We start from the raw sequence: 108,326 nt of genomic DNA, 5'->3' as shown, positions 1-108,326 counted from the left end.
TATCTCAAGCGTCAACGGCATCTATTTTACGCAACCACTTGAGGGATAATTTAATTGGTGAATTTTTTTTTGGAGCCAAACGCTATGAACTTAGAAAGTTTTGAGTTCGATTTTCATTAGGGACAATACCCTTATGCTCATTCACTGTGTTCTAACCCAACTAATCCCGTCGTCAGATAGGAAATTTCTAGCTATGTGCATGAGTTTGACAACTCGAATTTAGATTTACATTGGATATCTAAAGACAAATTTGTATGATGTCATTATCGGTTAAAAAAAACTAATTTACGCAAAAAAAAATAAAACTTTGAAAGACTGTGCTAGATTTGTTTTTATATGACCTAACTATCCAATTTTTGAGATGTACATGTCGCGATTAGGGAAGCCAACAAACGAGGCATCTATGATACCGCACATAACATTGTTTGTTGACTTCAACTTGTTTAGTCCACCTATTGGTGTGTAATTGGGCAAAAATTTCAACAAAACCCTACTCGTGATTGGACTTTAGAAATATCTATATAAAAGAATTCTTCAATCATACATTAAAATGAGTTCGTAACTTTTAAAATTCATTTTAAGGTTCAAAATTATTATTTTTTTAAAATTTAGAAAAAATATATTTATATTTTGATCAGTCTTACGAACCCAACGGTATTTTTTTTGTTCCAAACAAAAATCAAATGCAACCTGAAATGTATATGAAATGTATTTTGTTTTATATCTAACGATACAAAATTATCACGTTAAATTTAATTTTTGTTTCGAACAAAAAAATATCGCTAGGTTGGTAAGATCGATCAAAATACACATATATTTTTTCTAATTTTTTTTAAAAATATTTTACACCCTAAAAGTCATGACCTTGTTTTACGATTTAAGAGAATGACTATATTCAATTCATTGTTATTATGTGTAAATACATGTAATGTGAGTGGTCAATGAATTGCACATGAACACCAAAGACACTAATTGAAGCGATAAAGATATTATGTATCATCATTCTAATGACCCGTGTTCGAATCCCCCAATGTTTCAAAAAAGAAAAAGAAAAAGAATTGCACGAGGCCAAAAAGTTGCTTTTTCTACTTTCTACTGAATATTCCTTCCACTTCTCAACTCATTTGGTGGGGGAGCATGGACCCACTACCACTACTACAGTATGCGAAGAAGAACAAAATATCTTGGGTCTTGACGTACTATTTTCGCATCCTCTTGACCAAATCCACCAACGTCAACTTAGGATTACTCGTTAATGGCTGATCCAAATATATAGGAACTCTTTTTTAATGAGGCCCAAAGTGAGTTTGTAAAATGAGATCCAAACTTTTAGAATTCACTTTTAAAGTCCAAAACATTTTTTAAAAATCTAGAAAAAATATAGTTGTGTTTTGATCGGTTTTACGAACCTAACGATATATTTTTTTTGTTCGAAAACAAAAATCAAATGCAACCTAAAATGTGTATGAAATGTTTTTTGTTTTATATCTAACGATGCAGGATTATCATTCATGTTTGTTTCGAACAAAAATATGTCGTTGGGTTCTTAACACGGATCAAAATACAAATATATTTTTTTTTCAATTTTTTTAACAAATGTTTTGATCCCTAAAAGTTAGAACCTCATTTTAATAATTCACTTTAATACCTCATGGGATAATTATACATACATATATATATATATACATACATATATATATACATATACATACATATATATACATACATATACATACATATATATATCTATATATATATATATATGGAGTAGTGGTAGTGGGGTCCATGCTCCACCAAATGAGTTGGAGAAGTGGAAGGAAGATTGAGTAGAAAGTAGAAACGTAAACTTTTGGGGTCATGTGCAATTCATTGACCGAGCACATTAGATGTATCTACACATAATAACAATGGATTGAATATAGTCTTTACATCAAATTAATTGCTTGTACTTAGGAGTACTAAAGTTAGGGTTTGAAGAGGAAGAGAAAACTCAACCTTTTTCATCTTTGGAAAAAACAAATTTGCAAAGCTTGATACTAGTGAATGTGTTGGTGTAGGCAAAAAGATATATATATATATATATAATAACAAATTGTCGTACCTTTTGAAATGTCTTTCAAGTCAAAAGGAATGAACATGTAATTTTCAATATTAAGCCGTATAATGATTTTTTTTGTTATTTAGGGCTTGTTTTGGTTCACGAATTTAGATATAAAAACGTTAAAAAATGAAAAAAATAAAATTCAATTTTATATGATCATACTTAATCAATGAGAAATAAAATAATATAAAAATGACATGTTTAAAATACATAATTATTAAATATTGTCGAAATTATGAGTTTTTCAAAAAGATATTGTAAGTTTTAATTAAAAATAAGAGAGGATTCAAAGGAATATGATTCCTCTATTTTTGGAGTAAAGAATAATTTATGATTTAGGAGGAATCCAAGTTTCCTCGTAATTCTAGATTCCAAGGATTCCTCTCTTTTTGCTAGGAAAAGAGAATTCTCTTTTGGGAAAAATCCAAGTTTCTTTGTAATTTTATATTCCAAGGATTTCACCAGCCAAACACATGAATCGTTAGCAAAAGGAAGATTCTTATTCTTGGAAAGCTGGATTCTGCCAACCAAACGACACCATAATTAATCAAGAATCAATGAATTATGTGATTTTAAAAGCTATACATATATATATATTTTAAAATATATAAGGACTATATCATCATATCATGGAATAATTATGAGAAGAAAAATACAATTAGGCTAAAATGGCTTGTTAATTATTATCATATTTCATTAATGCAGTTGTTTTTCTTTTATCAATTTTCAGTATGTTCATAATATATCATAATTTTCCAAATGACATAATAAAAAACATTCCATTTTGACTTTAAAAGAATATCTACCTCATCCTTATATTTTAATTTATTGATTGACAAACTAAGCAATTGAAAATTTATTTTGAAGAAATAAATATCTCTAAATAGAAATTAATTAATTATTAATGCCAAGTTCACTGGCACATACAGTCCCCCCACAAATTTAGTTAATTTTGCAATGTAATAGCAAGATGTTCTGTGAGATATTTTCAATTAAAATTCCAGCTCACAAATTGTTTTTTCTTTTATTACTATTTTAGATTTTTTTTCCTTAAAAACGTCAAAATTAGTAAGTACTCCCACTCTCTCTCTCTAGCTCTCTCTCTCTCTATAATTATAATCTATATATAAGGTGGTGTGTGAGGGGAGGTTTTTGTACTAGAACCCAAAGAGTGTAAAGAAAACAACTCTCTCTGCAATACAAATGGGTATTCAAGTTCCAAGTGATCAAGATTACAACAATAATGTTAGTCTCTCTCTCTCTCTCTCTCTCTCTCTCTCTCTGCCTTTCTCAAATGTTGTTTTTCTTTTTCTCTAATGGTGGGATTCTGTGTTTATTTTGCCTACTACCATGGAAGGAATATGTGATGGGGATGATTTTGAATTTCTGTGTTTTGTCCTGCCATTAGGGTTGCAAGAAAATGAAGATTTTGTTGGAAGATGAATTTTTGGTCTTTTCTTGTCTTCTTCTCTTCTTGATCTTTCATTTGCTTTTCAGTTTTTTTTTTCTTTTTTTTTTATATTTATTTTTGATATGTTTATTTGGTGCAATTAATGTAAATTTAAAGGTCAGTAACTTCTCACCGAGGCTCCAATCCCTACAAGAAAATCACAATTAATATATATTTTTTCCAACGGGGAGAAGGATTCAAACCCTTGTCACCGAGGCCATACACAACATTCTTACCACTCCAACTAGTGGTTCAGATGTAAAATCACCATTATTAATATCTTCTTTCTTCCTCCTTTTTTATTTTTATTGGTGTAATTAATTATTAGGGTAACATACCTTTTAGACTCTTGAATTCTGATTAAATCTCACGAATAACCCCACAAGAGATGTATTTGACACGGAAAAAAGGGTATTTATGCAATAAATCAAAACTTCAGGGGCCTGTCTGCTATTATTATAAATGAAAGGTTGTATGGACAGATCCTATATTTACTGGGTTTTGGATTTATACCCGAAATTTTCCATTCCTATGAGTCCAAGGCCCTGTAATTGCTTGATGTGTGTAAGACTATCCGGGATTTACCATGTAAAACCGGGATTAATGTGACCGTCTCTTGGATGGGTTCATGCCTTCATGGTTAAAAAAAAGACAGAAATGAAAAGTATGAAAAAGTATTGTTGAGACTCATTCACCTAAAGATTTTGATTTCTGTGGCCATTCACACCCAACCAAACTTAAAGTGGAATAGAAAGGCATGTATTGTTGTTATTCACCGAACTCATAACTTTATAAGATTTTGTCTTATTCACTTTTCATTCTTCAATTTTTAACAATTTTTTTTGAGTTTATAATTCACTTTTACAGGTTATTGAAAAATTAGCAGAACAGAAGGCAATTGATGATTGGCTTCCAATTACATCTTCAAGGAATGCAAAATGGTGGTACTCAGCCTTCCACAATGTCACTGCCATGGTTGGAGCTGGTGTTCTCAGTCTCCCTTATGCCATGTCAGGGCTTGGATGGTAACAATATTCTCTCACAATTTCTCTCAAAATTTGGGTCAAAATCTATGATAGCTGGATTCGGGTATGGGTATATATCCGTGTGTCGGGTTTTTCAAATTGAAAATTGTCATAGAGGGAGGCAAGGTAAAATGAAGAGTCCGAGTATCATACCAATATCAGTGTCATGCATACCCGACACCGGTACGATAGGGTAAAGTGAAGAGTCCGGGTATCATAGGTAAAAAATTGATTTAATAATTTGTGGGATTTTGATTTACAGGGGACCTGGAGTGGTCATATTGGTGTTGTCATGGATAATAACCCTATACACACTATGGCAAATGGTGGAGATGCATGAAATGATTCCAGGGAAAAGGTTTGACAGATACCATGAACTGGGTCAGTATGCATTTGGTGAAAAACTTGGTCTCTACATTGTGGTGCCTCAGCAACTGATTTGTGAAGTTGGGGTTTGCATTGTGTACATGGTCACTGGAGGCAAATCATTGAAGAAGTTCCATGATCTTGTTTGCCCTGACTGCAAAAACATCAGGCTCACTTTCTTCATCATGATTTTTGCTTCTGTTCACTTTATCCTCTCCCATCTCCCCAACTTCAACTCCATCTCCGGAATCTCTCTCGCCGCCGCAGTCATGTCCTTAAGGTACTCTTGCTCTGCTCTCTCCCTAAATCCCATATTGAGAATCACTCTAATAAGCTGTGAAAAATAAACTAGCTTCACTGCACGGGCCATATCGAGACTGTAGAGAATGACTCTTATGCTGCTGAATATGAAACTGCATAGCCTTGATTAATTGATGGTTACATATGTTGTGGGTGCAGTTACTCTACAATTTCTTGGACAGCAGCAGCCCACAAGGGTGTTCAAGAGGATGTGCAATATGGGTACAAGGCCACAACTACAGCAGGAACAGTTTTCAACTTCTTTAGTGCATTGGGGGATGTGGCTTTTGCGTATGCTGGTCACAATGTGGTGCTGGAGATTCAAGCAACCATCCCATCCACGCCTGAGAAGCCATCAAAGGGGCCTATGTGGAGAGGTGTTGTCGTCGCGTATATCGTCGTGGCATTATGCTATTTCCCTGTTGCTCTAATTGGGTACGCCATGTATGGCAATTCTGTTGAAGACAACATCCTTATCTCACTGAATAGGCCTGTTTGGCTCATTGCACTGGCTAATATGTTCGTTGTTGTTCATGTTGTTGGAAGCTACCAGGTATCGTTCGATCGATCCAACGTTTCCCTGTGATTGTATGTTTTGAGTGTTTAGGGTCGTCTTCTTAGAATTGGGTTTTGATTTTTGTTATTGCAGATCTTTGCAATGCCAGTTTTTGACATGATAGAGACTCTGTTGGTGAGGAAACTGCATTTCAAGCCCTCTAGTATGCTTCGCTTCGTCGTGCGCAACCTTTACGTCGGTCAGTACCCTCATCTAGTCATCTGCTGAGTTCTTTCATTGAAGGAAAACTTCAATCTGGACATTTGAATTCATTTGATCATTCTTGTGTTGCAGTGGCCACGATGTTCGTCGCGATTACCTTCCCTTTCTTCGGAGGTCTTCTGGGATTTTTCGGAGGATTTGCATTCGCCCCAACAACATACTTTGTAAGTCAAATTCTCCCGCACCGGAAATGATGTTTTTTCTTTTGGCAAAATTAACTCTGTTTATTAAACTTCTGTTCAATTTCAGCTGCCTTGCATCATGTGGCTTGCAATCTACAAACCAAGGAAGTTCAGCCTATCTTGGTGGACTAACTGGGTATGCAAATTTTGTCATTGATGCCTTCGATTTGGTTATCCATTTTGCGTCGAATCTACGCTCATTTGATATGGTTTTTCATATGAATAAATACAGACTTGCATATTTCTTGGAGGTCTATTGATTGTCATATCACCAATTGGAGGATTGAGGCACATCATTATGCAAGCCAAGGATTACAAATTCTACTCTTGAAAACATCATCATATATGATTCAGTGAAGGAAGGAAGGAAGGAATAATGCAAAGACTGAACAAAGAAATTAGTCATCTCATCTGCACCCTTTTCTCTTCATGCTTATTAGTGTGTTTTTCAATTCTAGTCGCTTTGGTTTCTTTGTAGTTGTGTGTATTTATATATATAAAACGTCTCTCTTCTCTTGATGATTTGTCTTTGGCAAATCAGGAATCTCTTACATTATGATGGTTTGATATGATTAGAGCCGATTTTCTACCATGTTGGCCGCCCAAAATTTGAAATCTGTTCGAGTAATCTATTTGACACATTCTAATCTTTAGGCAACCAAATTGAAAATTGGAACGACGATTACCTTTCGGTGTGCAAATGTGATATTAAAAACCAAAAAAATTCATTGATAAGTAGTTAGTTTTCTTAAGTTTGGCTAAAATTCTATATCTTTTTGAGTGACACTTGCATTTTCTTATAACAAACACGGGAAAATCATAGACTTTCTCAAACCATAATTTTCCTTAAAACAAACAAGAGTATGAATGTATTTTAGGGGCTTGAAGGAATTAATCCCTTGTTATCCCATAAACCAAGTTGTCCTGGGTTTGAAAAACAGGCGTCCAATTCTGGTGTTGTCATGGACCATCACCTTATATACTCTTATGGCAAATGGTTGAGATGCATAAGATGGTACCTGGGAACTGGTTCGATCGATATCATGAACTTGACCAGCGCGCATTTGGAGAGAAGCATGGTCTATACATTGTGGTTCCTCAACAGCAGATTTGTGAAGTAGTCTACATGGTCACGGGAGGAAAATCTTGTTATGGCATTGTGCTACTTCCCAGACTCCCAGTAGCTCTTGTTGGGTACTACTATGTGTTTGGGAATAAAGTTGAAGAATATCATACTCCAAGCCAAGAACTACAAGTTCTACTTATAATCAATCATTTCAAAAGAAATATATGATGTAGGCAGTAGAATGAACATTTTAAATGTGAAATAAGATGGCTAGATACCAGGGGTGGCAGAGTCCAAGAAGTCATATGATCCATAACTGAAAACAAAAAAATAACTAAAAAATAATAATCTACTTTTCGCAGGCTAAACTGGGGTTTGTCACTGCTAGTAGATAAGGCTCTTAATGCCCTAAATGGGGGGGGGGGGAGGGGGGGGGGGGGTGAGGTTCATGTGGCTTCAAACTGGAAACAATTTGCACATTCCTGCTTTCTCATACTAGAGTTCTTTTTTATTTTGGGCATAGCGACTCCAACTCAACATTGAATGATGAAAACAAGTCCATCACAAACTAGCACTAAGAGAGGAAATGAAACCAGTCAAGTAATCTCATTTACTAGAGCATATTTACTATTTAGCAGCACAATCAACAATAAATGGCTACCAAAATCACTAACCCTAAGAAAATTGTAGCACTGAGATTATTGAATTCTTCCGGATGACTTGAAACAGAACGACCATAATCACGCTCACATTATAGTCTACAGCATCAACAGTTCAGAATAATAAGCTTTTTTTTCGGACACCAAGTCAAACCTACAAAATCAACTTCCACAAGTGAATCGCTACAGTCACACCAATTTAACAGAGGCTTCTTGATTCTTGAACCATAATGTTTGGTTGGAGCATCACAACACAAAGCAAACTTCCATCTTAAAAGAAACAGTACTTTCTTCATTAGCTATCATTTTCCCATCCACACTGCTACCATTTGTCATCCTCAAATTTATAATACTCACCTACACACTTTCACCCAGTATTTTTCAACATTAACAAACAACAATTACAATCGATTGATACCCCAAAATTAAATAGAAAGAAGGGATTATATTTCAATTTATTACTATGTATGTTTTTGATGTAATAGTCTGTATTGAGAAATTACGACTGCCAGATCAGTACCAGAGAACATATATGTTAACAAGGAAGTGTTCGTTCATTATTTCAGATGCAAATAGAAACAATAGCAAGTCAATGCCCCAACCAATACATGGCAGCTTAGTAATGTCTTTAGATAGTAAAGAGACTCACCTAATCATTACCTAATTTGTCACAAAAGGACCAAAAGAGAAAAATGAATACTTTCTGGCTGGGGCAGTGCACAATCAGCAACCCAATGCATAAAATCCAGGCCAGTTACACCTACTGAATAAATTATACCTTTCTGGTTGGCCAATTGCAACCAACAGCTTAATGCAAAATGTAAAAGTGCAGATAATTAATCATAAGAGTCAAAACTACATATTCAGATGACCAAATAACACCAAATTTTGACTGCAAACAGAGCAGCTAATGAGTGATGACTACTATAATGAACATATTTGGTACTAGCATACCAATAATTTCTTGGGTGAATGTTTAGCATTCAGCGAGAGCAACATATTATTCAAATATCTTCCATTCAAAGAAAATCTAATGATGGACAAATAACTAGCAGTGAGAGCCAAAATTAAGAACAGAAACTCAAATTACACATATAACATCAAAGGCTTCTTCAGATATTTTGAACCAATAATCTACTAGATGGAATGCAATATTCCTCATATTCAAGAGGTTAGTTTACAAGAACTGAGCTAAATTTGCAGACCCAAAACGGGTCTGCACCATCACGAGTGCGAGTATACGGATGGGTCTGCACCGACATGAGTGCGAGTCTACGGATACGGGGATACGAGGATTAGTGAAAGTGTATAGCGATGCTAATTGGATATAGTGAGCTAGAAAGAAGGGATTTCTATCTTGAAATTTAAAATCTTAAATTACACAATTCACGAAAAAGTTTCAACATAAACAACATTTGCAGGCCCAATTATTCGATTTTATAGCCTCAATCAATACAACAGAGAAGAAAAAGACAATTCTATTTTTCCCCGATCCAATACCATTAGTTACCTCAATTTCTCCTCCAATCTAACTCTCCTGCCTCTATACAACTCGACCCACAAATTCCAAATCCACAACAGACTACCTGAAATAGCCATCACCACCACAACCATCCATGAAATCCAAACCCATCTAGGAATCACACTATCAGCTTCGCCACTGATAAAGAAGACCCCCATTCTGTACACGAAATAAGGACCCGCAATTCCCCTAACAACCGAGTAAAACGCATAAAATGGAGGGGACAAGAGATCATACACTTTGGCTGCAAACTTCGAATCGCCTCTCCGTGCCGTCGCAAGAGTCCAGACGTTCTGGCAGGCGCTGGTGACCTCGGCGAGCACCAAGAGCACCAAAATCGAGAAGGCTCCGTGCAAGACCAGGTATCGGCAGGTGACGAACACGAAAAGAGTGGCCAAGTGGTGGCCAATAAAGAGGAGATCGCGAGGATAGAAGACAATGTAGTGAAGGAGATCAGTCAAGAAGTAGCCAATGCTATAATCGAGAACTGAATTCTGAGCTCCAGTGTTCGGCGACGAGAAACCGCGGTTCGAGTCCGCGATGATTGCACTGGCGGCAAGAAAAACCGCCGGAGTGCCATGGAAGAGCGAAATCAAGCAACTGGAGGCTTCGGGTCGGACTATGGGGCTCCAATTGCGAAATACAACGAAATAAGCGATCAAGTAAATGATCAGAAAGAATGAGAGAAAGAGAGGGAGATTTGGGAGAGATTGAGAAGAAATTAGGGTTTCCATCATACTAAAAAGTAAGAAACCCACAAGTCCGCAACACAGATTGAACGTGAAAGACGAGAGAGAATAATAGTTATAAGGATATTTAAGGAAAAAAAAAATTTAAAAAGGTTATTTTTTGTTAAGGAAAAAAAAATTGAGAAGAAGGAAAAAATATTTAAAGGCATGTTTTAGTAACTTTACAATATTGCACTCTGACTTTCTTCCCCAATTTTTTTTCCCTCTTTAAAGGATTATTATTTTTTTAAACTGCTGCCTAAATTATTGGGTGTCCTGTTGTTCTGTGTGTTTAAACTTTTTTTTTTTAATCATGACTATAGCATTTTTATGTGAGAGATTTTAAATAAGGGTGTGTAAATTGAAACATTGATTATCTTTCGATGTGTAAAATTGGTATTAACCCGTTATAACGGTGCTTATGAAACACTGACTATCTTTGGCTGACGGTGGCTTGATCTTCCGCTAGATTTTCTCACCGACGGTGGCTTGATCTTCCGTTGGATTTTCGCAACTTTAAGTGCCTTCGCGACGACGGTGATCAAGGTGGAAAGGGCTATCTCAAAGTAGATCTTTGCTATCCTTTCTTTCTTGCTCCCGACTTGACTAGTTGCACAACTGGATTACAGTCCTTATCGCCGAATAGAGTTGGTTATGGTTGTCTCGCCCTAGATTTGTGCAAGTATATATGATGTTGCTATGCGTGGATCTAAACATGAATTTGAGAAAGTGAGGATTTTGAATTGTGACTAAGCCTGAATTGGGACTATGTTTTGCTTAACTATTGTATATGTTGTTGGAAATTCATGTCTTTGACCATGAATTGAAATGAGATCCAATTATTGGATATGTTGGAACTAAACATGAATCTACCAAGTTTCATGTGGAGAATAATTATGTGTGTTCACTTGTTCAAAGCCATGAATATAGTGAATGAAATGTTATTTCAAAGTAAGCCATTTGGGCATGACTAAGTTTGAGGAAGAATAAAGGTCCCACATTGGAGGATTTAGTGAACCAACTCTTGTTTATAGGAGTGAGGGTTGAACTAATGACTTGGGCCCAAGGGCACCCAAGCTTCTGTAGGAGGAAAAGAATGCACTTTATGCAAAAATGACCGCGCGCCACCGCCGTCCGTCCGGTTCGGTTCGCGCGTGTCTGTATTACAGATTAAATTTTATCTGTGTTTTGATTATTCTCAAAAAATATTGGAATTATACCAATATTATCTGTGTAGATGAGCTTCCAATCCTTGATACCTCCCAAGCACTATAAATAGATGCCTCCATATCATTCACAAATCACACCTTCAAAGCATTTGCATTTGTTCTTAGAGAGAGTTGAGAGCTGCCTTTGTTGTTTCCGAGAGTTGCCCGGTTTGAAGCTTCCATTCCGTGCAGAGCTGTGGCCATTCTATCCTGGGAGACTGTCGTCTATATTCCTCGAAGCAAACCGACGGTGGGGAGGCGATTTAGTCTCAAGGAGACAGAGACTACTCTGGGCTTGGCTTTTTTTTCATTCAATCTTCTTTTCTGTTCTTCATTGGTAATGTATTATCCAATTGATCAGTAATATGGTAATGTTGTTTCTTCATTCTGATATTCCATAAACACCCACTTAATTCACAACATATGTATGTCAAATTGTGTCCATGTGATCCCATAGAAGAAAATAAATGAAACAACCAAGCAATTGCAATGGAGTCTTAACATTTGCAATTTGTTCAGCTAAAACAAAAGTCAAAAATTACAATTTATCTCTAGACAAAAACATTTCACATATTAGATGAAGACAAAAATATTGGTTGAGAGAGACGCCAGAACGAGAGGGAATGAGGGAGAGCAGGCTTCTTTCTTCTTTTTTGAGGGTAGGGTACTAGGGTTCTGGATTGCTAATGTGGCGATAGTCTTAACCATTTGATGATAGAAACGGCTGAGATTTAAAAGGGCAGATCGCAGCTTACCCCAATCCCTATGTTGCAATTATCTATTTGTGTTGGATTTTCTCATAAATTATAATATGTTGACTAACATTAGCCAATAAAATAATGACATGTGTCTGATTTGTTTTTTCCTCTGAAAGTAGAAATGTTACATTTTATTTAGAATTATTTTAAACTTCATTTTTTTGGGTCAAAGAACCCCACACACTTTATACTACAAAATATGGTCCAACATTTCCAACATACACATAAATGAAAACAGAGATGGACACAACAAAAACATATCAACAACATCAACTTTCAGATGGTCCTCCATCAGCTCCATTCTTCTTCTTCTTCATAGTATCACTTCCACGGTCAATTACCATTGATTCTTCTTCATCCCCCCATCCCCTTCTATAGTTTCTAACTTTCTACCTTGCAACAATCATCTCCTCCTCATCCTCTGAGGAGTTATCTTCAGAAACAATTTCCCTATCTGAGCTACTAGAAGAGTAGTGAAAAAACATAATTGTAACCATGTGAGAAAGGATACAAGGAAAACCCCAAATCGAATTCATATTGAAAACCCTAAGCTCAAACTCGCCTCCTCTTGTATTTGCTTTCGCTGAACAATCATGGTCTTTGTTGGAGTCATTTCGACAATGATCATCTCTCAAATCAAACCAAGATGTGGTAAGAGCGTCTCTCAGATGGAAAACCTAGATCGACGGCACCCTTCCTCTCACATGACTCTCTGTAAGAGTTTCTACAATTTTAGGGTTTCTGTACAAATGAAGATATGTGAGAGATTGTCAACTTAACCCTTCAATTGCTATGTCATTTTCAATTTTCTTCAAATAAAATCCATGCCATTTTTTTGCCAAATCAACGTTTTTTTTAACGAAAATCTTATACAAGGGCTAATGGAGTCCATTCTTTCTAGTAGAGGGGCTTCAATGACCCAAAAAAAAAAGAGGGCTCAAATGATTCGTTTTGCAAAGTACAAGAGCCCCTGTGGTACTTCTCCCTTATTCATAATGAAATTTGCAAATCAGAAAAAAAAGATTGTGATTATCTGACTAAAGCCAACTTATGATTCTTGCAGGTGCTAGTACCCAACCTTGTCGGAATAAAGATTTTTTCTCATCCCTTGATTCAAAATTGAAGGACTACGAGACTCACTATGACAAGAACATTGCCCCTCCAAAAATCTCCAAATTTTAAACCCTAATTTTAAGAACTTTCTTTCCTCATGATCATACTCATCTCAGAACAATGTCCCCCTACTCCACTCTTGTCTGCCTTAATAGCCACAAATCCCGACTTGACTCCATTGTCACTGATAACCCTACAGTGGCTTTGATTGTCTCGTTGTTCGACGAGATTACAAATACCGCCAATGGAGGATGGGTTCAAACTACTAAAATCTGATGGGTTTAGAGTAGATTGTTGAAAGAAACATTGCATGTAAATTATATATGTCGTAAAAATTGTGAATAAAAAGACAACATCTTTGCCGTTGAAAAAATTTTAAAAAAATTTGCCATTTTTTAAATGAAAATTATTGATTTTCCACCTTTGCAATTGTCAGGCCACATTTGCACAAAAATATTTTAAATTGATTTTTTAATGTCATCTAAACAAGTTAACTATCTGAAAGAGTCAAAATTTGCCTGATTGACCAATGTGGAACAAACTAAATTTTTATGTTACTAACTTGGAACATTTGATATTTTAGTGACCAAAATGAAATTTAGATATCTTTCAGTGATCAAAAGTTCAATTAACCCAGAAGGTATAAGAGGCTGAAGGTAAAATAATGACTAATCAACCGCCACTCAAGAACAAGATTTTTATGCTTACAAGTTACATCTATAAAAACATGGAGGGTACCAGAGGAAGACATGCAACCATCAATCAAAGATCATTCACCTGCTTTCATGAGTTCTCCTACAAAATATATATATATATATATATATATATATATATATATATATATATATATATGATGAATATTTTGAAACAGTTAAAGAGTGATCAGCACTCTCCTTCGCATGCATTCTTCTAATACAGCGACTACTCTTATTGAAACTACTGCGTCATATTTATATATATGTATGTATGTATGTATTTACACTTTCAAAGAGTCTTTATATATGGTAAAATCCTTCTCCTGCTTACAATACTTGACCTGCATATAAAAGCTTGTACAAACAACAAAATGGTTAGAAACAAGTCTAGTAATTCAAATATATAAAAAGATACGCACATATATATAGGGAGAGGAGAAAATAAATTCCAATAACAGAATATATTGTATTTATAAGAAATTAGAAGAATAGTATTAAGAATCACCATAGCATAATCAACTCCCAACTTAATTGTTAAACCTCATTGTCAAGAGATAGCATATCATTTTTGGAAGATGTGGGTTCGATTCCTAAACCAAACCCGTATATGAAATTTTAATTTTCAGTAAATAATGCTAATAATCCTAATTAATTTATATTATATTCTTCACTTACATATTCACTCAAAAAATTGTTAATTTTTTTTCCTTCTAACTGAAAATTTTAAATACAAAAAGAAGACCTTTCGTGGATTGACAATCCTCAAGTGATAATTATTGATAACCTACAATGCCTTAAATCATAATCCTAAACTACTATATATATATATATATATATATATATATATACAACTAATTAGCCTGCGGCATCAATATATATCCACAAACAGCCAAATACACTAATCATAGATCTATTATTTGCTTATTTATTTAAATATTGTCATGTTCTATAACTTTGTTCTCTCCTTTAAAATATTTATAATGTTTTTTTTATATAATAAAAAACACATCGAAGAAATTCTCCACCTTTCGGCAGGAGCGGTGTGACTCATGCTCTAGACCACTCCCAAATTTATTTATTTATCAGGTGGGATTCGAACTTCAAATCGTGGGTCTAACCATACCTTGATCAGCATTGGCGCCTAACTATTGAAGCAGCCATGCATATGGACAGACGTAAGGAGTTGTAACTTCCAATGGATGAGTTACAAAATCCTCCCAAAGAACCACCTTTTTGATTGAACAAATTCACACAAAATTAAAGGAGGTATACGTAGAAAAATGAATAAGGCAGGCTAGCTCTTTCCCTATCAACTTTGTAAGGCTCCATTTAATCATTGGGTACCAAGGTACACTCCATTCCATGATGTATCTCATACCAACATGAATATGATATACATTGGATATGTCAAATTTGGATTACGTTCATGTTTGATACGTAATGTCATTTAACATTGGTATTTTACCCTTTTTTGCTTCACATAATTATCATCTATATAACATCTATGAATAGTTGTGATCATTTAAAATGAAGAAAATAGGTTTAAGCAACAATATTGGTTGAAATTTTGGAATTTCGATAACATGGTCAAACCGAGATGTTTGTGACTTAAATAATTCTCTACACACATTATTATGTCTATTACTCGAAGTTTGGAAAATGCTAAGCATTTCAATATTTTCAACGATATATTATACATAGGATCTGGACTTGAAATGAGTGAGATATAAGTTTAGAAAGTTGATGAGAATTATTTTCAAAACTTATTTAATTTTCTAAAAATTAGGGTTTTAAAAGGTTGAAGAACACCCTAAATACAAAAAACCCACTCTCGGATGGGAGAGGTTATCATATTTACCGTCATTTTTTGAAAAAATCGGGCACACGATTGAATTTAGAATGAAAAATTGAGTATGGAGGTCATTGGAGGCCGAGAAAGTGACATATGGTCCCATGTGAGTTCTTGGTTGATCTACCAAAAAGACAAAAAAACTATTGGAAACAAGTGAGTTCTCAAGATTAACGAAAGGTTGATAGCTCAATTGAAAAATGTAAGAATCACCTTGCGGCAAAAAGGTATATATAACAGGAAGAATTGATTATGAGGAAATTTTTTCTCCTGCAAATAGATTTATTTTGAATCGTCTAATTCTGACTACAATGTCAAGTATGGACAATGAATAATTAGAAGAAGAAATTTATATGAAACTGACTTTGAATCGTCTAATTCTGATTACAATGTCAAGTATGGACAATGAATAATTAGAAGAAGAAATTTATATGAAACTGATGCAGATGAAATATTTCTGATAAATATTTTATTTTGGTATTTTAGGAAATCAATTGTTTGTAAATCAATTAGTATTATTTTTTTAGGAGTCTAGTATTTTTTTAAGTATTGGTTTCGTTAGAAGTATTTAGGGTTTGACTAGGGTTTCGTTTAGTTAACTATTTAAGATTGTAACCCTCATTGAGAAATTTCAGTTTTGAGTTGAATAAAAATTAATAGACAATAGTCTTTTTTTCAATTCTTTGGTATTCATTCAAATCAACAAAGTATTGAAGCCTTAAATCTGATATTCGTGTGTCAAATCAACAGATTTAAGTAGACTTGTTCCTGATATTCGTGTGTTGAATCAACAGGTCCAAGTTTGTGCCCTTTCCACCATGTCACGTTGCATCAGAAACCAACACTTGGTTTCAAATAGTTTTAGCCAATTGTATATACCCTCCCATAGTGTGATAATATTATAGAATTTCATCTTGATTGATGAAGAGCACCATGTATATATTAAAGGATCAGAAGATAAGTTTGTAATCTTATCATTGTATGTTGATGAGATAATTATAATTGTGAATAATAAGAAGTTTGTGAATACAATTAAAAGGTGGTTATGCTTTTAATTTCATAAGGTTGCATTTAACATGTGGACACCAAGTTAGATGAATGTGATATTGTACATGTGATATTGCACAACTATATATATAGTTGTGAGATGATATATATACACGTGTTTTTTTCCCTATAATTCCTACTATATAGTGAAACCAGCCATTAGGATCACAATGTGATGATCATTAAACTCATGACAAGCTAGCTTCTCGATCGATAGATTTATAATCATCATCAAAACTCTTCCTTGAAATTTTATTTATTTTTAAGGAATTCAATGTAGTAAGTTTTATTTTATTTATTATGTAATTTTGTCTTCTGTATTATTTATTTATAGTACTTTCTTTACCTTGGATAAGCATATAGGAGTATTATATATATATATGGCTCTGTTTGGTGGGGCGTTTGTTGGGACGGATCCGTTTTCCCAGGCTACCCCACCAAACGAGGTTAAAAGCTTCCAAAACAACAAGTGTGTAGCCTATTTTTTTAAATTTATTTTTGTATGGGTCCCATACGTTTTGCATTATTTAATATTTTTAGATAGGTCGTGGGACCCACTCAAAAATTACAGTTTCAACATTATTTAGTATTATACTTAATAACTTTTTAATAAAAATTGTTTTAAACGTAATAACTTTATAAAAAAAATATAATAATAAATTAATTATATTGATTCATTTATAATTATAATTATAATAATTAATATTAATATTGAAATAAAATATTTAAAATTAAAAAATACACATAAAATATACTTCTAAATTAATAATTATACTTATAAATTATTATGTTTATTCATTCATAATAATTATAATTATAATAAAAATAAGTTTTTTACCAAACTTAACTATTAACAACAATAAAAGTTCCACCAAACACCTCACAACTTATTATAGAGCTTTAAACTCAATTTTTTTTTCACAGCTTAACAATTAACGTTGAAAATCAATACAATCGCTCTCCCAAACACACACATATATTACTTTGTCATTGTTGTTGTTGATGGTAAAGTATGTTTTTTGTGGGTTAAATATTTAAATATGAATAGCTTTGGTCAACTGCTATCCTAGTATTTGCCCACCTGTCCTTGTTGTCGCTGTTGCTAATTGTGTTTGTTAAGTTGTTCTGTTGGCTTGTCGATTTAGGTCAATAGAACAACCAACAAAGAGGCTGAAAAGAAATATGCATTATTTATATGGATAATGTTTCAGACTTAAAAAAATAATTCAAAAGACCCTCATTGAATTGAATGTGAAGTGTTCAATGTGAAGTAAATCTTATATGTATATTTTTAATCAATCACTATTTTAATGCCACATACATTAATTTAGGTTCTCAACATATATATATATATGTATATATATGTATGTATGTATACATACCTGATGATTGTTAACGGCCCAAGCAGAGTGCAGCCTCAACGTCGAGTCTCCATGCAAAACCTCCGCCGTCCATCCTCCATACATCACACGGCACAATCTTCTCCCTTTGCCACGCGTTCTTCAACCTAATCCTGCACGTAAATGCCTTGTACTCGAGAATATCATAAGGTAGTCTGTCTTTCATCATCAACCGCACCACCACCTGATCAGGGACCTCATGATTTCTCCCCCTCATCGTCACCATCATTTTATAGGCCCCATTAACCCACCGCACGACTTGGTGACCGTCTGATATGAACCCGGGACACTTGTCCGCTTCCAGATTGACTATTCTCTCTGCGTCCGTACACCCTAACGCTTGCACATCCACGCAAGTGTCTGTCACGCTCTCCACCGTCACCCACGACTCCTCCGCTACCCTCTTTTCAGGCGAGATGATTTTGGGCGTCGGCATCTGATCTGAATCCATCACTCTACTCGTCAAACTGATCAACGGCTCAGTTTTATCTTGCATATTGATCTCTTGAAGGTGGACAAAATTATCTGCACCAAAACTTAACCAAGATCCATTCTTCCTGCTGGTGGACTGCTCTTCCAGACAATCCCTTCTCTCAGGAAACAGCTGTAGAGTGGTGACCTTATTATTATCGCTTGCACCATCGTTGTAACCTTTCTCATGATCATTTACAGTTACCTTTTTCTTTCGCAGGTTTTTCCGAACCCTAACGTACTTTCTTTTCGATCTTCTCTGGTTTAACGGCTTGTTCTTGCTCTCTATTTGATTCGCCTCGTGATTCAGATCCCCAGCGGCTGGTTTCGGTGCAATCGGCCGGAATCTGAGCATTATCCTGTTGTTTATCGTCTTATCCACTGCGTCCTGGTTATATAATCTCACGCGCCGCCCTTCTCCACCATCCATACACAACACTCTCCCCTCTCTCTCTCTCTCTCTCTCTCTCTCTCTCTCTCTCTCTCACTCTCTATCCTGTTAAATATATATGGTTATATATTTCATGCTCTGTACTGTGTAGCTCAGGCGACAATCACAGCTGTGGTGCAGTCACATTGAGCTAGTAAACCGACGCGTGTACTTCCAGAATTTTCTGGAGGTGGGACCAATTTAACTATGCGGTCGTTGTTTGGTCCTATGCTGGCCAATGAGAGAAGAGAATGTGTCGAGCACTGCCGAAAGCAACGGGACACGTGTACACTGCGTCGGGTAGTAGCAGCATCACTCTGTGAGTGGAGATGTTTACCTTTGGGGACAGTTCGAGAAATAGCACACGTGGTTCTCATTGATTAGTACAGAACCACTTAGTTCTGAATTCCCCCCACTAGCTTTCTGCGGCCGTGATTTACACCGAAAGCCAATAACATTCTTTTGTTATTTCACGCTCTTAAAAGGCGATTGGGGTATGAGGATAAAATGATTGCATGATGAGGACGCGTGGCTGGTTAATTTGGGATGAGTATCTTTGGAGAGATTTTGTTGGATTTGTCTGTAAAAGAAAAGGTCGAAATTTGCATTGGTGGAATTGGTTTCTCGTACTGCCACCTACTCTTTCCTTTTCCTTTTTGTTTTTTAAAGAAAATACCCAATACGAAGAATGCTAAAAGTCTAAAACTATGGACAGCGAGCCGTATATAAAATTAGGATAAAGCAGGGGATGACAATTCGTGACCCGCCCCGATCTGACTTGACTCTCATGAATTTTCACTTATCCGAGGCTTATGTGGGACGATGGGGCAAAGAATTTCAATCCGCATGGGGGGTGGGGATGGGTTTGCCTCCCAACCCGACCAGCAACCTGCCCCACTATACATGCGTAAAATAGTTTTATTTTTAAATCTTATTTTAATAGTAATGGTTTTTTAATAAAATATATTGAATTATCGTGTTTCTTCAATCAAAAAAATATTATGTAGCTTAGTTGGTATGAGTACTAGTCATATATGTTAGATGTCTCAAGTTCTATTCTTGATAAAAACATTCTAAAAAAATTCATAGACAGATATTTCCGTGCGAGGCGAGGACCCGTGGCGGTGAGGGGCGGGGGTGGGGCAGCCATGATTCGCCCCCGCCCTGTTGCCATGTCTAATAATGCTTGAGACTTTAAAAAAATGATTTCAAAAGACTCTCATTTAATGTGTAGTGGGTCTTACATGTGTGTTTTTAATCAATGACTATTTTAATGTCACATAAATTTGGGGACTTTTGGGGTGTTGGATGTGAAGTGGGTCTTACATATGTGTTTTTAATCAATGACTATTTTAATGTCACATAAATTTGAGGACTTTTGGGGATCATATTTTGGTGGTCTCTAACATTATCCATAGAAATATTCATGCATGATGAAACTTACTTTTTTTTTTCAATATCATTGAGAAATATGTTTTTCATTAGAGTAGAATTTTGAACACATATATATTTAACCCAACCAAATACATAAATATTCATGCATGATGAAACTTACTTTTTTTTTTCAATACCATTGAGAAATATGTTTTCCACTAGAATCGAATCTTAAACATATATATATTTAACCCAAGCAAATACATAAAATTTACTGACATTACAATTCTGTAATATAAATCTTCTCACCAATGACGTTACATGAACATGAAGAATCTAATCCTAGCTATCATATCTATATGTCTCTTACTTTGCGGAGCCTTTATCAGTATGGAATCATTTGCAGTCAGCTTCATTGAAATATATGTGTTTTTTGAGTAATTATTCAATAGAAAACGTGTTTTAAATTTTAACTACGTTTTATACTTGATATTATTTTGTTATTTAGCTTTAAGAAACAAGTCTTTTCATTGGGTCCTTATGGGAAACCATTGTGCTTGTTACATCCACAATATAGTAATCACATGATGTAATGCTACCCTTAATGCATTTACATTTTTTCTACTAAAATCCTCCACTTCCCTCCCAAGGCAATCCCACAAACCAGATCAGATCTGGGGGCTTTGCAATTTTCATAGCGTATGATTCTCATCTAATGTTTGAAAGATGTGTCACATCATACAATATTTTTGTATTTTCTTCACCAAGCTTGTTTCCAACCATTGTATGAGAATTGTAAACTCTGAAGAATTCTATAGTTCCCTCATCTCCAGAAATCATTCTACCAAGTGTAGCGTAAACAACATATATTTGAACGATAAACATATCAAATCTTACGTGGCATGAAGAACACATAACACGTCATCGCTAGTTCATCCTTAATTCCCTTGTAATTGTGTACATCCACAATCTGCAGTTATCTAGCAAATCTTGTGGTAGTCATTGCTTCTCTTCAAGGTTTCCATTTTTAGCAAGTTTTCAATATATACATATAGTAGCCTAATTTAGGAAACCAGTTTCCATACATGGCTGTATAATCAAAATATAATATTTTCTTACCTACAGACAATCACACATAGCAATATCTATAGAGCCAAACTAAGGGCAGTCTTGAGATCTAGCCTCCATGCAAATCCTCCAAAATCCATCCTCCACACATCACATGGCACCAACTTTGACCACCTCTCCTCCCGCCACGTGTTCTGCACCCTCATTTGACACGTAAACAGTCCGCCACTGACCGGTAGCTTCTCTTTTATCGCCAACCGCACCACCATCTCCGGTAACCTCCCGTCTCGGTTCTCCGCCACCGTCACCATCTTCTTATATGCTCCATTCACCCACGTTACCCTGTTCAAATTATCCGAAATCAACGAGGGACACGTGTCGGCTTCCAGATTCTTCACTCTCTCACCGTCTGTACTCCCTACCCCTCCCATATGACTACATGCGTCTGTCATGCTCTCGACCGTCAGCCACGACTCCACCACCGCCAGATCTGACGAGTCAACTGGAGCTTTATTCATCGAAGGGTTGTGATCCACCTGTGTGCTCCAAGATCCATCGCACGGAGGCTGTTTATCACCGTCTGTTCTTTCCGGAAGTAACTGTAGCGTCACAATATTCTTTCCCTCAGAATCTTCACTCACTCGTTCTTGATCTGATAATTTTCTCCTCCTTCTCTTACAACCGCCACTGGTTTTCTTAACCCTGACGTACTTTCTCTTAGTCCTCGATTTGGCAAACACCGCGTTCTTGATATCCGTCGGCGAAGAACCGTTGCTGGTGTCAACGGTTGTCGGCCTCGGTGCAATCGGCCGGAATCTAAGCATTATCGGGTTGATTATCGTCCTATCATGGACACTCCCGGGGCATCCTATCATGCGCCGCCCATCTCCGTCATCCATATACGGCTGTTGACCTGACTTTCCTCCGCTGCTGTTTTCCAATTTTTTTTCCTATAAAATGATACACTCGGTTTTACATTTGTTTGGTGGCTCCGGTGAGCGAGAAGAAGAGAGAGAGAAATCATAATAGGCCATATCGCGGTGGTCGGATGAACGAGCGCCACGTGCTAAGGGTTTGAAGAAGTAGGAGATGTGATTGGTATCAGATGGGTCCCAGTGGAAAGTGGCATGTGATCCGTTGACATGATAGCATGATAGTGATAAAAAGGACTTGAGGAGTAGATTAGTAGTGATAAATGGTTACACCTGGTCTAATGATCCCACAGATCGCTTTTTGGGTTTCCCTTTAGAATGTCGACACGACACCACGTGGATTTTGATTTCATTATTGCTCCGGATCTCAGCAACTGCGATCTCAGTTATCTCAATAAAATATTGAGATGTATACGTAGAATTTAATGTGCATGTAGAGCCCATTATTTATATATTCTTGCCCGTATGACAAAGAATGTAACTGGGAGTTTTAGTTGAAGGGCTACGTGCCCGCTGCAAGTCGAGGCCTTTATACAAAAGGATCGACAAGCTTTGTAGTTGTCGTTTTCTAATGGATTTTTCTTCTCAAAAAAAAAAAAAACGCCCATTATACATATATTGAATCTTGTGTATAAACCTTAACAATTTGGATAACTGAGATCCTGAATCCTTATCTCCGTGAAACTCGTGACTCACACTTCCAAATAGTTACTGTCTCTAGCCCCATCGACATGACTGTACATTATTGTTGGAGATTGAGAATGACAGTTTAGTTTGTTTGTATGCGTGTATATGCCACAGCTAATAATACCTCACAGTTTAATATTGTTCATACGAGTGACTTGAGATTTTCAACTTGATATAAGAGTATAATCCTAAATTCAATTGGACGGATCTCTATTGATCCACTTGTATGTTGGGTCTGAAACGAATAATCTAAAAACGAACAATATTATTGAAGCGAACAAGACGTACGTACAGATGCAACATCTTCTTAAGTAACTAATAGTCTGATTAGTATGGCTTGTCCTGCCGCGCCTCATCGTTTTGTACCGTTGCTGCCGTTAGTGGCACGGCCACCACCACTGTAGGGCCGGGTAAAAACTTGTATGAGCTAGGTATAAGGATGATGTGTCGCTCGCTCCCATCCCATATCCGCCGTAGAGAACCCTGCAAGATGAACAAGGGTGGTGAGGCACTAACATTATTATGTGCACTGCTATGTAATTGTCTGCATCTTCGTTCACAAGCATCATCAAAAAGAAATGGCAAATTTTGATAGAAAGTTCTCCTTTGATTTTCTTTTTTTTGGGAAATTGGATCAAAGGACAAAATGGAAGAGAAATATTCCAATAGTAAGGTTTCTGTTTTTCTATATTTATCTGATCTGATAGTATGTTCATTTTTCTTGAATTTTATCTATTGAATTTTTATGAAATTTATTTGTAATTATGTCCATACTCTTGAGTACCCAACATTTGAGTTGAAATATTAGTCCCCTTTTAATTGTTAGAGATAAATTAGCAACAAGATTTGAATTACTATATTATCATTTATCTTTTAGATAATTTAATGGATTTGAAATTCTGAATAACCATAATTCATCCCGATAAATTATATCCAGCCTAAGGTTCATCCCTAGATTTCTTAAACAGAACAACAATTAAAGGACAAAGATTATGAAAGCCTCCTACCCATCTGAAAGCTATTGTTCCAAACCGCCACGATTGGTATATCAAACACAAGAAAACTACAGAAACCACTGGAACAATGTTAAATTTACAAACAATCACCAACATTACTCGAAAGTTGCATCCACGGGGCTATACAGTCTGTTGCTGACAAACATGTTCTTAATTTACAAGCGATGGTTGATCGTTGCTTAAGTTGCGGCCTTGGAGGATAGGTAGTTGGCAAAGTCCGAGGGGAAATAGCAAAATTCAGAGGGAGAATGAGTGCAATGCCACTGTAGACGTGAAACACTATAGAGCTAGTAGCTTCAACCACTTTAATGGGAAATATGATCATCTCCTCTTGGAGCCAGTCAGGAACTTTACAAATTCGGTTGCCTAAAGAAATACAAGCAGCTCTTATCTATCTGCAAAATCCATATCCAAATAGAGTAACAAACATAAATTTGTCAAATAAGCCAAAACTGGAATTTCATAATTTTTCGTCTGTTTATCCAAGACAATAACTCATTTCTTTTATACTATAAAATGGTACTTTAATTTGAACTACACATCCCGGTCACGGAAAATGCATCCATGGCCTCGCACCTAAATGGTTTCCCAGCAACATTTTTATTATGTTGGAAGAATTTAATTATTGCGTGATTTGACTTCAATCCCATATAGACATCATCTCCAAAAGTTGGTCTAAAATATAATAAACGTATTAGACAGCAAAGAAATACTAATAATCCAACAAATTCTTAGCACAAATTGTTTATCAACCAAAATCACAGAACACATAAAATTAGGAGCATTGCAGCAATGATGGCAAACATATCGAGCTTATTCTTACCCCAGTTTAATGTTAACTTGATGCTATGTTTGCTAACTCACCATCACAACTTCAATTCCCAATGATCACCAAAACTATAATATTTTCTTCATAAATAATAGTCCGCGTCAAAGGAAAAAATCAGATTCAGAACAATAACACAATAAAAAGGTGTTGAACCATCTCTTTAGCTACTGCTTGGACGCGTATTAAAATTCAATTATTATGGCACTAGACAGATAAATTTATCTATTTGTTATCCAGTCGTCCTTAATAGGTTTTTGTCATTAACAATGGCTTCTTCCAGATAAAATATATCTAATGTTTACTGAGCTTAGTACCTCCTAGCAAATACACAAATAATCGTATTGAAAATCACCACAAATTTCATCCAACTGACCTGGCTTATTATATCCCACAGGAACTAGAACCAAAGTACTGCACATTTTGCAAGCTTGCCAAAAGTGGGAGGCACTTCCTACAGAAAGTTGATACTTGATAAATCCACTGAACAAAGAAAATACGATGTGTGCATCCATGTGCTCATGAGTAAGAGTGAACATGCACAAGTGTATTTTGTGCACAGAGAGAGAGAGAGAGAGAGAGAGATGCCTTTCATTTCAACAACGGGGCATAAGGAGCAGGGCATGGAGAGACAGAAATGTCAGGTAACTGGCTAATCAAATCGACAGTAGCCTGAAGACATGAATTTAGCATTTTCTTCTCCAACCTGACAAGCTGAGTAGCAACTCGCTTCTTTGGGTTCAAGTTACAATCTGCCAACTGGTAGAGAAGTTCAGTCATTGCTCATTTAGTAAGAGAGGACTTAAATTATTAATAAAACATTAGATAAATGTCAAAATTACCAAAATCTCGTCTTCAGTAAGCGTCGTCGGGTAGCGAGCCAGGCGTTTCTTGAAATAATCGACAAGTTGGTCCAACACAGCTCGTTCCATACAGGGGCTCACCTATTGTATAAGATTTGAACTAATGTAAGAAATAAGGGCAATTTGATCTCCTTTACATTAGTCTAGCATTGCACACATATGACCATCTCAAAGATATTTGAAACTACGGCACATCGAAAAAGAAATAAGTGTGCCAGATGGTTGACCCACATACGTACATACAGAAAATAAATAAACAAAAGCGGAGTGGGGTCATAGAGAGGGTGGGCAGCAAGACAATTTCTTTGATATTGGCTAATGAGTGAAAAAGTTAGCCTTTAGGTTTTAGTTTCACCATCAAACAAGAAAAGCAGTGAATTCTACCTCCCATTCTATGCTCAGAAAGAAGTTTATGCATCAAAATTTGAGATAAATTAAAAGAAATGACATCTGAAACAATCCAAATTTCTAGCCCAACCAGTCAGAACAAAACAAACAAATCATAACACAACTTGAACGTCATTAACTTACTGGACAAACTGGACCTTGAGATGAAATAACAGATTGCATTTCTGACGGATCTGACACATAACCCAGTCGCAAATAAGGAAGCATATCTGTAACTGCTTCCTTTTCCTTTCCAGCATAAACCTAGAGAAGGAACACAGAAAGAATGCTGAGGAGATGAAACCAACAGGAATGCTGAACATGATAAGAAGGCTGAGGAACATAGAACAGTCTGATGGCATACATGAAAGACTTGTACTGATAGTTTGCTATTTCGTTGAGCAACCATTCTCTTGTCCTGATACTGAGGATCCTCAGTATTCAAAGCTGCCTGGAACATATTGTAAAAAATAAAACATATCAAATAATTGACTTGAAAAAAGTAAAAATTGCAGAAACAGCATGGTAAAAATGTAGATTTTACCTCAACCATTATACGATCATAAGAATTATCTTCATCAACAAAACCATAGTTCAGAAGCAATTTTGAATTAGGTTGTGGTCCACACCTGCAAAAGATTTCCAACTTCAAATTGCATCAGAGAATTCCAATGGGGAAAGATAACGAGGCTCTACTACCAATCAAACTAAGAGAGCAATTGAGTTGTGAATAGAGCACACAGGTTACCAGACAACAATGGACTCCCCTGCTTTGTATGGACGATCAACTATTAGTTCGACGGCACCACCGACAGCAGTTAACATTGCTTTGCAGTTGCTAATGTAAGCTAGCAATGGCGGTCCCAGAGGAACCAAAGCAAACCTCCGAGCCAAACTGACATTCTAAGTGCAAAAGAGCATAACTTAAAACTTTGTCTGCTCTATATTTGAAAAATCAATTAATTGCAAAAGAAAAGGAATGTTACAAATGACTAGAAACTGATGATGTTGGTAATCAGAAATATATAAAGGCTGAACAGAACATTTATGCTGTATTATCTCTGTTAAAGTTAGTCTAGATATATAAGTCTGATGACACAAATTGCAAACTCCCATTTGAAACAGAAGGGTTACAGAATAAATCAAGCATCACGAATTTACAACTCAAGGCTAAAACTGACTTTTGAATATTGCAAGGTATAATAAGCAACAAAAAGATAGATGAAGAACTTCAACTCAGAACTAGAGATGAAACAGCAAGAAGTCCACTGCCACTGCATACAACAACAGGATAGTCACTCTATAAATCAAGCATCAATACTAATTAGCAACTAAGGCTAAAGCTGATTTCAAATACTACAAGGGTATGCTGAGTAATAAACGAGTCATGAGGGTGTTTCTACTACATACACAATAAAGAAGTAATAGGTGCATTGATCTAGAAGAAAAAAGTTACAAAGAACTGCCCGGATAACACATTTCAAGCTAATTGAAAAGTATTACTGTGATTTTCTAAGAATTTACGCACATAGTAAAATAATGAAAATAGTTTGACGTAATAGGGGACAAAATCACCGTTGCTCTGTACCATCTGATGCAGTTCTAAAGATTAAATAGTCTGGGGGCAGGATTCACAAAATATTATACCATTGAAATCTGTCAGAAACAATATAATCAACAAATTTGAGCCAATCATATCATTGCAACATAATTAATGCATTAAACAAAAAGACAATAACTCTATCAGACTGTGCCATATTAAGTCCAATTTTTGGCTGTTTAAGAAAATGAAACTATAGAAGGCATAGAAATTACCTGCAAATGCACAACACAGGACTGAACAGCAACAAAAGCTTGTTTAAAAATCTCAAATGAAAATGCCTCGGTAGGTATATCATATGGATATTGCTGCGAATGGAAAACAAAATTGATATTAGTGCAATCACCAATCACTCCGATATAGCTGAGGTGCAGAATCAAATAGGGCTTTGGAATTAATAAAATTAGCATTACTAGAAATCCAAGTTGAAATAAACAAGAGTAACCTGAAACAGAGAACCAGCCATAAACCAGACTGTGTCAAGCTCATTGTACTCTCTTTTAATTCCTTCAGCTCTTTCAAGAACTTCAGCCTACTTCATCAACACCATAATTTAGTCTTAAAACATTTGAACTGACACACCAACAAGACAAGTACATGAGGGTTGACAAAGACAAATGAGCACAAATCTATCCCTTTTTTTTTTCAGAAGCTAAAGCAAGGAGAAGTACATGTTACCTTAGTTGGGCTACCTGTCAGGTAAGCCAATTCAGCTTCTGACCATAGAAGTGGAGATACAACAGCTAATTGACCCCTCCCTCGCTGACGATCAAGCTCTCGTATGTAGGGATACCAGAATGACTTCTTTCCTTGCTTCTTCTCGTACATCAAATACAGCGCTAAACATGCCAGTTCTGACAACTTATGTGTGGCCAACAGCTCCGCTGCATGAGCATCGAGAAGAAAATGTCATTATAAAATTGTCAGAAATTGGGACTTACAGAAGTCACTGCCACTAGAGTTCCTGAATCCATATAACATGCAAGAGATCTCAAACTAAATTCCCCGCAACCATTGCCATCCAACAAACTTTATTCCGAACACAAACAGAAAAAACTGCACCTTACCAATCGTCTCGTTCCCCAGAACTCTTTCAAGGGTCACAACAAGGGAATTTGGCACCGAAAAAGCAACATCACCGGCCTGCCATAAAATGACCCCAAAGCCCCACTTAAAAATTGATACAAAGAAACACAAGAACATCTTGAAAAAGAAGGAAAAAAGAACACAAACAATCACCTGAAGATCTTCACTAGCAGCAACATAATGTATGGGCCTAAGCTGGTCATCATGCGAAGGCCTTTCTTTCAGAACGACCTTGCAGGGAGGGAGTCCATTATTGTGCATCCAAGATTTCAAGTCCCCAACCTTATCCTCCTCCTCCTTGGCCAAAACCCCATTGCCGCGCGAACTGGAAACCAAGGTATCGGAACCCGACGCCGAGCAGATATTTCTTGGACGAATCGATCGAAACGAAATTCCACGTCCGTGGTTTCTGAGAGCGGAGACGGAAATTGAAACCCCAAAGAGAGGGTGAGCAAAAGAACGAATTGGAGTCGAGACGGGCTTATTGGGAAGAGAAACGAATTCCATGGGATGTGCCATTGGAATTGAAATCAGGGGATTAGGGTTTGTAAATGTACACAGAGCAGAAGATACTGAAAAAGACTGAGCTGTGAGCAGCTGAATTGGTGATATGTTCTTTGTAGGTTCTGAGGTGGCGTTGGAGATAAGAAACACTGATTGTCAAATGGAGGTTATCTTGGCCATTTATTCAAGCGATCCCACTCCCTGGCAGTTTCCCTTGTCGGCCCAAAAATACTGGCCCAAAAGTAATAGCGAGCCCACTCCCAGGCTGTTTTACTTTCTGGGCCCAAAACCAGTAGGCCCAAAATTACGTCACTGCAACCCATTGACCACCATTGTTGATGAGCAGAAGCGTTCACCATGGACACCGCAGCTTTGAAACTCACATCTTCCCTCCTCTCTCTGAGTCTCCAAATCCAAAAATTCGACGACCGACAACTACTGTCGCTAGAGATTTCTCCGAATGTACAGTCTACGCTGCCTCAATCTCTCCTAATTTTTCGTTGTTACTTGGCGAATCCATGCAATGGATATTCTGTTCGCTCAGATCCAAGCGGACCTCCGTTCCAACGACGCTCTCCGGCAGTCGGGGGCGCTCCTGCAGGCGTTGCAGCAATCAGCGGCTGGTCGTGACATCTCGGTGATCGCGAAGTCCGCTGTGGAGGAGATTGTTGCGGTACCCGCCTCGGCTGTCTGCAAGAAGCTCGCCTTCGACATCATCCGTTCCACCCGCCTAACAGCCGATCTTTGGGACACAGTTTGCCAGGGCATCAAGTCCGATCTCCACTTCCCCGATCCCGACGTTACAGCAGCAGCCATTTCCATCCTTGCCGCCATACCATCTCACTTGCTTGCCAAATTAATCAACGACTGCAACTCCGAGATCTCTGGTTGTTTCGACTCCCTAAGCGATAACCTCCGGTTCTCCATCACCGAGACTCTCGGTTGTATTCTTGCCCGTGATGACCTCGTGACACTCTGCGAGAACAGTGTCAACCTCCTCGATAAGGTCTCCAATTGGTGGTCCCGCATAGGTGCAAACATGCTCGACAAATCGGATACTGTTTCCAAGGTAGCTTTTGAATCTGTTGGGAGGTTGTTTCAAGAGTTCAATTCAAAGCGTATGAGTCGTTTGGCGGGTGATAAATTGGTTGATAGCGAGAACTCATTTGCAATTAGGTCGAACTGGGTTTCTTCTATGGTGGATTTCGTGTGGAGAAAGAGGAATGCCCTTATGGCGAGATCGCTGATACTGCCAGTTGAGAGCTTCAAGGCTACCGTTTTCCCATTGGTGTACGCCGTGAAGGCAATTGCTTCAGGGAGTGTGGATTCGATAAGGAGGCTTTCCAAAGCTGCAAATGCGTCCAGTGGATCTGTGGCAGAGTTGAATGCCGAGAAACTGGTGGGTGTATCCGATTTGTTTATGCATTTAGCCCCATTTCTGAAGTCGTCGTTGGATCCAGCCTTGATCTTTGAGACGGGGATTAACATGCTGTACTTGTCTGATGTGCCGGGAGGAATGCCCGAGTGGGCTTCTCAGTCAATTATAGCAATTTTGACTCTCTGGGACAGACAGGAGTTTTTTCCTGCGCGTGAGAGTATTGTCCGGGCTGTTGTTACAAATCTTCACTTGCTTGATCTTCATATGCAGGTGCACCCCTTGTTTCTAATGGTCAATTTTTTTTAGCTTACAGCAGAAGGTTCATTTTTAGGTGGAGGATTAAGATTAGCAAATAGTATAAAAGCTCTTCCTCTCAGTGCACTGGTTGAACTATCAATTTGGGAACCAGATTATCCTATATCTTCTTGGCGTCTCCTATTTAGTCAATAAAATCTTATTTACCTTTCCATAAGAAATAGAGAGGAAATTCTATGTGTTAAGTGAATGCTAAAGTTAAAATGCAGTGGACCATTGAGGGTGATAGTTTAGTAAGATACACTGCAACAAGCCTTTGTAAATAAGCTGAATGATGATCTCACTGTCTCTTTAGTGCTGAAATCACAAGCGGTTATTGAGGAATGATGGGGACAGGAGATATACGTGTACTTGTATCATGTTGTTTTAAGTACTTTCCTGAAGGTGTAATTGTGTTCATTATCTGATATTGCAATGTTTGTACTTGAAGGTTTCTTTGTTTCGGAAGTTGCTTCTCATGGTGAGAAATTTGAGAGCAGAATCAGATCGCATGTATGCTTTAGCTTGTATATGTCGGACAGCTCTTTGTGTTGATCTTTTTGCGAAGGAAAGCGTCCGTAGAGGCCAGAAACCTGTAGCAGGAACTGATATTGCTTCTCTATTTGAGGATCTAATAATTAGAGATGAGCTTAATAGTGTAAGAAAAAAATTCTTATTCAGGGAGGAGTTAGTCGCATCACTGGTGGAAAGTTGCTTTCAGTTGTCTCTACCTTTGCCTGAACAAAAGAACTCGGGAATGGAGAGCAGAGTCATTGGAGCCTTGGCATATGGAACTGGTTATGGTGCTCTCAACTGGACTGAACCAGCTTTGGAAGTGGTGGAAGTTTGTAGGCCTTGTGTCAAATGGGATTGTGATGGGCGGACCTATGCAATTGACTGTTATTTGAAGTTGCTTGTAAGGCTTTGCCATATATATGATACCAGGGGTGGTGTTAAAAGAGTGAAAGATGGAGCATCACAGCATCAAATTCTAAACGAGACTCGGTTGCAGAACTTGCAACGTGAACTTGTGAAAGATCTACGCGAGGTATATGGGTTTTAATATCAAAATTTTTGACTTCAGAATAATCTAGAATTATGAAGGTCCTTGGGAATTCAAGTATGTTAATAATTTTTTTAAAAGTCTCTCTCTCTCTGTGTGTGTTTTTTTTTCAATATTATGGTCTACTTTACAACTTGATTTAGTTATGATTCCTTTCATGTACTTTCGCGGTCACCTTATTTATTGGTCATCTCTAATAGGTGAATACTCCAAGAGTGAGTGCCCGCCTTATTTGGGCAATAGCGGAGCACATAGATTTGGAAGGTTTGGATCCTCTTCTAGCTGATGACCCCGAGGATCCTCTGAATATTATTGTAGCGAATATCCACAAAGTTCTTTTCAATATTGATTCATCTGCAAATGCTACTAATCGGCTTCAAGATGTTCAGGCTATTCTTTTAAGTTCTCAGCGGTTGGCATCACGTAACCTTAGGGCTGGGCAGTTACTAGCTAAAGAACTTGAAGAGTTTAGAACCAGCAGCTTGGCTGATTCAGTAAACAAGCATCAATGCCGTTTGATTCTGCAGAGACTTAAATATGTTTCAGCTCATCAAGAAAACAGGTGAGCACATGGTAACTCTTGTATGTCCAGATATGTATGGGAAGTTAAGAAGCTGACATTATGAAATAAATTTAATCAGTCAAGTTATAAATGTAGATGTATGACAAAATGATGTTTTATAATGGTAAGTGTTATGTCTGCTAATCCCTGTTCATATGTCTCTTCTGAAACCTCGTCCTCCATGCCACCCCTGACCCTTTCCAACGTGAATTTGTTCTTGTCAGTTGGCTGTTCTATACAGGACATCTAACGAATAAAACTCAGTGAAAAAAAGAAGAAGCAGTTTTTCTAGCCTCGTTTCTCTTCTTTTGGCATGGTGGAAAGGGGTAATTGGAGAATTAAGTTCAATCAACTTTGCATTGGATTCTGTTTTGGTGTGGTATCAACATATCTTTTTCCTCGTATCTGGGATTAGATCCTTACTTATCAAGTGCCGAGAACATTTAGCCTTGGAGTTGCATGTGTTCATATTCATAGATCGTACAATTCATTTTCTGCTAGCATTTACTCCGTTGTTATATTGGTATAATAGCTCACAATGTGGTTTAATTAGTGATGCGTAAGAATGTTTTGTAAGACTGAAGCATGGGTTCACTGGCATCCTACGCCTTTGATAATGTTATCAAGCAGTGGTGAGTGTTGGTCGTAAAATGTTTATATGATCTTTTTGCTATGTTATGGGACATATATACATTCACATTCATTATTTAATTTTTCTTTCCTGTTCCAAAAAGGGGAAAAGAAGAAAATTGTAATATTTAAGCTGTTCTACTAGCAGCTAGCATCCCCCATAGTCCTTTTCTCTCTTTTCCTTCTCAAGTAAGTGTTCTGTGGAAAACCATGTGGGAGATTAAAACTGCCATTTTTTTTTTTCTCATTTTCAGGTGGCTTGGGGTTGGTGAAGCCAGAGGAGACTACCCATTTAGTCATCACAAGCTTACCGTCCAGTTTTATGAAGCAGCTGCTGCTCAGGACAGAAAACTGGAAAATTTAGTCCACAAGGCAATTTTAGAGCTTTGGAGGCCCGATCCTGGTGACTTCACTCTGCTCCTGACAAAAGGAATCGAGGCTACTTCAATTAAAGTTCCTCCAACTGCATATACTCTGACTGGTAGCAGTGATCCTTGTTACGTTGAAGCATATCATTTGGCAGACTCTGGCGATGGAAGAATCACACTGCATTTAAAGGTTAGAGCTTTCCTCAATCCGGTTGTTTAAAGGTGCCTTTCTGAGCCCATTTGTTTGAAGGATTAAAATACACCTGGTAAAATATACCGCTAATTCAAGGTTTTGAAGTGAATTTCTTCTACAACTTGCTATTCTGACCATCTTGATCGCTAGAACGAAATCAATGGCTTATATGAAATAAAGGTTGAATGAGTGTATCTCAAGTGGCTAACAAGAATTTTGATTCAGGACGGACTTGTCAATCCATAGCAATGGACAGCTAGTCGGCATTATTAGTAGTGCCCTGAGGAGAAATATTGCCTTGACTTCCCAAATTTACCCTGAGCCCCAAGATAGCCTCAAAGCCTAGCAGGCTGGCTTTTAGGAACGGAATTTGATCCAAACTAACACCACAAATTGTACTGTCGTCAGCATAAAGCACATTTGAGATAGTTACTTGTTCAGTCCCAGTACCTTCATTGAACTCTCTAAGAAACCAAAAGATACAATTCTGGCCATACAACCAAATACACCTATCCCTAAGATGAAGAGGAAGGGGAAGAGAGAGTCACGTCACTTTGCTTCCCCCCCCCCCTTGGAATGAAAGAACTTGGTCGTTCGACAAATGAACAGGATTGATAAAGAGGCAGAGTGTATTTTTATTGTTTTTAATCGGAGAAATCCTTCTACGTCTAAAGCCTTCCCTTCTCAACCTTAAATGGCAAATTCCAATATAGGTTATCAAAGGCCTTGTATTACGGTGAGTTGATTATTCTTTAACATCATCTGGGGATCATTCCTTGCCTTTGCAGACAATCTGGAAGGCTAAAGTCCCTACAAAGGTTGTCCTTTTACCAATGTGAAGCTCTGTGGAATAAAGTACTTACCATAGATAACTTGCAGAAGAGAGGTTTACACCTTACCAATAGATGTGAACTTTGTTAAGGAGAATGCTGAATCAGTTAATCATATTCTCCTTCATTGTAATTGGAGTAGAAAGATCTGGGGAACTATTTAGAATTCGATTGGGGTTAACTGGGTGATAAGCAAGGACTAGTCATCAGAAATATAGCCTGGAATAATCTTGTGAAAATGAAAGAATACATGAAGACCGTTCAAGCCATCCCAATGATCACATGCTGGCTAATCTGGTTAGAGAAGTAAGGATTTTTGCGGATAAAGAGACTGATTTTAACTCATTCTTAAACTATTTTTTGGTGTGCAGAACATCAATGGTCTCATCATTATATAGATATGAAAGAAATTCCTTCTACATTTCCATTTAACTTCTCCTTGAGATTTATTTAAAATAATCAAATCTAATCCTATATGAGCGGGTGTGTTAGTGGTTAAACAGTTGAATGCATCTTTTTGTGGCAAACATCAATCAGAAGTTTGGATGGCATTTTTTTGGAGGTAGTGTGGTTTCCATGAGTTATACGTGATGATGATGATAGTAGTAAGAAAGAAGGAATATTGTCACTCCATTGTCTTCCAGCTCGATTTTTTAATATTGTAGTGATTCCAGCTGTAATTGTAGGGACAGTTGTTTTTTTTTTTCAAGTGATGATTATTTTCCGATTGTTAACTTAATGCACTTAATTGCAGGTTCTAAACTTGACTGAACTTGAATTAAATAGGGTGGATATTCGTGTTGGGTTATCTGGCGCCTTGTATTTTATGGATGGGTCTCCTCAAGCTGTGCGACAGTTACGTAATCTTGTTTCACAGGTACACTGCATTGATCTGAGGCATTCCAACTTGTGCTGCTTTAGTGTAATATTGTTTCTTCTCCATGCAATTGACAATCGTTTTGGTGTATACTTCTTTAATACAAGAATGCTTTTGAAAGAACTCTGGTGTTAATGTGTTTGTCATTGTACTATTTCTTTAACAACACAGTTTCCCTTGTTATTTGAACTTTTTTGGCAAGTTTTTCTTGGGGAGGGGGGAAGGAGAGTTTTTTGTTTTGCCAGAGACAGCTCATCAAAATCTGTCCCTTTAAAACCATTAGCTTGGGACGTTTTATATAATTTCCACTTTTGGGCAACTTATATAATCTCATTCCTTCTACTAAAAAAAACATTAATCTCTTTCATGACTTATTCCCAATAGTTAACTGTTTGCCATCAGAACTTCCGCCTTAAGATTCTATGTTTATTTCATTTGATGATTTTGTTCTTACCAGGACCCAGTACCCTGCAGTGTAACAGTGGGCGTCTCTTGTTTTGAAAGATGTGCACTTTGGGTTCAAGTCTTGTACTACCCCTTTTTTGGAAATGGTGCTGTTGGAGACTATGAAGGTGACTATGCCGAGGAGGATCCACAAATCATAAGACAAAAGAGAAGCATCAGACCAGAACTGGGGGAGCCTGTGATTTTGAGATGTCAGCCATACAAAATTCCACTGACAGAACTCCTTTTACCTCACAAAATTTCACCAGTTGAGTTTTTTCGCCTGTGGCCCAGTCTACCTGCTATAGTGGAGTACACTGGTACTTACACTTATGAAGGAAGTGGCTTCAAGGCTACTGCTGCACTACAGTATGGGTCTTCTCCTTTCCTAAGCGGGCTTAAATCCTTGTCTTCCAAGCCTTTCCATAGAGTTTGTTCGCATGTTATCAGGACAGTGGCAGGATTTCAGGTGGGCTTACTTTTGTTCCCAATTTTATATACTTCTGAGCAAGTTATTTCATTTCGTCTGACCTTATTTCTTATAGTTTAGATCACTATTTTTATGTCAATTAATTGTTACTTTCCTTTGTTTTGATCAACTTCAAATCCTCAATGACACTGTATCTTTCACTAAATATCTAAAATTTAAAGTTCGTTCCAATAAAAAAAACCACTTGTCACATAAAAAATTGCAAATGGTTGAGTTGACAGCTATAAATACTTTTGCATGTCATTGGTCTTGGACTGATTGTGTTATGCCTAAACGTCTTTGTAGAACCTGATTTATTTGACTATAGAATTCAAAAATTAATATCTTGTTCACTGTTCTGTATAATAGCTTTGTTATGCTGCGAAAACGTGGCATGGGGGCTTCCTGGGAATGATGATTTTTGGAGCCAGCGAAGTGAGCAGAAACATGGACCTAGGTGACGAGACAACCACAATGATGTGCAAATTTGTGGTTAGAGCCTCTGATGCTTCCATTACGAAGGAGATTGAATCAGACTTGCAGGGTTGGTTGGACGACCTTACTGACGGTGGTGTGGAGTACATGCCTGAATATGAAGTGAAGTTGGCTGCCGCAGAGAGACTTAGAATATCAATGGAAAGGATAGCCTTGCTGAAGGCAGCCCAACCACCTCCCAAGTCTGAAAGATCGGACAAAGAAGAAGAGAGTGATGTAGAAGAAGAGGAAGATGAAGATATCACCAAGGAAAAGGAGAAAAAGAAAGAAAAGAAAAAAGATGGTGTGGAAGAAGGTAAACCAAAAGGACCCTCAACCCTGGCAAAGTTGACGGCAGAGGAGGTTGAGCACCTAGCTCTTCAAGCAGCCGTGCTGCAGGAATGGCACATGCTGTGTAAAGATAGAAGCACTAAAGTTAATTAACCACATTGGTTCGCCTGTGAGAAAGGTTTGGATGGATCCTTTGTAGTATTATTTTGATATTTGCTGTAGATGGCTATGAAAAGGTTGAATGTTTGGCGATTCTTTCTTTTTTATTCAAGTTTTGTATGTCTTGTACCTGTAACCCTAATCCTACGGATATAAATCATTTATCAAAAACCATTTCATATGAGCGGTTGAATCAGTGTAAAGCCTTTCATGTATCAAAGGGTAAAGAGGATTAGGAATTGGCTAATTGCTTGCCATCTGCCCAGATGTTCTAGTAAGAGTTTCCTTGTACAATATCCTAAGAATGGTGCCAAAACCCTAGAAATCACCATTAAAAGTGATTAAAGCAGAAGTAACGACTTGTATGGATGGAATATAGAGCCCTTCTGGCAGAGCAGAACAACGGGTGCTAGAATTGCACTGAATCTTCGTCCAAGCCATAGTAGAGAAATGATGGAAACTACATCACAAACAAGCAACAGAGAATCATAAAATTAAAATATTTCTTCAAGTGCACCCAAGTTTTCCATGATCCCAAAGTGTTTCAATTTGCAACTCTATAAAATCTCAAATATGACCTTGTTTGGGAGAGAATGATCACAAAAACTTCGCCGTACAAAATGGAGCCACTAGTACAAAATCAGTAGGCCTAGCAACTCCAGCCAACATATACAGGGCGGCCAGCCAATCTCATATATTGAATCTCTGAGGAACAGTGTCAAAGTCATCGAAGTCATACCTCTGTCGCTCTCTTCCAGCCTGCAAATAAGTATTGAGTTAGTGATACTAGAGAGAAAGATCAGCCATTAGTCCAAAGGCAATAAAATGAGACTCCCCGACCTTTGCCAGGTACAAAGGATCACATGACATGTGCTCGTCCATTGCTGTCAGCTTGTTTGACAACACCATTATCCTGGAAAAAACCAAAAGAACAAAATTTAGCTATGTTATCATTTATGATCAGTTATAATGATTGCATGCCAAAGTTAATGGGGCAACGTGGACAATAGAGTCATAGACTACAAAGCTCATGCAACGTGACAATATAAACAATGACTTGATATTTGTGTTCCTCATTGCATCACCATAGTGTTAAATGGCAAAGATAAAGGTTTTGCAACAAAGAACAAATAGTAAACGCACATCTCGACCATCTAACATCTCATTCTCATTTTGGGCAAAAAAGAAGCAGCTAAATAGCAGTTATTGGCTTTTTATGATTTATGAACTTCATACCGAAGAGTTTCATCAAATGAAATCCTCGCGTAGATATATACAATTCTATCCTCCAGTTAAAGAAGACGATAACCTTATGTTGAGGTCTATAAAGGGGAGATGTAGACACACAACATTGCATTACAAGGATTTTTTACCGCCGTTTGAACATGTAACCTATGAGTTAGGGTGAAGCAACTTTACCACAACCTTTTCATCCACCAGTTAATAAATGAAAAGACGAGATATCTCCTCTCACACACATGTGCATCAAACCAACATCCAACAAAAACTCATATTCTGGATAGCATACCTCTGTATTGAGGAGTCAATATGCTCTATCATCTCACAAGTCTTGTATTGTTCAGGATCCTCAAGGAATCTAACCATTCCATCCTTCTGGTTGATTGTTGCATAAATCTCCCCATCTTGGATCTGAAGTTTGACATCATAATGTTAAGGACATGGATAAATAATATAACATTGCAATACTAATGATAGAAGACAGGAAACGAGCAGTCCTAAAGTACCATTTGAAGCACATGAATCTCTGCCTCCTTAGAGCTATTGAGTTGCACTGTATTGGCTATGTCTTGGAGGGACAGAGTCAAATATGTCTGGGTCAACCTCTGGATATTTCGTTTGTACATAGACGATACAACCTGCTTCACTAGTCCAAGATTGTTGTCCTAAGGAAAAAAAAATACAAGGCCTCTTTTAGATTTCAGGGGAATAATATCAAAACACACAAGATGACAAAGGTCAAAACAATGAAGTAAAGTATATGACGGAGGACTCACACTTTCAAACTTCTCTTCGTTAGTCTGAACAAATGTTTCCAATTCTGAAATTTTGCCACTGCTATAACTAGTTGCCAATTCAATGTAGGGCTGCGAAAAAGATGAAAGTAATGAACTGAAGAGAAAAAACTAGAAATCCACTTGGCTAAATTCTAGATACCATGAATAATTGGTGCCTTCTTCATGCAAAGACAAAAATAAATACTTTTTTCAGACAACGACAAATAGTCAGACCTCCAAATTTACTTTTTCCTTCTTTGCGCTTCAAGCCGAAAGCCACAAAATCGAGATCAATAGAACAAGACAATAATTTTGTTTATATCAGCAGAACAAGAAAGTGGTACTGGACAATATAAAGCAAAAGAAAGTAACTTTTTGCCAGCCTCAACTCAAACATGTGCCCTCATTAAAATAGCTCTCCATATTCCGTAACAAACAACTTATGTTATCGCAATGATTTTCAACCAACACAGGTTAAATTTATAGCAGAAACTTCAGTGTCTTGCTGTTTACCCTCTACAACATGCATATCTATTTTTTAAATTTTAATAATAGGAAAAATAGATACAAAGCTATTCTTGCTAGAGCCCCCACTCAGGCAGTAGAATAATGATACCAATATCAAGAAAACCTAATAAATAGTATCAAGGAGATTCCTGTAAGATTCTCTAAGAATACCAGGTTAGCATTAAACAATTTGTAGAGGCATGATAACCTTTAATTAAGAACTAGAGAAATATTACTATAATAGACACCACAAAATTGCACAACTGTCAATCAAGAAGAAAAAAAGTAGTGTAATTGGTAATTTAATGATGACCAATTACTTTTAAAATGGAACTAAATAACCAACCAAGAGCCAAACTAAGTGTCCCAAAATTTACATTGCGCTTGCCTTGATTTCGAAATTACCTGACACAGGTTCTTTAGATTCCTCTGAGCTACTGAAGAAGAATACTTAGGGAGACTGCTAGAAAACTGCCACCAAGAACATCGACCCATCAGATAATGTGGCAAAAAAAGTAGTGACAGAAAGCACAAAACATGAACTAAACAAATTACAGTTTTTTTTTTTTTTTGCAACAAGAGCCTGATTCAAATTCAATAAAAATAAAATATGACGATAACAGAAGTTTCCAGTTGGGACTACTCCACGAAATGAATTGCATCTAAGCACATAGCAGCAATTCAATTTCAAGCTACAACTTTCCAACAATGAATTACTTCCACGTACCCTTCTAGAAATTAACATTCAAAATAATTTTGAACAGAGGAATGGTGGAGAAAAAAAGTATACCTGTCCATTAAGAATGAGGGAAATCAATACGTATTTCTTGTATGCTTCAACTGCTATTGCATTTACAGTAGACATAGGAGCGGTTACAGCCTGAAAGGTTAGCAATAAGCAATTGGGGTTTCTTAAGAAAATAAAAATCATAAAGATATAAATGCATCATCAATAGAGTAGTAGCGGGAGTAAAAAGATGGCACACATTGTGTAGCAGTTCCAATGCCTTCTTATAACACTTCTGTCCAATGCATATCATTCCCCTGTCACGGTGACATATGGGTGATACATAATTAGTCAAGAATCCATATGACGCATAAACCATTAGCACTCAAAGCTTAAGCATTAGGTACCTTTGAAGATATAATTAAATAAAATATCAGCCTTCACAAGATAATATGCTTGATTCTCTGTGTGTGCAGCTTTTCATCTTTTAAGTTTTAATCTAATTTTCATTTCTTATTAGTTTTTTTTAATGGAAGGTGGGAACAAAAACATAATTCGTTGTCAATTTATCAACGATAGCTCTGTTGTTTCTTTCTTTGTAAGAAATCCAAAAACTAACGGAAGGGGAAAGAAAAGCAATTTTCCCCATTTTCCATTAAGACTAGCCTAACCGCATAGCCATTCAAATAAAACTACAGAGTAAAATGAGTAAAGGCTGTCCCCTAATAATCACCCAAAAAACTCCGTTTGCTGAAATTTTTCAAGGAATACAAAATTCTAGGTCTAAGCTTCTCAGAGTTGAGGCTTCTGGATTTTATACACAGCACAGGCATTTGAATACTCTCAAAGCACCTCAAATACCTGCTTCTCAGCTGCAATATAGAATCACCTTTCACCCATATCATAAATGGCTAATATATCCTACTAAAAAAGTGTTTATTAGACTAATTTCCTCATGGTTCCAAAAAGCTATGTTATAAGCCGAAACTTGATCCAGTCAAAACTTCCTAGTTCTCTTCAAAACCCATACCCCAAGCTTCTTTGTGTTTATAAGTATGCTAATGGTGGTCACTACTGTACCCCAGAACAATCAGATAATTACATGGATGACTCATTCATAACTCATAACTTAAATCATTAAAAAAAGTTTTGATTGAAACAATATATTCATACAAAGCCGAGAAAAACTTGAAAAAACAGAACTTCAATGTCAATTGAAATTGGCGAAGTTCCAAAGACTAATCATCTGACCAACAAGGGAAGTAAAGAGTGTTAATTGAAAAGAAGTCAGATTCTAAGAAAAATGAACCCACCCATAATAACAATAGAGGAAAAGGTCCCTCGGCTGATCAACCTCGAAAATATCATCCTCTAGGACAGAAAGACCGGTTTTATAGCACTTTGCCAAAAGAGCAAGCTGAAGGAAATCGGGATGCAAAGCAGTCAGATGTTCAGAAGAGGACTGAAGCTTCCTTACAGCTGTCAGCATTGGACCCACACCCCGTAATGGTGCTTCAAGAAGCATAACTTGGTCCTTGAACCTCTTACAAACAGATATAACTGCATACACATATAAATAACGTCCACAGGTATCCTAATAGAAGAGGAAAATAGCAAAATAAATACAACTTAGTTTGAAGTTGTGAAAAATACACTTCTCGGGTGCCAATCGAATCTGCTCTGCAGCACAAGAACTGATAAATCTGGAAAATATCAAAACCAATTCACCAGCTTGCTCTTTTGAGATTGGACCTGACGAGCATGCCCTCCTGTTGCACAATTACTCACACATTCAAAAGACAACTTCAACACAAAAACCAAAAGAAAAAAAGCGATCGTCCTAATAGAAGCACTCCATAGACAAACAACAAATAGTTGTTAAAGAGATTTATTTACTAAAATTCCACTTCATACATGAATCACACAATGCCCTACTATACAGGAGATATCCAAAAGCAATTATTTGACTTCCCTAGATATCTTACAAATAATTTTGATAAAGCACAGGCCTAACTATCATCTCCAACTTTCTCATCATCTAAAGTCGATAAAACTTAAGAAAGAAACATAAAAGCATAAATTCAAGCACTCCAGGCATACTAGACTATACTGGATTGGAAATTTTCCTTACTATTGGGCCAATAAGCTTCATAAATTTCACCATGTGGTCCCTCTCACAAACAAAACGTAATATAACCAACAACTGAACCTAAACAAGACAGACAACTACACCAAATTACTATCTAAAAAAGATTCGACAAAAAGAAACACGAACACAATCAGAGAAAAAAGAGCGATGGCTTTACAAGATAAAGAGGTAACCGAGAGAGTGCTTGGAGGGGTCGAGCTGGTCCAGAAAGGGCAGCAACCGAGTGGACTCGTTGAGGAGCGAGTCATCGGCTTGTTTGAGCAGATTGTGAAGGTGAGAGAGGTCTGCGACACTGCCTGATAGCCCCTGGATTTGAGCCACCAGCGCCTCCACCGCGTTCATCGCTTTGTTCACTCTCTCCTGGTTCCAATGAATCCCAACACTCAGACTGCGATTTTCGATTTTTGCGAGTTCAATAGGAAGGAAAGAAGAGACCTTCGGTGTCGAACAGGTTTGCGTGACCACTCTGGGCTTGGATCTTTTATATAATCGAGTGGGCCGTAAGTGGGTTTGAGTTAATGGACTTTTTCACTGGATATGGGCTTCGCTTGCTCTGGGCTTCTGTGGGCGATTTTCTAGATTAAACACGGCTTCTCTGGTCTTCTAGTTCTACTGTTCCAGAGTACACCGATCAAAACACCATTGTAGATTCTCACCTCCATAGATTTTCCTTTCAGAGGTTGAAGAAGAAGAGATGGGAGATTATCACTTCGTGTACAAGGACGTGGAAGGCGCATCAACACAATGGGACGATATTCAGAGGAAATTGGGGAATCTACCGCCAAAACCCCCTGCCTTCAAGCCTCCAGCTTTCACTCCTGCTCCAGATCCAGAATCCCTCCCCAGAGACCGAAATTGGCTCGAACAGAAGACGGAAGAAGAGCTCGAGTACCTTCAAGACGATCCCGATCTCGACGACGACCGATTCCTCGAAGAATACAGGTCTCACTTCTGTCTTTCCCTCTCTTTTTCACGCTGTAACCTCACTCAATGAATCTAAAAATATTATCTTTTTCTAAAGCTATTGGTTCTGCAACATGTTTGTATGGATTATGTTTATATCCGAATTTAGGGTTTCTTAGTGCAGTCGGTGTTTTTGACTGTGTGAATAGGAAGAAGAGGTTGGCTGAGATGAGAGAATCAGCAATACATCCCAAGTTTGGATCAGTGAATCCAATTTCGGGGTCAGATTTTGTGCGGGAGGTTTCGCAGGCACCTTCTGATGTTTGGGTCGTTGTGATTCTCTTCAAGGAAGGGTACTGCTCAAAAAATATCTTACAACTTTTGATGTCTCCTGGATTTATTTATAGTTGTGTTTGTTGTTTTGGTTTTTGTCCATTTCTTTGTAGGATCCCTGAATGCGAGTTGCTGATGCGATGCATAGAAGAATTGGCAACACGATACCCGGGCACAAAATTTGTTAAAATAATATCAACAGATTGTATTCCTAACTACCCAGATCGTAATCTTCCAACTCTGTTAGTGTATAACAATGGTGCTGTTAAAGCAAATCATGTGGGCTTGCGTAGTTTTGGGCGGAGATGCACACCTGAAGGTATTCCTATGTAATCTTGCACCTCATCCTCATCTAACCCTTTTGCTGGAGTTGTGTTCTTTGACTGATGAATTTTCTAGGTAGATTTTTTGAATGGTATTTCTGGGTAGTTTACTTAGTCTCTTTGCCATGGAAAAAATAATTCTTCTTCGCCATTGAAAAAATAATTGTTGTTAATGATATTCATTTGTGGTTGTAGTGCTGCCCAATCATATTTGTTCAGATTACATTTCCCCATTTTTTGAATGCTGGGTTTAAGTTGGTTGACTTGGGTTTTCTGATTTCTCTTAAGCCTGTTAAAAGTTAATGGTTGCATTTTATTTTCTCTGATAATATTGTCTGTATAACATCTGTTAAAACATGTGATGAGTTTTTGGTATCAGCTCATATGGTTTATTAATTGTCGGTCAGTTTTTTTCCTTAATTTGGGAAGGTAGCTGTCTCCACTGGTTTTTTTTTTTTTTTTGTGTGGGGGGGGGGGGGGGGTTTTGGCGTTGGTGGTTCCAAGCACTTCTCAGTTTCATTCATACTTGATCATTATGAGATAGGATGAAAGGATGCCAATGAAACATGCTTGATAGTCGCATGGGAGCTCCGTTAATGAACTTGTTTTGGCGTACTTCTTTTTCCACGTCTTTGGTCTAAGTAATTATTTTGAACCTTACCTTGTTTTTGATTGTTTAGTGTATGTTGAATACCACCTTTCACAATTAAGTGGTTTCTCCATTGTTAACAACTTTGTTCCCTTGAGTACATAGTCTGCGGTAAGCAAAGCTTTTGTACCATGCTGTGGAGCCTGTCATTTAACCTTAATTTATATGTTGTCAGTCTCTGATGCGTACTAACGAATTTCTAGTTTCCAGTTTCAAGTAAAAAATGGGGCCCTTGTGTTAAGATCATTTTGCTTAAGTGTTGAATTTCTAGAGGATGCGTTTGTTCTTTTCTTTCATACTTGTAACATTTTCAATAACCTTATTGTGAATTATTTGTTGTTGTATTTGCTTGCAAATTCTTTTACCAGGCATCTTGTGAACTCTTAGACTGATCTTTTTTCCCCTCAACTCCTTCAAAAAAATTTTTTAAAAAAAAAAAACAGGTGTAGCATTTGTTCTATGTCAATCAGATCCTGTACTTGACGATGGTCAGAACAAAAGTGATTCATCAAGAAAATCTGTGATAGAAAGCGTTCGAAGGAAGATAATCGAGAAAGTAGTTACAGAACATGAAGACAATGACGATGGATCTTCAAGTGATTAGACATCTACGAATTTTCTTCCGGTTTTGTGTGACTGAAATAGTTCTTTTAAATCATGTTTAATGGATGCTTAGCAGTTGCTTTGTATTGCTTTGGGGCTTTCTTGGCTGCTCCCACATTGTTTCTGGTTCATCTGTGTTTGATTGAATGATCTCTGCTGTGTGATTTTGATGTGTAAAAGATTTATATTCTTCAGTTAGCACATGCATATTGTTTAGACAATCAAAGCGTACAATCAATCTTGGATTAGTTAAATTCCCCTTCTGTAATATTTCTAGGATACTCTCCAGGTTGAAAAGAAAATTAATGATTCAAAATTGTTACTAGTACCATTGTTTCCTTCTATCCACCAACTTTGAACAAATTAAACCTACTACACATGCAAAAAAGCTACAACCATGGAAACAAAATTGAACCTACTACACTAAGCCTTGTGTTGCTTCAACTGGACTAGTACCATTGTTTCCTTCTATCCACCAACTTTGAACAAATTAAACCTACTGCACATGCAAAAAAGCTATAACCATGGAAACAAAATTGAACCTACTACACTAAGCCTTGTGTTGCTTCAACTGGCCTTGTTTTGCAAGTATCTGGTCCAAGATCATGTATTGGTGGGGAATGCAGAGTTCTTATCATTGTTATTTATTAGGAAACATAATCACTACAATACAGAAGCCTGCCTTTTGTGTAATATATACATACATACATACATACATCATCTCATAACTATTATCTATAAGACTCTTCAAAAGATTCAAAAACAATACCAGGGCTAATCAATGGTGGAGATTTCAGAACCTTCAATGACTACGTGCAGCTGCCATGACCAAAGGTTTGCTAGAGCTTTCACAACCCAAAATGTGCTCACCTTCTGCTGCTGTTTCTCCCACCAACTTTGACAGCTTTTCCACTACTTCTCCAGCAGTTGGTCTCAAAGAAGGATCTTCCTCCACACAAGCCTCTGCAAGATTAGCCAATGTCACTGCTGCTTCGAACGGATAATTCTCCGCCAATGCACTGTCCATCCATTCCCTGAGCTCGTCTGCATTTTCGGACTGTGTTATAGATTTTTTTCTCTCAGAGAGCCAAACATTTGCTTCTCCTTTCGCATTAGGCCTTTTTACTGGTGTTTGCCCTGTTAATACCTCCAGAAGAACGACCCCGTATGCAAATATGTCCATGCTTGGGGATACAACACCCTGCTGAACATACTCAGGAGCCAAATACCCCTGACTCCAAGATGCAGGATTGGTTAAATAAACCTCTGAGTCCTCGGTGTCTGCCTCGACACATCTTGCCATACCAAAATTACCAATCTTGGCATGGAAGTCTTCGTCAAGGAAGATGTTATGGCTCTTTATGTTTCTATGAACGTAGCTCGGGTTCATGGCATGGTGCATATACTGTAATGCCATGGCTACATCAAGACAGATTCTCAACCTTTGGTTCCATGTCAAGAAACAATCACACGAGGCGATGAACTGGTTCTTCATTGCCAATCCTCCGTGAAGCCAATCCTTCAAGGATCCATTTTTGGCGAATTCAAATACCAATAATGCAGCATCATGCCCTTCACCAGTACATATTCCAAATAGCCTAATAATGTTGGGGTGACGATGAATTGCATTGCGGAAAAGACCAACATCGATTTTCGATATCATTTCTTCTTGCATACGCTTTATCGCCACGCTCTTCCCTTTCAGACGGCCATGGTATACAGTTCCTTCAATGTGATTACTGGAACTGAAGTCCTCTGTAGCTCTTTTCAGCTCTTCCATAGTATATGTCTCCAGCAACGTTTTGCGGGGCATGTCAACGACTCGACCATCAAGAGTATCTTGGGATCCATCAAATGAGATCTTCTTATCACTGGTGGTTCTTACACTTAAGCTAAGCTGCTGCAGCTCTGCGTCTCCTTTCTGCAGATTCTGCTTCTTCTTATTCAGTTGATGAATCACCACGACTACTGCAGCAATAGCAATGACTGCCCCAGCTGCAGCTCCAGCAATGGCAATATAAATTACAGTCTTTCTTTTCTTAACCTTCTTCTTATGTGGAGCAATCGTAGGAATGCTAGTAGCCGGAAAACTTAAATTGGGTTCGCGGGGCTTTTCCAGGGACAGGAGGATATGCTCACTACTGACCGGAATCAGAATAGTGGTAAAAGGTGTTAGGATTGCTGGTTTAAAGGTACCTAATGATCTCTTGTTTGCTGATACAATTGCCTCTACTGTGGTATTGAATTTAGTAGCCAAATTTGAAGTTTTATCACCTGCTCTTACAGGATAAGAGAGCAGGACTCCTTTTCCTTCACTGATCTCTGCAGAAGATGGACAAGAACATCTCAACGGTACCTGTAACCGAACCTTGTCACCGATATACCAAGGGGAGACACCTGAGTTCTTATCTTGGATAGCTTTGCAGCTCGTCAGGCCCTCCAGAGATTCTGCAATTCCATGAAAGCTCTCCCCCTTGATAGCTATTTTTGTAACTTCAGCCTGGAAGACACCATCACTGCACTTGCAATCAATTGGTATCAACAGAGGCTGATCTATGGGAAGAAACTGTGTGTCAGCAGAGAACCCATTGGCTTCAGCGATCGCAAACCGATTTAATCCCAAGTAAAAGCTGAGGTTGTAAAGAGATGAGTAGTATGAATTCGCGCGAAGAATCGCGAATGTCTTGCATTGATCCTGTGCCTCATTTCCATTGCAACGGTAGCCAGAAGCGTCAGGTGAAGCAGTCTCGCAGCTTAGCAGGTTCTGTCCAACTGCAGAAACAAGAAACCAGATGACTAAGAACAAAGCTCTCCAGTAAAGCTCAGTATTTGGAGCTGCCATGGCAGTGAATACTGGAAGTATTACAACAAGTCCTACAAAGGAAATAAATAACAACAAAAGAGATTGAATGTTTTGGATCTATACAACAAGAGAGTCAAAAGTAGGATTGTTGGGGATGAGAAAGGAGTTTTTTTTTATAACCAACAAAACCTGGGGTGATTGGCTCTGGCAAAAGGGGTGGCTAACCATCCCAAAGTTTACATTTGTCAGATTAGGGACCTGCACCAGTCTTGAGAAATTCAGAGGATATATTGGGTTTCAAACCTGCCTTAACATGAAACAGCATCTGCATTAGTCCATCCCTACAAATCATGGTCTGTAGAGTACACGAGCCTGATCCTTAGGAGGGATTTGAGTGTGACATTCTCTGTAACAAGTAACAACCCGCCACTCCTTGGACCTAGTGAATATTGTCCGCTTTGAGTCAGTCCATACTATCCTGCACAGATTTGTTCTCATGGGCCCTTTGGCTCAGAAAACATACTCACTAGGTTATGAGATTTAGTATGTTCGGCACCTCGCCCAGCACGACCAAGCTTGACACTACAATCTGCAGAGGCTTGTAGCCCCATTCACTCGAGTTGGGCGCTACAAAGGAGCATACTGTTACAGATAGTACTGAAGCTGAATGTTAGACAGTATGTCAAACCACACGTCCCAGCATACGTCCCTTACCACTGAGGCAGTCCTGCAAGGTTGATAATAAACCTATAAGTAATGGACAATTATATATGTTTTACATATATTCCTACAAAAATAAATGTGACATTCCTCAAAGAATCCAAATCAGTCCGACCATTCCTGATAAATATCAGTAAAATAAAAAGGATTAGGACTTCAAGAGCAATGGAGACAGCAAAGTTTGCTTTTTGAGAGAAGCAGCAATTCCTATAGAAGATTTTGGCAGCATCTAAGTTAAATGAATGAAGACTCACTTTCACATTTACCTCAACCATGAATTGACTTTTGACTACGTGAGTTACATGTCGGAATATGATGTTGTAACAACTATTCAACCGAGGCAACATCACACATTCACACACTTCTTTTTTTTATAACCGAGACCGATATCATACATACTTGTTCTTTGGACATCCAATATAGGTTTAAACTCAGACTGTTAGACCTATGCACATAGAAATTTCTCACCTGACGACATGATAAATTGAGCTCAAACACAATGCATGAGCATAAAGATATTGCTCCCCGGCAACATCACACATACGACTGCCCTTGTCCAAAATCATAGCAAGTTTTATTGGATTGTGGAAGTTTGGGGATTAGGCTGGAAAAAAGAGAGGATAAAGCTGATCTAAACACTGAAGAGACGCCCATGCAATGTAAAGGGGATGCAAGAAAGGAAAGGAAACAGATTGATAGGTCAACATGGGCATGAATGGCCTAAGTTGACAAAGCATACCCATTGCACTCAAATCACATTTTTTATTTGCTCACAAATCATCAGACAAGAATCATGGCTTAAAAGAATAACGAAATCTGATGACATATATAACAGCAAGTTCAACTTTTGTTATACATTTATCAAGTAACAATGGATGAAAGTGTTTAGCACGTGATAGCACGTGCTGAACACTAATTAATCTTTACTCTTGGCATAGACAAGAAGAGTGCCTTTCCAATGTCGTGCACGTGCACCTGCACACTATTTTAAGGAGTTGAGGAGTTGTTTTACTATAATGAAATGAATGAAGTAAAAGAGCATTTCAGTATGAAAGTGTATCTACACCATCACCATGCCATGCTAAAATATGCTTGCAAAAGGGCAACAAGGGTTTGTTAGAAAGCAAATTGTGTTCTACCAGGAACCAAGAACCCTCTGCTTATAACCATTTGGCAATAATCTAACTTGTTATCTATCCGAATCTCGCCAGAGATTGGGAGTTCGATTCTACGATTCTAAGCTGGTGCCACTATTTTGAAGTGGTTTGCATTGGACTTCGGCCCAATTAACCTGTTGAGTGGGTTTGCGAGTGCCTAGTCCGACGCGAGACTAGGCTTAACGGACTGTCCAAAGGACATGACAGCTGAGTTGTTCTCGATTACCCTAAAAGAAAACCCTGCTTATGATATTTTCTCAAGATCCTCATTGAGACAGCAATGGCAGCGACTAAAAGAAATAAACAATGGCAGCATTAGGCACCAAATGACTCATTTTGAGCATCTCACAGGCTCATGCGCTCATCAAGCAATATAAAAGCTATGATGCAAATCAATAGCAGCAGAGCAGAATAAGCTTAGCACCACTGATCAAACATGATGTGCACACCCAGAGAAAAAGATGAACTCAAGTTGCAGATTACAGCGGTCATAAGCACAAACAGCAACATAAGATCACAAATTCCACTGGAATCTATTCAGTCATCACCCAACTTTACAATGTGTCATCCATTACAAACCTGGAAACAAAGAGGAGGTGAGAGACTAGCAAAAAGACTAAAGATAAAAGAGACTCCCTCTCCACAAAGCAGATATACTCGGATGGAATCTCCCCACCGGGTCTCAATTCTCAAAACCTAATTTAGCTAATTCTATGTCTTTCCCTTTACGTTTATCGAACATTAATTCTTATGGAGAAAAGACAGTAGACACAAGCAGCCTTGAGGATCTCAATGAGGTCATCAACAGGTGTTTATTTTGCCGGAGGAGGGCACTCCTCTCGTACACGAGCAAACATACATATTAGACATGACAAGACATAAAATAGAATAAAGGGAGATGACAATTCATAAGACAACAGAATTAGGCATTGGCGGTAACTCAATTTATTATGGAACTGTAGTTTATCATATGACCCAAAATGTGAAAAAAAGAAAAAAAGAAAACCAAAGTTCTTGAATATTACAAAAGGACCAAGCGAAAATGTTCCCACAAGTCCCAAAGAATTGATCCGGTGTGCATATAATGTTAGACAGAGCTACATACACATACACTACTTAAAAGTAGTGGAGATGCATGGATTTATGATCTAAGCAGTATACATATATTGACAAAAACCAGTATGGCCAAGCTTGCCTATACTGATACCAATTGTCTTAATTAGCTTCCTCAACACTTGTTCTCAGAAGGGATATCACCTGAGCTGGCTCAGAGGCTCCAAAGACAGAACTTCCAGCAACAATACAATTTGCTCCAGCTGACGCTGCCACGTCAATGGTCGAAGGCCCTAACCCACCATCCACCTGCACAAAAAGTCAAAAAAACTTCAATTAATTTGACCAGTGAATCAGTGATGACAGAGAAAGAACACGCATACAAATGTATGATCATTCAGAAATTTAACACATTCAGGCAAACAATTGCAGAGACACGAGCACGCACACAGACACAGACACAGAAACAGACATAGAGACCAACTTTATTATTCCATTTGTGTTGTTTTACCTTTGGGTGCTAAGTATAAAACACCTCAATAAAAGATAAACAACTCCCGTGCACAAGTTTCCAGAAATTGAACTTGTGACCTCTAGATTGCACCCCCTCAATATGTAATCAAATAGTGGATAATTTCTGACAAACTTTCTGGTTAGAAAAAGTAGTGCCTTTCTAAAGCTGGAAGGTTAACTCTCATCAACAGTCCTCTTTCTAATTTACCCGTTTCCTTGACATCTTTGTTCCCTAAGCCTACTTCAGTTGCTTCCAAGGTAGAGGCCAGTCAATGAAGATTTCTTTGGGGAGATTCCATGGAAAGCAGGAAGTTCATCAAACTTCAAAAAACAAAGCTCTCCACGGCAAATGGCAGCACAAATTTTATTTAAACAAGGATGAAGGTTATTGTGGCCAAATATGGATTCTCTAATAATGGCTGATGCTCAGGAGCTAGAAGAGAGCCTCATGGTTTTATGTTGTGGAACTAAATTAGTAAGGGATGAAAAGATTGGCAATCAAATGTGATATGGGTCGAGACAAACAACAGGACTTTCAATAATAGAGTCATCTGTTGCCTAATTCATAGAGAGATGATGCTATAGCAACCTGAAATTCTGAAGCTCTGCACCACCTTGGTGCTTTAATAAAAAAAAATTACGTCCAAAAGATATATGATGTTAAAATAAAGGGAATGAACTGACTCCCATGGGACGAAGAGAAGAAAAGCCATAAAAAAATGAGGAAGTTTACAGATTACTGGTTCTAAAATTTGTTACTTAACCATCATCTCAAACTCTTACAAATGTTCCCCAAGAAGTTTGTGAATTCAGTGTCAAGAACACCTCGCAGCGTCAAAACTGCCTCCATAAGATCTCCAGAACTACTTAAAATTCCTCTAACAAATATGCTAGGGAGAGTAAAATAAATAGATAAATGATGCAGATGAGGGTGAAAACAGATTTACCAGAAAGGCTAAACTGAAATAAATGTCAGAAAGAAAGCTAATGAAATGAGTATGAAGATAAATAACTGAACAGACATATTTGCATGAAAAAAAGAAGAAGGTAGACAAACCTCAATATCGAGCGATGGATACTTCTTTCTCAATGCACGTACCTAAAACCAGGTGGTAACAAAAGTATTGTGACAATCAAGAGAACATGGTAAGTCAATCAGAAATTCCAACAGGAGACGATGGCGGATAAAAAAAATAATAATGTATAATATATATAGAGAATGGCATGGAACCTTATCCATCATTTCTGGCATGAACTTCTGTCCGCCAAATCCAGGTTCCACAGTCATTACTAGCACCATATCCACAGGATTCTCGGCTTCAACCTGAGCATTTTGGAGGTAGAAATTTTATATGACGTAACAGTCTGAATCGTGCATTACATTCATAAAAATCAAGCTAAACCACAAATGCAAAAATTTGAGAGTTCAGAATTTTGCATGACAAGATAGAAAAACAAGAGTTCAGACCAGTGGATAGATTTCTTCAATGGGTGTTCCAGGTTTTAATGCCACACCAGGCCTCATGCCTTTTAACTTGATTCTTTGCACAAGTTCTTCCCAATTTTCTGAGTAATAAAAACCATGAGAGTTTCCATTAGAAAACGAGATGGTTGTATATAATGCTAACAAGATATTGCAGAATGCGCCACCTCTAGATGCCTCAACATGAAATGTGAATCCAGAAGCACCAGCTTTAGCAAATGGTTCCACATAGTCAATAGGATTTGTGACCATAAGATGGCAATCCAAATAAGCCCTAACAGCACCTTTTCTAGTTAGACTTGCAAACATACCCACATGAGAAAATAGAAGTTCTACAATTAAAAAAGGGGCGCAGAGATGTTACTTTGTGTGCTTTCTCAAACTCTCAATTACAGGAGCACCAAGAGTCAAATTAGGTACAAAGTGCCTACAAGAAAACAGATATTAATACCCAGATATGAAAAACAACAAAGGTAGTGAGCATGGATGATAATGCAAATAACTTGTTGAGTTCTGAGCAGTAACTAACCTCACCAAAAAAAAGGGCATATGCTTAAGAGATAAGAGATAACAGATAACAGAATGTATCAGTAATTAACTAGTCCACATTAATGGAAAGGAGGACGCTAGTATGAGAAATTCTGGAACAAAAGATCATGATACATAGAATGCACAAGCTGAAGTTTTATGTTGAAAATGGATTGATTTTGGAAAACCAGGTGGACCTATGTGGTAGAGTTGTAGTGGTGCAACCTAGAGACCACATGTGTGAAGGTAAGGTTTGCATACATCTTATATGTCCCCAAACCCACCCACTGTGGGAGCCTTGTGCATGAGTGTTGTTTACCTTTACATGTACCTTTGTGCAGTGCGTCACTTCAGACATTAATGTTACTGAAGAGAGGGGCAAACATAATTGCCCTATTTTCATGTAATTGAAATAAGTCAACATCTAACAGACTTGTCAAGACAAAACAGTTTATATTTAACAGATTTAATTTTCCACATATTGTCACCTTGTTACCCTACATATTTAAATTCATCACATCCCTTGCTTTTCTAGTATATATTATAAAGCACCTTTGAGAAATCAGAATATTACCAATAAAATTTGACTTCGTTTGCTAATATTTGATTCAAAATCTATTTTCTTTCATGTTTTGCTTCTTCTAAATCTTACTGCATGTCGAATCGGCCCTGCTTATACCTCAGAAGAAACAACACAGAACAAAGCATATCTATTTTCTTTCATGTTGTGCTTCTTATAAATCTTACTACATGTTGGATCAGCCTGCTTATACCTCAGGAGAAACAACATAGAACAAAGCATGGAGCTATGAACCAGGACAGATTGAATTATGCAATCGCGCACCTATAGGCATAAATAAGAAACTTTTTGAAAAACAATTGTCTTTATAATGAAACAACCAGAGCCTTCACCTGTTGATGTATGAATAAAACTATTTATTTATTAAAAGATGTTTAAAATAACCACACCCACATTCAAATGGCCGTATTCACCTAGTAATAATCCTATTTTCATATGCTTATTACAAGAGTAAGAGAGTAGGAACAAAATACAGAGAGTCTCGGCAACTATGAAGCAAATCAAGGCAATATAAAAGGGTGCGAGCAAAGCCAGAACCTACCCATCCTGCATAGAGAAACCAAAAAGAGATGATCAGTCACTCTTACGGAATCCGTTATCATATGAAGTAAACATTGAAAGGAACCAAATATTTCAGCATAATACACACAACAAAAACAAAAATTATGAGAAAGCAAGCAATGAACAATAACCCACATGCTTTCAATTAAAAATCAAGTCTTTCAGCCAATCAAATTTACAAAATCACATCAAAAACCATAACTACACTGAAATTTTTTTTTGATAAATTGCTATTACGGAGAGACTATAAATGAATAGTACGGGGAAATAATTGAAGGTTGAATTGAGTTACCATGATGTCCATATGGAGCCAATCGGCGCCACATCTGATCATGCGCTCGGCTTCTGAGGCCAAGTTAGCGAAGTCCGATGATAGCATCGACGGCGCAATCTTTGCGGCCACACCCATCTCCCGAATTTGGTTGGTGACTCGAGTCTCAGCTGTCGCGCTTGCCCCAAAAAAAATGTATCCGCAGTCGCAAGGAGAGAAATCACCTAACAAGAATAACGAAGCTTGTATTTCACTCTTCCTGGAACAAAAGCCTTTGGCCCTGTTTGGTGAACTGGATTAATGTAAAAATATAAAATTAGTGGATTAATCTGGGCCATTGATCAATTGAATCAATGGCCTATTATTTAATAGGTCTTCATCAACGTGGGTTGCTATTCAACGTGGCCGTCATCAACAATGATGGTCTTCATCAGCGTGGCTTCAATCGGATGGTCCTTATCAATGTGGGTTGTTGTTCTCAAGCGTTTGCTACAGTGAGCCCAAACACGTGGCATTTCACTGTAGCTAGATTTTTTTACAGTTCAATACCCGGTGACTGCTGTAAACCCGATTTAACTCTACATTTAGGGTTTCTTTTATTAGTGTCTGATGCGGATGGTCTAATTCTATTATTTCTGTCACCTAACATTTGCATTAGATTGCGGATTACCTAAATTTTTTCTATTTTAAAGACTTGTTACAGTGGTTAACTATCTTTAAGTAACCACTGCAGCACCAAGATCTCTGATCGCTAGAGCGACTTCGGGTAAAACTCGATTCCAAATTCTTAAAAATATTTGGTCGGTCAATCAACTTCTTCCGAATCACTCATTATTAATTTCTAAAGTTTTTAGCCCCAGGTTTGACTATTCAAACTTGTCTACTCAGCTCAAGTATATACATACTCAACATGTTTTGCCGTGTTGGCCCTAAAAGGACAGTAAAAGTATGAGGCTTTACAATAGGTTAGAGTCATGTAGAAACTCGAAAATCCTATGAAATAGATATACCATGGGCAAAATTCGGATATCCTGATAAAAAGTTGTGGAAAAATAAAAGTGAAATTTCACTATTTTGAGAACGATGATATTAATTGTTTAAGTGATCATATGTATTCTGTTTAGTATGAAATTTCATTTGAACATTCTTACATATTTAATATATTTATCATGAGTGAAATTGAATTTTTCATTTATGAGTTCTTTATGATTAAGCAAGGTGTAAAACTGTAAAAGTATGGAGTTCCTTGATTTAAATCAGTGCTCTGTTTGACTTTTTTTTTTTGTTTCGAAATATATCGACAACAGTAACAACTAACAAGTGGATTAACTTATACTTTTTGTTGTCTTATTATGTATATGAATGATGTCTCCTAAATACACAAAACTTGGGATCCAATTCCAGACAAATCCCTCAAGCTCATATCATGATAGATTAGTTTCAAAGCCAAGCATATATATATATATATATATATATATATATATATTAATATTATATGACCTTTAACTTCAACCTACTTCATCTTGCTTCGCAGGCAACCCAAATCCCGTAAACAGTAACATTTTTTTCATTATATATACACAAACTATGTTAAGAGAATTTCTCAACAAACCCAAAAGGATTTGGAAATTTAGAATTGAAGATACACACACACACATATATATACAATGATGGAGTGCTGCATCTATAGAGCCTTGGTGGTGTGTATTGCTTTTGTTGTCTCAGCCTCTGCAACACAACATACTGTTGGAGGAAGCCAAGGGTGGGATGTATCCACAGATCTTAGCTCCTGGGCTTCTGCTCAAAAAATTGAAGTTGGTGACCAACTTGGTATGTCATAACACGTTCTGATTTAACTACATTATTCATTTTGTTCGATTCCTATTGTGATTAATATCCTTGTGACCACACGCTAGGCTTTGCCCAACTCACGTAAGGTGAGAATTTTCTGTATGCACGGGTTTGATGCATACTATTCATGATTACGATGATTACTAGATCGGTTTTTTGGGTTCGTTTAATTGTTTCACATCCTCCATTGATCCCATTTGTGATTCAATTAAGTCAATACCAATTTAATTGATTCATTATGTTAATTTGTGGACAGTTTTCAAGTACACTACAGGGCTGCACAGTGTGGTTGAACTAGCCAGCGAGAGTGCGTACAAGAATTGTGACGTTGGTTCAGTACTGGACTCAAAAAACAGCGGCAACGACGTTGTGAAGTTGAACAAAGCAGGCACGCGCTACTTCGCTTGCGGCACGCCGGGGCATTGCCAGCAGGGGATGAAGTTGAAGATCACTGCAGCAGCCTCAGGGAGTTCACAGGCTTCTCCTGCATCGTCGACGTCGTCGTCGTCGGGTTCAACCACTCCTGGGGCGTCTGCTTCTGCTGCTGCTGGTGTTTCTCATGTTACTGCATTGTTGGTCACAACAATGGTTGTGTGTGTTTTGGTTGTGTATTATTGAGTTGGAGAATTTTGTATAACTTACATATGGTTTTAGTTTTGTATGGAAGGTGTTTTTATTATTCAAGTGTCTGGGTTTTTATGAGAGAGGAGTGAAATAAAAATGGATTTGTATGTGATTTACAGTTTGGGATATTAATTTTTGAGATATTAAATGGAGGAGTTTAATATATGTTTGTATGTATATGTATTTAAAAATAAAGGCATTCTCCAATCGAAAATGATAAAAATCCCAACTGTTTAATATTCCCATTATTCAACTGTTGAGTTGGATAAATCCAAGTAAATTTGTGGGCATCACACGTGCCACATCATGCATATAAAATTCTATGCGTACAACTTAACACCCGAATACCAACTGTTAGGATCCGTATTATTATCGTTCTCCAATATTGTATAGTGGGTCAACAAGATTAGAAGAAATTTCATTTAGGCACTCAATGGACGGATTTATGACTAAAGTCAGATAACAACCCCTTTCCTTTTCAATTATTTCAAAACCACTTCATGCAAAAAATAATTATTATTCACAAAAAATAAAGTTAATATTATTCACAAATATTTCTATTAACTATATTTTGTAAAAACGATAAAATGGGTTTGTAAGTATATAATTTATATTTTAAAAACATTAGAATTTAGAACTTAGGATCAAATTATTGGGCTGGTAAATATATGAAACTGTGAAAACAAAATAGAGTATATATTTGTCTAATTCGAAAGATAAATCATTCAAATTAGTGTATCAAAATTTTATTTTAAGTGCTAAAAAATTATGGACTCTATAAGATATTAAACGAGTGTAAATTTAACGAGACAAACAAATTAAAAAATGCATCATATAAAAACTAGGTATGTGCCCGCGCCTTGGGCGGTGGGACAGATTATGAGAGGTGATAAAAAAATTATCAATAGGTAACTCTTAAATTGTTTTGAAGGAGTTGGATATAAGTTCTTTTGGTGCGTATGAACAATAGTAGGAGCTAAAAATTAAGGAAAAATTAAGCAGGGTTTTTAACCCACTGCTCTAGATTGCGAAACCTACCAACAGAAGAGTTATAGATCCCTCATGCTCCAAATTCCACATGCTTCTCATTTGGTCCTGTCATGCAGTCCAGGAAGAGTTCTAATATATTCTTCAATAAATCACTTGCTATAATAACTTTACAGCTAACAACAGTACACATCTTGTTTCAAAAGCAATATGCCATTATTCCAAGATTGCTTTATCTTTATTTTCTTTGGGATGAAAATAAGAATATAAACCTAAAAATAAGAATATAAGCTCTGATTAGAAAATATATGCATAACTAATAAAAAGACAGCACCTTTAGCGTAGCCAACTTCAACTGAAACTCACAAAAAGATCTCCAAAAGCCACCAACAAATATCAAGAACCACAAAACTCCCCTTTCGTCTTCACAAATTAAATGCGTCAGCTACAAAGTATACAACAAAAATTTTAAAAAAAACATTAAAAAAACGAAATAACCCAACTGCAAACCCTAAACCCTAAACCCTAAACAGCTAAAGAACTTTTTAATGAATAGGAAGTTGCGTAGAATGGAGAATTGCTTTTTTTTTTTTTTTTCTGTGACTAACTTTCCACCCTGTTGCTAAGCAGCTTAGATATGAGAATCTTCCAAAGGATATTTTATGAACAAGGTAATAATGCTTGCTGACGATTCAAAACCAATCATGTTATGTCCATGCAGGTAACTCTGCAAACCAATCAATAGAATTACTCATACAAAAAGGAGTTCCAGAATCTCACATCATATTTCTAAACTTCATCTCTGTGATTTTTTTTTTCTTGGTTCTACTTGCTATGTTCTGCTGCTTATTTTCCCTACATGTGGCAATGTACTGTTCTGGTAATTTCAGGCCCCCGAGGGGATCCACTGTGTATGCAAAAGGTTTCCTTCCTTGAAAATCGTCACCTCGGAGATTGATGTTTCTTTGAATGAAGAATTCCTTGTGATACCAGGTATGGGGGACTTCGCTGACCGTTACTTTGGCACAGATGACTAACCCGTGATAATTGACAAGTAGATTTGTAATATTTGCATAAAATGGGCTTTTGCCTGGGAATTAAGACTGTTAGCCAGAAATACAAACAGAGTATTGGCTTGTGAAATATAATTTGACAGCTTCCATATTGTCTATGACTGTTAATGCCACTGCTTCTGCTTGCACCCATTGCTTATGGTGACACTTCGTACCATATTTGGTAGTAAAGGATTCGGTTGGTAAATCGCTAATTTCTTGTAGTGGAAGAAGAAATCGAGGCTAGTACTGAAGCTCATGCATTTCTTTTCTTTTTTTCTTTTTAAATGGGGAGGGGGTTCGAACCTTGGTCACCAGGGATACACACTATCTTTATCACTCCAACTAGTGGTTCAAGTATAATGAAGATCATGCATTTCTTCTAATTCAAAAGGCTACATATGAGTACGATATATGAGATATCTAGTTATTGATCACAGTAAGGTTTGTCAGCCGTCTAGTTCCATTGATTTGCAATCTTAATAGAAAATTTATTACTAGTGATCAAATTAAGATGGCGTAAGTAAAGCTTCTCTACTTTGTATAACGGCTCAACTAAGCCCTTCCCCTTTTTTTCCGGGCTCAAATAAGCTCCTCTACCTTGGAGAATGGGTCATGTTAGCCCCTCATGGTAACAACCGTTAGGTTGTAGTTGGGCCATTTTGTAAAGTAGAGCGACTTTTCTGATACTCTCTCTAATTAAGATAATATAATTACAAAGTAATCACGTTCAGGGTTTTGGTTAATGCAGTTAGATTGCATTGCATTGTAAAAACATAATTTGCACAACTTACAAAGTTTTATGTCATTTGCTAAAATTGATTCCCTAAAACTAAAATATAAGGAAATATATATTTTTAAAATATCTCAGAGAAATATATTTACAATTGGAATCGAATTTTAGACACACAATATATTTAGTTAATTGTCAACTGAGTCACAACTCATATATAGAAGGAAACATTTATTACTTTTCTAATATTTTAATTTATTTTAGTTAGCGGCTAACGGTTCAGACAGTTTTGGGCTTGGGCTTATGACAACCTCGCCAAGCCCATTGAGCCACAAAGATATTTTGTGAGATACGATTATCCATTCTCCCTCCCGCCAATGTTCCAGACGCCGGAGACGCCGATTGCACAAAATGCCTCTTTGCCTCATCTCTCCTCCATCTCCATTCATTACCTGCCGCGTGTCTCCGGCAGCTGTACGCAACCGCCCTCTTCCTCCTCCTCCTCCTTCTCTGCCTTCTCTTCCACCGCCGCCCTCCCCAACCCTCACTCCATCTCTAACGTGCGCCCTCCAGTGTCCTCACTTCCAGTCGTACGCAGTCCCTCCATTTTCCGTGTGACTATTTCTCTATCTCTCGTATTTAAATACAATAAATTAACTTCTATTTTCCGATTCTACGTTTCAGTTGCTCCGGTTGCACCGAAGAATTCAATCTCCACCGTCCCCTTATCCTCGACGAGGTGGATAGATTTTTCAAGGGCCATGGAGTTTCTGATTTCTCTTTTGATAGCTCTAGATTGGTATGTACCTGATTATCGAGGCTTTTGTATTTTCAATTTCGGGGGTTTTGGGTTTAAGACACTGAGCTTCACTTACTATCCACAGTGGGGATGGAGGTGCCGCGCGAAGCTCGCCGTCCGGGGTTCATCAATGGACCCGCTGATTGGGCTCTACCAGGAGGGTACTCACAATGCAGTAGATATCCCCGACTGTAAAGGTGCTGATGCAAATTTTAAGTAAAAACATTGGCTTGTGTATTAATCTGTCAAGACTGCCTGAATTCAAGTTCAAAATCTTTCTATTTGCAGCTCATCATCCAAATATTAATGCTGCAATTGAGCTACTAAGACGAGGTTTCTCCATAATTTGGTTCGATTTTCGTCAGTTCAGGTTTCTACTTGGATAATATATGATGTGTTTTTGTTTGCCTATCCTTTTAGGGATTAGAGAGTTGAATGTTGAACCTTACTATGAAGATGAGGGGACTGGCGATTTTCGATATGTGCAAGTGAGTAATGCAGGTAGCATTATAAGCATGTGTATAAACTTAGACAGTTCTGTATTTGCTGATTACAGCCACTAATTGTTGCAGATGGCTGTTACAACACATAACACGTCCCTTCCAGCCTCAGATAGATATAGAAATGGTCAGTCATTGAACTTGTTCTGAATCGTTTTGGTATGTTTGATATTCAGTTTTATGATTGTTTAAACTTCCCTTGTTAAGATTGAAGTTAGTTAATTTCTTTGCATCCAGGTAAGGTGCAGGTTGCTTTGGTTTGGAATTCAAGAAATGAGAATTCACCAAATTCAGAAAAGTTAACTGCCTTGGCTAATGTGAGTTTGTTTCATCATTTTCTTGCTGCTTTAGTGGTGACCTTTGGCTTTTCTTATCATTTTATTATGAAATTAAATTTGATAGTGTATTACAATTTAAGTTGGATCAAACACTTTCATATCTCATTCTGTCTCTCTTTGGGTATTGTAATTTCAGTTTCTATGGAGAAACGGCGGACCCAGGAGCAATGTCCATTTAATCCACTCTGTATGGGGGAACTTTCAGACTTCCACTAACAATGTGAGTCATTATTTTTTTCTGGAAATTAAATATAGGAACATATTATTTTTAAAAAGCACCTTTTATTCTGAGAATAAGTTTGATGGAGTCTTCTTCTATCTTGATTATAAAAGACCAATTAATAACCCTGAAATCGGCAAAAGAAATTGTAATAACTGGAGCAGTTGTATTCAGCAACAATGTGAAACATACATGTTAATAATTTCCTTTTATGTCTTTATTCCTCTTATCTTATTGAATGAACTACTTTGATTTTCTGAAACATCTGTGCCAGAATGGTTCATTTTTGTGTTGTACACGTCTATGCCATCTTAGATGATGTTCAGGCTTCTCATCTTCAATTAGGGAGACCTTAACCGTACTCCACATATTTTCATCTTTCTTTTTTGTCTTTCTTTGCATTACACTTTCTTGTCTTTGCTACATTATTTTCATTACATTATTTTTCTATGTTTGCGTCTTAGGTTTTAGCAGTTTAGAATTCCACATTATGATTGCCAAAGGGATAACTCACCATAAAATTGACACTTTAGCCTCAAGGTATACAGTACTCTATTTTAGTCCTACTTAGTCTAAAGTCATTTTGGAGCATGTCTCCAATATTTCCAGTGTTGATTTGCTTTCTAATGAATATTGTCAACTATGAAAATATAATTTGCAAAGAGCATGCACCGAGGGTGCCTCCTGAGTTAGATCTTTTAAATTTATATAGCACTTCAAGACGACTGAGCTATTATTCAGTAATCAGATTTATCCTTAAATGGTTACAAAGAGCAAAGTGGGGCTCCAATTGGCATGGCTGAGGAGGATATTGGTTTGCACTTCAATTGTACATATATTTCTCGGGTTGATGGGTGCTGAAATCTTATTAAAAGCTGAGTTCTTTATTTATTTTAGGTAATGGCCTTTGTGGAGTCTATCCATATTTATTTTCCTTGGAAGATGTTGAAGTCATATGTTGAAGTCTTTGAATTCCAGAGCTTACAAAGTTCTTTCTGATATTCAGATAATTTTTGGCAATAGATGGAGGCACCTTATAGGTGAAAGAGACTTTTGGGAACATGTTGGAGGAATTGACATATCCTTGGCTCCGTCCAGTTTTGGCCAGGCAAATACACGGGTATGCTGAAATTATGGCTCTGCAACTTCTTTTCTTTACTGGGATTTTACATGTCTTTACCTTTTAGATCAGATTACAACAGAACAAAGATATACATGGAAACATGCACCATTGCGGGCCTTTATTTGACACACTTCTTTCTTGTCTTCTTCTTTTTTCTCGTTATTGATGCATGACATATTTGACTGTATTTTATGTTGGTTGATCATGACCCAATTGGTGTTTCTTGTCACTGTGCTACTTCTTTTCAGGCATTTGATGCATTGCTTCAGAAGCTACATAAGTATGTTCCGCAAGGATCATCTGTCACTGATTTGTATGCAGGAGCTGGGGTGATTGGACTGTCATTAGCTGCTGCTAGAAAATGCAGGTAAGCACTCTAATGGTTCTAAATGATTTTGGATGTATGAATTGAGGATTGTAATTACATTGTTGTCTTGTTGATATTCATGCTCTCCAGATCTGTGAAATGCATCGAGGTTAACAAGGAATCAAAGCTATCTTTTGAGAAAACAGTTCAACGCTTTCCAAGCTTTGTGGATAGCAGCATCAGCTGGCATCATGCAGACGCTTCAGTGGTTAATCTTTGAACTATCGTCTTTAATTTATCGTTTTACCTCGTAAAATTCTTCATAAAAAATATTTTACATGGCCAGGAACCCAGTTTTATTTTCTTCATCCGATTTCTACTTTTACAATAGTATTGTTTCTTTCTTAACTTTATTCATATTGAACTTCCAAAATGCATTGAGCAGATCAGATTTTTAAATCTCGTATAATTTAAATTTCACTGCACCTGTCAAATGTTTCGAAGCTCATTGGTGATTTCACTCATTAATCAAACAGGAACCCCTTTCTTGGCTCATGGGATCAGACGTGGTGGTCGTTGATCCTCCAAGAAAAGGACTGGATCCATCTCTTATCGATGCATTGCGGGATCTATCATCAGTGGAGCGCAAAGCTAAGTCATCATCAGAGAGGTTGGACATTTAATCTGGTTTTGACTGCTAGAATTCAGAAACTTATTACTGGTTCATACAGGAATGTTCAAAATTGGAGCCAAAATTGCAGAACTTTGATTATTCAAGTTTCAAATTCATTTTTTGTCAGTTTCGGTTCTTACTCAAAGGACAAAGAAGAGAAGAGACCATGGATTTTGCGTGCAAGGGAAGCTTCAGTTCAAATTGGAAGTAAAGCCATTCTGGAGAACAATCAGTCACTGCCCCGAACTCTTATTTACATAAGCTGTGGATGGGAAAGCTTCAAAGAGGTACACTAATTAAAGTGCCGACTCAGTTATGCTATAAAATTGCATTCATTCTGCTTAAGGTAATAATCAAATTCCTAGCTGCTATCAAACAGGACTGCAAGGCTTTGATGGTTAGCAAGGAATGGAGTTTGGAAAAGGCCCACGGTTTCAACTTCTTTCCTGGCACCCAGAGGTATTTAAAATTTCATCATTACTTTTTCGAATGTTAAACCACATTACTTTCACATAGCTATGGACAACTCCAGGAAAATAGCATGCAACATTTTACCCAGTATACCAAAGAATATAAGGATCCCAGCTGCCTTTTTTCCCGTTCATGCCGTATGCTGTAAAAATAGCATGGTTGTTTCTTGTTCCTATTTATTGACAAAAGAGAACCACCTTTGATTATGCAGTTGGTTTTAAATCTTATGGAATTATTACCTGCATTTCAAATGGATTACTTAGATGAAACTTTACACCTTCGTCGTTTGGAATCTCTGGATAAGAAATGCCACCACCGAACATATACAAGAAAGAAAAAAGTAAACAAGTAAATTCAGAGAGGACAAGTGTGTGGGATCAGATTTATTTTGGTAACACTGTTAGGCTGTTAGCTTGTCTCGTTAGTACCCTGGCTATGTGATACTTGTCCCAATCTTTTGACTATAGAGAATGCTTGGCTTTTCATTGATAAAGCTATTAATAAATGAGGGATCTCTAAATAAATCTGTGGTTGCCTGTTCCCATGAGCCCTTTGGATATTATGTTTCCATTTTATGGAGGATATAAACATACATTTTACTGCTCCATTGTTAGCTTTAAAGATCTGTCTTCTAGGCAAATCATGTGTATATATTAATTATTGTTGAAGAACATGGAACTGTTGTTTTTTTAAATGCCTTGAGTTAAATTATACGTATTCAGTATATATTCTTTTTATTCCATTTTTCTTTGTTATATGTGCACTAGATGTGTTTTCTGGTTATGATTGCAGCATTGAGGTTCTGGCTGTATTCAAGAGGGGCCAAAGGGTGAACCTCAAGAAAAAGAAATCAGGAAAGAAGAAAAAGAAACGTGTGACGAACCAGTTGTAGACTCGGCTGAAGTTTTGAGAATGTCGATCATGACTCAGGCTAGTTACATGTAAGAAGATGAAGAAATGTGCAGAAGCGGCGAAAAACATAGGAATGGTATCACCGAATTAGGCATGGCTGCATCAGAAAGGTTTCACTATATGCTATTTGCTTGTTCGGAATCTGGTAAAAGATGAGGTTTTCAATTTGCGGAAACATGTGTAACAAACTTGTAAATGAATAAAACCATGCTCCATTTTTGTGCTCAACAATTCTTCTTCTATAGAATTTGATTAAAAAAATATTCGAAACTCAAAATGTAGAAAATCGTAGAAGGAATACAAAGCTGATATGCTATGTTCTGAAAAAACCACTGCTGCCATATCTTCATTTAGAGAAGTTTAGCTCTACGATTTTCGGGATTGCGGATGCACTGGTCCGGTGAACCATTTTGATGAAAAAAATTTTGGACAATTATAAATGTGTAGTATTTAACATTTGGAAATCAAATGCGGTTGCATGTCACTCACATACATGAGATTAACACAAAATTAAGGTCATGCAACATATACAACATTAAGCTCCTCATTCTGTGATCAATCCATCAAGAATGGTAATGCTCACACAAACAGGTAAGAATGAGCCCCTCTCACCCATGTTGGACATCATCCTTTCTAGGCATATGATTGACTTTATATGCCCGGTAGGTACTTGGTTCAGAAGTGCAGATCTCAAATGTCATTTATCCCACACAAGAACAATTACTGCCCATTGAAAATGATTAAACTCGTACAATCAAAGAACACGATTTAGTTTGAAACTTTCACGGGAAAAATATGCCTCTGACAAGTGAAAATCAAAGTTACAAGAAAAAGAGAAGGTAAGTGAAAAGTTCACTTAAGGCAGGCCTCCTTCAGGCACTTCCCAATTATCTTCATCATCATCGTCCTTCTTCTTTGTAGAGGGTTCTTCCTTGTTTTGAAACATTGTTCTCGCCATGGGGCGCCTGCTCATATTGTATCACAATTTGAGTTGTATATATATCAATTGTGAATCCAGATTAAATGCGAACAGCTCCTTATGGACGCCATTAGAAAAACAGGTATGCAATAGTATGATAAAAGTTAATTGCATAGGGACTAGACTAGAATAGCCAAAATTACAAGTACTACCGATAGAGGAAGACATAGTGTAGTATCTGAAGAAGTAAAAGAAGTTCAAGCATAATGCCATAAGACCAAAACACGAACCATAATAGACGCATCTAGTTCATTGCAAGCGTATACAGAATCACATAGTTAAACCAAAACCACCGGATATGAACTGCTCCCTCTAGAAAATTCTAACAAAGGCCAAAGACAGGAACCATCAGATGGCGAAAGCTTATACATACAAAAGAAGTGGATTGCAATAGAGAGAACATAGGAGGATACGAATAGCACCTCCAATACATAAAGAAAATGCAACAATCAGAACAACAACGACCATCCTATATTATAGCATTGACATTTATATTACATCTGAATCGCAATTCGTTAATATGACAGAGAACCACAAAAAAGAACAGGGGTAGAACCCTGTCTCCAATTGAAAGAAAGCACACATGGAACACTCGCTTGAACTAACAATAAAATGTCTTACTTCAAAAGAATCACTCATCTACAACCATCCTATGCATTCTTAGAGCATAACATTTGAACAATCTAGCTTTTCCCTTCTTATTTCTTCCCCAATTTATTATCTTTTCTTCACTTATCTTCCAATCTCTCCCATAAAACAACAAGGAGAGGAAAAATCTCAGATTGAATCATCTTTATTCAAACTCATTAGCCAATCTAGCAAAATAAAAATTATCAACAGCCAAAACTTGCCTTCCTTTCATCCTCTACTCATTACCTTAAAACTTCTCTACCAACCCACCTATGTTTTCTTAAACCTAACTGTTAAACAATCTTAGCTCTTCCCTTCTCATTTCTCCCCCAATTTCTCCTCTTCTCTTTTCTTAACTTTCTCTCCCACAAACATGAAAGAGAGGAAATCTATGCTTGACCCAGTGAAATCCAAAACTAATCATCTTGATTCAAACCATCCAATCCAGCTACATAAAATTAAGATAATTATAAAACAAAAAAAGTTAGCCCTTCTTTCATCTTCCACTCTTTCCCTTAAATTTTCTCAACAAAACCAAACAAACAAGTAAAGCCTCCCCTAAATTGAGCCTGTACATAATTGATAACACTGAAGGCAAGCAACTCCTTAATTTCTTACCTTCTACGGTTCCTCTTCGCAGCCTCCCTAGTTTTTCGCTTCTTCTCTTCCTGCTTGTTCTCGAAGAACCTTCTCCTCTTGGACTCCTGAATGACGCCGGCCCTCATGACTTCCCTTCTGAACCGGTTCAAGAGCCTCTCCTCTGGCTCGTTCTCGTCCACGATCACCTGAACATTGTACGCAGATTTGAAGTAGAGAGTATTTGCATACGCAAGAGAAGGGCATATGATGGACGAAACATCACTGGACAAAGGAGGGATCCCGTCGGCACCATCTCGAGCCACCAGTGTGAGAAACCTAGACTTCTGGGTAGAAATAGAGAGGTTGAGGAGTTGTGGTGATGGCAATAGAGCTTTGGGAGGTGAAGGTGGAAGGAAAGAGAGCAAGTTGGAGAGAGAGAATGAGGTCGCCATGGATGACGAATTGGCGATGACCCTGAGCTCTTAATCTAGGATTGGATAAGCTACGTTGGGCCTTTATAGTTTCTGTTTGCTTTCTGGCCCAATATGATCCAGCCCAGCCCAAGTAATCCAAATATCGTAGTTTCTGTTTGCTTTCTGGCCCAAAATGATCCAGCCCAGCCCAAGTAACCCAAATATTTTGATTAGGGTGATTTATTTCTAGTTGTAGGGATTGATTGACCATTTCATTAAGATTGGATTTGTTGGTTGGATTAATTTACGGTTAATATGGTTGGATTGATTTACCGTGGCTTCCTTGGGCTGAATGGAGTTATAATACATTCTCCCACACAACAGCTCAAGCATCCCTTTTTGAACTAGTCTATGGTTATCGACCTCTCGCTGTTGGTTTTTAGGAGTTAAAGGAACAGCTAAGTTAGATGTCCATGAGAAAGCTTTAATAGAGTTCGACCTCGTACTTATATATATTATACTATTTTTCAGTCAATTCATAATTCGTACACTTGCGATAAAATTTACATCAAACACACGCTAAAGCATGGGCCTACCTGTTCCGGGCTGGGCCGAAAGACAATAATGCTTTCTTTCCCAGTCCAATCCAATAGACTCATAGCCCACGCGAGATGTCGAATTAATAAAGGCAAGGGAAGACCCTTCCCTCTCCAATCTCAATCGCTGGCTCTCTCTCGGTGTGTGTTGTGTCCGGTGGAGGATAGCAAATAGCACTGGATGTTTGGGTTACTGGGGTAAGCTTGAGACGTCTTTATTTTTATCTGCATTTACTGCTCTCGAACTTTCTTCTACTTCGTTGATCTTGAATTCCTCCTCTTCCTCGTTTACTACATAGTAACAGAGAGTTAGGGTTTTTCTTGGAAGCCACAGTTTTCTAATTCTCTTCAATATCATGGCCTTTACCGGCGTTTTGCAATCCTCGTTAGCTTAATTCAATTTTGTTGTGATATGTATCGAGCTTTGGATCCTAATCACCAAGCTTTAGTTTTGAGTGATTTTGATGTTTCTGTTGTCGTTGGGGTTTTGAGGTTTTAGCAGGAAATTGCTTTGGGTTCTAGAATACTACTGTGTTTAGGTTCTATAACTGCTACTAGAGGCACTGCCTAGAAAGAGCTAGGGTTGTGCTTGTTCTCTGTTGCCGGGTTTTGGGAATCAGGTGGGAGTTGGCTGAATTTTCATATTTGTGGTGGGTTTTAGGTTTCTGAACGGATTTTTTAGGGTAAGTGTATGAAGTTTTGATTTTGACTGGTTGGATCTCCCTAGGTGTTTTTTTTATAGTTAGGGATGTCTGTGAATAATAATAACCCACCAAAGAGCCTTGTGGGGTCGTCTTTGCCCTTCGGTAATGTTGGGATGCCACCAAACCCAACATTCTCCCAGCCCCAATCTCAATCACAGATCGGGGCTGGATTTCAGGGTCAGTTCCAGCTGTCCCAAGCCCAGGCCCTTGCCCAGGCACATTCAAGAGCAGCAGCTCATGCTCAGGCTCAAGCTCAAGTTCAAGCTGCTCACGCCCAATTCCAAGCACACTTACAAGCACAGGGTCTTTCTCAGAGTGCTGGCATCGGAAACTTGGGTGCTTCTTCGCCCTCATTTTTGACTCCGGGCAATGCTAATGCAAATGTAAAGAGGGGATTGCCACTGAAACCTCCGGCACGTCCTGGTGTTCCTATGACAAACACGGTTTCACCTTTGAGAACAATGGAGCTTACACCTGCTGCTCGAAGAAAAAAGCTGAAGCTTCCAGAGAAACAGTTACAGGAAAGAGTGGCAGCCATCCTGCCTGAGTCTGCACTATATACACAGCTGCTTGAGTTTGAGGCTCGTGTTGATGCTGCCATGGCCAGGAAGAAGATTGACATCCAGGAGGCCCTAAAGAACCCTCCTTGCATACAAAAAACCCTCCGGATTTATGTTTTCAATAATTTTGCTAACCAGATTAAAACAATTCCCCAGAAGCCAAATGCTGAGCCACCTTCTTGGACCCTCAAGATAATTGGAAGGATTTTGGAAGAAGGGGTAGATCCTGATCAGCCTGGGGTAGTTCAGAAACCAAATCCCTTGTACCCAAAGTTCTCATCTTTCTTCAAGAGAGTGACCATTTCCCTGGATCAGAGATTATATCCGGATAACAATATGATCATATGGGAGAATGCTCGATCCCCTGCTCCACACGAGGGTTTTGAGGTGAAGAGAAAAGGGGATAAGGAATTTACTGTGAGCATTCAGTTAGAAATGAATTATGCCCCTGGGAAATTTAAGCTTTCTCCAGCTTTGATGGAAGTTCTCGGCATTGAGGTTGATACCCGAACAAGAATAATTGCTGCAATTTGGCACTATGTCAAGGCTAGGAAACTGCAGAATCCAAATGACCCTGCTTTCTTTAATTGTGATCCTCCTCTTCAGAGAGTATTTGGGGAAGAGAAAATGAAATTCACTATGGTTTCTCAGAAGATTTCACATCATTTGTTTTCTCCACAGCCAATACATTTAGAGCATGCGATTAAGCTTTCGGGGAGTAATCCAGCAGGAACTGCCTGCTATGATGTGTTGGTTGATGTGCCCTTCCCAATACAAAGGGAATTGTCTGCATTGTTGGCGAATGCAGAGAAGAGTAAAGAGATAGATACATGTGATGAAGCAATATGCAGTTCTATAAGGAAAATCCATGAGCACCGGAGGAGACGCGCATTCTTTCTTGGATTTAGTCAATCACCTGTGGAATTTATTGATGCACTCATTGAATCTCAAAGAAGAGATTTGAAGATTGTGGCTGGAGAAGCTAGTCGGAGTGCTGAGAAAGAGCACCAATCTGATATCTTCAATCAACCATGGTATGCTTACGCCTTTTCTTTTCAGAACCTTTTCCTACTTATGAACTTAACTCAATAATCTTGTTAATGTTGTTTGGAAATGGCAGGGCACACTGAAAGTTCGTAACAGCCTCATCTTAGTTTAAGTTCAATGATGCATTATGATTCTTCCAAATATTTACTTTCATGAATACTGCATAATTGAATAGATATAGATGGGTGAATAGTCGCCATGACACACTCATCCATTCACTGTTTGTAAGGCCACTAGTTGTTTTACATTAGCACTAACACAAGATTAATGGAGCAATATTTAATTGATCTGTACTTTCAATTTGATCAAGATCTTCTCATTATATTAATATTGGATCAATGATTCTTCTAACCAATGAGCATCATAGATTTGAGTGATTGATGTTGATGTCAGACAAAATTTTAAATCCTTTTTTGAGGGCACTGTTGTAAGCGAGTTTCATTTTGGTGATCTAAACAGGGTTGAAGATGCTGTCATTCGTTATTTGAATCGCAAGCCAGCTGTGGGGAGCGATGCCCCTGGAAGCACATGAGTTGGGTGTTGCTTAGCAAGTTTGTTTGGGTCCCATGTTGTTATTCCACCGAGTTTACGTAGGTTATTTTGCCTTCTTTTATGAATTGGCTCCATGAAGTGCTATATTGTTCAATGGCAAGGGAGGAAGCTTCTTGCTTAAAAAGAAGCACTGGCCGTTTGTACCTTGTGTTGGTATAAGTAAGTCATACCATTATGCGTGGTGAAAAAATCTAGTGTCAATTTGTTCAACTTGCTAGTGACCACCTCCGGATCTGGTGTGCCAATCTGTATCATGGATCTCAAAGATTAGTTGCAGTTATGTTATTTGTGCACTAACGTTTTTAATTCCGTTTGAACTTTCGTAGCATAAAAGAGAATAGTCTGATAATGTAGGAATATCGTTGGAAAGTCTGTTATGATTACAGTTGGAAGCATGGGCTAGGATGAGATATGGTAGAGAATTAGAGATTGTGAAACTTAAAATGGTCAAACAAGAAAATGCTTAAGGAAGTGCTGGGAATTATCTTTTTTCACACAAGCAGCTTATCTTTATCACTGTCTTTCACAGGCTACTATGGGTTATCTTGCTCTATTCCTTTTTTACAGAAAGAGAATGCCTGAAAAAAGTGGTATGCAGAAATTTTGTTTAAATTTGTCGAATTTTCTGGTGTCTCATGGATAAAGCACGCAAGCCTAAATGCAGGTCGGTCCCTTTGCCATTGTTGTACAATGGTGGGAAGACGGCAGGAGACCAGTGAAAACAAACCAAAAACTTCTGGAAACCTGAACTGTGGAAAATCTTTATTTTGGTGTTAAAATCTTCCCATTTTACTTACTTTGGGCTTCTTTATTGTTGTTGATTTTAGTTTATACGGTTGTTTCCATCTACCTTTGGTTGTCTTGTGTTTATGTAAATCCTACTATTCAATTATTTATGCCCAAAAAGAGGGTGGTTTTATGTTTGGGGAATGGTTTGTTTCTTTGTTATGAGTAGTATTGGTAGGACTTTCTGCTTATTGAAGTGTAAGGAGTCATTTCTTGTTTAGTTTATGGTAGATGAGTATTTGTGCTTTAGTTAATGTGTGTGAAGAAGAATTTGATGTTGTTTAGTCAACCAAATTTATGAGTAATTTGGATTGCTCTGCTCTTTCCATGCAAGGTTTGATGTGCAACAATGATTGCATTATGAAAGAAATGATAGAAATCTCAAGTTATCCCAACAATTGAATTGTACGCATAGGATATGCATCATGTGAGACATGTTGAGTTTACGAATTCACTTGTCTTCATCCCAATTGCTGGGATCTTTAAGAACCCATATCCGGATCCGGAGAGCTTGAAAGAATTTATTAGTCAAAATTCACAACCTCAATCTTATTACAATAATCCATCGTCAAGAGTGGCCATTTCGCAATTACAGGGATTAAGAGGGTTATTTAGTTAACAGCGAAAACCCAAGCTAAAAAATGGCGGGTAAACGGAAAGCAGCAAAAAATAAAGGCACAAATTGCTTCGTCTTTGAAGCCCCAAATAAAGCGAAAATGGAGAAAGAAGGACGATGTTGGAGGAAGGAAGTGGATGAAAAGCTGAAGCGACTCCACTCTTTGCACTTCGGCGCCGATCTTGCGCTTGAGCGGGGCGATTATGAGACCGCTCACACTCTCGGCCTCACCCTTCTCGGCTTCATCGACTCCACCTCTCTCACCCACGCCGATGATTCCTTCACTCGCCACATTCGACTCGATGCTGCCTCCAAGGTCGACCAGGCTCGCCGCGCCCTCGCTCCTGATTCCGATCGGTACATTCTCTCTCTCTATGAGCTCGCATGTATATGTATGGAGTGATTTGTCTCTTGAATTGTGATTTCTGTTTGATTAGTGCTTGATTTAAGCTTTTCCTTTGTTTTTTACTCTCATCGTATACAAATTTGAGGAGGATTTCACTCGATTGTTGTCTTGCTTCCATCAATTTTAGTATGCAGTTTTGTTTATTGTTTGAAAATCTGAATATATATTTAGTTTGATAGGGGGTTGCTTTGTTGTGCTTGAAAATCCATCTAAAGCCAAGAACGCCAGAAAGGTGTTAGTCTTTTAAGTTATATGCTGAACTTAAGTACACTAGTTAAAATTTTATCCAGAAATAGATCTTGGTAAATTTTTGTCTTAAATTTTCTAACTAGAGTTATCGGATCGAATAGGGTACCCATAGCTGAGGAAGGATATGCACAGGATGTGATAAATTAGAGGCCCTGGTTTGATGACTATTAAAAGGCTGCAGGCTCCTACTAAAGAAATGTGTCCTACTACAGAAATGCAGAATTATGTTCTTTGTTTTGTGCTGTACATGGTATTTGCTGTGTAATTACTTAATTACTTATACTGGCACCCTTTATGTTCTGTACAAAGTAATTGCTACGTGGCTACTTTTAAACTTGGGTATACTTACAGGCTTTCTCCCTGCATTATCCTTAGTACTGGTTTTGGTTTCCCTTAGAGTACCTCTTTGTTTATCAAAATAATTATTTGTGTTTTCGTGTACCTTCAGTCGAGCATTTGAACATGCAGACAGAGCTCCTGGCACTACATTTAGAATGAAAGGAGAAATTGACATTGAGAAAATCAAGCAGTCAAAGTATTATTGTGCTCATCTTTTGCAGTCAAATGGAAGGCCGATAAATGAATTGGTATGGAATGTTGTTCCAACAAAGCAATTGCTCTTTCATGACTCTGATTTTTTGCCTAATCTTTTGAAAAAAAATGTAAATGATTGCATTGGTTCTTCTAATTATTTTGATTTGCATTTGCTTTTCTGAATTTTGCCTTCTTTGGAGAATCACTGCCAACTGGATGCTATGTGACTCTTATGATGACCAAACACTCATAAGTGCTTAGTTTCTTGAAACGCATACCCTTGTTCAATTTTTTCATGAGAGGAACTGACTGGAACGGAATGTTTAACATGATTTTAGGGTAGCCAATGGGATGAGCATAAAAACTTGAGTTCCACTGCATCAAAGGCTGTGACGCAAGCAACGCTTACATCCTTGTATGGAAACAATATCTTGAGAGCAAAGAGCATCTCACACAAAAGCTCCTTGAACGGCCAAATAAGCAACTCTGAAGACTGCATGATTATAGAAAAGGCTCCCTCATATAATCATAATCCTAAAAGTCATGGTGTCTCTACTTCTATAAAAGTTGAAGAGGAAGGAGGCCATATAAATACTTTGGGGATGAAACGTGTATATGTGGAAATCAGTAGCCCCAAAAGTGACAATCCGAACTCACCATCAAACAACGAAGAAAGCAATAATGATGTTTCTGGCAATGGATTTGTGACTGCTAGAGCAAAACTGGTAATCCTCAAATCTTAGTGACTATTTCTGACCCTTCAGTTTTTTCTATAACAAGACTTGAAGCAGGATTCTCTTTTTATTTATATATGTCCGATATATGTAATTCCTTTTATGAATGGAGACTTGCCTGGAAAATGCCAAGTTAGTCTCATTTGAATGATCATGATATGTTCCCTGTTCTTCGAAACATTAGCCTTCAATCCAAAGCATAAGAACGAATTAGATTAAATGCATAAACCCTGAGTCTTCTTGTTGTATTATGTGGTTTTGGAGTTAATTGTATTTCCTGCGCTTGTGTTATCTCAAAAAAGACTAGCATACGACAATATAAAGCCACTATAATGTGCATATTTATATTTCTGTTCTTTTCATGGTCTGCTGACATGATAATAAATTAGTGGTGGTAAACACAATAGTAACTTCAATGCATTCAGAAATCTCCTTTGTTAAGATAACTTGGACGAAACTATGTTTTCATCATGCTGTAAATCCAAAAGATTCCAAATATGTTTCCAGCAAGCATGTTTCCAATAAATTATGCATGCATGTTGGAATCATTTTTTATGCCAAAATGTTATTGCAATAAGTTATACTAGGCACAAATGGTTGTCTTGACATCAACTTACTGTTCCCTTCTCTGCCCCTGCCCAAAACTTGGTTACCAGTCGTTTTTTACCTATGTCATAGGAAATGGACGCAAGGCAAAGACGAGGGTTGACAGGATCACCAAGTTCATCGATCTCCCCACAGAGTGAAAACACCAACAGAGCATATGGTGCAAGAACATATGGTGTTTCACGCAGAGGAATTCGTGGTAATTTTGTACCCCCTATCAAATCCAATGGAGGAAATGCTGGTAATATGACTTCACGCATTGGAGGAACAAGTGGTGATGGTTTAGATGACTCAACTAGGAGATGGTGAGTTTTACAACATTATTAAGCATTATAGAGCAAATGTACTGTATATAGTATCCTTAATTTGCTAGCTGTACTTGATGTACCATAATTTATATAGGTACAATTGATATAATTAGCGGCCTATGAAAGGAATCACAATATTTTCTGGAACAAGTTTTAAAGAACTAGTGCTCTGCATTTAAATAGAATTTTAACTGAGGATTGTCATGGATTATTCGTATCAAGTCCTATAATTACATCAAGGATGCCCTTTATTGACGTATTAGCTTTAAGCTGTTTTACCCATTACGAAACAAGAGAATTCTACACCTAAGGATATTTGAAGGGAAAGAAGTTCGAAGTTCTGTACTTGATTTTGTAGAGGTTTCTTTTCTAATGTTGTCTCGCTCTTTCTCCTTGTTCTAATGTACCTTTTTTTAAAAATAGTTTGGAATTGCTTTGTGGTCCTGAAGGCGAGCTTCCCGAAAGGTTAAGGAACTTGGAACCTCGTCTTATTGAACATGTTAGTAATGAGATAATGGATCAGGACCCCAACGTTCGATGGGATGACATTGGTAGTACAGAGTACCGCAAGCTTCTTTCTACACTAAGATTCCCATATCTATTTCTTGTTTCCTATATTGTTCTAATTTCCACTCATTGCCTCAACAATGTGGCAGCTGGTCTGGATCATGCTAAAAAATGTGTAACTGAGATGGTTATATGGCCTTTATTACGTCCAGACATATTTAAGGGTTGTCGCTCCCCAGGAAGAGGTCTTCTACTATTTGGTCCACCGGTATGTATGGGATCAATTAAAATATTGGAAATGCAAACTTATTGCTTAGTAGATGTTCTTGTTCCTCTCATATTTCAGGGGACAGGGAAGACAATGATTGGGAAAGCTATAGCTGGAGAAGCAAAAGCAACCTTTTTCTACATATCTGCTAGTTCACTGACAAGCAAGTGGGTAAGTGTTGGCTATGATTATCTGGCATAATCTTTTGCTTTGTGAATGCATCATGGAATAATGAGGACCTTGAGTGTATTCCACCATGTTTCCACATTGTTGTTGGACTATTCCTGATTACTTGCCATTGTTTTTTCCTTGAACCAAAATTGTCTATAGTTGATAAATCAAAGGACATACACAACAATTTTTTGACATATTATCTGATGACTTTAGATTGGAGAGGGTGAAAAGCTAGTGAGGGCCCTTTTTGGAGTTGCCAGTTGCCGTCAGCCTGCAGTAATTTTTGTTGACGAAATAGATTCGCTTTTGTCTCAGGTGAAGTATGTTCTAGAAGCACATGCAACTTATTTCTATGAATTAAATATCAGCTGTAGATATGTGTGGTATACATTAATAGGTTTGTCTTTCTTATCAATTGATAAGATGTGATTCTGAAGATTTGATGTGGTTGCAGCGCAAGTCAGAAGGCGAGCATGATTCAAGTAGAAGACTCAAAACCCAGTTCTTTATTGAAATGGAAGGTTTTGGCAGTGGAAATGAGCAAATTCTGCTTATAGGTAATGTTGAAACCCATACCCATTTTCAAGTGAAAGCTGCATGACTTGGCATGTAAAACAAGAAATCCTCTGGCTGGATACCTTTTTTTTTCCGACTGCAACACTTGTTAAGGAGCCAACACGTTGACAACCTCTCAATAATACTTGCCTTTCTTTTGCTTTAGGAAGATAGCTGAATCATTTTCCCTCACATAAGTAACAATTCTAGATCATGCGAAGCAAGAAAGTGACTCATTCTTTGCATTTTATTGTGGGAAAATTTTTAGGTTAAATTGAAGTATACTAATCACTTACTTTAGGTTGATCTAGAATCTTTATCATCATCATCATCATCCGAGCCTTTTTCCAAAAGTTTACCGTCGGCTATATAAATCTATGAGAAAATCAAAGGGAATCCACTATGTGTATTCGTTTCCACCAATCATTTTTATATAGGATCATACTTTCATCAACTCATTTTGAATCAATATCCCTTTTTATTACTTCAAGCCATGTCTTTTTAGGTCTTTCTCTTCGCTTCCTACTCTCTCCTATACAAATTCTTTTGATTCTTCTCACTGCCGCACTGCTATCTCTAGGTTGTACATGCCCATACCATCTGAAACAGTTTTCTCGCAACTTATTTTCAATTGTTGTTATTCGTCACACATCCAATGAATCATTCGCATTTCTGCTACATGTATCTTTTGGATATGTTGTTTCTTAATAACCCAACACTCAAAACCATATATAATCTCGGGTCGTATAACTGTCCTATGGAATTTTCCCTTACCTTAAAGGAATTATTCGGTCGAATACAATCTTGGGATGCACTTCTCTACTTCATCTACTTGTTTTTAATCCTATTAGCTAAATTTTCACTAATGTCTCTGTTATCTTGGAAAATCAAACCATGATATTTAAAGAACTTACTTTTTTTTACTTCTCTCCCATCAAATTCAATGCTTTGTTCGTTCCTTTTTCTGCTTACTAAATTTATATTTTATATATTTTGTTTTAGTCCTACTTAATTTAAATCCTTTACACTCTAAGGTCTGCCTCCATAACATAGTGAATATGTCAGCCTTTCATTTCATAATTATTTCCTTATTTTTTCCAGTTTAAGAGCTTAACTAGAAAAGATGAAGATTGAAGGGTAATGATTGGAAATTCTTAAGATATTTTTGGGCAGCGAATAGTCATGGCATTATAATCAAGACAGAAATTCATGCACAAGCGAAATTTCTGTGGTTTACCCTTTAAATTCTGTATGCTTTCTGGAGTTCCCAACTAGTTAGAGATTTGGGCTTGGCCGCTTGATAAACTTAATCTATTATGCTTTGAAGAATGAGCAAAGAGCTCCTGGCATTTGAAGTTGACAATTCAATTGTCATCTGAATACAAGAATGTGACTGAAATCTAGTTGTATCAAAATGTACCTTAAAATATGTTATCAATCATAGTTAAGTGTTCTACAGAACCTACATGGGACAATCCAACGAGACAATACTTCTGCCATTGTTGCAATTCATCGCAACCCAGTTCTTTGAGTTGAAGTTGATAGTGTATTTGCTCTGTTTTGAAACTATATTACCTCATTCTATGTCATTGAACTAATGGATTCATGATCCAGGTGCGACAAATAGACCACAAGAACTTGATGATGCAGCACGGAGGCGACTTGCCAAGAGACTTTACATCCCCTTACCTTCATTTGGTAGAATTCCACCACATTTATTTGCCTCATTTATGTTAGAAAATACTATAAATATGTCTTTAGCCTGCTGTTATTGGGCATGAAGAAGCAAGAGCCTGGATTATACATAATCTTTTGGAGAAGGATGGACTATTCAAGCTCTCAAAGGAAGAAATTGACACCATATGCAAGTGGACTGAAGGTACCTACTCTATGCAATGTAAATGTAAATCCATAAACTTATTCATAGTGTTTTAAATCTTATTTTTAAAACCATTGATCCTATTTTCCGCTTAACCATTTGTCATGTAGGATATTCAGGTTCAGATATGAAAAACTTAGTGAAGGACGCGTCTATGGGTCCATTGAGAGAGGCTCTCAAACAGGGTATAGAAATTACAAAGCTGGAGAAGGAGGATATGCGACCGGTCACTCTTCAGGTAATAATAATTTTGTCCAAAACGCTGGACATACTATATGTGTGGATTCAATTGGCTGAATTATATCAAAATTCTTTGTTCTCCATATAGGACTTCAAGCATGCATTGCAAGAGGTGAGGCCCTCTGTTTCTTTGAATGAACTCGTCACATATGAGGACTGGAACAAACAATTTGGAAGCTTGGCGCTTTAGACATTACCTCAAAATAATGTACAAGGCAATGGAAAAGAAAAAAAAGCCCCTGCTATTATGCATAATCTATTAACACCAATCGATCATATTCACTTCCAGTATCCGAAGGTTTGTTCATTCTCTGTTACATTGGAAAGTCTCCTACGCATAGCATTGAATTTAAGTTAGTACTTCTATTTTCATTATGATCTTTTGCGCAGATCGAAAGGCTTAGACTAAATGCTCATTATATTTTTGCGTTTAATGCAACAAAAAAGAGCAGGTAAATGATCGATTATTACTGTTAATATTTATGTCTTTAGATTAGAATTTGCCTTGTTTCCCATTTGACATGTCTTCACACCATTCGCGCCCTACACTTGTCCAAGAAGTTCGTGATCTCGACACTGATCCCGCTTAGATGGATCTGGGCTCTGGGGTTGAATCCTCCGTCAATCTCTCTCACAGAGTTCAATCTGGTACCTACTATATCTTCCTGGTTATTTTTGCTTTGGAAGAACCCTTTTTTATTCTCTCGAATTTGTTTTTGGTTGAACCTTGTTTGGAGGTTTAACACTGTAATCGAATCTACGTCTAAAATCGAACGTAAATACCAATACATATAAAGCAAAACCCCTTTGGATTGAGATCTATCACTTCCCTGAATCAAAACATCGCAACCCTTGCTTTAGATTATGGCATTTGATCAAAACTCAATAGCTAAAGATCCAGTGACAGCCCCACATTGGGGCCATTACTACATCTGGTAGAAACACTGCAGAAGGTTTTCTGAGCCCTGGGTGTGGTGCAGTCCAGATCAAGAAGTCTGAAGCTGAGCTTAGCGGGATATCAATAAAAAAATAAAAACTACACATTAGCAATTAATGGCCACGTCATTTCTGCTATAACCGAAAAGTGGCTGGAGGGCTAGTTTGGACAATTGCTTAAAGTTGAGGAGCTTCTATAATCGAAAAGTGGTTGGAGAGCTAGTTTGGACAGTTGTTTAAAGTTGAGGAGCTTGTTTGGTTAAAAAAAGTATAGAGACTCAATTGGCATTTTTTTCGAAAGTGCAGGGACTATTGGCGGTCCTTCGCTGCCAATTTGGATCAGTGTTTAATGTTGTAGGTTAATATTTAGTTGTATTGCAGATATTGAGCAAATCTATTATCTTACTGCGGGAAGTGTACTAAAGATGCAATCTCTTCAAAATTTCCCAGTTATGATTATGGCACCAATGTTGATCACAACAATGCAATTTGTACCAAAACAACTATACTCATATGGCTTGAACTGATACAAGCAAGGAGCTCCAAAAGGACTGCTCGATCAGCCCATACCAGGAAAATGAATACCATAACAGATGTGAATGCAGCCGCACTAGCGTTATAAAAATCATCAGCAATAAACTGAAGCTGAGTAACATTACATTTTTTTCAAAGTTGGAAGGTAAAGCAATGACAATCACAGGCTGCACAAGATGACGCACAGTTATTCAGCTGCTTCTCCTATTATTATAGATTTATAGGTTCACATATTTGAATGACCAACTCGAACTTGAACCCGGTGCCATGAAGTGTTGAGAATCCCTCTCAAGTTCCAAATCTCTTCCACCTTCTCAGGTTGTACATTTGCTGCCAAATCCGCCTGCACATGACAAATATCAAGAAACGTCAACAGTTGCAAGGCAAATCATATGATTGGACATTCTAATCTTTGTAGATTATGAGTTTTGTTTAACATATCGGATATCAGTCGACCCAATGGAGTCAGCTTTATTTAAAAGCCTCGACTGTGGTCAGTTGTTCTCAAACTTCTACAGGATAGTTTGCTCCAAATAGACTGACAGGTCCAAAGATATACATGCATACTATTTATTTTTATCCTAAATCAACTTAGAGGAAATACTTGCTGTGTTTTTTTCAATTGTCTAGAGTACTTTCTGTGTTCCATAGTTTAGCAAAACAAATTAAGCACATGATAGTCGACAAAACTTTAACAAATTGAATATGATCGGTTGGCCCAAAAGAGGTTATAAAATAACGAAGAACCAAAGCGTAACAAGTAAATTCAAAGAAAGATGTCATACTGCTTTGGCAACAATCGTAGTGCTGCTGGAAATATCAACCACAGCCTCGAAGAGCACCCATGCCCATTTGTCACTGTTCAGGTCATCTGAAACATAGGGGATGCCAGCCTTCTGGTATAGAGAGGCTTCTAACCATCTTTTGCCACCATCAAGAGATATGTCAACTCTTTCAATTCCACGTCCACCTCCTGCTACTGCATATCCACTGATTTTTACCTAGATGGCGTGCAATGAAAAAGAAGAATGTCATTCAACATCAGATGTAGAAGGATTTAGTATATCTTTGGTCCATAAAAAAAAGCAGGTCTATCCGCTAGGGACAAATATAAATTTGGGAACCATTTGTTGTCGGTGTGCTGCTGCTTATTTGTCCGGATGATTAAAATGTCAATGAAACATTGTAAAACGTATCATATATCAAGAAAAATGCAAAGAACCTATATTAATTTTATTGATTGAAAGGATGGGATTCAAAGCCACACAACATTATAAAGAGTGAAGCTATAATTCAATTAAATAAAATTTTCATTTGAACTCACTGAAACTGTTAGAGATACATATCAACGAGGTAACCAACTGAGAATGCAAAAGTCGTGTGAAATTTCTAAATTATGAATGTGGAAGCTATGCTCAAGGAAGAAAGTTTGCAGAATGCTATATTATTGTGGTAACAGAAATGAGCACGAAGCATAGCAGACTGTACAATTACAAATAGCGCTAACCTTTCCAGGCTTTATTGCATTCACGTCCTCTAGAGAACAAATTGCACACTGTCCATCAGCAAATATGCAATAGTTAGCTAAGTAACGTGCTTAAACCAAATGGATTTAGCTTTCACTCTGTCGGTCAAATCATAATCAAGTACAGTATGAATATTTAAGAACGATCTTACATTCCACCGTTGCTTCTAGCAAACGGCGATCAATTAAAATCCAGATTAAAAAATAGATAAAATAACCATTACAAATTTATAATGATGGTTCAAAATTATGTTATACAAACATACTACACAAGTTCTGGAAAAAGTTGATTAGCATCCGATAGACACCTGAACAGGAAAATCCATTTGTGGCCTCCTGGTAGACCAATTGATATTATCCCAGTCAACTGATGGGGGAAACATTTTGTAGTCCCTTTGCATAAAGAAGCCCTGTAAAGCAGGAAAAAGAAAATTATATAACATGATGACATGAAACAAATTTAATCTAAGATTAAAAAAAAAAATCCAGCAGTAGATCCAACCTGACATTCATTTGCAATGACATTGATGGAGTCCAGCCATTTGACAGAACGGGCACCTATAATACCTGGGACAACTACTCGCAAGGGATAACCATGATCCCTGTTAAGAAGCTACATAATGGTGGAAGGGCATCCATTAGACCAGATTCATGCTCCCAGAAGTTCATTGGCAGAGAAACAAACTATGCAAAAGTATGAGCTCAGTAACAACATTTGAAAATATAGAAATTGGCATCAAAAGGACTTGAGACCACATGCATCAAATGTCGATTGACAAGTACACTGCAAATGGTGGAGCACAAGCTACCTATAAGCTATGATACCTGGACTCGGGTACGGGTGTCGGGTATGGGTACGTATCCGTGTGTTCGGTTTTTCAATTTGAAAGCTTCCATATAGGGAGGCAAGGTAAAATGAAGAGTTCGGGTATCATACCAATACCCAGGTCCTACATACCAGATACCAATATGGCAGGGTAAAGTGAAGAGTTCAGGTATCATAGCCTATAAGTCATCACGACTTTGATAAATAACTGCGCCACCACTGAGGTAGCACGGGCTGTTGGCACACCAGTTAAGAGATAGGTTTGCTTCTTTCAGACCAAAAACTCACAATAATTTGCCTGAGTTTCATTTATAAATCTCTCTTAACAGTTTAAAGGAACAATTTCAAACTTTTGGTGGCTGCAGAGAATCAAAGGAACTTCAGTTTTAGTGTTTTACCGTAAGTTCATAACTGAATAATGACCTTTAAAGTTTAAAGAGAGAATCGTAATAATCAGTGTCAAAAAACTTTCATATATCAGCCTTCCATGAAGCATTGACACGCAGTTTTGCGGCGAGAGAGAGAGAATGTTGTAGACATCATGAACCAGGGGCGGTAAAATCTATTCTCTACAAACCCCTTAAGTGGTGGCGGGAGATATCTACTGGAATTTTTAATCTTCAAAGATAGAAGAAAAACATAGCTATCATCAGCACAACATGATCGCTTCGAACAAACAAATTTATTTGTTGCAACCATAGAGATTCAGGGGGAAAAAAGTTCAAAGTATCGTAACATTTATTTTCATGAAGGCATTCTTCACAAACCTCTCCATTCATCTCATAAGCAAGTAAGACTTCAGCTACAGGGTTTGTGGCTTGACTTAGTGGAATTGATGCCTTGTAAGGACCACCATTCTCCTCCTACAATTTTTCATATCAAGAATGACTGTTATCTCAAGTAAATCCTTCATTGTACTGCAAGATACATCAAAAGGGGAGAATATTTGGCGTTAGAATAATGAAGCCAGATTCCAAACCTTGCACTTATCAACGCTGACAAATTCAACATGTTTTCCTCCAGATTCGGTAGTAATTGTCAACTTAGGAATTCCAACAAGTTCCAGAACATCAGCCAATTTGGCACCACCCCAAACAGCTACACAAGCAAAGAAAATAATAATAATATTCATAGAAAATTTCCATACAAATTAATATTCGTCACAGATGAACAGAAGATAGGGACTAGTTCCAATAAATTAAGGTGCCCCAAATACCTACCTCATCTCAATTACATTAGACATAATCTTAAAACATTTTCTTTGTTTTTCTTATATATATGATATTAACAAGAGTGGCCCTACCGTTATACACACGACGAAGCACCAATGTTAGATCGATTATAATTTATTATGTAAAATTTATTTTACAAATGATATTAAAATTATATAAGGGCAAACCTTGGACTAGTTATTAAAGTTGTTTATCAAAAAAAATCTAGTTGTCAATGTCACAGAATCAAATCACAGAAACTTGAGCACTATTCTTTGAGAAATGGATCGACTAAGCTCTGCAAAGCTCAGCTTGCTCAGTTCATTCACACCCTCTGTGCTTCTAGTGAGCCACATATCCAAGACACTTGAACAACGAGATCATAAGATTTTCAATGCTAATTCTACTCTCAGATTTTTTGAGAGACATTAATATGTCTACTGCCATTATACTAAATATGAAATACTCAAATGTTTATAATGGAATAATGTTAGGAGAGGACAAACCATTTCCAAGAGCAGAAACATCCCAACCAACTCCTTTAACTGTTTTAACTTGGCTCATCGCGGTCCTTCTGTTACCAGCACACTGCAAAACTCAACAAGCCAAACTAAGCAGTCTACATGGTATGCTTAAAAACAGAATCCATTCATACTCTTCAACAGGTGACAAGTCAAAACAAGAGACTCAATCAGATTTACACAACTAGCAAATAGGTTGACAGGATAGATAAAGGAACACACATTAACATACCTGTAAAGTCGCAGTGACTGTGTATTTTGGGAGCATTCTGTAATTCAATAACAACAAAATTCTCTATTCCATCAGAATTTTCAGGCAGAAATACAACATAAAATGAACATAGAGATGCGCTGCTCACCTGATATCGCTCATAAACAGCTCTCTAGGATTATCAATTAATCCGCATATTGAAACAGAGTATCTGCCAAAACAAACAGATAAAAGATAAACATTGAGAACTTCTAACTGATACTAAACCCTAATGAATTAAAATGCGGTCAGAAAACCTTTCTATGTCCTCAATTAGCGGAATTGGTCCATGATTCCTCTTGAAGAACAAATCCACAGGGGTCACGAAAGATGAAATTAACGCCGAACGCGGTGGCTCCGCATTGAAAGGTTCCTGTAGTAACCTCATTCGATTACAAACAATAAAAAACATCCGCTCAATTTAGTCCGATTCCTTTTACACAGTGAAAGAAAGTTGTTACAGTTCATCGCAAGTACGCTTCGGTATATGTTGACAGATTGAAAGAAATGAAGAGAGAGAGAGAGAGAGATAGAGGGAATACCTTGGCGTTGATGCGGAGGCAAGGATGACGCGGCGGTTCCCGCGCATAATCTGATGGTGCTGTGAGTCCCGGCATTCTCAATCTAAGCTTTTCTGAGACAGAGAAGCGAAAATGGCTATAAAACGGTGATGGTGGCTGTAGGGATGGCAACGGTCGGTATCCTTCGAATCAGGGAATTTCAAAACGTTCCCATTTAAATACTCTATACCAAAATTGTTGAAAAAAAATCATTTAAATTTCTAAAATCGGAATCATTCCATAATCATTTATCACCGATATCCGTTAACTTTCAATACTTTTTTATTTTTTTTTTATCAATAATTTGAATAATAATTTCTGTAAATCCAAAACCTAACTCGCCCCAAACTTAAACCCAAAACCTGAATCATCCATTAAAAACATAATAAAATTAAAAAAATCAATAATTAATTTGGACAATTCTATTAATACTATCTATGATTTATCTTGCAATATTATATCATTTGGACAATTCATATTAGTGTAATTTATACTTTTATTAGTATGATTCTATAAGCGTATAACTTTAATATACTTTATCATGTTATAATTTAATATCTTAGTAGTATACATCTATATAGATGATTTATAATATTATTAGAATAATTAAATTTTTTATTAAATGGTTTGGGTATCCTAAACTCAGCACCAAAATCTAAACTCGACCTTAAACTGTGATGAGTCTGAAAATCAAAAACAAAAACCGTTTCCAAACCTTATAGGATCAGTTTTTAGATTTTAAAAGGATCGAGTATCACACGAATAATGCTCGAGTCAATTTTTTCCATCCCTAATGGTGGGGTAAAACTTGGGACACTTACAACCGCGACATCTTTCCATTAACAATAAGCATGAATCCTATAATTCAGGGGGTGTGGGACGAATTACATGTTTTTAGTGATTTGTACTATATATGGTGATATTAAGTTAATTATAATTTTATTCTTATAATATATTAAAATTTAAAAATTGTATTTTATATTTTTGTTGGTAATTTGCGCAAATGAGGCGGGTTTAGTTACAAAATGTCAAAATCGCTTTGCCACCAATTCCTTTCCAACGCTGATTAGTTACATGTTCCCGCCTTGAAGACCACCACTAGCTATATTTGAAGAATTTGTTCATAATGCTCTCTCACCTATCACGCCTATCACTCTCTTTCTTTGCCGACAAATGCACCACGATTTTGCAGCTCAAGCAAGTTCACGCCCAGATGATTGTCTCTTCTTGCATTCACGATAACTTCGCCGCCAGCCGATTACTCTCCTTCTGCGCTCTCTCAGACCGTGGAGATCTCCGTTACGCTTTGAAGTTATTCGAAAATATCCGAGACCCAAATGTCTTCATGTGGAATACTCTCATTAGAGCACTAGCTAGTAGCTCAAGCCCCAGTGAAGCCGTCTTTCTGTATATGAAGATGCGGAGGGATGGTTTTGTTCCTAATGAGCATACTTTCCCTTGTGTTCTCAAGGCTGTTTGTTGCATTCGTTCGCTAGAATCTTGCCAGCAGGTGCATTCTCATGTATTGAAATTTGGGTTGATTTTTGATTTGCATATTGTTAATGGGTTGGTGAGGGGGTATCTGGTTTCCGGAGATCACAAGGGTGCTCGAAAGGTGTTTGATGAATTCCCCGAGAGGGACTTGAATCTTTGGACCACGTTGATATGTGGGCACGTGCAAAACATTTGTGCCGATGAAGCATTGGTGCTGTTTAATCAAATGGTCGAAGAGGGGTTTGAACCGAATGGGGCGACTATAGCTTCTGTGTTGTCTGCTTGTGCTCAGTCAGGTTGTTTGGAGTTGGGAGAGAGAATTCACGCGTTCATGGAAGAGAAAGGGATTGAAATAGGAACAATCCTTGGCACAGCATTGGTTCACATGTATGCAAAGAATGGATCAATTTTGAAAGCTCGGTGTGTGTTTGATAGCATGAGCGAAAAAAATGTAGCTACTTGGAATGCTATGATTTGTGGGTTGGCTAGTCATGGACATGCTAATGAAGCACTTGATCTTTTCAGGAGGGTAGAGAAGGGGGAGGTTGTACCGAATGATATAACGTTTACGGGAGTTTTATCTGCCTGCTGCCATGCCGGCTTGATCGATGCTGGTCAAGAGATTTTTTATTGCATGAAAAGGGTGTATGGTATTGAACCCAAGATTCAACATTATGGTTGCTTGGTTGATCTTCTTGGACGAGGTGCGAAGATTCTGGAGGCAGAGGAGCTGATGAAAGGAATGCCATGGAAAGTAGATGTTGTCATGTTGGGAGCTTTGTTGGCTGCTTGTCAAAATTATGGAAACATTGAAGTTGCAGAAAGAGTTGCCAAGAAGATTGTCGTTTTGGACCCTTACAATCATGGGGCCTATGTTGTTTTGTCTAATATGTATGCTAAGGCTGGTCGGTGGGACGATGTTCTGAGGCTGAGAAGAATGATGAAAAGACAGAAATTAAAGAAAGCCCCTGGTTGGAGCCTTGTGGATGGTGATCATTCGTTTCATGGATGCTGAGGCTGGATGATTGGAAGATGTTTTTTGAGGGTGAGGAAAGTGCTAAAAATATGGCATGTAAAGAAAGCACCTGCTAAGACACTCAACACCACAAAAAAGTCAGTAGATGAATACTGCAGCCAACGTAAATTGATGAAGGGACACGGTCTCTCTTCCTTTACAGCATACTGCTTGATCTCATTAGTCATTAGCAACCCATCACCCTATGAAATTGGCCCATTATTTCTTTGGTCATTGATGCATCTCATGAAGGTTTGGCAAAGGACGCTATCACTTGGACTTTCCTGCAATTTCTGGGATACTTTTCTCTGAGTCATCATCATCCGAGTTTTTATTACAAAAATTTAGACCGGCTACATGATTTTATGAGAAAATTAACGGGAATCCACTACATGTATTTGTTTCCGTCATTTATTTATGTTAAGATATAAATGCCACATATTGTCTAGTTTGATTTAATTGTATGTGCATATATGTGATACATTCTCTCTCTAATAGGTTCTTTTAGGGAGAGTGTATGAGTCTCTATAAGCCAAATTAAACATTGTATCAGAGCGGATATATGTGGTACTTTCTCCTATGATGAATGACCTTACCTCCACCCATTCCCTTAGCCATGATTTGTTGGTTTTTTTTGCACTTATTGGGCTTTCAGATTGTCCCCTCACAAGTGAGGTGAGTGTTAAGAGATAAATGTCTCATAGCATCTAGTTTGGATGAATTGTATGTGCATGTATGTGGTACCATCTCTTCTCTAATTGATCCTTTTAGGGAGAGTATATGAGGCACTATAAGTGAAAATTTACAGTTTCTATCATAAAACCTTACTTTTCAACTCCCATCGAATCCATATTACGTCTGACTATTGCAAACCATGTCTTTTTAGACATTCCTATATGTTCATACTCTCTTCTATATAAATTATCTCTTGATTCTTTCTTCGTTGTATTGTTATCTCTACATTATGCATGTCTATACCATCTTAAACGATTTTGTTGTAATAGATTTTCAATTGGCGATTCTTCAGTGGCATCTCTTCAGTGGCATTCTTGTGAATACGAACCACGACTGGGAACAAAAGCGGCAATCAAAACGGTGTCGTTTAGTTCCGATTATAATATCCAATAACAAGCAGTCACCTGATCACCGCCTTCGTTCGGATACTTGACCTGATTAGAGAGAAGCCCGCAGATTTTGCTGCTTCGAATTTTCTTCTAATCAAATTAAATGTTAGATTCTATTCTATGGTGAATTAATTAGTTTTGATTGAAATTCTTTTGAAAGCGTGAAAGATTGATGGTTATTTGTTTTTAGGAGGAAATCGGTGAATCGACCTCCGACGCCGGAATCAGATGCGGTGGAGGATCAACAACAAGAGCCAACGCTACAAGAAATGCTCAGCATCAAGGTTTTTTGTTTGTTTTTTTTGTTGTAATTATGCATCATCGTCAGCTGCATGTAACTGATTGATTTTTTTCCCCTTCAACTGATTATTATTTGGTAGTTGATTGAGAGTGGAGAAAAAGAGAGACTGATGGAGCTTTTGAGAGAAAGACTGATCGAATGTGGCTGGAAGGATGAAATGAAATCTCTTTGCAGGTTTCTTTTTATTTATTATATTTTTTGTTTGCATATTGTGCTCTTCGTCATTCAAAGATTCATGATTTGCTTAATTTAATTCTTGATTGCGGATTGTATGTATATGTACATTGTGGGAAAGAAGATTAGGAGTAAATTAGTGGCAGAGTTGTTCATGGAATTGAAGTTTAGATAGATAGATAGATAGATAGGTTGGGATTGTGCAGAGGAACCAGCATGAGATGCAAAAGGTTTGGATAAGCCAATGAGAAAAACCTTAAGATGCTACTTTGGTATAAGTAGTTTTAATTATTCTAATCAGACTCGGCAAATTTCATGTGATTCAGTAGGGGCCGAATTTTCCTGACTTTCTCGTTTGAAATGTAAGTTTAGTAAGAGTAGACAAGGAAGCGAAGAAACGACTGAATTAGATAGGAGAAGCGAGAAGTAACAAAAAATAAGGTTTTTAAATATCTTGGCTCGATTTTTCAAGATGATGGAGATATGAGTGAAGATGTAGCTAATAGGATTGAAAACGGGTTGATAAAGTGGAGGAGCGCATCTGGGGTCTTATGCGACCAAGGATTCCTTTAATGTTCAAGGGAAAATTCTATAGGTCGGCTATACGATTTGCGATGATGTATGGTTTTGAGTGTTGAGACATTAAGAGACAACATATTAAAAAAATGCATGTAACATAAATGTGAATGCTTCGTTGGATGTATGGCCACATGAAGAAAGTTAGGATAAGAAATGAGAGTATTAGTTCAAAAGTAGGAGTAGTACCAAATGAAAATAGTTCGCAAAAAAACCAGTTAAGATATTATGGCACGTACAACGTAGAGAAAGCGGTGCGGCGGTGACGAGAGTCGAGAGATTTTGTATGGGAAAGCGTAGGAAGCGGTTTGGAAGACCTAAAAAGACATGACCTAAAGTAGTAAGAAAAAATATGAAATCAATTGGAGTGGATGTAAGTATGATTCTAAATAGAAATGAATGGCAGAAGTGAATATATGTAGTGGATTCCCATTGATTTTTCTTATAGACTCTTGTAACAGACCTCAGACTTTTCGGATAATGGCGCAGATTATGATGATATATAATAGTATCTGGATTTTATATTATGAAAAGGGAATCACACTACTGTAGAAGCTAAAACAGAATAATGGAAATGCAAACATAAGCTTGGGCTACCCACCAGACTTGTTTCTATTTCCTGGGAGAGCCCACTCCTGTTGAGGCTGAATAAGGAACTTAAGCTTGCAGCTATGTTGAGTCCACTGGTGATCACAGGGCAAAGGAAGAATGGAATTGACTTTGTCCCAAGGAGGTTATCATTTTACTCTCATAACATTCTAAATAGTACGTAGGATATTTTTGTCATTAAAACAAACCCTTGCTTAAATGAAATACCAAGGGTTGCCGTCTCCCTCATTTTAGACAGTTTGGTTTATTAAAACTTCCTCTCTAATAATAATAATTATTATAATCACCATTGTTCGTCGTATGGCTCTTTATCAAGAAAATGAAGAGGCTAATTATAATAGTAATGTTATTAGTTGTTTTGGTTTTGTGTCTTGTCTACCTCCCATATCAAATTATCAATATTGATCAATATGGATGTATTCTTTGGATTATGCTGTGTCTTTCTAGTGCTGACATTTATACAGTAGCTCTATTTTTTTAATTCTTGGAATCTCCTTCCTGTCTTTTATGGTAGGGCATACGTTAAGAAGAAAGGAAGAAATAATGTTACTGTGGATGACCTTGTTCATGTTATTACTCCTAAGGGCAGAGGTAATGAACTTTTGGTATTCCATCATTGTCCTGCAAGTTCACTAGGCTGTATCTCTGTTCACCGTTTGTGGTATCAATACCATGCAAGTCTTTATATATTATTTGCATGATTCTCTTTCCTTTTGCAGCCTCTGTTCCTAATCCAGTGAAGGCTGAGTTGTTGCAAAGAATCCGCACTTTTCTAATGTCAGCTGCTCTTTGAGTCTCTGCTTGGCTCGGTCTTGTTTGAAGTCCCGAGGGAGGCACAAAGATCCCTGGTTGGAACCCATAATTAGATTTGCTATTACAGCAGGTTTTCAGATAGGATGAAAGGCTGTGCTGTATTTACTTGATCTGCATCTAGCAGGAACAGAAAACTAAAAAAAAAACTTCCATGTAACGAGCTTGGACAAGAGTTATTGTAAGAGAATTGTTTAACCGGTTTGGTTTCGTAGTCATTTCAAGTTATAGATAGACCCTTTTGTTCAGTTCTCACATCTCCTAACTAATATGGGTTAGCTTACAAAAAGGTATGAAAAATCTGAAAGCTCTTTGGAAGTGAATTCAGCTTCATTTTGTTTGCACTGGAGATAAGGTGCAGATACACGAGTGATATTGTTTGATTACTTTTTGTTGAAGTTTTATCCATTGATCTCAAACACTGCTAAGTCATGAATATAAGCATAAAAGTCTTGATATACCCTTGTTATCTTAGAGTGATGGGTAATTGATACATGGCAGGGGCTTGTATGAAATATGAGGGCTATCTCAGGGGCTTCTTGGTTTCGTGGGCCTTGAAGCCCGCTTTTGGAGGGCTTCGGCCCACTTATACGCATGGGATTCAACTCGATCAAAAGTGTGTGCTTGGTTCCGTAGACCTTGCAGTCGGCTTTTGGGGGGCTACGGCCCATTTACCCGCATGGGATTCAACTCGATCGAAAGTATATGTCGTCGTGACATGGATTGTGACAATCAGGCCCAAGTTTAAAATTGACCCGGGGATTACAAAGTGATTGTTGGGCTAGAGCCTTCCCGATTACCCAAAAAAAAGGTGTATTACTTAAATCTTTTTTTTTATACCTTTTTTTATCGTTATTTGATTAAAGGAGAGAGCTTACCAAGATTAAACGATAGACTATAAGTTAGGTCCCTTTATTCTCATAACCCGTGTACCATATAGTTCATCTTTTCTCCATGGTCCCTTAAGATATAGCCTCTCTTTTTTTTTTTTTAAATACCACATAGAATTACGTTTGAGGTTGGAGTCGAACATTTGACACACATATGCCTAACCTAGTGATTGTCAATCAAGTCAACTCTCATTAGTCGAAGATATAGCCAAAATTAACTTTACGCTTCATAAGTCAAACGTCTAGTCAATGTATAATTATTTTTTGTGTTTACCTACTCCCTTCCATAGGCTCAATGTCATCAAGAAGAGGACTTGTTTCATAAATTATATATAAAGAGATCACTCTCCATTCCTATCATAGAAATAAGAGGAACGGTGTATATATCTGCAGAAAGTAGATCATTTCCAAACATTGTAAAGAACTATAGAGTGAAAAATTCACTAATCAATGCTAGAAAATGCATGGTTTCTTGCTTACACATCACCTAAATCTCGAATCAATACCAATCTATCTCTCAAAGTGGCATAGAAATATACTAAATATTTCATGATGCTCATTGTGGAGGTGGAGGTGGAGGCAAATGGGACTTTGCAAATCCCACCCATGCAACAATGCCAACAGCAAGAATTATCCATCCAAATATGTCGTACTTGAGATCACTGCCTTTGCTGTTCTTTGTTTTCTGAGTTCAAGAGAAGGCAAAAAGATTTTAAAAAATAATACACAAAATGTGGGACCGCCAATAAAATAAAATATTGGAACAAGCATAAATACAGCAGACACATCTATATGCATGTTTATCCTTTTAGTTAGCAACAAATAATCATCGAAAACTCTATATATCCCTAACAATTTCTTCCATAACTGGTCATAACAGTATTACGTTATCTAATTACATTGAATTTCGTTATTATGTTGTCTAATTACATGTTATGGTTGATTATGACCAAATTTGTTAGGGATACGTAGCGCTCCCGAATAATCACTCACTTGTGAAGGTATAACTGTTTTTTTTGTACACAAGACCCCAAATCACTGACTAGTACCAAAACATTATATTTCATTGAATTCCCTTCTCTCTTTGAAAGGATTGGTTCATCCCATCAAATTCAAAGGCATGATGAAATATATGGGTAGTACAATCATCATCATCTGAGTCTTTATCTCAAAAGTTTGGGGTCGGCTACACGAGCTTATGAGAACATCATTAGAAATCCACCTCATGTATTTGTTTTCCCCATTCATTTCTATCATGGATCATTTCTATTTGGGTAATACAATATGGGTAGAAAAGAAACTGATGACAGCAAGATACCATCAAATCAGGAGCAGTGACACTAAAAGCTCACCTTTGCACTAGATGAAGTAGAAGGTCCAGTATCCATTGTCTGTTGACCTAATCCATGCTTATGAAGTTCTGTGTGTAATTCTGGAGCCTAAGCAACGGGGAAAAGAAAATCCAGTATAATATCAAGTTCAAAGGAAAGTAGTCTAAAACAAAATACCATGAAAAAAATACAAAATAAATAAAAACCTACAAAAATATTAAACTCAAGGAACTTCCCATGAATCGCTGTAAAAAATGACTAAAAGACAAATTTCAATTAATCAACAAATAACTGTACGTGATGTCAGTAATCAAAATTTCAAAAAGGTGAAACCCCAACCCTAAAAGGATGGCATGGTGTCATGGTCATACTCTTAGGCGATGACTTACGCGCACACAGTTTTTCAGATGAAAGTTGTTCCTTACAAACTGTCAATTATGAGTGTCATAGGGTTGGTGCTTTTGTTAGACAGACTATCATATGCTTGTTTCAGAAATCAAACTCCAATAACAAAGTATACATGGATATACATAATCACATTTTTGAAAACTATTTTCTCACAAAACAATTTTGATGAGATATACCCCCAACTAACGTCCTAATTTGGTTCTTGAGTAGCCACATGAAAGAGTCAACTCCATATAAATATATTATATATATACATATAATATTCTCTATCAATGAAAACAAAAAAATTTAAGCCTCAAGGAAGAGCAACACTGCCTTCTTTTATCATTTCTGAGTAACTTATATCACCTGCTAACATTCTCACATTCATGATGTAACAGATATGACTGAAGAAAATCTAAACAAATAATAAGACTACGTGTAACAAGTAATAGCATGTATGGGTTGCCCATTTGAAATTTCTTTTTCTATATGCACCTTGAAATGCAGTTGGCTAAACCAGACAACTATTTTGCACTAAGTCACCCATCAATAAAAAAAAGAAGCTGAAAACAAAGATATCATAATTTCAGCTTTTATTGAAAGCACAGAGGTTGCATTTTATATTTAGTTTCACACTGTTTAGAACTAATAACAATGGCTCTTATTCTAACTGTTACATTGCAGCCATGCAAGGGCTTTAGCACATGGCTTTGCAAATAATGTAATACTTTTTGGGTAGCAGCTGACAGCGGATGCTTTTCAAAAGGAATTTAACTCTAGGAGCCTCTAGGCAAACAAAAGAAGAGGAAAGGGATGACAGACAAAAGTATGGAAAGAAAGAAATAAGAGTCACAAAAAAGAACTTCAAACATATTTTCAATATGGGCACTCCTCTTATTGTTTTGCTGAGAACCCTAATGTAGACGAAGACATAATAGTTAATGTAATAGTCGCAATTACCATTCCAGAAATTATGTTTCTTCATTATTTTCTTCATATTTGGAAGGTTTCCTCTTGGTCAACCTATTGTCACTTGAAAAAAAAAGATTTTCTGTTCTTTTTTTTTTGTCAAGGTAAACAACTTTCATGCACAAGGCTCCCGTAGTAGGCGTGTCGACAGAAAGAATGTATGCAAACCTTATCCACACATAATATGTGAAAAGACTATTTTCAAGAATTGAACCCGTGCCTTTAGATTGCACCCCTCCAACTCTACCATCATAGTTTCAATTCCTAAAAACAGTATTTCCACATATTATGTGAGGGTAAGGTCTTACATTTTGCCTATCCTCGACTCCGGTCACCGCGGGAGTCCTGAGCCCGGGTTGTTTACCTTACCTTTTTTGTTTTGTTAAAAGAATATCTAAGGCTAATTGTTCATAGGTATAAAAAAATTTCGTAGAAACAACATCAAAAAGAAGAAAAAAAGAAAAAGAGAGAGAAAGGGAGGAAACAAACCCTAGCACCCATTTCCAACGCCTTCAAGTAAAGCTCATTCCCAGGATCCTACAATGACACAGAACTTCTCTATTATATTTTAAAAACCACATGACATCCACATATTAGTAACACATGGTTTTAGCCTGAAACACAGCGGTAAAGTATACCTCATCAGCTGCTTGCTGAAAGTAGCCAGATGCCTTCTCAAAATAACCACCAGCTTCACCCTGATCAGGACTCAAAAATCCATAAGAAATATTTGCATTTCCTAGGCACCAAAGAGTGTCATGCTTTTTGGGATTAACCATCAAGGCCTCCTCCAGCTTTGAAATTGCATCTGCACAATCAAAATACCAACCCAACACAACAAAATTAACATTCAGCTGCAATTGTTCATGGAAAACAACACTGTTAAAATTAGATTAGAGAATAAAAATCCAAGTTTCCCTTGTCGCTTTAAAGTATAAAGAGTTTGGATACTGTGTTAGCATGATAAACAAAGTGTTTACATAATTATCAATCTAAGCACACCATCACATTGCACATCAAACAATTGCTCTGTTTTTCAGTAAAAGTAAATAGACAGTTATATAAATCAGCACCTAAAAGCATCTTCTTTGAATCTGGAAGAGTCTGAAATTGAGACAGCTCCAGCAGAGCCCCTCCCCATCTTGTTAAATTCTGCGGAACAATTATCGAACCAACAATTGAAATAAAATATATTCCCCTTCATATCGCTGAAACTCAAAAAAAAAATCCATTTCTAAGAAATCCTCTGAAAATATTTTAGTTTGCTCCCTTGTCCACTACAACTTGCCAATGACCAAACAACAAAAAGAGCAAGAACGGAATAGATCCAAGAAAGCAATTCTATATGAGATGCAGATAGAAATTTAATTAGTCGATAAACGAACCTCGGCGTCTAAAGGGTTCACGACGTATGCAGCTTCGGCGGTTTCGCGTGCGTGCTCGAAGAAAACAGCCCTATCGAAATCGCTGGGAATTTCCATGACGACCGATTTAGGGTTTCTTGGTTGAGAAACCTCAAAACCTACAGTTTTGCTCACAGAGGGTGTATCACCGACGGCGATGAGAATATCTCGACTTTCCTCCTAATGGCGCCGTTTCCTGACTTCCTAGTTTTCAACAGTTGACTGATTAAAATATTTAATTTTTTATTAAAATATTATATAGCCTCCTCTCTTTTTTTTTCTTTTTTCTTTTTTCTTTTTTCCTTTTTTGAAATTATAATTTTTTTAAACAAACATATCTTGGAAAATATATTATGAATCGAAGGGGATAACCAAGCATGAGTCGTAGTTTCCATAGGAAGGTTACCTAAAATACATATAAGAGAATTTATTATTATAAAAATATGAATAAGTATCTAGGAATTATATGATAGTAAGAAAACGTATCGATCCCGTTTGATAGAGTTTATTTCTTGTCAAAATAAACTGATTTATGAGCTATAAAATAAATCATTTTCGTTTGATAGAGTCTATTTGTTGTCAAAGTAAACTTGTTTATCAATTGTGAAATAAATCATTAGTTGTTAAGGGAATTTATAACTTATGTTAGTTTATAAGTTGTTGTTAAAAAATATATTTCAGTTTAATTTAAAAGATAGAATAAAAATTATAAAAATTATCATAATTTGTTATTTTTGATAAATTTCTTTATTTTTATTATAAATATTTTCTATTAAGTTTAATTTTGAATTTAAACTTATAAATTACAAAAACATAATTAAAATCAATATTTAAAATTTTTTATAATATTATTTTAATAAATAAACAAAAACTCTAAAATAAATTTTAATTTAAACTTTGAAACTTATTTTTTTTAATTTATTAAAACTTATAAACTTATTTTTTATGGGAAGGCCTTGCCCCAACTTTACTAAATAGGTTAAAAATAAAGTAGATTTTCTGTTTAATTTAACTACCATATATATGTTAATTTCAAAATGTTTTGCCAAACAAAACTAAATTATTATTAAAAAAAGAAAGAAAAGAAAAGCAAAGTGGCATGAGTGAAATTACTCCAAAGTTACAAGGGCATTTGCTTTCCACCGAATCTTAAATAGGAATATCCTCTCTCTACTCTTCCTTCTCTCTCTGCTTGTCGGGTCTTGCGTGTCTCACAACGAAGCAAGGTAAGCTCTCTCACTCTCTCTCTCTTTCTCCACTTTTGGATCCCCAAATCCAGGAATTCTTAATCACTTTCCGAATTTTGTAGATCCACGCAGACTGAACGTCATTCGAGCCGACTTCCAGGTTTGCGCACTGATTAGGTTCGTCATTTTCTGTGTTTTTTTTTTTTGAATCTGCGACTTGATGTTCTTGATTTGATGAGATAGTATCAAGGTCGTTTGCTTTTTGGGTGTTGATTCTGGGTTCCGATTTTTCATTTTTCAAGTTTGTATTGTGTTTAGTTTTGCTGAATTAGGTTGACTTGAGACGTATACTTACTTTTTTTTCGAATACCTGTACATTATTGAAGAAAATGAACATGGTTTTTATTCCGTCTGTTTGTCCTTTGAAGCGATTGAGTTGTGAAATTGGGTTTTAAGGGGTTATTGGGTCTTATGATTCATGAACAAGTTTCATATGCTGTAGGGGAACATAGAAATGAAAATTAGTTGTATCTGTTTTTCATGCTTGCTAGTTTCGGATCGATTTGCCATTTCAGACATGCCTTTTGTCTACCAGTAACTTGGTGTTGTTTTATGCCTTAATTTTGCATTCAAAACAGTTTCTGTGAACTACTGGTGTAGTGTTAGTGAAATATGAATTGAGGCGTCACATTGAGGTTTGATATATCTACAGATTTGAGTTGTAATGCGGCTAATGCCCACAGCGGTGTGCAGCAGTCTCTACAGCAATGTTTTTTGAATTAATAATGCTAGCATGCCATGATATTTTCATCTATCTAATATCTATATGTTCCCTCCCCACAAAAAATGATTTTTGCTTCACTTATCTCTTTCTGTACGTTCTTATGTCTTCCATGTGTCTTCTGATTAGGATTTTACGGGATGGATAGCATGCACAGCTTTTGGCAACTGGGTGATGACCTTCGAGGACAATCGAAGGTCTCAGTCTCAGATGATCACAAATGGTTGATGGCTGCTTCAAAATTGGCCGAACAGACAGGATTGAAGGGTGAACGAATGAATAACCTTGATCTTTCAAAGGGCCTATCTGAAATTAGGCCAAGGGAAAAGTTTGCGTCTCAGGAAGACAACAAATTTGAAAGTATCAACCTTAGCTTTAACATGTTGAACTTGGAGAGCAAGCTGATGGAAAATGTAAGCAAAAGTTCTCTCAGGAACAGTATCTACAATATGAATGCAGTCTACCCAAAAAACATTGGGAGCAATGCAGGAATCCTGACTGCTAACAAGTATGGTGGCAATAATCACACTAATAAAGACCCCAATAGCAACAGTAACAACATTGAACACAACAATGCAACAAATGCTGTTGAAAAAAGGTTCAAGACTTTGCCTGCAACAGAGACACTCCCACGGAATGAGGTCCTTGGAGGATACATCTTTGTTTGTAACAACGATACAATGCAAGAGGATCTAAAGCGTCAGCTATTTGGTAATGAATGCTTTATTCCTTCACTCTATCCTCATCATGGATTAATGTTAACTTGGTCCCTCTAGATCAGTTGTCATCTTTAACATGGGTACTTGGTTGTGTACACAATATATGTGTGTGTATATATATATATATATATCTGCTCTGCTGCATCTAAACTATGAAGCTTAGAAATGTTGTGTTGATTATATTATACTTGTGCATTTCAACACAAATTCTAAAGCCTAGACATGATCATATTTTGGATTTGTCCGTCTACTTCAATGTCGTTTGTTCTTATGTATTGATTGTTTCTCATTTGGTAGGTTTACCGCCGAGGTATAGGGATTCTGTTCGGGCAATAACACCTGGTTTACCGCTGTTTCTCTATAACTACATCACCCACCAGTTGCATGGAATTTTTGAGGTTTGTTTGTTAACTCAACAATTGTGTAACTTTTAGCCTTGCAGTAGTACTCTTAAGTCTTAAGCTCTTCTATTCATAAAATAAGGCTCTTTTATTCCTTATTTCTTTCTCTGTGTTGTAGTTGGGTCTTTAATTTTTATAATCCTCATTCAATAAAGGATTTATTGCAACTTGCATGTTCTAATCCAATTTCTTTCACAGGCTGCAAGTTTTGGGGGTTCTAACATTGATCCTACAGCTTGGGAGGACAAAAAATGTAAAGGCGAGTCTAGGTTTCCAGCTCAGGTAATACATGAATGATATTTTCTACTTTCTACAACTTTGTCTCTCTTGTGATTTCGGGAGATGTTACCTACTTGATATAATTTCTTTATACTGTGTAGGTGAGAATCCGGATCAGGAAACTCTGCAAGGCGCTGGAAGAAGATTCTTTTAGGCCTGTATTGTATCACTACGATGGACCAAAGTTCCGTCTTGAGTTGTCAGTACCTGAGGTGCAATTTGCGATCTTATAGAAATCTCTCTCCCTTCTTCTCTCTGACATACACACACAGACACATGATGATAAATTTTCTAAAGAAGGCTAATGAGTTTTATGTGTGATGCAGACCCTGGATCTAATGGACCTTTGCGAACAAGCAGGTACTGCAGAGAAGTGAATGGTCCGCAAAATGGTAGGATATGTGCTGTGCGCAACTGTTGCCTGCTATTGAAAAAAATTCCATAGAGCGCAAGCTTGGAGTTTAAGGTGGTTTTTGGTGAATAATCTTGAGAAAAGAGAGTGCTTTAGAGCCAATTAAATTAGTACATGTGGGCAATGTAGATGGTTGAGAGTGTTTGTGTAAGGTGTGGTAGTGCTGTAATCTTATGTAATATGTAAGCTATTGAAAGTTGGGTTCATCAAAGGATGAAGGCCTTGATGGTGTCTATTTTGTGCATGTAACCAGAGTTCCTGACTGATTGGCCATTGTGTGTGCTGTGCTGTGTTTATCTCCATTTCAGAGGAACTGTGAACATCTCAGGCCATCTGAAAGTTTTAATTTTCTTTGAACTATCAAGTTTTCATTTGCTGAATCTGTTGCAAAATTTGTACTCTTATTTTATCTTTTATTTTATGAGTAATGTCTTTTAATTGTTATCATTAGCTGGAGAGAGTTGAAATCTGATGCTGTTTCTGGTTTAACTCTTGAGAAGTAGCAACCGGTTGTTTTTACACTCGAGGTTACAAAGCACCCCAGCAATCCAATACCTCGGTTGAGACTAGGGCTCTCCAAATTAATTGCTTGGCACAAAACGACTGAACTAATTGATCGGTTATAGTTAAAGATATGTTAGTGAGGATCATCAGAAAAATTGATTGGAAACCGATCAAACCGTCAGTAATCGATTAATTGGTCGGTTATTTTTATGTCAAAAAACCGATCAAAATTGACAATAGACACCCCTAGTTGAGATTTCTTCTCGACTCATCCGCACAACTTAGGTGTCATTTGTTTTACCTCGGATCTACCTTGATTGGGAGCTCGGGGTGAGCCTGTCCAATACCTCGGTCAATGTATCAGCTTAACATATTCGTGCCACGTGTGTTGCCCTGGTACTACATGTCATCATTTTAGTGGAGGGTGATTTTATTGTAGTCGGGTAGAGTTATACAACCACCAACAACCTTTGTTGTGTTCCATTTTGGATCTTTTGTCAAGTTGCCGGAGTGAAAAGGCAAGAACCACAAGAGCATTTGTAGTCATCAACGTTATTGATGGGTTAAGACCTATTAAGCTTCCCAAACAATTCTATGTAAAAAGATAGAATATTAAGCTTCCTAAGCAATTCCATGTAAAAAGATATGATATAACAGAAAACTTCAATAAAAGCACAAATCACACTTGTAAAGAACAAAAAAAAAAAGAGCACAAATTACAGTTGAGAGAGTGGTTTCATTGCTCTCTTTTTCTTCCACACAAGCATATTGCCCTAGTTTGATTACATGTACAAAGCAAAAATGGAGGGGACAAACCAAAAACAAAAATTACAGTCGGGACCGAATATGCTTGCAAAGAATATATTTCATGTTAAAAGCACTAATAAAATGCTAAAACGAGATTATTGGGTAGCTGATTCTTTAACTGAGAATCCGAATCAAAATTCTCGGCTTCTATCAATGAACTAATCCATGTGCAGTATCAGACTTCTCTGTTTCGAACCCCGGAGGAGTAATATTGCTTTACCCAGTTCATGAAAAATCTATCTGAGACTTCAAATTATATGTTTGTCATCTTGAACTACTGTTGGAGTAGTACCATAGTTTTTTCTGGCAAATTAATAGCTTCTCCTTATCAACGTTGTACTCTGTGTTCTCTTTACGGCAGCTCCATCGCATTCCCTTGGCAATGCTAGCTACAGCATCCACAAAATAGGCTGATTCACGCATAACCACATATCCTTTAGGACGCAGTATCCGATCCATCTCCAAGAGCAGGTACTTCATATCACATCTGCCAACATGTCATCAAGTATCAGATCATTACGTTTTGGCAGAAATCAAGTATTGCGTAGCACAGATGTAATCACGTACATATACTACATATTGACTAAACATCCAAATTAATCAAACACAGCACAGGTATTGGCTCTAACATGTATCATATACAAAATATACTTGTCACAATATAAACAGCAGAAAACCATGACCCAGTGAAGATGCCGAAACACCAGTATAACAAACATAACATCAGGAAACAAAGTCACAGTTTTACCTGTGACTTTCTGCAGTAAAGAGGCCGTCAAAGTGAAGAAGATCATAAGTACGAGGGTACGTGGAGAAAGCTTCGCACCTGCAAGATAGAAAACATAAATCAACACAGCCCAATGCATGACAGTACAACAACCACAGAAATGAATAACTTAATGTAAAAGGAAAAATAAATACCAATCATGATAGGCTCCAATCAGGCCTCGATCATAAACCACAGGGAGTGTATTCGGAGCATAGGAAGAGACCACATTCATGACCCACAAGGGAGAACCGATCAGAGCTGCAGCAAAACCACCGTAGACTGTATTCATGTCCATTACATTCCTTATATCATCAGTCCCAATTGCAGGGAGCAACTTCTTGTAGTGTTTCACCCTCACCTTCCATTTGCTGTCATCATGCTTTAAAGCACTGACACTTCCACCAGGTACACTTGAAATGCGTTCTGGTGCAACATGCAGCCGCTCTGGCCATTTTGGAATGGATTCCAAAACAGATTTCTTGATTTTAGGGGTTGGAACAATCACACAAGAACGGAGAGGAGTATACCATGCTTGATCTGGTTCAACACTATCATCACACTTGGGTGGGTAGGCATCAGGTTCAGAAACACTATTGTAGCAACTATTATCTGAAGATTTCCTCCATACAGCTATGTCATCCTTTTTGACATGCAATTTAAAGCACATCGAAGTTAGAAGATCCTGCAATTTCTCATAATCTGATCTCTGCTCTTCTATGGTAGTGTTCCATCCTCGCCACCGGTTTTCATAATTAACTGGAGGGCCAGACAGAACCCAGAAGCCACCAGGACGAAGTATGCGGTGAATCTCCAGAAGATAAATTCCACCTGAAAGCAAATATTTCTATTTTTGAGGAAATAGCAAGTGGTAACAAGGAGCGAGTGATATAACAGAGAGAAAGAACAGGTGTAAGAAGAAGAAATATATCAAGCTTCCGCCTCATGCCAAGAATATCCATACAATAATGCAGGACCTTGCAATAAAGGGGCACTAGTTGGTTCCATATATGGAACCACCACTTCTACCTTAACCCTACCTCAATACTCAGTGGTCTCAAAGAATTCCCAGAAACGAGAACATCAGCAATATCCAACTTTTATCATTCAAACAGTATATTCAAAGAACCAGACTTTGTACTCTAACTAAAAGCCAAGGCTTGCTGGCTGCTGTGCTAAACACAGTTTTCCATATTGCCGAAGAAGTGCAAAATACAATTTCAGCAACTTATCTAGAATTTACTCCACAATTTCACTACCAGTCTGAATACTTAATTTAATGCACAAACCATATAATTTAACATAGTGGCCGAGCGGCCACTAAATTATGCCATTTTATGCAAGCCCAAATTTGAGGGAAAAAAATAAAGGATTCATGACTTAGTAAAACCATTACAGTTTGAGAAAAACATTTTACCAAATTCAGTCCATGGAATAAGACATCTCGAGCAATGGGCCATATCAAATGAATTTGAAGGGAAAGGAAGTCGTTGCGTAGAAATGATGCCGAGAATTGCAGGAATTCCTCGTTCCAATGCAAATTGGACTTGAGCTTCATGATTATCTCTTGGGGCAAGAGAAACTGTCAGAACTCCACGGTCCAATAGATCACCTCCCCAGCTGGCAACCTATAAATAAATGACAATCGATAATTTGATATTACCTTACAAACTCAAATGCACTAAAAAAGAAGAAATGAGAGCTCCTTTAAGTTTCTAGAGTAATAAACACATGGATTACACTACATATGTGGCATTTCAATCCCTGACAATCCATTCTACACGAATAGTCTCTTATTTTGAATTAAAAAAAGAATTCAAACCCATTTATTTCTGAAGTCGTCAAATCCACCGACAGAGATAACTAAAATGAAACTCACCCCACAGCCAGTATCAATAGCAGTTCTTATAGTCCCATCTCTCAGTTCAGGGAGCATTTCTTGCATTATATCAACATAGTGACCAACTCCTTTTGGAAACATTGTTCCACCACCAGGAAAAAAGAACTTCTCTCCTTGTTTCCTAAGCCAGTTCTGATTAGATTTCTGCTTATTGATCCAGTCATATGGTACATTTCTGAAATAACATCCACACATAATAATTTTAATGACAACTCAAAGCTAACAAAGCTCATTTCTCCAAGATACCAAACGTTAGGAATGCAAAATTATACCTGTACCAACACTCATCTCTGCTTTTTGGCCATTTGATCGGTGGCTTATACCCATCAGGTGGTGGAACTAAGCATTCCTTCCTTTCAAATGCTGGAGGACAGTGTCGCTCCATGAAAGTCAGCCGGTGAAGACCATACTTTTTCCATCTCTGTCAATTAGGCAGACACTATCAATACGAAAATATGAGATTATATAGGCTTATTAACATCCAAAACTCCAGATAAAATCAAGGAATACCCTTGGGTCTGTGCATGGGGTATAGTCCTGATATTCAATGCTGCATTCAACAAAGGTCACAGATTTAATCTGGAGAGGGGAAACTGTGGATTCCTTAGGAACTGAGACTGCCCTTGCAACATCATTAGCATCCTTGGCCTCAAACTGATTTTTCTCACAGGAAAAGATACCACCGAGATAGAATGAAAACCCACATAGCACAATAAGCATTGTTGCCATGGAAACAACCCTGGGACCTTTATCGGGTTGGTAGATTGGTTTTCCATCTTTATTCTTCATGTTTTCAGAAATAGTCAACTATCTGCAAAGAAGCAAACCAATTCTTAAGTGACAGAGACTTTATATTCATGACTGTTAATAATCCACTTAGAAAGAACTTCATAACTTAAGCAATCAGATCAGTAGCCCCCTTTCCCCAGCCAGAATAAAACCACCATGGCTAATAGAAAGAAGAAAAGCACAAAGAAGACAATACACTTTCCTAAGTTATGTACTTTCATCCGCGTCCAATGCAAAAGCTTGATAGGCATTGGGCAAAGAAAATCTTACTTAAAGTTAACAGAGTTACCCAAACCAAGGAAGCAGTGAACTCCAAGTTTTTGCCACCACAGTTATTTAATGTTGTTCTTTAGGTTACATTTATTAAAAATCTTCATCAAAAAAGGAAAAAAATCACTTATAACATGAAGAGCAAAAGCTGATAGTTACAGCTCAAAAGGAGGCAGAAACAGCAAAATAGATCTACATACGACATGGTTTGATTAAAAAATATAGAATCCGATAGAATCTGGTATGGGTTACAATACCCATTCCAGAACTAATCTAAAAGATTAGGATAAATGAATATTTGACAATTAAGTCATATGACTCATTATTCTAAATCCAAATAACCACCAATATAATTGAATCAAAGAAGAGCACAAGAAGAAAGTGAAAGGAATGACAGAGATAGATCCAGTGGTGATTACTAATTATATGGATGATAAGGCTTCATGGGAAAGCTGTTAGCTGTAAGATCTGATAGCAACTACAATGTTTCCCTTTTCATGTTGCTTTGTTTCAGAATTTCTCACATGATAAATGGGCCCTAGCTCTATCAAAGTTTACATGGGCTCCCACATCCTATCTCTTTCTCTGTCTAATCCCATCCCACTAAGTAAAAAGGAAAACGTCAATTCCTTGAAACCAAAGAAAGGTAGCCATCATATAATTATTCGTCTGATGAGGCTATCAGCCGTCTTCTTGATTCTTCTCTCTTAATCAACAATGGCTGTATCATGAATCAATTCAGACAAAAAAAAATTCCTTTAAAAGAAAATGAAAAAACACAGCATGACCACCAGAATTTAACCACCCATTGCACCCAAATTCTGCAGAAACATAAGCAACCAAACAAGGACAACAAGTATAAGGAAAAGAGTACCACAAAAAAAGTAGCAGATTCTTCATTTCCTTTTGTTTTTGCGAAAACAACCATATCCCAATCAATGGAAGTATACACTAATATATCATCAAAAATTAGACAATGGGAAGAGCAAAATGAGGAAGGACGTAAAGCAATCAAAACAGAGAGAAAGAGAGAGATGATGAACTAAAAATAGAAAGTAGAAGAAGCCAGATCCGGTGAAAGCCCATCAATAAAAAGCCAGAGAAATCCCATCTAAAGAAAGCTAGACATCAATCTAACGAGATCAGATCACCAAAACAAGACCCAAATGAGGATAAGCAATAGAAGTGACAGACATACCTCCTAATTCGGTAAAGTCCCTCTCTTTTGAGCAAGCAAGCATCATCCTTCTTCACCTTTAAATACTCTGCTTCCTCGCCTTCAGTGTTTGTTCATTGCTGAGCTGTCTCCTCTCTCTTCCCTCTCTCTCTATGATATTTCCTTGACTTTTCGTCTTTTCCCTTTGGTTTTAAGGGAAAAAAAAGAAGCATTTTAGCTGTAAAAATTCCCTGTTAGTTCATGGTCGACGGCCACATGATTCCATTGTTTTTATTTTATTTTTTTAATAAAGGGGACGGAGGAGGAGGCTCGAACCATGAGACATCACAAATATATAAGTATCATCTGAATGATTCGTGGTTCTCGATATGATTCCATTGTTACCTTCACCCTCCACAACAACAAAACACTTTTCTTTGAAATGTTTATTTAAAGGTTTTCAAAACGTTTAGATGATATTGCCAGTGAATTATTATATGTTGACATAAACAATAAATGTGATTAATTTTTGATGTGTATGAATAAAAAATTCTAATATCTTTCTCGATTAATATTTAATATATATATATGCTTTTTTTAGGCGAAGCTAACTATGGGAAGGGGGAGGTCCGGTGCAAAGTAAAATGGTGCACCATTTTGGTGTGCCAAAATCATTTTAAAAAAAAATAAAGATAGATGTATTCAACATTAGATATTTGTTTTCTTGAAAATAATTAAACTAAAAAAAATAGTAATAAATATGAAATGTCATAAAATTTAAGTAATAATATTTTTTATTTTTGTGATTTTCAACATGAATTTAAGATATAACGGTTGAAATCACTTATATTTTTATTTTTTTCAAAAAAATAAAATAAAATAGTGCACTGGTTGGTATTCCAATACTATAAGTGCGGCATATCCCACCAATTATAGGTAATTCGATTGACAATCGACTGAGGTAAACATATGCATGCTCAAAGTTCAATTCCA

At 37.2% G+C, this 108,326-nt stretch overlaps 21 protein-coding genes across 24 annotated transcripts; 10 read left to right on the top strand and 11 right to left on the bottom strand.

Annotated features, from left to right (window-relative positions):
* Positions 1-3,248: 3,248 nt before the first annotated feature.
* Positions 3,249-6,719, top strand: LOC120000842 (lysine histidine transporter 1-like). Its single transcript, XM_038849003.1, has 8 exons — positions 3,249-3,346; positions 4,419-4,576; positions 4,839-5,222; positions 5,402-5,795; positions 5,892-5,997; positions 6,093-6,184; positions 6,270-6,338; positions 6,435-6,719. Exons 1-8 carry the CDS (start codon positions 3,305-3,307, stop codon positions 6,531-6,533), a joined length of 1,344 nt encoding a protein of 447 aa, XP_038704931.1. The 5' UTR covers positions 3,249-3,304; the 3' UTR covers positions 6,534-6,719.
* A 2,539-nt stretch (positions 6,720-9,258) lies between these two features.
* Positions 9,259-10,246, bottom strand: LOC119999506 (TLC domain-containing protein At5g14285). Its single transcript, XM_038847115.1, has one exon. It carries the CDS (start codon positions 10,184-10,186, stop codon positions 9,434-9,436), a length of 753 nt encoding a protein of 250 aa, XP_038703043.1. The 5' UTR covers positions 10,187-10,246; the 3' UTR covers positions 9,259-9,433.
* A 3,975-nt stretch (positions 10,247-14,221) lies between these two features.
* LOC120000898 lies at positions 14,222-19,179 on the bottom strand. The gene is made up of 2 exons (XM_038849067.1): positions 18,230-19,179; positions 14,222-14,305 (listed from the first exon to the last, which is right to left on the bottom strand). The coding sequence occupies exon 1, from the start codon at positions 19,146-19,148 to the stop codon at positions 18,240-18,242; it is 909 nt and encodes a 302-aa protein (XP_038704995.1). The 5' UTR covers positions 19,149-19,179; the 3' UTR covers positions 14,222-14,305; positions 18,230-18,239.
* A 2,488-nt stretch (positions 19,180-21,667) lies between these two features.
* LOC120000732 lies at positions 21,668-22,966 on the bottom strand. Its single transcript, XM_038848847.1, has 2 exons — positions 22,796-22,966; positions 21,668-22,540 (listed from the first exon to the last, which is right to left on the bottom strand). The coding sequence occupies exons 1-2, from the start codon at positions 22,964-22,966 to the stop codon at positions 21,668-21,670; spliced, it is 1,044 nt and encodes a 347-aa protein (XP_038704775.1).
* A 1,140-nt stretch (positions 22,967-24,106) lies between these two features.
* LOC119999791 (actin-histidine N-methyltransferase) lies at positions 24,107-29,636 on the bottom strand. Of its 2 annotated transcripts, none has more exons than XM_038847543.1 (13): positions 29,141-29,636; positions 28,969-29,044; positions 28,580-28,785; positions 28,347-28,433; positions 28,117-28,209; positions 27,050-27,204; positions 26,846-26,930; positions 26,666-26,752; positions 26,446-26,565; positions 25,894-25,995; positions 25,640-25,810; positions 25,428-25,505; positions 24,107-24,591 (listed from the first exon to the last, which is right to left on the bottom strand). In XM_038847543.1, exons 1-11 carry the CDS (start codon positions 29,504-29,506, stop codon positions 25,643-25,645), a joined length of 1,545 nt encoding a protein of 514 aa, XP_038703471.1. In that variant the 5' UTR covers positions 29,507-29,636; the 3' UTR covers positions 24,107-24,591; positions 25,428-25,505; positions 25,640-25,642. The 2 variants fall into 2 exon arrangements, with proteins under 2 accessions (XP_038703471.1, XP_038703470.1); XM_038847542.1 differs by having other exon boundaries at positions 24,107-24,620; positions 29,141-29,635.
* A 205-nt stretch (positions 29,637-29,841) lies between these two features.
* Positions 29,842-37,719, top strand: LOC119999789 (protein TPLATE-like). Its single transcript, XM_038847540.1, has 7 exons — positions 29,842-31,139; positions 31,615-32,211; positions 32,427-32,788; positions 33,673-33,976; positions 35,564-35,686; positions 36,144-36,599; positions 36,969-37,719. The coding sequence occupies exons 1-7, from the start codon at positions 30,015-30,017 to the stop codon at positions 37,515-37,517; spliced, it is 3,516 nt and encodes a 1,171-aa protein (XP_038703468.1). The 5' UTR covers positions 29,842-30,014; the 3' UTR covers positions 37,518-37,719.
* A 494-nt stretch (positions 37,720-38,213) lies between these two features.
* LOC119999792 (COP9 signalosome complex subunit 3) lies at positions 38,214-43,384 on the bottom strand. Its single transcript, XM_038847544.1, has 11 exons — positions 43,079-43,384; positions 42,426-42,541; positions 42,086-42,332; positions 41,032-41,089; positions 40,836-40,925; positions 40,451-40,516; positions 39,539-39,628; positions 39,269-39,427; positions 39,052-39,173; positions 38,364-38,436; positions 38,214-38,282 (listed from the first exon to the last, which is right to left on the bottom strand). Exons 1-11 carry the CDS (start codon positions 43,261-43,263, stop codon positions 38,214-38,216), a joined length of 1,275 nt encoding a protein of 424 aa, XP_038703472.1. The 5' UTR covers positions 43,264-43,384.
* Positions 43,385-43,522: 138 nt separating this feature from the next.
* LOC119999793 (phosducin-like protein 3) lies at positions 43,523-45,980 on the top strand. The gene is made up of 4 exons (XM_038847545.1): positions 43,523-43,863; positions 44,034-44,177; positions 44,271-44,476; positions 45,573-45,980. Exons 1-4 carry the CDS (start codon positions 43,616-43,618, stop codon positions 45,731-45,733), a joined length of 759 nt encoding a protein of 252 aa, XP_038703473.1. The 5' UTR covers positions 43,523-43,615; the 3' UTR covers positions 45,734-45,980.
* A 323-nt stretch (positions 45,981-46,303) lies between these two features.
* On the bottom strand, positions 46,304-49,622 carry LOC119999790 (protein LYK2). The gene has a single exon (XM_038847541.1). It carries the CDS (start codon positions 48,572-48,574, stop codon positions 46,535-46,537), a length of 2,040 nt encoding a protein of 679 aa, XP_038703469.1. The 5' UTR covers positions 48,575-49,622; the 3' UTR covers positions 46,304-46,534.
* Positions 49,623-51,334: 1,712 nt separating this feature from the next.
* Positions 51,335-55,539, bottom strand: LOC119999409 (ribulose-phosphate 3-epimerase, cytoplasmic isoform). Its single transcript, XM_038846961.1, has 8 exons — positions 55,423-55,539; positions 55,111-55,115; positions 53,826-53,888; positions 53,629-53,735; positions 53,447-53,544; positions 53,210-53,302; positions 53,036-53,077; positions 51,335-51,774 (listed from the first exon to the last, which is right to left on the bottom strand). Exons 1-8 carry the CDS (start codon positions 55,537-55,539, stop codon positions 51,628-51,630), a joined length of 672 nt encoding a protein of 223 aa, XP_038702889.1. The 3' UTR covers positions 51,335-51,627.
* A 1,467-nt stretch (positions 55,540-57,006) lies between these two features.
* LOC120000499 (mavicyanin) lies at positions 57,007-58,037 on the top strand. The gene is made up of 2 exons (XM_038848595.1): positions 57,007-57,231; positions 57,509-58,037. Exons 1-2 carry the CDS (start codon positions 57,069-57,071, stop codon positions 57,868-57,870), a joined length of 525 nt encoding a protein of 174 aa, XP_038704523.1. The 5' UTR covers positions 57,007-57,068; the 3' UTR covers positions 57,871-58,037.
* A 2,969-nt stretch (positions 58,038-61,006) lies between these two features.
* LOC120000498 (uncharacterized RNA methyltransferase pc1998-like) lies at positions 61,007-66,219 on the top strand. Its single transcript, XM_038848594.1, has 15 exons — positions 61,007-61,238; positions 61,333-61,447; positions 61,533-61,644; positions 61,736-61,780; positions 61,868-61,935; positions 62,020-62,074; positions 62,185-62,264; positions 62,422-62,505; positions 63,512-63,625; positions 63,877-63,995; positions 64,086-64,203; positions 64,472-64,605; positions 64,736-64,895; positions 64,988-65,067; positions 65,872-66,219. Exons 1-15 carry the CDS (start codon positions 61,060-61,062, stop codon positions 65,969-65,971), a joined length of 1,563 nt encoding a protein of 520 aa, XP_038704522.1. The 5' UTR covers positions 61,007-61,059; the 3' UTR covers positions 65,972-66,219.
* A 300-nt stretch (positions 66,220-66,519) lies between these two features.
* On the bottom strand, positions 66,520-68,667 carry LOC120000500 (30S ribosomal protein S21, chloroplastic). Its single transcript, XM_038848596.1, has 2 exons — positions 68,219-68,667; positions 66,520-66,956 (listed from the first exon to the last, which is right to left on the bottom strand). Exons 1-2 carry the CDS (start codon positions 68,629-68,631, stop codon positions 66,848-66,850), a joined length of 522 nt encoding a protein of 173 aa, XP_038704524.1. The 5' UTR covers positions 68,632-68,667; the 3' UTR covers positions 66,520-66,847.
* A 624-nt stretch (positions 68,668-69,291) lies between these two features.
* Positions 69,292-72,357, top strand: LOC119999975 (SWI/SNF complex component SNF12 homolog). The gene is made up of 2 exons (XM_038847828.1): positions 69,292-71,486; positions 71,959-72,357. Exons 1-2 carry the CDS (start codon positions 69,937-69,939, stop codon positions 72,029-72,031), a joined length of 1,623 nt encoding a protein of 540 aa, XP_038703756.1. The 5' UTR covers positions 69,292-69,936; the 3' UTR covers positions 72,032-72,357.
* A 340-nt stretch (positions 72,358-72,697) lies between these two features.
* LOC119999974 (ATPase family AAA domain-containing protein FIGL1-like) lies at positions 72,698-81,273 on the top strand. Of its 2 annotated transcripts, XM_038847826.1 has the most exons (15): positions 72,698-73,810; positions 74,557-74,695; positions 74,981-75,367; positions 76,055-76,287; positions 76,714-76,841; positions 76,947-77,065; positions 77,144-77,236; positions 77,453-77,554; positions 77,694-77,796; positions 79,409-79,492; positions 79,578-79,673; positions 79,784-79,911; positions 80,002-80,211; positions 80,304-80,365; positions 80,475-81,273. In XM_038847826.1, the coding sequence occupies exons 1-13, from the start codon at positions 73,479-73,481 to the stop codon at positions 80,101-80,103; spliced, it is 2,046 nt and encodes a 681-aa protein (XP_038703754.1). In that variant the 5' UTR covers positions 72,698-73,478; the 3' UTR covers positions 80,104-80,211; positions 80,304-80,365; positions 80,475-81,273. The 2 variants fall into 2 exon arrangements, with proteins under 2 accessions (XP_038703754.1, XP_038703753.1); XM_038847825.1 differs by having other exon boundaries at positions 80,002-80,365.
* Positions 81,274-81,609: 336 nt separating this feature from the next.
* Positions 81,610-86,409, bottom strand: LOC119999976 (sulfite oxidase). The gene is made up of 12 exons (XM_038847829.1): positions 86,259-86,409; positions 85,974-86,089; positions 85,826-85,888; positions 85,699-85,735; positions 85,452-85,533; positions 84,714-84,832; positions 84,502-84,597; positions 83,411-83,521; positions 83,217-83,318; positions 82,891-82,938; positions 82,169-82,384; positions 81,610-81,726 (listed from the first exon to the last, which is right to left on the bottom strand). The coding sequence occupies exons 1-12, from the start codon at positions 86,331-86,333 to the stop codon at positions 81,610-81,612; spliced, it is 1,182 nt and encodes a 393-aa protein (XP_038703757.1). The 5' UTR covers positions 86,334-86,409.
* Positions 86,410-87,303: 894 nt separating this feature from the next.
* Positions 87,304-89,561, top strand: LOC120000850 (pentatricopeptide repeat-containing protein At5g66520-like). Its single transcript, XM_038849010.1, has one exon. The coding sequence runs from the start codon at positions 87,403-87,405 to the stop codon at positions 88,783-88,785; it is 1,383 nt and encodes a 460-aa protein (XP_038704938.1). The 5' UTR covers positions 87,304-87,402; the 3' UTR covers positions 88,786-89,561.
* A 294-nt stretch (positions 89,562-89,855) lies between these two features.
* Positions 89,856-92,627, top strand: LOC119999744 (transcription and mRNA export factor ENY2). Its single transcript, XM_038847474.1, has 5 exons — positions 89,856-90,014; positions 90,100-90,193; positions 90,290-90,384; positions 92,084-92,160; positions 92,289-92,627. Coding segments are annotated over exons 1-5 (342 nt in total). The 5' UTR covers positions 89,856-90,012; the 3' UTR covers positions 92,363-92,627.
* Positions 92,628-93,595: 968 nt separating this feature from the next.
* On the bottom strand, positions 93,596-97,565 carry LOC119999523 (mitochondrial import receptor subunit TOM20-like). Its single transcript, XM_038847135.1, has 6 exons — positions 97,345-97,565; positions 97,033-97,111; positions 96,598-96,767; positions 96,449-96,496; positions 94,622-94,708; positions 93,596-93,954 (listed from the first exon to the last, which is right to left on the bottom strand). Exons 1-6 carry the CDS (start codon positions 97,438-97,440, stop codon positions 93,826-93,828), a joined length of 609 nt encoding a protein of 202 aa, XP_038703063.1. The 5' UTR covers positions 97,441-97,565; the 3' UTR covers positions 93,596-93,825.
* Positions 97,566-98,510: 945 nt separating this feature from the next.
* Positions 98,511-101,545, top strand: LOC120001017 (B2 protein-like). Its single transcript, XM_038849231.1, has 7 exons — positions 98,511-98,588; positions 98,672-98,726; positions 99,460-100,041; positions 100,347-100,447; positions 100,649-100,732; positions 100,831-100,941; positions 101,056-101,545. Exons 3-7 carry the CDS (start codon positions 99,471-99,473, stop codon positions 101,104-101,106), a joined length of 918 nt encoding a protein of 305 aa, XP_038705159.1. The 5' UTR covers positions 98,511-98,588; positions 98,672-98,726; positions 99,460-99,470; the 3' UTR covers positions 101,107-101,545.
* A 746-nt stretch (positions 101,546-102,291) lies between these two features.
* On the bottom strand, positions 102,292-107,528 carry LOC120000353 (probable methyltransferase PMT21). 2 transcript variants are annotated; one of them, XM_038848401.1, is made up of 8 exons: positions 107,376-107,528; positions 105,629-105,929; positions 105,391-105,539; positions 105,098-105,293; positions 104,636-104,846; positions 103,374-104,049; positions 103,201-103,278; positions 102,292-102,939 (listed from the first exon to the last, which is right to left on the bottom strand). In XM_038848401.1, exons 2-8 carry the CDS (start codon positions 105,905-105,907, stop codon positions 102,717-102,719), a joined length of 1,812 nt encoding a protein of 603 aa, XP_038704329.1. In that variant the 5' UTR covers positions 105,908-105,929; positions 107,376-107,528; the 3' UTR covers positions 102,292-102,716. The 2 variants fall into 2 exon arrangements, with proteins under 2 accessions (XP_038704329.1, XP_038704330.1); XM_038848402.1 differs by lacking the exon at positions 107,376-107,528 and adding an exon at positions 106,597-106,861.
* Between the last annotated feature and the right edge of the window lie 798 nt (positions 107,529-108,326).

Source organism: Tripterygium wilfordii, chromosome 6, assembly GCF_013401445.1.
Source record: "Tripterygium wilfordii isolate XIE 37 chromosome 6, ASM1340144v1, whole genome shotgun sequence".
NCBI lineage: Eukaryota > Viridiplantae > Streptophyta > Magnoliopsida > Celastrales > Celastraceae > Tripterygium > Tripterygium wilfordii.
The sequence above is the reverse complement of the archived record's forward strand: the minus strand, read 5'-3'. Positions and strand labels throughout refer to the sequence as shown.

Bases quoted from the DNA above. Each gene is read 5' to 3' on its own strand.
- LOC120000500 (XM_038848596.1), bottom strand. From the start codon at position 68,631: ATGGCGACCTCATTCTCTCTCTCCAACTTGCTCTCTTTCCTTCCACCT. The intron at 66,957-68,218 runs GTAAGAAATTAA...CAATATGAGCAG, and splicing joins GCGAAGAGGAACCGTAGAAG to GCGCCCCATGGCGAGAACAA.
- LOC119999789 (XM_038847540.1), top strand. From the start codon at position 30,015: ATGGATATTCTGTTCGCTCAGATCCAAGCGGACCTCCGTTCCAACGAC. The intron at 33,977-35,563 runs GTTAGAGCTTTC...ACTTAATTGCAG, and splicing joins GAATCACACTGCATTTAAAG to GTTCTAAACTTGACTGAACT. The intron at 35,687-36,143 runs GTACACTGCATT...TGTTCTTACCAG, and splicing joins TACGTAATCTTGTTTCACAG to GACCCAGTACCCTGCAGTGT.
- LOC119999790 (XM_038847541.1), bottom strand. From the start codon at position 48,574: ATGGCAGCTCCAAATACTGAGCTTTACTGGAGAGCTTTGTTCTTAGTC.
- LOC119999506 (XM_038847115.1), bottom strand. From the start codon at position 10,186: ATGATGGAAACCCTAATTTCTTCTCAATCTCTCCCAAATCTCCCTCTC.
- LOC119999744 (XM_038847474.1), top strand. The intron at 90,385-92,083 runs GTTTCTTTTTAT...CTTTTATGGTAG, and splicing joins GAAATGAAATCTCTTTGCAG to GGCATACGTTAAGAAGAAAG. The intron at 92,161-92,288 runs GTAATGAACTTT...TTCCTTTTGCAG, and splicing joins TATTACTCCTAAGGGCAGAG to CCTCTGTTCCTAATCCAGTG.
- LOC119999791 (XM_038847543.1), bottom strand. From the start codon at position 29,506: ATGGCACATCCCATGGAATTCGTTTCTCTTCCCAATAAGCCCGTCTCG. The intron at 26,931-27,049 runs GTAACCTGTGTG...AATCTTTTGCAG, and splicing joins GGGGAGTCCATTGTTGTCTG to GTGTGGACCACAACCTAATT. The intron at 26,753-26,845 runs GTAAAATCTACA...AATATGTTCCAG, and splicing joins ATGATCGTATAATGGTTGAG to GCAGCTTTGAATACTGAGGA.
- LOC120000842 (XM_038849003.1), top strand. From the start codon at position 3,305: ATGGGTATTCAAGTTCCAAGTGATCAAGATTACAACAATAAT. The intron at 5,223-5,401 runs GTACTCTTGCTC...TTGTGGGTGCAG, and splicing joins GCCGCAGTCATGTCCTTAAG to TTACTCTACAATTTCTTGGA. The intron at 6,339-6,434 runs GTATGCAAATTT...GAATAAATACAG, and splicing joins TATCTTGGTGGACTAACTGG to ACTTGCATATTTCTTGGAGG.
- LOC119999975 (XM_038847828.1), top strand. From the start codon at position 69,937: ATGTCTGTGAATAATAATAACCCACCAAAGAGCCTTGTGGGGTCGTCT. The intron at 71,487-71,958 runs GTATGCTTACGC...TGATCTAAACAG, and splicing joins GATATCTTCAATCAACCATG to GGTTGAAGATGCTGTCATTC.
- LOC119999792 (XM_038847544.1), bottom strand. From the start codon at position 43,263: ATGAACGCGGTGGAGGCGCTGGTGGCTCAAATCCAGGGGCTATCAGGC. The intron at 39,629-40,450 runs GTAATTTCGAAA...TCTTTTTCGCAG, and splicing joins ATCTAAAGAACCTGTGTCAG to CCCTACATTGAATTGGCAAC. The intron at 39,174-39,268 runs GTACTTTAGGAC...GTCAAACTTCAG, and splicing joins AGATTCATGTGCTTCAAATG to ATCCAAGATGGGGAGATTTA.
- LOC120000353 (XM_038848401.1), bottom strand. From the start codon at position 105,907: ATGAAGAATAAAGATGGAAAACCAATCTACCAACCCGATAAAGGTCCC. The intron at 104,847-105,097 runs GTGAGTTTCATT...ATTTATTTATAG, and splicing joins CTATTGATACTGGCTGTGGG to GTTGCCAGCTGGGGAGGTGA. The intron at 103,279-103,373 runs GTATTTATTTTT...TCTATCTTGCAG, and splicing joins ATTGGAGCCTATCATGATTG to GTGCGAAGCTTTCTCCACGT.
- LOC120000498 (XM_038848594.1), top strand. From the start codon at position 61,060: ATGCCTCTTTGCCTCATCTCTCCTCCATCTCCATTCATTACCTGCCGC. The intron at 63,996-64,085 runs GTAAGCACTCTA...CATGCTCTCCAG, and splicing joins GCTGCTGCTAGAAAATGCAG to ATCTGTGAAATGCATCGAGG. The intron at 64,896-64,987 runs GTACACTAATTA...GCTATCAAACAG, and splicing joins GATGGGAAAGCTTCAAAGAG to GACTGCAAGGCTTTGATGGT.
- LOC120000499 (XM_038848595.1), top strand. From the start codon at position 57,069: ATGATGGAGTGCTGCATCTATAGAGCCTTGGTGGTGTGTATTGCTTTT. The intron at 57,232-57,508 runs GTATGTCATAAC...ATTTGTGGACAG, and splicing joins TGAAGTTGGTGACCAACTTG to TTTTCAAGTACACTACAGGG.
- LOC120001017 (XM_038849231.1), top strand. From the start codon at position 99,471: ATGGATAGCATGCACAGCTTTTGGCAACTGGGTGATGACCTTCGAGGA. The intron at 100,448-100,648 runs GTTTGTTTGTTA...TTTCTTTCACAG, and splicing joins AGTTGCATGGAATTTTTGAG to GCTGCAAGTTTTGGGGGTTC. The intron at 100,942-101,055 runs GTGCAATTTGCG...TGTGTGATGCAG, and splicing joins TTGAGTTGTCAGTACCTGAG to ACCCTGGATCTAATGGACCT.
- LOC119999793 (XM_038847545.1), top strand. From the start codon at position 43,616: ATGGGAGATTATCACTTCGTGTACAAGGACGTGGAAGGCGCATCAACA. The intron at 44,178-44,270 runs GTACTGCTCAAA...ATTTCTTTGTAG, and splicing joins GTGATTCTCTTCAAGGAAGG to GATCCCTGAATGCGAGTTGC. The intron at 44,477-45,572 runs GTATTCCTATGT...AAAAAAAAACAG, and splicing joins GCGGAGATGCACACCTGAAG to GTGTAGCATTTGTTCTATGT.
- LOC120000898 (XM_038849067.1), bottom strand. From the start codon at position 19,148: ATGGATGGTGGAGAAGGGCGGCGCGTGAGATTATATAACCAGGACGCA.
- LOC119999976 (XM_038847829.1), bottom strand. From the start codon at position 86,333: ATGCCGGGACTCACAGCACCATCAGATTATGCGCGGGAACCGCCGCGT. The intron at 84,598-84,713 runs GTTTGGAATCTG...GAAAAATTGTAG, and splicing joins TCAGCGTTGATAAGTGCAAG to GAGGAGAATGGTGGTCCTTA. The intron at 81,727-82,168 runs GTATGACATCTT...TGTCATGTGCAG, and splicing joins CTACGATTGTTGCCAAAGCA to GCGGATTTGGCAGCAAATGT.
- LOC119999974 (XM_038847826.1), top strand. From the start codon at position 73,479: ATGGCGGGTAAACGGAAAGCAGCAAAAAATAAAGGCACAAATTGCTTC. The intron at 77,237-77,452 runs GTAAGTGTTGGC...TGATGACTTTAG, and splicing joins GTTCACTGACAAGCAAGTGG to ATTGGAGAGGGTGAAAAGCT. The intron at 77,797-79,408 runs GTAATGTTGAAA...TTCATGATCCAG, and splicing joins TGAGCAAATTCTGCTTATAG to GTGCGACAAATAGACCACAA.
- LOC119999409 (XM_038846961.1), bottom strand. From the start codon at position 55,539: ATGGGTGTGGCCGCAAAGATTGCGCCGTCGATGCTATCATCGGACTTC. The intron at 53,303-53,446 runs GTCTGAACTCTT...CAAAATGCTCAG, and splicing joins TTGAAGAAATCTATCCACTG to GTTGAAGCCGAGAATCCTGT. The intron at 51,775-53,035 runs GTTTGTCTACCT...CTTTTTGTGCAG, and splicing joins ATCCATCGCTCGATATTGAG to GTGGATGGTGGGTTAGGGCC.
- LOC120000850 (XM_038849010.1), top strand. From the start codon at position 87,403: ATGCTCTCTCACCTATCACGCCTATCACTCTCTTTCTTTGCCGACAAA.
- LOC119999523 (XM_038847135.1), bottom strand. From the start codon at position 97,440: ATGGAAATTCCCAGCGATTTCGATAGGGCTGTTTTCTTCGAGCACGCA. The intron at 96,497-96,597 runs GTATACTTTACC...GTGTCATTGTAG, and splicing joins TTCAGCAAGCAGCTGATGAG to GATCCTGGGAATGAGCTTTA. The intron at 94,709-96,448 runs GTTTGTTTCCTC...CCCGTTGCTTAG, and splicing joins CGTTGGAAATGGGTGCTAGG to GCTCCAGAATTACACACAGA.
- LOC120000732 (XM_038848847.1), bottom strand. From the start codon at position 22,966: ATGGGCTCTACATGCACATTAAATTCTACGTATACATCTCAATATTTT. The intron at 22,541-22,795 runs GTGTAACCATTT...ATCATTTTATAG, and splicing joins CTGTGGGATCATTAGACCAG to GAAAAAAAATTGGAAAACAG.